The sequence below is a fragment of the Carcharhinus amblyrhynchos genome, chromosome 6 (assembly GCF_965287045.1).
Source record: "Carcharhinus amblyrhynchos chromosome 6, sCarAmb.v2.hapA, whole genome shotgun sequence".
NCBI lineage: Eukaryota > Metazoa > Chordata > Chondrichthyes > Carcharhiniformes > Carcharhinidae > Carcharhinus > Carcharhinus amblyrhynchos.
In genome coordinates this window covers 63,614,783-63,758,961 of record NC_137329.1, presented here as the reverse complement: position 1 = coordinate 63,758,961, position 144,179 = coordinate 63,614,783, and the positions used below count along the sequence as shown (strand labels likewise).

The 144,179-nt window shown below is 42.8% G+C and overlaps 2 protein-coding genes across 2 annotated transcripts; both read right to left on the bottom strand.

Moving 5' to 3' along the window:
- Positions 1-50,318: 50,318 nt before the first annotated feature.
- On the bottom strand, positions 50,319-114,726 carry LOC145344348 (mucin-6-like). The gene is made up of 13 exons (XM_080191477.1): positions 114,694-114,726; positions 110,203-110,335; positions 97,253-97,502; positions 93,041-93,093; positions 92,744-92,853; positions 92,501-92,652; positions 85,394-85,535; positions 85,174-85,284; positions 73,245-73,430; positions 70,848-71,087; positions 66,013-66,169; positions 59,899-60,039; positions 50,319-50,638 (listed from the first exon to the last, which is right to left on the bottom strand). The coding sequence occupies exons 1-13, from the start codon at positions 114,724-114,726 to the stop codon at positions 50,319-50,321; spliced, it is 2,028 nt and encodes a 675-aa protein (XP_080047603.1).
- A 23-nt stretch (positions 114,727-114,749) lies between these two features.
- Positions 114,750-140,976, bottom strand: LOC145344347 (mucin-6-like). Its single transcript, XM_080191476.1, has 7 exons — positions 140,852-140,976; positions 138,885-139,023; positions 124,638-124,742; positions 122,618-122,690; positions 119,175-119,312; positions 116,006-116,164; positions 114,750-114,895 (listed from the first exon to the last, which is right to left on the bottom strand). Exons 1-7 carry the CDS (start codon positions 140,974-140,976, stop codon positions 114,750-114,752), a joined length of 885 nt encoding a protein of 294 aa, XP_080047602.1.
- Positions 140,977-144,179: the final 3,203 nt, after the last annotated feature.

Here is a 144,179-nt window from a genome sequence, read left to right as displayed (position 1 = left end):
ATTAGTTAAAGATCATAAGTATGACAGGACAGATGATGGGTCAAGGATGCAGGAGACCATGGATACTGGTGTTATCCAGGGCAATCTTGCCTGCAGTAAGTGTCTGCAGCTTGATGAACTTCATCTCATAGTCGTGGAGCTGGAGGCTGGGCTGTGGACACTGAAACACATCAGGGATGGAGGGATTTACCCGGTTACTTTGTTTCAGGAAGTGGTCACACCCCTTAGGATAGAATCTTTTGGTTTGGAAAATGGTCAGAGACAGGACAGTGTGACTGCAGCTGAGACAGGTAAGAGGATGGTAGTCATGATGTGGAGATACCAGCGTTGATCTGGGGTAAACACAGAAAGAAGTCTCACAACACCAGGTTAAAGTCCAACAGGTTTATTTGGTAGCAAAAGCCACTAGCTTTCGGAGCGCTGGCTGCCCCTTTGTCAGGTGAGTAGGAGTTCTAATCACAAATAGGGCATATGAAGACACAAACTCAATTCAAAAACTCACATTGAGTTTGTGTCTTTATATGTCCTGTTTGTGATTAGAACTCCCACTCACCTGACGAAGAGGCAGCCAATGCTCCGAAAGCTAGTGGCTTTTGCTACCAAATAAACCTGTTGGACTTTAACCTAGTGTTGTGAGACTTCTTACAGGTAAGTGGACCCAGGGAACAGGAATGCAGGAGTGTCAGCCTCTGCAATTCACCAAAGCTTTGAGCTTTTTTCAGCTTGTTCAGATGAGAGAGGGGACAGCAGGATAGATGAGCTGACTGACCATGGCACTATGATATGGGAAGCCATTCAACTGGGGGAACATATAAGAAGGTAGTGGTCGTAGAGAACAGCATAGTGAGGGAGATTGACACTGTTCTCTGTAGCATGGAGCAAAGTCCAGACAGTTGTGTTGCCTGCCTGGTGCCGGGGTATAGGGCATTTGCTTAGGGCTGGAAAGGAACTTGCAGTGGGAGGGGGACAATCACATTGTCATGGTCTGTGTAAGTTACATGAGATAGGTAGAACAAGAAAAGAGTTTCTGAATTGAGATTTTGAGGAACTAGGCACTAAATTAAACAGCAGAATCTCCAAGATTATAATCTCTGGTTTATTACCTGAGCCGCATGTAAATTGGCATGGGGAATGTAAAATTAGAGAGGTGATACAAAGACGAGTGCGAGAGAGGTGTGTTTTAATTCTTGAGGCGCTGGCACAGTACTGAGGAAAGTGGGGGCAATACCATTGGAACGGCCTACATCTGAACTGTACTGGGGCTAATGTTCTTGCAAACTGCATATCTAGGGAAGTAGAGAAGCCTTCAAGCTAAGTAGAGTGAGAAGGGTGGGTGGGGGGGTAGTGGTCTTGGAGAGGGGATATGTAGGTTTACAAAGGAAATGGATGTGGCTGCATAAAAAGGCAACTATTTAAGTAATAATACATAGAGTGTAACAAGAAGGGACAGAACATTAAAAAACCAGTACATAAGGTCAAAGGGAGAAAAATGGTAAGAAGGCAAAATTAATAGCTCTTTACTTAAATGCACATCGTATTCAGTAAAAACTAAGTTAATTTATGGCACAAATTGAAATTAATGGCTGTGACCTTTTAGCTATTTACAAGGAGACCAGAACTGAGAACTAAATATTTTGGGGTATGTGAGTTTTTGTAAGCACAGTAAAAAGTCTGACAACACCAGGTTTTAGTCCAACCGATTTATTTGATAGTAAACTCACAAGCTTTCGCGGTTTCCCTCTTCGTCAGGTGACGAAGAGGGAAACCTCGAAAGCTTGTGAGTTTACTATCAAATAAATCGGTTGGACTAAAACCTGATGTTGTCAGACTTTTTACTGTGTTTACCCCAGTCCAACGCCGGCACATCCCCATCAGTTTTTGTAAGGACAGGCAGAAAGGAAAGGGTGGTAGGGTAGCATTGTTAGTACAAGATACAATAATACAATAGCAAGGAATGATCCTGGATTGGAAGTTGTCAAATCTATATGGGTGAAGGTAAGAAATAAAAAGGGGAAGAAGATACTATTGGGAGTAGTCTATAGGCACTCTAACAGTAGCCACACTGAGCACAGAGAGTAAATCAGAATGTAATAAGGTTGTGTGAAAAAGGTAGTACTTTAATTGTGGGTGACTTTTATTTCCATTTGGATTGGGAAAATCAGATTGGTAGAGGTATTGCATTCAAGATAATATGTTGTGGATCTAACAGGGATCAGGCTATTTTGGATCTGGTAATGTGTAATGAAACGGGTTTAATGAACAATCTCAGAGTAAAATATCCCCTAGGAAACAGTGACCATAACATAGTAGAATTTATCATTGGTTGATGATTGATCAGCAAAGTCAAACATTTATGAAAATAGCTCATGGCTCACAACAAAGTTGTCAGTGCAGGTACAATGAGCCGAAGGGCCTGTTTCGCACTGTATTATTCTATGAAAAATATACCCCACTGAGATGAAAGATTCGAGGAAGAGGATAAATCAAGCATGGTTAACCAAGGAAGTTAAGGATAGTATTAAGCCGAGAGTAAAAACATATAATGCGGAAAGATCAGTGGTAAGCGAGAGGATTATAGAAAACAACAAAAAAAACCCAAAAAATAATGAAGAGAGAGAAGATAAACTGAGGGTAAACTAGCAAGCATTATAAAAATGGACAGCAAGAGCTTCTTTAAATATATGAAAAGGTAGAGGTCAAAGTGATCATAGACCTTCTGGAAAATGAGAATGGGGAAATAGTGGGGAACCAGGAAGTGGAAGAGAAGTTAAACAAATGTTGTGCATTAGTCTTCATGTGGAGGACACTAATAACATTCCGAAAATACTAAATAATCAAGAGGCATAAGGGGGAGAGGAAATAACTATCACAAGGGGAAGTACTAGGAAAACTAATGGAGCTAAAGGCTGATTAGTCTCCTGGATCTGATGGGTTTCATCCCAAGATATTAAAGTGAGTAACTACAAAGAAAGTGTATGCACTGATAGTAATTCTCAAAGAATCCTTAAATTTTGGAGAAGTTCCAGAGATTTGGAAAACTGCCAATGTTATTCAAAAAGGGAGGGAAACTAAAAACAGATAACTCTAGGCTAGTTAGCTTAACTTCTGTCATTCGGAAATGTCCATTAAAGAATTCAATAGTGGAGTTTTTAAGAATGCATAATATAATCAATCAGCATCAACATGGCTTCATGATGAGGGAATGATGCCTGATAGATTTATTAGAATTCTTTGAGGTGTTAACAGGCTGGATAGATAAAGGGGGACCAATAGATGTAATATACTTGGATTTCCAAGGTAAGGTAAGGTACCACACAAAAGATTACTTAGTAAGAGACAATGGTGTTGGGGGGAGGATATTAGTATGGATAGATGATTGGGAGTTGATAGAAGACAGAGAGTTGATATAATCTCAGAATAAGGGGCCACCCATTTAAGACAGAAATTAAGAGGAATTTCTTCTCTCAGAGGGTAGTGAATCTGTGGACTTCTTCATCACAAAGAGCTGTAGAGGTCGTGTCAATAAGCATGTTCAAGGTGAAGATAAATTTTTTTAATCAGTAAGTGAATCAACAGTTCAATGTGCTCCGGTTTCCTCCCACAGTTCAGAGATGTGCGGGTTAGGTTGATTGGCAATGCCAAATTGATCCCAGTGTCAGGGAGATTAGCAGGGTAAATATGTAGGTTGCGGGAATAGGGCCTGGGTGTGATTGTGGTGATTGCAGACTTGGTGGGCCAAATGGTCCCCTGTACTGTAGGGATTCTATGAACAATTATGGCGATAAGATAAGAAAGTAGAGTTGTGGATTATTATCAGATCAGTTATGCTCCCATTGAATAGAAGAGCAGATTTAATGGCCGAATGGCCTACTTCTGCTCCTATGTCTTATGGCCACAGATTCCCAAAAGACTCCTTTAGCTGTCTCATTTAACTAGTTTTGTTAAACTGTCTGGTTAGCCCTGGCAATACTGAAGCACAGGAATGAAAATGTCCAAACCTGTTTTCAGGTTTCTGTTACTGTATTACACATACAGCTCTTTGTCAATATGGCTTCTCCATTCTCCAATCAGTGACATGGTATCCATAAGACCTGATAGCTTCTCATATTGCAATGCTTCCAATATCAATGTGGAGTCCATGGAGCATCTTCTGAATTGCCTTGTCCTCCGTGAGGTGACCCCCTCAGAATATTTCAGACCATCCTTTGTAGAGGCAATGCTGCAACCTGAACAGTTGATGACAATAATATCATCAAAAAGCCATGTCAGATTGAACCTTTTCATGCAAATGTTCATCATCAAATCTCATGGCAAATCCATCTGAAACTGCTGATATGATTTTAAAAATGCATCAACATCTGTACTGTGCTCAGTTCTGGTCACCTCACTACAGGAAGGATGTGGAAGCCATTGAGAGGGTGCAGAGGAGATCTACAAGGATGTTACCTGAATTGGGTGGCATGCCTTATGAGGATAGGTTGAGGGAACTCAGTCTTCTCTCCCTGGAGAGACGAAGGATGAGAGGGGACCTGATAGAAGTGTGTAAGATGATGAGGTATTGATCGGGTGGACTCTCATTTCCCAGGGCTGAAATGGCTGCCACAAGAGGACTCGGGTTTAAGGTGCTGGGGAGTAGGTACAGAGGAGATGTCAGGAGTAAGTTTTTCACTCAGGGGGTGGTCGGTGAGTGGAATCAGCTGCCGTCAGTGGTGGTGGAGGCAAATTCGTTAGGGTCTTTTAAGAGACTTCTGGATGAGTACATGGGACTTAATAGGATTGAGGGTTATAGGTAAGCCTAGTAGGTAGGGATATGATCGGCGCAACTTGTGGGCCGAAGGGCCTGTTTGTACTGTAGTTTTTCTATGTTCTATGATCTCTAACACAGTAGTTTATAGAAAGTTCCACCAATGTGTGTCTAAAATGTTTTCGCAAATCTCTTCTACAGCTCAGTCTTTCCCCATTGCTGTGAGCAGAGATGGAAGCCAGATGCTGACCTCGATGCCTCTTTGCCTGTAATGGGTTTGGTGATTCGAGGCTGTGAGGGCCCCAGCATTGTGAGTGACTCCTGTTCAGTGACATGTAGCGCCTCTGTCACCATGGTGCCACTGATGTCACTGGCAAAGGGATAGCTTGAGACAAGTCCTCAGACACTGGCAGCTGCTGATTATCTGCCATCATGAGGCAAACTTGTATTTATCTCTGATTAGCTGAGAGAGGCCAGGCAAGTAACTTGTCTCTTGTCATGCCACTGGCCGAATGAGCTCAGTGGTAAGGTGTTGTTATGCAGGTCAGCAACCACTAACTAGTTCTGCTGGATGTGACTCTCCATAGGAGTCAGCCGGCTATCGGTGGAGGGTGGCACGCATGCAAAAGGCGGAGGAATAGAGGGGAGATCACAACACTCGTGACCTGGACAGACTCCTCCATGGTCCTTACCATGGTGAGCCTTCTCTCTGGTATCTCTGCTAAATCCTTTGGCACTTCCCACTGCACATCCAGCATCGGCCACCTCATGGATGACTCCAGAGGTTTGGTATCAGCTTGGGAATCAGCACTGACTAGCATTCACACATTCCTCTGTAAGTCAGTCTTGGTCAGTCTCAACTTCCAATATCATGCGGTGTTCAACCCATGTGTCTAAAATTCTCCCCAAGCGTATATTTCCACTGAAGTACAAGTATCTGAGCTGGTGCATGGTGTGCAGTAAGGATGAAATAGTGCGCCATTTTAGGGCCCCTCCTTTACTCAGAGATCTGATGGGCTTTTTGGGGATGGTGATGATCACATGTTGGAGAAAACAGAAATGTTATCAATGAATCTCAACTCCAGTGATCTACCGGCAGAGATTGCAGTATCTCGATGGTGACCCTTCACCTTTAAACACATTACAGAGACTGATGAGCTCCCAGTCTCTGAGCTCTTCACTCTCTTAAGCTCCACTTCATTCTAAAGCCTCATTATCTTTCAAACTCTCGATCTTTCGCACACCACATTACGCACTCCCACCATCCTCCTGCACCCTCCCAATCTTTCCACAGTCAAGGGATCTGCAATTTACGCTCCTGTATCAACATAAGAAATGCCAATCTGGAAACATTCCCACTGGTCCTCCACTTCTCTCTGACATATGGGCCCTCTTCTCAGGTAGGCCCTCCTGACTGACTTCACAACCTGAGCTATCGGATTGCAGTCAATGGCATGGCTCCCCACTCTGTGTCTTTCTTTCAAAGACACTCAATCACTCAAATCCCCAGTCACTCAAATCAAATCACACTAGGTGAGAAGGCTCCTCAATTATACAATGTGACTAATGGACATTGATTGAGCCATGTCACCTACATAGTGGAAAGCTGCAGTGGAGACAATGTTAAGCTTGCAGAATGGAAACATCATTCCATCTCTTGTGATACTGTGAAAACATCCTCCAGCTTATTTTCCATCTTCATCCAGGCTTGTGCAGTCTGTTTGAAATATTTTCTTTTTCCATCCTGTGGTATTAGACTATCCTGTCATCCAGCGACAGTCTGAAGGAAGGCAGGCAGGAAGGCCTCATTGAACCATGGTCCCATCCATCATCTGCCCTCGTCCATTGTTTCTAGCTGCCTTTTCAGTGAGATTGACTACAAATGCTCCAGTGAAGGCCATCCCACAGGAGCTGTTTTTTTCCCCATGCTGTTAACTACCAACAGCAAATATAGCAGCCACAGATTAATGAATCTGGCATATGGGCCCAAATCTCCCCAAATTTATCCTTTAAAGATAGCGCCCTGATCTCTGAATCGTGAACTGGCTGACAGGTTTCATGAGATGGTCCCATTTGCATCTTTCCCACAGGTAAATCCCACCTGACAAATGCCGGCGCCAGCGAAAACACTCTCGTTTCCTCACTGGTGTGGTCATTTAATTCCAATTAGGGTGATTTGCACTGCAAAACCCCCTCCCCACAAAGTTAGGAATACGAAAGAGAGGCACAGGAAGAATTTGGTTGTATCGCTGGGAAGCACAGTGGGGATGAATGCCAAGTCAGTTTAAGTAAACAAAGACCTCGCTTGCATACATGTGTTACAAATTGAACAGGAATAGTAAACCCAATCAGTTGTAGTATGCTTTGTATGGATTACTTATTTTCCCTATGGCTCATTAAACCTTAATCAAAGTAATTACAGCAGCAGAAGGACAAAAGTCCTGAATGCACTGAACTGCTTTTGAAAACTACTCTGTTCTGAAAATGTAATCCAAAGTTATTACCTTATCAGGTGAAACTGCACATATCACAGCTGTATTTGAAGTCAGTGCCAAAGTTTGAATAACTAATTAATATTATAGCAAACAGGTCACTATGACAATTTGGTCTCTGAGCTCCATAGCATCAGTCTTTCTGCCAACTATACTGTTGTTACATTGTCACCTGAGGGCATGCCCATGCTCAGAGGTTTTCCGTTTATTTTCTCACTGGTATGCTCTCAATCAGGCATCTTTGCAATTTAGCATAACCCAATATGTTTGCCATTCCAGCAACAATCGTTTTGAGAGTCATCCATTATTTGCATTGGCAAAGGTATCTTGATAAGGCGCCATAATTCACCCACAGACATATAACAGGAAGGAATAAAATTAACATAAAATATCATCTACAACACACACATAAATTAAATTTGCTACGTAAAGTGCCTAAAGGTGACAGGTATAGTCTGTTGATGTGTGCAGATAATTTATGTATTAGCACAGAATAATACTTAGAAATTAGTGAAACTGTAGTTCCAATAAATTTTGTCGATACTACTGTCAAACAAAATATGAAAATGTGAGCTGGAATCAGACAGGATATGATCTTGGATACCTCAGCAACCACCATCTTTATTGTGCTTCAGTCTAGCACAGAGAAAATGAATACCAAATGGTACTGGATTGGGTTTCATACTTGAGAATTTGGAGCCAGAAATGTGTTTCTGGTATATAAGAGACACCAAAAGTGCTCTCATCAATGAAGAAACATATTTGGGCAAGCAAAAGCCTGTGGAGCTTCCTACAGCCAGGGAATCAAGTCTGTGTAAAGATAATAGTACAATGTTGATGCTGCATAAACAATACTTTCCCTTTCAATCATTCCACAACTTGCTTTTTACCCTTGTAGGCTACTGGTTAACCTCTGGGTGTTATCTTGTTTATTTGTGGTATGGCTGACAACTAATAACCTTTTTTGTTGGACTGTATGGAGTTGGACTGTTTTTGTCCACCTTTGAAGCAGTTCCACTGTAGCCATAGTTGGTTTTGTACCTCTCACAGCAGTGAAAGTAGAAGTAGAAGTGTGGCTGCTGTTTATCATGTAGCCTATTGGGTGGGATAACAGTGAGAAGTGAAAAAGAGTTTAAAAGTACGAAGTATGCACATCATCTCCTCCAGTGTTGCCATTTGCTACAGCTACAACTCTTCCCTGCTCATGATAAACAGCACGTGGACGTGCAAGTGAGACCGGTCTCCTTTGACCACAGGATGTGCTTTGTGACATCTTTATTAGGCAGGTGGAGAAAGTGGCTGGCATTGTCCAATAGTTTGAATGTTGATTGTAATCATGAGACGTGTGTAGAGAGGGTCTTAACAGAGGTGAGTGGGTGTAAAGTGGGAAGTGTGGCAGCAGGTGGTAGAAATAAAAGAGCTGAGATTTCTTATCATAACAATTTTGTTGATGCTGCTAAACTTTTTTCTTACATTACAGCCATATCCTGGGGATTAAGCTGCTGCCATAATCTCTTCTGCAACTTCTTTCAGCTGGCAAGGCAATAGAGATATTGTCTGGAAGGATTGCTATCCCCCTCCTCCTGTCTACCATCTGAACCTGGTCTCTCAAAACAGCTTTATAGGACCTGGGGTTAACTTAGGATAAAAGCACTTCAGTATCAGAGAACCAGCTTCAATTGCATGATCACCAGCCATTGGAATAGAAGATGGTTTTCCACATTTAACTTGTGAGCAACTGGTCTCATCAGCTTTTCACTGTTACTCTGCAAACCTGAAGTCTAGGAATCCTTTAACTTGAGCTTTGGAGCATAAATTTTATACATCCATTAACTTTGTGTTTTGGTGTAAGCTTTGAAAGGAGTGCTGTCTAGGCCCATCCATATAAAGGAGAACTCTCCATCTATTATGATTTAATTCCAAACTGGAAATTTGATAGTCTGTATTGAAGTTATAAAGCCCACTTTACACCTTGGCAGCCATCCTAATAATCAACAATATTCCATTTTAAATAAATAAAGGCAGTTCCAGAAGCTCCCAAATAAACAGTTCAAGTTTAAAGTATTAAATATGACATGTCTTCTGCTGGACATGACAGAAGCTAGAGTAGAAGTGGGCAAAGCTTTGGCCACAAACTTTCAATCCTCCTTGACTGTGGGAGTAATGCTGTATATTTGTTATCTTTGTCTTTTAGGTGGTGGAAGTCACAGGTTTGAAGATTCTGTCAGAGAAAGCTTGACTAGTTACAACACTGCATCTTGGAATGAATGTTTAAGGTGGAGAACAGGGTACTAAACAAAATGTCTACCATGTTCTGGATGGTGTAAGCTTCTTGAGTGTGTTGGATTTGTACTCATCTAGATAAGTCCCTACCCAAAACTTTTAACATTGTTCTGCATACAAGGATTAATTTGTGCTCATTTGTGACACCTGCATTTCAAAGCAAACTTTCAGGCATCATTTGACATGTAATAGTAATCAAGTGAAATCATTAACCAGGAATGAAATCATACAGGGCTTAAACCAAGTCAAATGCTAACCTTCAAAGTGGTCAGAGGCATTAAACTGACAGGGGCATTACCAGGGGATAGTGCTGGGGCAGTACCTGGAATAGTGTCAAGGAACAGTGCCAGGAGGTAGGGCAATGTCAGGAGATGCTTGGTTCCAAGTAAACTATTGTGAACTTGGGTGGCCTTTAAAATGGTGCTCTGATCTTTGAAGGTGGGATAGTCTCTGATTGAGTCTGCTGTGCCAGTGTAATATCGTGGGACCCATCCCTTTATGTTTTTCAGACTAAGTCTGGGACAATATGGTAGAGAAAGCCACCATTGCTATTGGTGACTTCTGTGCCACATTTCCCACCCAGTATCAGCTTTTGCTGAAATCCAGGAAAATTCCACCAATAGAAATTGAAATGGAACAGAATCAGGAAGCAGGGTTTGATGAAATGTTGTCAAGGTAGCTCCGGGAGATGGTAAATTTAGAGTAGATATTTCTTGATGGATTATCTCTAGAAATGGGGACAGAGAAGTCAATGAAGTGAATGAAAGAAAGGTAGGAGTTGGAATGAAGTCAATTATAGTTTCAAGCTCAGGGTGAGAACAGAAAATGGCATTATTGTACCAGAAGAGGTCAGAAAGGGGACCCAAGTGGAACTCAAAAAGGAATGTTCCACATTTCCCACAAAGTACCAGTCATAGCTAGGGTTCACAATCTAATCTTGGCAATATCTTTTATTTGAAGGAAGTGAGTTGAGTTAAAGAAGTAGTTCAGTGCTAAATAAGTCCAGCCAGGTGGAGGGAGAGGGTGGTGAATAGAGACAAGTTGTGCCCTCTATATTACCATCACCAAAGCTTCTATGATAGCATGCCCCAGATCCTGATCTCTGCCTATTAAAAGGACAAGGGTAGCAGCCAAGTGGGAACACCACTATCTGCAAGTTCCCCTCAAAGTCACTCAAATTCCTAACTTGGAAACATGACTGCTAGATTAAAATCCTGAAACTCTCTGCCTACCAACACCCTAGGAATACATTCACTGCATAGATTCCAGAAGGCAGCTTACCATCACTTCCTTAAAGACAATTAGGTATGGGCAATAAATATTAGCTGTGGAGAGCTGTGGATTCTCTAAAACACAATAGGACTTCTAACAAAGGTCTCTTCCTGCTCCTATGTTTTATGTTTCTATGTCTCCTTTTTCACCTCCTTTTCTGTTGGAAAGAATAATGAAATTTGAAAGTCAGTTCTAATTTAAGTGGTAATAGAGTCCTGGAATCTTGTGTTCAGCCTGTTCAGGTACTCTGAATGTGTGATTACACGGGTTGGTGGTGTTGTCGTCTTTCTGTGGCCAGGTTCATCACTGTTAGTAACGTAGGATGTTTCATCTGTGTTTCATCAGGTTCAGAATTCACTGTGTTGGCCTTTATATGCATGTCTGCTGATGCAGAGGACTGGTGCAACAGGCCAAATGGATAAAGTGCTGTGTTATCTGTTGGTGCCGGTTCTGCTACTTGTAGAAGGTGATGACGATTATGTACATAGTGGGCACCGTCTAAGGCTACCACATATTTGGTTGTGGGGCATTACTGTGTACCACTGCCATCTGGGTCATGGCCATGGGCAATCTATTCCTGTCTGTTCAAACAGGTATTAGAGGGCTGAGCCTTTGGGCATCTTGATCACGATGCATTTTGCTTCTCAATTTATGTTACAAGAGGGCATGATTCAGTGAATACATATCTGAAAGAGAAAAATGTGCAGCGCTCGTGAGGAATATCCCTTGAGGATCCTTGCAGCATCTCATGCCAACAATATACGTGATGTCCGCATTGAGGCCTGTTTGAGTTCCTGAATTTGACGAGAGGATAACATATCTATTGTCATAATATTGATATCTTCCTCAAGATCTGCCTGGCCTGTAGAAAGCCTCTGGAGAAGCCATCAGCCAAGTATAGCTCCTTACCATGTTTGTAGACGACATTGAAGTTATAGCGTTGCAACTTTAACATTATGCATTACAGCTGCGCAGATACAGTGTGAAAAGGCTTTTTTAAGATACTTACGATTGGCAGATGATCTCTTTCAACAGTTGCAGGACAACTATATATGGGCTAGAATTCTCCCAAAAAAAAGTGTTGAATTTGCGTGAAAACTGGACTAATTCACACTGATTTTTTTCAATGGGAACTGAGAGAAGAATCTCCCACACTCTGCACTGCAGAATGCACTAGCGTGACTTAAAATTCAGTGGGCAGGACTGATTCTGCTGGAAAGGGAACAGAATAGCACTAAGCGGGCTACTGTGCATGTACCAGTCTGGCAGTGCTAAAATCGGCGCATGCGCAGTGTCCCCACACGGCTGACCTCCTGATCGCTGGTCAGCCCCATGACCCCACATTGCCAGCCCTCTGCACCCCCATGACCTGATCGTTGCCACCCCAACTGTTCCAGGGCCAACTCAAACCCCCTTCCCAGTCAGCCCTAATCTCCAGGTACCCCCCACACTGATTCTAGAACATAAGAACATAAGAAATAGGGGCAGGAGTAGGCCATCTAGACCTTCGAGCCTGCCCCGCCATTCAATAAGATCATGGCTGATCTGTCGTGGCTCAGTTCCACATTCCCGCCCTCTCCCCATAACCCTTAATCCCCTTGCCTATCAAAAACCTACCAACCCGCGTCTTAAAAATATTTAGCGAGGTAGCCTCCACCACTTCAACGGGCAGTGAATTCCAGAGATTCACCACCCTTTGAGTGAAGAAGTTCCTCCTCAACTCCGTTCTAAACTGCCCCCCCCCTTTATCTTGAGGCTGTGCCCCCTAGTCCTACTGTCCTTTCTGAGCGGGAAGAGTCTCTCCACCTCTATCCTATCCATCCCATTCATCATCTTATACGTCTCAATGAGATCTCCCCTCATTCTTCTAAACTCTAACGAGTACAAGCCTAGTTTATTCAGCCTCTCCTCATAGCTCAACCCCCTCAACTCCGCTATCAGCCTAGTAAACCTCCTCTGCACTCCCGCCAAGGCCAAAATATCCTTGCGTAAGTGCGGCGACCAAAACTGCACACAGTACTCCAGCTGCGGCCTCACCAGTGCCCTATACAGCCGCAGCAAGACCTCCCTACATTTATATTCAATCCCCCTCGCTATGAAGGCCAGCATCCCATTAGCCTTCCTGACCACCTGCTGCACCTGCAAGCTGGGTTTTTGCGACTCATGCACAAGGACCCCGAGGTCCCTCTGCACCGTCGCCTGCTGTAGTTTTTCGCCACGTAAGAAATAGCCCTCCTTACCATTATTCCTACCAAAGTGGACCACCTCGCACTTGCCAACATTAAATTCCATTTGCCAGTTCCTGGCCCATTCGCCCAGCCTATCTAGATCCTTCTGCAGACTCTCCACACCCCCCACGCAATTTGCCGTTCCCCCAATCTTGGTGTCATCAGCAAATTTCGACATCATACACTCGGTTCCCTCCTCCAGATCATCTATATAAATGGTAAATAGCTGAGGCCCCAGCACCGACCCCTGGGGCACTCCACTAGTCACCAACCACCAATCCGAATAGCACCCATTAACCCCCACTCTCTGCCTCCTATTTGACAACCAATCCTCTATCCACGCTAACACCCTACCCCCAACTCCATGCCCCACCACCGCAGTTCTGACCACACCCTCCCCGCTCCGCCTCAGTCCAACCCTTCCCAGCAGGCTAATCCCTACCCCCATCTCCCCACTGGGAAGCAGGGATCACTGGCCTCCCTACTTCCCGCACTGAGCTTGTCTGTAGATCTGCCCTCATTGGAGTCTGCCTCCAATGGCCCTACCCACTTGGCACTGCCTTGTGTCTGATGGGCAATGCAAAGGTGCCCCCAGGTGTTCGCACTTAGTCCCTTGGGTAGTGCAAGGGTGCACAGGCTGGCATTGCCAGGGTGCCAATGCCCAGGGAGCAGCTCCCCCACTGTCCAACCTCTGGGGGGGCCCTGATATTACCCCCTTCACTCTAGCAGAGTCAGCGAAAGTGGGAAGCTACTGTGATCCCCGCTGGAGTGAGCCATTGTGGTGGGGGGAGATGCTAGCGGGCCTAGAGATTTTAGTCCCGGTCCCATTAATCACATTGAAATTATATTGAAATGTCCATTAAATGCTCTTTACATCTCCCTGTCAGAAATCCAGCGCTGGCAGACACTAGCGGAGCATGAACATATGCAAGAACCCCGTGAGACTCTCCTGGCCCACTGTGTTAATTTTTTAGTGCAGCGGGATGGGAGAATTGCGGCCATGAAGCCTTGAAATTTTTGACAGGTGAAGTCGAGAGTGAGGAGTTCCTTTTCGATCTGTGCATAATGAGTCACAGTGCCAGTGAGGGTCCTTGATGCAAAGGCTTTTGGTCTGCCTTTCTGGATGCAGACTATGCCAGATCTGTTCTGGAAAACGTTTTCTGACGTCAGTACATGTGTTTGAACATCAGAGTATTGCAGTCCGGGGAGGGGTTGCAGGAGGGATGCTGAGAGTCCTGTTTGAGTCTGTTGAAGACTGCTGTGGTGCTCCTGATGGAGGAGCTGACAAAGAGGCCAGTGACCTCACTGTAACAAGGAATGAACAAGAAAGATAATTTGTCATACCAAGGAAGCACTGTAAAGTGTGCTTGTTCACAGGGATTGCCATTGCCATATGTCGTACAGCCATTACCTTGAATCAATCAGACAGTGAGCTAGCTAACCCCAAATCTGCATTTTGCAGGGTTAATCTTTAATTGGATGTTCCTACGACCATAAGACACAGGAGCAGAATTAGGCCACTCGGCCCATCAAGGCTGCTCTGCCATTCAATCATGGCTGATCTTTTTTTTCTCATTCCCATTCTCCTGCCTCTTCCCTATAACCCTTGATCCCCTTATTAATCGAGAACCTATCTATCTCTGTCTTAAGGGCATTCGATGACCTGGCCTCCACAGTCTTCTGTGGCAGAGTTCCACAGGTTCACCGCTCTCTGGCTGAAGAAATTCCTCCTCATCTCTGTTTTAAAGGATTGTCCCTTTAGCCTGAAGTTATGCCCTCTGGTTCTAGTTTTTCATACTAGTGGAAACATCCTGTCCACATCCACTCTATCCAGGCCTCACAGTATCCTATAAATTTCAATAAGATTCCCCTCATCCTTCTAAACTCCAACGAGTACACACCCACAGTCCACACCCATTCCTCATACAACAGGCGCTTCATTTTTGCGTCCTAATTCTGTCAAAGACAAGACAAAGACATGCACCATATTCACAACTCCAAACAAGGATGGCAAACCATTGTGCAAGTTTGGTCTTCAAAGCATTGCTCCATGCACAACCTGTGAAGATCCCATAGATCATACAAAAAAAACAATTTCAGCCCACAAGGAAAATACTGAACACCTTGATGACTCATAGCGCTTTCATACCATGCAGCCCATTAGCGACTTGCTGCTTCATTGCTACAGGTACTCTTCTCAGAGCACAAACTGTTGGTGGTACTAAGTCACCAAGTCTCAAGTAGTATAAAACTGGTAGCTTACTAATATTATCACAGTTGAAGAAGTCTTTATAAACTATAAACTCTATAAACTTCTGGACCAAGTTGAATTAGCTCAATGAAATGTTGTCATGAAGCCCTAGTAATAGGCTGGCAGGGGGTGGATAGATGGATGGAATAATGGAATCATAATATCCCTACAGTGCAGAAGGAGGCCATTCAGCCCATCAAATCTGCACCGAGTCTCTGACAGAGCATCTTACCCAGGCCCTCTCCCCTGCCCTATCAAGTTTTATAAAGTTTATTTATTATTGTCACTAGTAGACTTACATTGAAACTGCAATGAAGTTACTGTGAAAAATCCTCTAATCGTCACACACCAGCGCCTGGTCAGGTGCACTGAGGGAGAATTTAGCATGGCCAATGCACATAACCAGCACGTCTTTCAGACTGTGGGAGGAAACGGGAGCACCCAGAGGAAACTCTTTGAATTCTCCTTTGCCTTATCTGCCAAAGCAATTTCATGTCCTCCTTTTGCCTTCTGATTTTTTTCTTAATTCTACTCCAGCAACCTTCAAGGGATCCATTTGATCCCAACTGCCTCTGCATGCCATATGCCTCCTTTTTCTTTTTAACCAGGGCCTCAATATTCTGAGACATCCAGCATTCCCCCGCTTCTACCAGCCCTGCCCTTCACTCTAAAAGGAATGTGCTTACCCTGAACCCTGGTTAACACACTTTTGAAAGCCCCCCACTTACCAAACATCCCTTTGTCTGCAAACAGACTATCCTAATCAACATTTGAAAGTTTTTGTCCAATACCATCAAAATTGGCCTTGCCCCAATTTAGAATTTTAACTTTTGGGTCAGACCTATCATTCTCCATAACAATCTTAAAACTGATGGAATTGTGGTCACTGTTTCCAAAGTGATCCCTCACTTCTGTCACCTGCACTTCCTTATTTCCCAAGAGGAGGTCAAGTTTTTCTTCCTCTCTAGTCGGGCCATCCACATACTGAATAAGAAATTCCTCCTGAATACACTCAACAAATTTCTCTCCATCCAACCCTCTAATACTATAGCTCTCCCAGTCAATGTTGGGAAAGTTAAAGTCCTTGACTATTACCACCCACATTTCTTGGAGCTATCTGTCATCTCCTTACATGTTTGCTCCTCAATTTCCCACTGCCTATTTGGAGGTCTGTAGTACGATCCTATCAAAGTGATCTCTCCTTTCTTATTTCTCAGCTCAATCCATACAGATACATTGGCAAACCCTTGGACATATCCCCTCACAGTACTGCTGTGATGTTCTCCCTAATCAAAAATGCAACTCCCCTTCCTCTGTTACCTCCTGTTCTATCTTTCTGATAGCATCTGTATCCTGGAATATTGAGCTGTCAGTCCTACCCCTGCCTTAGCCATGTTTCAGTAATAATGATAATATTACATTCCCATGTACCAACCCATACCCTGAGTTCATCTGCCTCAGACCTTTTGCTTTGAAATAAATGCAGTTTAATACAGAGTCCCCTTGTTCTCTGCCTTACTTTCTCAGACCCAGGCTTCACGATTGGTATTTTACAACCTCACTCGGACAAGACTCGTAAAATTCCGCCTAAGGCCAACAGAGAATTCCGTTCTGCAAGCCTCTCTCACCCTGGCGCTAATAACAAAGAACAAAGAACAACACAGCACAGGAAACAGGCCCTTCTGCCCAACGAGCCCGCGCCGCCGTCCCACTGTCTCAGTGACCTATTCATGATTTTAGTCAAAGAACAAAGAACAACACAGCACGGGAAACAGGCCCTTCGGCCCAACGAGCCCACGCCGCCGTCCCACTGTCTCAGTGACCTATTCATGATTTTAGTCTACGCCTAATGTGCGAGGATCTTCCAGCATCATCTTAATATCTCCCTCATGTTACATTGTCATTCATGTCAGTGTTCCATCAGCAGCTCCCCCACAATCTGCAGTTGGTGAACAGAACCTGCTGGAAATGCACAGGTTATTACAGCCCCAAGGGGAGAGACAATCATGCCAGGGCAATAAAACTAGATCCTTCTGACCCTGCCACCTTTGACCTGTGCAATTCGATAGTTGAGGAAGGAATTGGAGACAGACACAGTTTTCGAACAATATGTGTAACTTTAGCAATATTTTCCTCTCAAAGCATGGCTATCAACCAACTTGTCATGAAAGTTATCCAAACAAATGCATACATGTTCATTGATGTGTTCTTAACGAATAATGATTCAGTCTCAATATGCGCTCTGGATATTGTAAAGTGGTCTGTTGCTCTGCTTCAACAATACATTACCCCTGAGCAATATAAAGTTGCTGCTCACACCCAATCTCTCAATATTAGCAGCAACATGACACGCTTGCCTCTGTCTTTGTTACATGGAAAATACATAATGTACTTTGCTAAACCAAGCAAGTGTTATTTCAGATCACTACACTGTCACTGAAGCAGAAATACAATAATACTGAACAAGAAAACATTGAATACAAAGAACACTTCAATCATTTGTTTTATTTATCTTTTGAATCATTTCTTTTATAATGCACGCACAGTTGTAATATCTCTGTATCATGAGAAAACCTGTCAGAATCTGCAGCTGGGTTTCTGGCAGTGTTAACTCTGAAGAATGGGATATTTTCTAGCAGTTTGTATTATTATGGTCATCCATATAATATCATGTGAATTTGGTGGGAATGTTCAACTCACTTCAAAGAATATCACAACCTAGCTATTGGCCGTTTATTAATGACATCTTTCTCATATACACATATATATGTACATACAACTGCAGGTGTTTTCTCAACATGTTGAGAACCTGTGCTGTCAAATTACTAGCTAGAGACAGACTGGTTATAATATAAGAACATAAGAAATAGGAGCAGGAGTAGGCCATCTAGCCCTTCGAGCCTGCCCCACCATTCAATAAGATCATGGCTGATCTGAAGTGCATCAGTTCCACTTTCCTGCCTGCTCCCCATAACCCTTAATTCCCTTGTCTATCAGAAATCTATCTACCCGTGACTTAAATATATTTAACGAGGTAACCCCCACCACTTCAACGGGCAGAGAATTCCAGAGATTCACCACCCTCTGAGAGAAGAAGTTCCTCCTCAACTCTGTTCTAAACTCCCCCCCCCCCCCCCACTACCCCCCCACCCTGCTTATTTTGTGGCTGTACCCTCTAGTCCTGGTTTCCTTTCTAAGTGGAAAGAATCTCTCTACCTCTACCCTATCTGGCCCCTTCATTATCTTGTAAGTCTCTATAAGATCCCCCCTCGGCCTGCTAAACTCCGAATACAGGCCCAATCTACTCAATCTCTCCTCACAAGCTAACCCTCTCATCTCCGGTATCAGCCTGGTGAATCTTCAAGGCTCAAGGTAAATCCCAAGGCTTTTTATGATAAATTAGGAGCAAGAGGATAGTAAGAGAAAGAGGAGGCCCACTCAAGAATAATGGTCGGAAATTGTGCGTGGAACCACAGGAAATGGGTGAAATCCTTAATGAGTACTTTGTATCAGTATTTACCATGGAGGAGAAGGACATGACGGATGTTGAAGTCAGGGATAGGTGTGTGAATACTCTGTCAATGTATCAAAGGAGGCAGTGTTGTGTATCCTAAACTGTATTAAGGTAGACAAGAGCCCAAGGTTGGATGGGATCTCTCCCTGGTTACTGCAGGAGGCAAGGGGAAAATAGCTGAGGCCTTAACAGATATCTTCACGTCCTCTTTGACCACAGGCAAGGTTCCAGAGAACTGAAGAATAGCCAATGTTGTTCCCTTGTTTAAAAAAGGAAGCAGGGATAACCTAGGAAATTTTAGGTCGGTGAGCCTGACATCAATAGAGGGGAAGCTTTCGGGAAAGATACTGAGGGAAGGGATATATGTACATTTGGAAGAAAATGGACTAGTTAGTGACAGGCAGCATGGTTTTGTATGGGGAAGATCATGTCTCACCAACTTGATTGAGTTTTTTTGAAGAGGTGACAAAGATAATTGATGAGGGAAAAGTTGTGGATGTAATTTATGTAGAATTTTAGTAAGGTGTTTGACAAGCTCCCACATGACAGACAGGTACAAAAATTAAAATCACATGGGATTTGGGTGGAATAGCTAGATGGATACAGAGCTGGCTTGGTTACAGAACTCAGAGAGTAGCAGTGGAAGTTCAGAATGAAGACCTGTAGCTAGTGGTATTCCGCAGGGATCAGTGAGAGAGGTTCTTTCCACTTAGAAAGGAAACCAGGACTAGAGGGTACAGCCACAAAATAAGCAGGGTGGGGGGGTGGTGGGGGGGGGAGGAGTTTAGAACAGAGTTGAGGAGGAACTTCTTCTCTCAGAGGGTGGTGAATCTCTGGAATTCTCTGCCCGTTGAAGTGGTGGAGGCTACCTTGCTAAATATATTTAAGTCATGGGTAGATAGATTTCTGATAGACAAGGGAATTAAGGGTTATGGGGAGCAGGCAGGAAAGTGGAACTGATCCACTTCAGATCAGCCATGATCTTATTGAATGGCGGGGCAGGCTCGAAGGGCTAGATGGCCTACTCCTGCCCCTATTTCTTATGTTCTTATGTTCTTATATTATAACCAGTCGGTCTTTAGCTAGTACAGGATATAGATAGATTGGAAACTTGGGCACAGAAATGGCAGATGGAGTTTAATAAGAACATAAGGACATAAGAACTAGAAGCAGGAGTAAGTCATTTGCCCCTTGCTCCACTGTTCAATAAGATAGTGGCTGATCTTTTCGGGGACTCAGCTCCACTTACTTGCCTGTTCACCATTACCCTTAATTCCTTTACTGTTCAAAAATGTATCTACCCTTGCCTTAAAATCATTTAATGAGGTAGCCTCAACTGCTTCACTGGGTGGGGAATTCCACAGATTCACAACCCTTTGGGTAAAGAGGTTCCTCCTCAATTCAGTCCTAAATCTGTTCCCTCTTATTTTGAGGCCATGCCCCCTAGTTCTAGTTTCACCCGCCAGTGGAAACAACTTCCCTGTTCCTATCTTATCTATTCCCTTCATAATCTTGTATGTTTCTGTAAGATTTCCCTCCATTCTTCTGAATTCCAATGAGTATAGCCCCAGTCTATTCAGTCTCTTCTCATAATCCAACCCTCTCAACTTGGAATCAACCTAGTGAATCTCCTCTGTACCCCCTCCAGTGCCAGTATATCCTTTCTCAAGTAAGGAGGCCAAAATTGTACGCAGTACTCCAAGCGTGGCCTTACCTGCACGTTATACAGCTACAATGTAACCTCACTGTTTTTAAATTCCATCCCTCTATCAATGAAGGACAAAATTCCATTTGCCTTCTTAATTACCTGCTGCACCTGCAAACCAACTTTTTGTGATTCCTGCACAAGGACACCCAGTCCCTCTGCACAGCAGCATACTGCAATTTTTTACCATTTAAATAAAAGTCCATTTTGCTGTTACTCCTACCAAAATGGATGACCTCACATTTACCAAAATTGTACTCCATCTGCCAGACCCTTGACCACTCACTAAGGCTATCCATATCCCTTTGCAGACTCTCAGCGTCCTCTGGACATTTTGCTCTGCCACTCATCTTAGGGTCATCTGCAAATTAATCCGACAAATATGAAGTGATGCATTTTGGAGGATCAAATTTAAGGAGCAGAATTAGGCCACTCGGACTATCAAGTCTGCTCTGCCTTTCAATCATGGCTGATATTTTTTTCCCATTGTCAAAGCCTTTTGGAAATCTAAATATATCATGTCCACTGGTTCACCATTATCTAACTTCCTTGTTACCTCCTCAAAGAACTCTAACAGATTTGTCAGACATGATCTCCCCTTGACAAAGCCATGCTGACTCAGTTCTATTTTATCATGCACTTTCAAGTGGTCCGCAATCTCATCTTTAATAATGGACTCTAAAATCTTGCCAATGACGAAAGTCAGGCTAACCAACCTATAATTTCCTGCCTGCTGCTTCCTTCCCTTCTTAAACAACAGTGTTACATTAGCTACTTTCCAGTCCTCTGGGACTCTCCTTGCCTCCAGTGACTCCTCAAAGATCACTATCAATGCCTCCACAATTTCCTCAGCTATCTCTTTTAGAACAGTGGGGTGTAATCCATTCAGTCCTAGTGATTTATCTACCTTCAAACCTTTCAGTTTCCCCAGAACCTTCTCCTTAGTGATGGCCACTACACACTCCTGTGCCCCCTGATTCTCCTGGAGCTCTGGCATTGCACTCGTGTCTTCCACCATGAAGACTGATGCAAAGTAACTATTCAGTTCCTCTGTCATTTCTTTGTTTCCAATTATTACTTCTCCAGCCTCATTTTCCAGTGGTCCAGTGTCTATTTTTGCCTCTCTCTTGCCTTTTATATATTGAAAAAAACTCTTCCTATTTTATATTTTATATTACTTGCGAGGTACGCTCATATTTCATCTTCACCCCCTTATTGCTTTTTCAGTTGTCCTCTGCTCGCTTTTAAAGGCTCCCAAATCCTCTGGCTTCCCACTAATCCTTGCCATTTTGTATGCTTTTCTTTCTCTTTTATGCTGTCCTTGACTTCCCTCATCAGCCGTGGATGCCTCATCCTCTCCTCAGCATGGTTTCCTCCTCCTTGGGATGAATTTCTGTTGTGCCTCTTACCAAAAACTCCTGCCATTGTTGCTCCACTCTTCCCTGCTAATCAACTGTGGCCAGCTCCTCCCTCATGTCTTTGTAGTTACCTTTATTTAATTATAATACCGTTACATCTGATTCCACCTTCTCCCTCTCAAACTGCAGGGTAAATGCTATCATAAAATAATACCACCCATGCCCAGATGTCTGTCCTTGGCTTGCTGCAATGTTCCAGTGAAGCTCAATGCAAACTGGAGGAACAGCATCTCATCTTCCGGCTAGGCACTTTACAGCCTTCCAATCGCAACATCGAATTCAAAAACTTCAGATGATTTGCTCTACCCCACCTCGACCCCTTTGTTTTCATTCTGTTTTATTTAATTTTTTACTGTTCTCTACCTTTTATTTCTTTATATTCTTTCTTCATTTTTCTTCCTTCCCCCACTCTTTCCTTCCCTCTACTTCATCTCTGTTCCTTTACCTTTTCTCTCCCCTGCCCCCTCCCACTCACCCTTTTCTCCATTCTACCTCTGCTCCATTCCCTCCCTCCCCCAACATCTCCAACTGTCACAGCTTACAGCTTCTCTACCGTTTGGCCATTCACACCCATTATTCTCTCTGTGGACAGCTAGTAGCAGTCTTTGCTATGGCTATAACTCATCTTTTATTCTCTCCCCTGCAGTATAAATATCTCCCACTTTCTATGTCTTTTAGCTTAGGCAAAAGGTCATCTGGACTCGAATCATCAGCTCTTTTCTCTGCCTACAGATGCTGCTAGACCTGCTGAGATTTTCCAATGTTTTCTCTTTTGGTTTTAAATGCTATCATATTGTGGTCACTGCTCCCTAAGGGTTCCTTCACGTTAAGTTCCCCAAAAAAGTCTACCTCATTACACATCATCACATCCAGAATTGCCGATTCCCTAGTAGGCTCTGTCACAAGCTGCTCCAAAAGAAATCTTAGACATTCCACAAATTCCTTTTCTTGGGATCCACCACCTACCTAATTTTCCCAGTCCACCTGCATATTGAAGTCCCCAGTGATGATTATAACAACATAAGAAATAGGAACAGGAGTAGGCCATCTAGCCCTTCGAGCCTGCCCCGCCATTCAATAAGATCATGGCTGATCTGTCGTGGCTCAGTTCCACATTCCCGCCCTCTCCCCATAACCCTTAATCCCCTCTGTCATCAAAAACCCATCAACCCGCATCTTAAAAATATTTAGCGAGGCAGCCTTCAACAGGCAGAGAATTCCAGAGATTCACCACCCTTTGAGTGAAGAAGTTCCTCCTCAACTCTGTTCTAAACCGCCCCCCCTTTATCTTGAGGCTGTGCCCCCTAGTCCTACTGTCCTTTCTGAGCAGGAAGAGTCTCTCCACCTCTATCCTATCCATCCCATTCATCATCTTATACGTCTCAATGAGATCTCCCCTCATTCTTCTAAACTCTAACGAGTACAAGCCTAGTTTATTCAGCCTCTCCTCATAGCTCAACCCCCTCAATTCCGGTATCAGCCTAGTAAACCTCCTCTGCACTCCCTCCAAGGCCAAAATATCCTTGCGTAAGTACGACGACCAAAACTGCACACAGTACTCCAGCTGCGGCCTCACCAATGCCCTATACAGCCGCAGCAAGACCTCCCTACTTTTATATTCAATCCCCCTCGCTATGAAGGCCAGCATCCCATTTGCCTTCCTGACCACCTGCTGCACCTGCAGGCTGGGTTTTTGCGACTCATGCACAAGGACCCCGAGGTCCCTCTGCACCGTCGCCTGCTGCAGTTTTTCACCACGTAAGTGATAATCCTTCCTACCATTATTCCTACCAAAGTGGACCACCTCGCACTTGCCAACATTAAATTCCATTTGCCAGCTCCTGGCCCATTTGCCCAGCCTATCTAGATCCTTCTGTAGACTCTCCACACCCTCCGCACAATTTGCCGTTCCACCAATCTTGGTGCCATCAGCAAATTTCGACACCCTACACTCGGTTCCCTCCTCCAGATCATCTATATGAATGGTAAATAGCTGAGGCCCCAGCACCGACCCCTCGGGCACTCCACTAGTCACCATCCGCCAATCCGAATAGCACCCATTGACCCCCACTCTCTGCCTCCTATTTGACAACCAATCCTCTATCCACGCTAACACCCTACCCCCAACTCCATGTCCCCTGACCTTCTGCAATAACCTCTTGTGAGGTACCTTGTCAAACGCCTTCTGAAAATCAAGAAAGACCACATCCACCGGCTCTCCTCTATCCACCGCCCTAGAAACATCCTCATAGAACTCCAATAAATTTGTCAGACACGACTTCCCCTTAACGAAACCGTGCTGCGTCTGCTCTACCAAGCAATTCCCCTCAAGATGCCTCGCTATTTCCTCCTTGATGACGGATTCTAACATTTTACCTGCAACAGACGTTAAACTAACCGGCCTGTAATTCCCTGCCTTTTGCCTGGCACCCTTCTTAAACAACGGCATAACATTAGCCGCTTTCCAATCTTCTGGCACTTCCCCGGAATCCAGCGACGTCTGGAAAATAACCACCAAAGCATCCACTATCACCTCCGCCATTTCTTTCAGAACCCTCGGATGCATTCCATCCGGTCCTGGGGACTTGTCCACAATCAGCCCCTCCAGTCTGTCGAGCACTGCCTCTCTAGTAACAGTAATGTCATTAAGACCCTCCAGTCCTACCACCTTTCCATCTCTAACACCCGGCAAATTATTCACGTCCTCCTCCGTGAAGACAGAAACAAAAAAGTTATTCAAGACCTTAGCCATATCCCCATCCCCTACCACTAAGTCCCCCTTCTCATCCTCTAATATTGTCTTTTTAATATGCCTTTTCTATCTACTGTTTTATCTTCTGCCCCACATTCTGACTACTGTTACGGGGCCTGTACATAACTCCCGTCAGGGTCTTTTTACTTTTGCGAATCCTCAAATCTACCCACAGAGATTCTATGCCTTCTGATGCGATATCACTTCTTGCTATCAATTTAACTTCATTCCTTACTAACAATGCAACCCCTCCCCCTTGTCTATCTTCCTATTCTTTCAATAGGACATATATCCTTGAATCCCAGCCCTGGATCTCTGTGATGCCGTATCAGCCGAATCTCTGTGATGCCCACTACATCGTATCGGCCAATTTCCATGTGTGCAATAAGCTCATTTACCTTGTTCTATATGCTGCATGCATTCAGGTACAACACCCTCAGTCCCGCATTGACCCTTCTCAACTTGTCATCTTTTTTGCTCTGCCTGAGATCAGATTCCTGCCATCTTCTATACTCTCTGTTCTATTATGTGGTCTTAGAACTTTACTAACCTCTCCTGAGCCCTCAGCTCCTTTAACTACTTGAAAGTCCTCAGCCTTAACCTGAACTTCTACTTTCTCCTTTAACTTTGATTTTCTAACTCCCCATACAACTGAACTCTCCTCCCCTCCCCCACTAATTTAGTTTAAAGCCTGATCTATAGCCCTAGAAGGAAAGATATACTGGCATTGGAGGCAGTCCAGAGAAAGTTCACGAGTTGATCCTAGGTATGGAGGGATTTTTGTATGAGCAGAAGTTGAGTAGACTGGGTTTGCACTCATTGGAATTTAGAAGAATGAAAGGCAATGTAATTGAGATACATAGGATTCTCAGGGACTTGACAGGGTAAATGTTGAGAGGTTATTTCCCCTTGTGGGAGAGATTAGAGACCAAAGGGCATAATCTCAGAGTATGGGGTCACCCCTTTAAGACAGAGATGAGGAATTTCTTCTCTCAGAGGATACTGAATCTGTAGAATTTTTTTTTGCAGGGAGCTGTAAAGGCTGCATTATTACATATGTTCAAGGCTGAGATGGACAGATTTGTAATCAGTACAGGAATCAAGGGTTATGGGGATAAGCTGAGAAAGTGGAGTTGAGGATTACCATATCAGATCAGTCATGATCTTGCTGAATGGTGGCAGAACAGACTTGATGGGCCGAATGACCTACTTCTGTCTTAGAGTCTACATTTCAAAAACACTTAATTGTTAGCAAAGCACTTAGGAGCAAATGAAAAGGCACTTTAGGAATGTAAGTCTTTTATTAGTTTACTAGTAAAAGTTGGACAATGTGGCATTGCCAGTTCAGCCAAAGGACTCCAATCACCAGATATGAGGATGACACCAAAAATTTGTCTGAACCTAATCCATCACCAAAATCAGCAAAATTATCCACAATAAAGGATTAATGCAATCCTCATTCTGTATTGTACACAGAGATTACATTACTGAGATCAAGGAGTGATGTGCTTCTCATTCTATACTATACAGAGCAACAGTATTATCATGTTTAATAGGCTTAAATGTGCTTTGTTCACTATTAAATGTGAAAACAGTCATTAGGAGTAAAGACATTTCATATACCTCATTCTGTTGTTTGTACAGGGACTGTATCATCAGGAGTGAGATTCTATAATGTGTGCATTAGCAATAAAAGGAGCATGCACTCCTCTTTCTGTATTATATCTGCTCCACCACTCCCTCACCTTCACAATTTTGGCCTTGATCCTCAATAAAACATTCTGCCTCTCTCAGATAAAACCCCAGAAGTCAAAGGGTGTTAGTTAACATGGGGTGATCTGATGTAGTTAGTCAAAACCAATGTAGCCTTCCATCATCAAATCCATCCAGATTACTTCAAATGCTAAAAGGCTGTGCTCTCAAACACTAAAACCATCTGCTTCTCCAGGATAATCCCGACAGATTATATTTCCCCATTAGTTTTTAAGCACTACTCCACCTTCAACATCAATAACAAGTGAGGAGTTGATGGTCTTTTATATCTTGAAAGCAGAGACCTTCTTTGCAGCTGCTCCTGGTGCATCACACCACAATGCCTTATCAACACTGCATTTCCCTTGCTCATGAAAACACATCTCTCTTAAGGCTCATGCTGTGCTTTCCCAGGCTTTCGGTTCTCAAGGGATATTTTGTTAGTATTTTTGTTGTTTTGTGTTCCTTACAAACTGCTCTTGACTGTACACCTTGTTTTTCCACATTAGACTTATTTTGGGTTTATGTTGTTTATTAGTATATTTATGCCTTTATTTAATAATAAATAGCGTCCATCTTTTAGGTGTTTTTATGTAGGCCTTTTCTATCAATAATGTGACCTAAATACTGGACTGACAACTGGAAAAAGCACACTTTTCTTTCTTGATATGCAGAACATGTACTTAAAGACATTTCAATGTTGCTTCTAATTATTCAAGTGCTCCTGTTCATTGGACCCTGGATTTAGAATACCATCCAGGTAATGCTGTACACCAGGGAGGCCACTTAAAATCTGATCCACCAATTTTTGGAATAGGGCTGGTGTAGATGTTATTCCAAAAGATAATCCTTTATAATGAAAAAGACCTTTATGGGTGGTAAGCAATTGTTGAGATTCAGCAGCTACATGAATCTGCAAATATACCTGTGAAAGATCAATCTTGCTGAATTCCTTCCCATCTAATAACATAGCTAACATATATTTAATTAAAGGAAGTGGATATTGATCACAACTCTGGATATATAGTTGGTTTAAAATCACCACAAAAATGAATTGATGATAGGGGTAACCCAGTCACTCATTGTAGCTGGCTCTAACATATTAGTGAAAACAAGTTGTACTAACTCTTTTTCGACCTTCGGACAAATTACATATGGCACCGCTCTTGCTTTGAGACTTTTTGTTTGACTATTAGGCTTTATCTTGAGTTTTACTTGAACCCTCTTCGTTGAGACAAGTGTCTCTTTGAATAAATCTTGTATTTATCCCGAAGGCGCTGTAGATCTGTTTTGGCATTGACCAGTCTTCAGCACTCCAGTTAAGATTAATCTTCTCCAACCATGATCTCCGAAATACAGCTGTAAAATTACCACAGACCACATGAAAGGTAATCCTGTTGTTTGTCCACTCAACCTTACATTGACCATGATGTCATCTTTGAACAGCACAATCTCTTCTGCGTATCAGCTTAAAATCACATCAGCTGGTTTTAAAGGAAGATGCTTTACCTGTTGAAATGTAGTCTCAGGATGTAAAAGTACAGCAGCACCAGTCTTAACCCCCATCCTAATAGGTTGATCCACTTAACTCCAGAATCACCTACAATCTACGTGATTCACTCTGTATGACAAGACATTGAGTTGGAGTTCTTCAACATATATCTGGACATTCTGTTCTTCACAGTCACAATCCTGTTCTTTCATGTTGTAATTTTTTTTTGTAGAATGCAACTTGTTCTTTTTCTTGAAGGTAGCCAATTCCTTCTTCTGAATATTGTTCTTGGAGGAAGCTGATCAAGCCCAACAAGCTTTTGCAATGTGAGCCATTTTGCTACAATTTTTGCATTGACGACCCTTATTACAGCATTCACTCATTGAATGGTCCCTTTTGGCACATCTATGACACGCTTGTTGCCATTTTGATTTCTTATGCACTGTTCCTATGATGTAGATCTTCATTCGTGCAACAAATTGTGAAGCATCCTAAGTAGCCAGTTCTATCAACACTTGGACTTCTACTATTGTTTTTAGAGTCAAAGCATGTTCAGTAAGCAACCTTTTTTGGATAGCCTTATTTTGGAGTCAAGCAATCTTGAAGAGTATATTCTAATGACTCACCAAGCTCACTATGTTATGCCAGCAGTGAAATCTGAACCATTCCATGTTGACCAATGGCTTTGTAGAGTAATGTTCTTCAAGGATCTTTGTCACATGATTGTAAGTTTTGGTTCCTGGCTTTGCTGAATGAACCAAATTCCGGAGCAAATTGTAGGTTTTACTTCCTATTGTACTGGGGAAAGCTATTATGGGCAACTTGTTTGTAATTTTATTTGCTTGTACAAAATACTGAAAATGCTCTGCACAGGAGCTTCATGATTGATTTTCTTCATTGAAAGGCCCCATTTGTCTTGTAGGTACTATTGACACAAGAGGGCTCAGTATTATATATATGGATATATTTACTGTCTTCCCCAATCTCCCCTTTTTACCCTGGAGACCATTGATTTGATGTATTTGTTTAATGGACCCAACTATCCAGCAAAATATCCCTCTTTTCAAATATGCCAGATACTGCCTGGAATCTTCCCCTCCTCTGATCAGGAAAATCCCTCTTTTAAAATCATACAGGGAACTTTTTTTTACTTTAATCTCTAATCCTGTTGTTGATTTTCCCCGGCCTTCTAATATTCGAAGTGTGAGGGCCCACAATGATTTCCTTTCCTCTACTTAGAATCTTAATGTTCTCTATGAAACAAAATTCAAACTCATTGCCAACTTTCTTTTTGTGTAATGTCCTAATTATGATAGGAACTGTGGGTTTTAAGCAAAATGTAAAGCTGTGGTTTGCATATGTACTTTCAAACTAACAAGATTTATTGAAAGGAATGTTCTCTGCACTGCAGAGTACAAACTGAAAGTAAAACAGCAACAGTGGCAAAACCCTAATGCTATCACCATCAAACCACATGATCAGCTCTTAAAGCAACCCTTTGAAATATATAAACACTTTCTCTACTTTCTTAGTATAGTTTTCCTCCCCATTCTCCCTCTTACACTCTAACATTCCCTTCTCTCTCCTCCACTTACTCTCTCTCTCTTTCCATTCTTTATACACTATCCCATATCATCAGTCTACTTCTAATTCTCCCTCCTTCATTCAATCAGTCCCCTCATCTCAGTAATTGCCTCTAACTCTCTTCGCCTCACTTTTTTCTTTTCATGTTTCCACTTCCTCCATTTCCACACATTTAATTCAATCCGAGACCAGCAAGTTGATGTTGTGAGCTCAGTCTCATCATGAAATGAAATCAATAATCTAATCATTTACAGGATGGTAATAACCACACAATTATCTTCCTAATATTTATGAGAAGAGAATTTATTATTATTCCAGCTTGTTCACTCCGCATATGACATTATGTGGGTGATGTCACATAAAAGACTGTTACTTTCTTCTTTCTACAATTCAATTTGTTGCTTACTTATATTTCTTCCGTTGTTCCCTACCATATTTTGAGAATCATTTTATTTATTCCTGGACTGTCTCCTCTTCCATGTAGGCTCATCTCATTCTCTCAGTCTTCTATTCTAATATTCTCCCTTCTCCATTTGATATCTACCTACGATTAGTCGGGCTGATATTAAAACCTTCTGGTAAGTACGGAAACTGAGAGATAAAGTGAACACACCTCCTGGGCATATTATTATTGTCTTGATTCGTATTTTTTCTATATATTTCACAAGGAGTCTGACAGAGATGAGGGCAAATGCTTTTGGTTTGCTGTTACAATGAGATTTTAAATTGCACTTCCTCAAAGCTCAGCATCACCTTTATTATTTGTACTACTCCTATTGAGACCCATTCAAAACTCATTCACTTAAACATAATTGAAATGAGGCTCTATTACAAAGTTCCATTAAAAAGTTCTTAGTTCTTTTAGTATTCTTCTTTGGCTGCTTCTATTAAAAGATTTATCCGATTTGGTTTTACACTCTCCTGTTCCATTTAAACATCTGATATGCTTTAAATCTTCTTTTCCATTATAGTGCATAAAAGAAGTACGCAATTTTCTTGTTTGCGTAAGTATGTATACAGCTCCAGACAATTTGTTTCCTCCCAGTATCAAGTACAATTTTTTCATGTCTTCCTTTGTATTCAGCAACTAGTAGGATTGAGTGGGTCAGAAACTTCTGGTTGTCAGTAAGCTGAGTAAGCACTATGTGCCACTTTGTAGCTGAATTGTATAGCCTGCGCCGTGAGGTCTAGGTGTCACCTTGCACCACTGCTCCCCAGCCATGCATCACTTGGTTAATCTTTTGAGCTTTGTTTCTAAAGGTACATACTTCAAGGAGGCAGCTTGATTGTAAGCCTTAAGAAAATCCTCTTATATGGAGTATTTCTTGGCAAGTGGATGGCTTTATTCCGCCTGTGTGTAAGGTCACATACTGTATTTATAAACAGCCTTGTATGACATGAGTGAGACTGTCAGCTAAAGACAAGTTACAACTATAACAGGGTAGGTAAATTAAGGATTAAGTTAGAAGTAAAAGGATAAGTACCAAAAGTTGATTGAATGTGAATTAAGAAAGCACAAGGAACTAGCACTGTATATGAGAAGCCACACCCAGCATTTCCCTCCCTTCTCCAACCTCTTCTTCAGACCCTTTTTGAGGGTAATGTGTATTATGGGTGGATTTGAATCTGAAATCTTTGCAGAAGCTACTTTCCCTGATACTCAAATGCTGAGAGAGAAAAAGTACAAAAGACAACATGAGAGAATGAGTCACCTTGTGGCATGTGGCATAAGTTAACCTATTTCCTGCATCTTTTAGCTTGAAAATGCTTTGCACCATAGCGTGAGTAGGAGCCAATAACAGCAATGTGACGGACATCTTGGACCTTAATCAAAGATAGGGCCAGCAGTGATCCCCTTATGAAATGCAGAAGGTATAAAAGGGACAGAGATTAAAAAGGAGGGTGAATTATAGTCTGTTTTGTATCTACATACATTTTTCTCCTTTTGGGGAATAATGGAAGTGTTGGAAGGATTCATTAGCTGAATATCAATCTGTTGAACCACATCATGAACACTCCTGTGACCAACAGTCCTGAAGAGGGATTTGAACCCAAAGCTTCTGGTTCAGAGTAAAGGGCACTCACTACCCACTAAACCACAAAAAATAGAATGGGTGAACTAGAGTCAAATCAGTAACAGAAAAGGGAAATATAAAAAGCAAAAGAAAGTTGGATTGAAAGAGAGAGAAAAGCAAAGAAAACAAAAGAAATATAAGGAGAAATGTTAAAATTAACATTTGACATTTAAAAAATATTTTAACAATAACTTGTCTGCAGGAATAAGAATATACACTTTACATTTATGAATTAGAGAAAATGATTAACAATTGCAAAGAAAAAGAAAGAACTTTAAGATATTTCATATCCAGTAAAGAATTTTTGAAGCATAGACACTGATGTGACGTAGGATCATAGAATAGTTACAGCACAGAGGAGGCCATTCAGCCCATCATATCCATGTGGCTCTCTGCAACAATAACTTGTTAGTCACTCACCCTTCAGATACAAAATTATTTCTTTTTTAAACTATAATTGAATCCCCTACCTCCATCACACTCTCTGGCAGCACATTCCAGAAACAAATCATATCACTGTGTAAAAAGAAGATCCTTCTTGTGTTGCCTTTGCTACTTTTGTCATTAACTTTAAATCTGTGTCCTTGGCTTCTTTGACCCTTCTGATAATGGAAACAGTTCCTTCTTATCTGTTCTGCCTTGCTCTATCTTGATTTTAAAAACCTCTGACAAATTCAGGCAGAATTCTCCCAAAAAGCGACAAAGTGTCATAATAGTGAGAATAACAAAATGATCTATGCTGGTCTATCAGGCGTATGCCACATCACAATCTTCCCACACTCAGTCACTTTTTTGGAGAGTTGGAAGTTGGTGCCTAAACATACTGGTGAGCCCAAATTCAGAGAACTCAGGTGTCGTTTCACAAGGGTGCCCCTGGTCTCTCAGGTCTCACCGACCTCCCCTCACCAAAATTGGGACCCCTCCCCCAAATCTGTGGCATGCTCCCCCTTCCCCTCACTGACACAGGTCATCAGCATCGGTGCCCTCCCAATGGGTCCCCCTGCCATACCTCTCCATCATGACCCTTGGTACGATCTAATCCTGTATGATCCTCACACATAGCCCCCCCCCCCCCCCCCCCTCCCCGCCCCCCATTTGCACTGCTGGGATGCCAGGTGGGCACTATCAGGGTGCCTGGTGGGTATTGCCAGGTGGGGGCACTGCCTGCTCGGCACCACGCGGCTATGCTCCCGACCACTCAGGGGCTTCTCAGGGGCCATTGCATCAAGTCTCCACCAGTGGAGAACAGTACTGATTCTTGTCATTCTTACGCTGCTCCCAAAGGCTGGAAGATCCTGTGTATTGGGATTCAAATGGGCTCTGCATATTTAAATACTACTTTAAATATGCTTATCAGCTTGCATCCTTTCTGGCACGATCAGACTCGTGACATTAGAATGGACCAGGAGGGTTATAACCTGTTTTGTGCTGGGCACATAGCCAATTTTTAGGCCCGCACACTATTCTCTGCGATCAGCGTGACTTGTGCCAGGCGCAACAAGGTCGGAGAATCACCCCTCGCCTCTCAATCTTTTCTGCTCCAAGAAAAATGTTTGTCCAAATTATCTAATTGAAGTCTCCAATCCCTGGATTCCTACTAAATCTTTTCTGCTTCCCCTCGAAAAGGGCAATGACATTCTAAGAAGCAGCTACAAAGACATCTTAAAAATGCCAATGGATTTTATCAGACCCACTCTAGCTCTGGCAAAGGTTAAACCAGACCCAAGATTAGGAGTCTCAGAGAATAAAATTTTAAAATGACAAGAATACATTATGATTAAGTAAGGAATCAAAAGAAATATAGGTTAATAAGTTTCTATGCTTCTTTTGGTACATGTGTGATGAAGTAATCATAAAAGAAGTAGATGAACCCTCAACCATATTTAATGAGATATTAAAAGACTTTGGCAAGTATTTTAAACTCCGAGTTGTTTAAAGAGCAGAACTCAAAAGAAAGTGGAATATACCCAGTAAAACACCAAATGGGTGAGGAGACCCCAGAGTGAGGGAGACAGAGGCTTCTGAGAGAAGGAGATAGAAGACTCCAGATCGAAGCAGGCAGGAGATCCAACCAAGGGAGACAGGACACCATTTGGGCCAGGGAGATAGCAGATGACTGAGTGAGGGAGAAAGAAGACCCCAAGTTGAGGAAGACATGAGACTCCAGGCCAAAGGAGACTGGAGACTTTTGAATGAGGGAGACAGAAGGCCCTAGGCTGAAGGAGACAGTATTGAAGCAAAACACAACATGAGCACAGACCATGTCAGTACAATGAGGTGCATAAGCTGAAGAGTTTAGTGCAGAAGAAAGAAAAGGCTAAGAAGCAACTGAAAGACTTAAAAACAAAAACTCCTTGAAACTGTTGGCACAGTAACCAACTGCAACAGCAGGTGGGAGTGCCCGCTGAGCAAATAGCTGTGAATGAAGAAAAGCTATCTGAGGTAATGCAAAAAAAAAACTTTTTTAAAAAATGAAGCTATTCAACAAGAAAATGTTCGTATCAAAGCTCAGCTGGAAGGTTTGAAATGCAAGATTCAGGTTGAATTTACCAAGCATTGGATTGTTCACCCACTAATATGGAACATGAGTTGGAATTACACCATTGTGAGACAGTTTACTTTTATCCCACTGATAGTAAGTGTTGTTACAATAGTAATCCTGCTCAATATAAGAGGAACCACAGATTCAGACATTTGGTGTAAGTGCTTGGCTGAGGAGCCAATGGTGCAAAACCACCATTTGTGGGATTATGACTGAATACCTCTAAATCAAAATCCTCCCTAAACATTCTTTCTAGTCCCTACTAATCCTTTCTAGGTTCAGTAAATTATGAAGGCACATCTTTTAACTTAGCTACATTATTGAAGTCATTGCATAATTTAACTTATACAAAATGGGGTCTAGGAACTGAACAAGAGAAGTTAAGAAAGCATATAAAGATGTGAAAGATGCTTTGCAGCAGTTTGAAGTTCTGGTTCATTTTAATCCAGAGCTACCATTATTGCTTGATTGTGATGCTTCCCCTTACAGAACAGAAGCAGCAGTTTCATATATTATGCCTTTGGGAGAAGAATGACCAACAGCTTTTGGTTCACATACTCTGACTAGTGCTAAATCTAACTATGCTCAGCTAGAAAAAGAAGCATTGAGTATAAATTTTGTTGCACAAAGGAGTCATCATTATTTGCATGGTCATCATTTCACACTATTGACAGATCATCGACCTTTTAGGCTGTATAAAGGCATACCTTCATCAATTACTAGCCAATTGCTAGGGTGGTCACTGATCTTATCTCCTATGATATAAAGCATCATCAATCAGAGTGCAATGCTAATGCTGATGCATTACAATCTTACTTTTACCTATTGAGCAGATGCGGCCAACTAGTTTTGCCAGTTTTTTTAATTTTTTGCGAGAAGATCTTTTGCCTGTGACAGCTTCTCAGTGTCAGGGATAAACCAGAAGTGATCCTGGGATAAGTAAGGTGATGGGTATGGTGTTGAAAGGAACAATAGCTGGAAAACATCGCACGCATCCTAATTTGAAACCATATGCAGCAAGAAAGCATAAGTTGCCCATCCAAAGTCAGTGTTTATCATGAGAAATCTGAGTGATCATTCTTCCTTATCTGTGTGGAAGAGTTCTTGAATAACAACATGAAAGTCACCCTGGTATCGTCTGGATGAAGAAATTAGCGTGTACGTATTTTATTGGCTGGGTCTGGGTGCTCGGATGGAATAAAAAGTGGGACAGTGTCAATCGTGCACATGAATATGAAATACACTACTGTTGTCTCCATTGTTTTCTTGGGAGTGACCTAAAATACCATGACAATAATTGCATATAGATTTTGGTGGTGCATTTGTGTGTTATATGTTGGTCGTCATAATTGATGCACGCTCAAAGTGGCCAGAAGTTATCATGAAATCTATATCTGAACAAATCATCAAAAAAGTTGACAAAATCTTTGCAAGCTTTGGTAAACTGGAACGGATTGCTAGTGATAATGTTCACAGGTTTACTTCACAAGAGTTTGAGGCTTAACTCAAAGTAAATGGTGTTCAGCATATAAAATCCATGCGTTATCATCCATCAGCCAATGGATTAGCTTAAGGATTTGTACAATATTCTTTAAAAATTTTAAGAGAGCAAGATTCATTATCACGTATTGTGAAAAGCTACCAAAAGAGAAAATGGTGGAAAACCTCAACAGATCCGGCAACATTTGTAAGGAGAGAAAAGAGCTGATGTGTCAAGTCCAGATGACCCTTTGTTAAAGATTATGAATAGTTTTTTGGCATCTTACAAAAACACTGCTCATGGGACTGCTCAAAGTTCACCTTCAGTACTACTCTTAAAGAGAAAGTTAAGAACTATATTTGATTTGTTATTATCTCCCAGAAACTTCAGAGATAATAGAGCAAGAACAACAATCTCAAGTTGCTAGATGAGAAGTGAGGGCAAAGCAGTGCTCATTTCAACAAGAAGATTGAGTATTCGCATGTAATTATGTCACAAGTGAGAAACGGGTACCTGCCATCTTTTTCACAAAAACAGGTCCAATTTCTTATTGGTTCAAACAGAAGATTAGTTAGTTTGGAGATGCCATGCTGACCAATTGTTGTGATCTTGAAATGATGAACCTGAATTATGTCCAGAGTACCAACTTTTTTATTCCTTGTGTTGTGAATATCACAGAAGACTTAACTGAATCTGAGTTGCCTGATAGTTGTGTTTATGCTGCTATACCAAGCAGAATGACACAGAATTAGTTCCAAGAGATGAAGTGTCTATTCAAGTTTCAACTTCTAGGGTCATGGACAGCCAAATTCCAGAATATAGTATACAACCAAAGAGGTATACAAGTCTTCCTTTTTGACTTTTTTATTGACTGTGTATAATGACTAATGGTGCACTATACTTTGGTTTGAGTACTATTGATCCAATGTATGACATTGTAGTAATTTGTTGGCACGATCACAGAAGTGGTGGGGGGGAGAGGGAAAATTACATATTCAAGTGGTTGCACGGTTACTTTAAGAGGTCACATGATTAGATCAGGACGTCATTGGGGTGTTTCACAGGCTCCTTAGTTTCATTTTCTGTTCTATCCAGAGAACATTTCTGGCGATACAGCTGTTGTATGTACAAATCACAAATTTTTCTTTTTGTGTAAAATCCACACCTCTAAAATAGAAGACTACAATTATATTTTAGTATATGTATGATATTATGAATGGTGATAGAAGCTGTAAAGAAAATCTCCATATGTTTATTCACTGAAGGAAACCATCATTGTGAACCAGGAAACTACAAAGTATTTCTCTGAACCATCTGACCAATTATTTGTACGTTCAACAAACAGAAGGGAGTTATAAAACATTTGCTACCTACTCCATTTTAACAATTAGGATTAAATGATTATTTGGCTAATATTCCCCCTTTGACTCAAGTTCCAGTGATGTAAACGAACTTGGGAAGCCAAATAACTAGATAAATTATATACTCTACAATCCGATAGTAAATGGAGCATATTGTCGTGTAGCCTCTGCTTCTCAATGAATCATTCTGGCTAAAGTACAGGTTTGTAGGAAACACAGAAGATCACTGAGAGTTAGTCTGAATACTTGTTAGCTATGTTAATTCATCTGAGCTTTTAATTAAATGACATAAAACATAATACGAATACTTCTAGAGTTTATTCTAAATCATCCTCCAATCATTCACAAGATAAATTAAGATTTTCAACACATAATACAGAAAATCAATGTTGAGATATAATTTCTGTGTAGTCTGTCGCCGTATCAAGTAAGTTGTGTAAAAATGCAAGTTTTATTCTCAAATTTGTTACTGTCAAAGTAAATAAACAGAAAAAGAATACACTGTCAGTGATCCAAAATATGTTAGTGAAAATGTAAACATTAGGAATGATACAGTCCAGTTAGGAAATGCAGTTTTTCTTCTGAGCGATGTTAGTTCATCACTAGTTAATTGTTTACTTCTTATATTGGTAGAACTGATAACTCCTCACACTCAGAAATGGCAACCATTTAATTGACTGTGATACACTCTCAAGAATATGATCGTTGAATTCTGTAAAGGAAAATAGGAAAATGTTGACAAAATTTATCTGCATCTTTTACTCCAGGCCATAATTACCACATCATTAACTGTATTCTTCACGTTTAACTGATCCTAGAGAAAAGAGCTGCTCAGTTGTTGCATGCAAATGCTTCAGGTCCAGGAGGAACTGAGAGTGAAGAAAATATCCTTAATCACTTATGACTCACACATGGGGACAGCACCTGCAAACCTGATGGTAGCCTTATAAATACTATGGCAGTGAGCAGATCAGAAAGTCTGCATTGTGTAACATAACTCCTGAGTCTCTGAAACACGTTAACCATTAACAATGATCTCAACAATCTACAAGTTTTTCACTTGCCTAGATGCGTGCACTCTGACAGCATTCAAAAAGCTCAACACCATATTTGTCATTTTAACCATGTACTCCCTTCACCATTAGCACATAATAAAGGCAACATGTACCATCCACAAGATCCACTGCATCAACTTGGCAAGCCTTCTTCAACAACACCTTGCAAAATCACAACCTAGAAGAATCAGGATACCAGCTAAAGGTTCCCCTCCAAGACACACATCACCCTGACTTGGAAATACATCACTAATTTTTCACTATTGCAACAAAATTCAAGAGCTCCCTTCCTAATAGTGCAATGCAGAGGTTCAGGAAGATAGCTCCCCATCACTTTCTCAACAGTAACTAGGGATCAGTAACTGCTACTCTTGCCAGTGCCTCCCTAAACAGATGAGTCCACAGGGTGAAACTATCAACACAGGCTGGATACCTGAGGTTTGCCACAGCACAGTCACATAAGTATTGTTTCACACAGAATCAAAAGCCATTAAGCCAAGGATGCTGATTACTCCTCTATAGATTTTCTCCACCTATCAGCCTTCTCATGAGATTCCTCAATTTCATACCCTCACTTACCAGCCTTCCCACAATATCCCTCAATCTCTTCACTCTAACCATCTGCTTTCTCACCACATCCCTCAATCTCTTAGTCCAATTTATCACCCTCTTCACCATATTCCTGAATCTCTTCTCTTGTTTACCAACCCTCTTGCAGCACCTATCAGCCTGTTAACCCCATGTATCAACCTTCTCACCATATCCTTTAGTCCCAACTACCTGGCTTTTCACCATATCTCTCAATCCATTGATTTCTGAGGACAAATGTGAGGCTAATTGCTGTTGCTGCTGCCTGGAAGCGCAGTTTACTTTCAAAGTAATCAATTCATGGAGGCCAAAGTTATGGAGGCTTCTGCCCCTCACCCAAATATACCATCTCCGAACAACCACTTCCACTTCTCCAGCCCTCACCTGCTCAATTTTGCCCCAGTTAAAATTGTGAATTATTCAGCTTAAATAAAAATAAATTAGACACAAGAGGAAAGAAAATCTGAGCTAAAATAATGAACAACAAGAGTCTTCTGTGTAGGTATGGAAATCTGACTGAAAGAACTGGAAGCAGCTGAAGTTCAGTTATCGAAACACTTACCATTTTGGGTCACATATATTCATCAGTAACCTGCATCTGCAAGAAATGTTGAAAGAGTTATATAATGTTTCTAATTATAAAGTGCACGTTTTAAAAAAGTAAAGAACATACATCTAAATTAGGAGCAGGCATTGGCCACTCAGCTCCTTGAGTCTGCTCCCTTTTCATTAAGATTATGGCTGATCTCATTTTAAGTTCAACTTCACATTCCTGTTTAATTCCGATATCTTTCAGCTCCTTGCATATCACGAATCTATCTGCTTCTGCCTTAAAGATATTCAACGCTTCTGCATCAACCGCCTCTTGAAGAGTTCCAAAGTCTCTAACAGAAAAAAAATCCTCATCTCTGTCTTAAATGGATGACTCCTTATTTTTAAACATTTACCCAGTTTTTAGAATCCCCGACAAGAGGAAACATCTGCTCCACATCCACAGTGTCAAATCACTTCAGGATTTTATATTTTTCAATCAAATCACCTCTTATTCTTCTAAACTGCAAACTGGAAATACAACATATCTTAAGAGTTTTTGCTGCACCTCTGCTGAAATTTTGGCAGATGAACAAGAGTAGATCTGAGGAAATTGCCATCATTTGTTTTTGTTGAGAGGAATATTGGCCAGGATGCTTAGAGAACTTCCAAATTACTCTTCTTTGAATAATCCCATTGAATCTAAAGCCTTCAAACAATGCCATAGTTTAAGTTGTATCGGAAAGATCTAATTTTCATCAACTCAGCACTCCTTCAGTTCTCAGATTTCCTTGGAGTTGAAGAAAAATGTGATGCCAGTTTGTGTTTTATTTTTTGTTTTTTTTTCAGGATTTAATTTCTTCTCACTTTTTAAAATTTCCTTTGGTCTTCCATTGTATATATCTCCTTGAATTGTGTGTACAGAGGAGGTAAAAATGGGATTGATAAAGAGGTGTGGGGGTAATGGTTTTATTTCTTGCCAGACTCCGCCTGCATGATTTTAAGCTACCCATGCTACCCATGACAGTACATTTGACTTTAAGTTAAACGTTCCTTTTCTTTCAAAATCTTTTCTGAACTTGCACATTTTGGCATTGTTCACCACCCCTTCTGTACTTTTCCTTATGCTCTGACTCTTTCCTGGAAAATGGTATAATTTAGAAAGCCAACGCAAATTGTCAATCATTGGCTTTGGATGGGTGTAGTACCAGCAGCAGCCACCAACTCCTCAGTGGTGCTGCCAAGCAATGAAAATTTGCCAGCCTTTCACCAGCAGCTCTCAGCATGCTGTATGTCCCTTGGATACTTAAAAAAATGGGTTCTCGCTAGTTCTCCAGCTCGTGGATGAGACCCCATCACTTTAATTAAATACCTCCCACAGTAAGAGGTTCATTCAGAGTAGTTGGGAGGAAGAAACAAAGTTACTGATAATCTGTGAACGGCTGGCTCACTCTGAGACATGAGATAAATACAGACAGTAACTTTCTTTGTTTCAGTGAATCTTCTTCAATAGTGTGGAGGGTTGCCTTTAAATGAGACCATCAGCTCATTTGAAATCTTTTAATGTCAGTTTTCTGCCCAACCACTAGTGGAAAAAATTCAATTCTGGTTAATTGGTTCAGCTTCTTTTGCTCCTTCCAATTCATCTGATTTTTCAAGACATTTACCAATCCAGTGAAAAAAGAACATTTTTTCCTTGTGAAATGCTCGGTAATGACACATATAATGAAACACTGACAACTCTAAAAGCTGTCAAACAGTGTGTGGGTCCACATGATGAACATTTACAAATGATTTAACTGCAGCTATGTTTGACTGACCTCATCCAATCTGCACATCTGCATTTTTTTCTGATTCAATACATTATTTTATTTTATTCAGAGGTTTGCTATTCATCTTACACTAGTTACAGCCCCACCCAAAGTGGAAAGGGGAGATGCAGAAAGTTCCACAGAATTTCAAATTTCTTTAGTGTTTATTCACAAGTGATGTTCTCTATTCTTTTTGGGAGAAAACAGCGTATATTGAACACTGAAAGCCACTACAAACGTTCCAAATCCACACTTGAAGCCACAAAAGAAGGTGTTGCTGAAAGAAATTGGTTTAGCAAATCCACTGAACAAGTCAGACCTCACTGCAGGCCCAGTGGTACCGCAGACCTGTTGCCATAGCCTCTTGTGTGCCATTGTCGGTAGGGTTCCTGCTACACTCTGGCTCCGAGAGTCCTGCATCTCTGGCCCAGATCTCATGGTGAGGGCTATCAGGATCTAAAACCCTGATTAATTTCTCTTTTGCTAATTCAGGAAAATTGAGTGCAATCATAGCACATTTAAATCACCTGAATTGGATTTAACTGAATCAAGTTATAGAACTTCCAAATCTATGTGGATTAGCTGCGCATGATTTTAATCAGCTCAATGATATTGCATGTTGGAATACGTTAGTGCAAATAAAATAGCTTACCACAATCCACACATGACTGCAAGTGATCATCATAGTACTCATTCACTGCACACCTGTAGCAACCTGTCAATGCAAAGATTCAACATAATCTGAGCTACACAGCAATATCGAATGTTTTCCTTTTTAATAGATTGTAACCGACATTACTGTAATATTCTCCTCAAATCATTTAATGATATTTCTACTCTGAGATGAACATTAATATGCAGGATAAAGAGTTGATTCCAGATGTTTTCCATCACTCATTGTTGTTAAACAGAGGTGTAACTCAGTAAGTTAACACACAGCATCCTGCTCACCAACAGTGAAACGACAAATAATGCTGTGGTTGCAATAGCAAAGGGATTGAAACCTATTGCCTACATAGAGACATAGAAATTAGAAGCAGGAATGAGCCCTTCAAGCTTGCTCCACTATTCATTTTAATCATGGCTGATCTCAGATTCAATATCCTGATCCTCCTTCCCGCTATAACCCTTGATCCCTTTAGGTCCAAGAACTTAACTCATTTTTTTCTTGAAATCTCACAATGTTTTGGCCTCAACTATTTTCTGTTGTAGCGAATTCCACAAATTCATCACTCTTTGAGTGAAGAAATTTCTCCTTACCTCAGTCCAAAAAAGTTTACCCCTTATCCTCAAACTAAGACCACTGGCTCTGGACTCCCCCATCATTGGGAACATTCTTTCTGAATCTACTCTGTCTAACTCCGTGAAGATTTTATAAGTTTCTATGAGATTTCCTCTTACTCTTCCAAACTCCAATGAATACAATCTTAACCAGCTTGGTCTCTCCTCATAAGACAGACTTAACCTTTGGTTAACCTTTGTTGTACTCCCTTTATAGAAAGAACGTCCTTCCTCAGATTAAGATACCAAAACTGTACACAGTACTCAGGTGTGGCCTCACCAATGTCCTGTACAACTGTAGCAAAACATCCCATTTCCTATACTCAAATCCTCTTGCCATGAAGGCCCACATACCATTTGCTTTCTTTACTGTCTGCTTTTCCTGCACACTTACTTTCAGCAATCGATGCACAAGTACTCTGAGATGCAGATTATTAGGCCCTGGAGATATATCTTCAATCCCATCAATTTCCCCAAAACCATTTCTCTATACTAATATTGATTTCCTTTAGCTCCTCGCTAAAACTTGTTTCTCTCAAACTTCTGGTACCTGATACAAGTATTCCTTTGTGAAGACAGAAGCAAAGAATTTAGTTCCTCAACCATTTCTTTATTTCCTATTATGAATTCTCCCCTTTCTGAATGAAAGGGGCCTACATTAACTTTTGTCTTTTTCTCTTTGCATAGCTATAGAAACTTTTACAGTCAGTTTTTATGTTCCCCACTACCTACTTTCATAATCTGTTTTCTCCTTCTTAATCCCTTGGACGTCCTTTGCTGAATTTTAAACTTCACCTAATCCTTAAGTCTTGCTTTTTCTTGCCAATCTGTATGCTTCTTCTTTGAATCCAATACCATCTCTAATTTCCCATGGTGGATCACAGTTCCTTGACCACTCTTGCATCAAACAGGAATAAACAATTTCTGGAGTTCACCTATTCATTTCTTAAAAGCCTGCCATTTACTGTCCACTGTTCCGACATGATCTTATTAAATGGCAGAGCAGGCTCGAGGGGCCAGATGGCCTACTCCTGCTCCTAGTTCTTATGTTCTTATGTATTTTTAATACAAATCCTATTATGTATGCCCCTATGAACTAAGGGTGCATAAAGAATCAGGAGGTAGGCTTGATAAATTGTACACTGGGAGCTATTTATTTAAGGTGTGGTTTCATTTAGAGGTCTAAGACTGCCCAACAGGGTCCCTGTATTTTAAGTTTGTTTGCTTGGTTCGACCCGAAAGACTGCCCAACAGGGTCCCATGATGGGTGGAGCTAATTACTCAAGGGTCCCACAATCTTAAAAGGGGAAATCTGCATCCAAACCGTAATATACAATATGTACACATATCACACCCCTCCCCCATAAATCCAAAACTTCCTCAACATATATACAAACAAGAAGATATTTACATATAATGACTATTTATGCAGAGCATTACAAACTATAATTCCCCAATCAGAAGTAACTTCAGACAGTCCACATGGACATAATGGGCCCAATTTTACCATCAAGTTGCACCTATTTTTGGGTGTGAAGACTTGGTAAAGTTCAGCGTGAGGCAAATAGCACAATCTGCACCCACCTCCACGTCAGTTCCCCCTTTACCAAGGGCAGCACCCGAAACAGGTGCGACAGCCATTTAAATGGATTTGAATCCATTTAAATGGACTTAATGGGCTGCACACCCAAATTTACCAGCACTTCCCCCTTTGCCACTGCATTCGCTAATCCAGCTTCAGGCAAATCAGACATACTTCATAAAAGTCTGATTCAGGCACTCTATCAGTGAGGATTAGTGAGGAGGGGCATACACACGATGGGTCGTGCATGGGCTGCTCTTGGATGTTTCGAGAGTAGCCTAGTACTTTGCGTCGTTTGTGTATGCTTAAAACTGGACCAGCAGATGGGCACCACGACAGCTCAGTGCCTATCACTGTTTGCTGGGCAGATACATGGATTTGGGCCAGTGTCTGTGGGAGTTTGCGCATTCTCCCCGTGCTTGCGTGGGTTTTCTCCGGGTGCTCCGGTTTCCTCCCACACCCCAAAGATGTGCTCTTAGGCTGATTGGTGTAACAAATTGTCCCTAAATTATTCCCCCCTTAATCTGGTTTCCAATGGGGGTACCATAAGCATAGACATGGGTCAAGGGTGGAGGAGGAAAACCACATTGTTAAGATGGCAGCATGGGCTTGTTGGGCCAAAGGGCCCGTTTCCCGTGCTGTGTTGTTCTTTGTTCTTTGTAAGTGCATAGCATCCGTGGCTCTCTGCTGCTCATTGGTGTCCTTTTGTTGCAGCCCTTCTCTGTCTCAGATCGGTGGCGGCTTTGCGAGTGTGTGTGAGGGGTGGGGACTGTTGCTCTGTAGGGTCTCCAATGCCCATCTTGCAGCATTGGCCTAACTTTGGGTCTTGCTGGTGGGTGCTACAACAGCACATTCAGCTCACTTGCAGCTGAAGGATGTGCACAAAGCCCTTGCAAATTGTACTGCTACAGCCTCTTAACTTTTTATGGAGCTGTGACTGTGGGGATCATGTAGCTGGGGGAATTGGGGGGCTATGATTGTGGGGAGCATGTGACTGGGGGAATTGGGGGGGCTGTGATTGTGGGGAGCGCGTGGCTGGGGGAATTGGGGGGGCTGTGATTGTGGGGAGTATGTGGCTGGGGGAATTGGGGGCTGTGATTGTGGGGAGTATGTGGCTGGGGGAATTGGGGGGGCTGTGATTGTGGGGAACATGTGGCTGGGGGAATTGGGGGGGGCTGTGATTGTAGGGAGCATGTGGCTGGGGGAATTGGGGGGGGCTGTGATTGTAGGGAGCATGTGGCTGGGGGAATTGGGGGCTGTGATTGTGGGGAACATGTGGCTGGGGGAATTGGGGGGGCTGTGATTGTGGGGAACATGTGGCTGGGGGAATTGGGGGGGGCTGTGACTGTGGGGAGTATGTGGCTGGGGGAATTGGGGGGGGCTGTGACTGTGGGGAGTATGTGGCTGGGGGAATTGGGGGGGCTGTGATTGTGGGGAGTATGTGGCTGGGGGAATTGGGGGGGGCTGTGATTGTGGGGAGTGTGTGGCTGGGGGAATTGGGGGGGCTGTGATTGTGGGGAGTATGTGGCTGGGGGAATTGGGGGGGCTGTGATTGTGGGGAGTATGTGGCTGGGGAATTGGGGGGGCTGTGATTGTGGGGAGCATGTGGCTGGGGGAATTGGGGGGCTGTGATTGTGGGGAGTGTGTGGCTGGGGGAATTGGGGGTGCTGTGATTGTGGGGAACATGTGGCTGGGGGAATTGGGGGGCTGTGATTGTGGGTGAGCATGTGGCTGGGGGAATTGGGGGGGCTGTGATTGTGGGGAGTATGTGGCTGGGGGAATTGGGGGGGGCTGTGATTGTGGGGAGCATGTGGCTGGGGGAATTGGGGGGGCTGTGATTGTGGGGAGTATGTGGCTGGGGGAATTGGGGGGGCTGTGATTGTGGGGAGTATGTGGCTGGGGGAATTGGGGGGGGCTGTGATTGTGGGGAGCATGTGGCTGGGGGAATTGGGGGGGCTGTGATTGTGGGGAGTATGTGGCTGGGGGAATTGGGGGGGGCTGTGATTGTAGGGAGCATGTGGCTGGGGGAATTGGGGGGGCTGTGATTGTGGGGAGCATGTGGCTGGGGGAATTGGGGGGCTGTGATTGTGGGGAGCATGTGGCTGGGGGAATTGGGGGGGCTGTGATTGTGGGGAACATGTGGCTGGGGGAATTGGGGGGGCTGTGATTGTGGGGGGCATGTGGCTGGGGGAATGGGGGGGGCTGTGATTGTGGGGAGCATGTGGCTGGGGGAATTGGGGGGGCTGTGATTGTGGGGAGTATGTGGCTGGGGGAATTGGGGGGGCTGTGATTGTGGGGAGTATGTGGCTGGGGGAATTGGGGGGGCTGTGATTGTGGGGAGCATGTGGCTGGGGGAATTGGGGGGGCTGTGATTGTGGGGAGCATGTGGCTGGGGAATTGGGGGGGCTGTGATTGTGGGGAGCATGTGGCTGGGGGAATTGGGGGGGCTGTGATTGTGGGGAGTATGTGGCTGGGGGAATTGGGGGGGCTGTGATTGTGGGTGAGCATGTGGCTGGGGAATTGGGGGGGCTGTGATTGTGGGGAGCATGTGGCTGGGGAATTGGGGGGGGCTGTGATTGTGGGGAACATGTGGCTGGGGAAATTGGGGGGCTGTGATTGTGGGGAGTGTGTGACTGGGGGAATTGGGGGGGGCTGTGATTGTGGGGAGTATGTGGCTGGGGGAATTGGGGGGGCTGTGATTGTGGGGAGCATGTGGCTGGGGGAATTGGGGGGGCTGTGATTGTGGGTGAGCATGTGGCTGGGGGAATTGGGGGGGCTGTGATTGTGGGTGAGTATGTGGCTGGGGGAATTGGGGGGGCTGTGATTGTGGGTGAGTATGTGGCTGGGGGAATTGGGGGGGCTGTGATTGTGGGTGAGCATGTGGCTGGGGGAATTGGGGGGGGGCTGTGATTGTGGGGAGTTTGTGGCTGGGGGAATTGGGGTAGGGTCTGTGGTTGTAGGGAGCATGTGGCTGGGGGAATTGGGGGGGGGCTGTGATTGTGGGGAGTTTGTGGCTGGGGGAATTGGGGGGGGGGCTGTGATTGTGGGGAGTTTGTGGCTGGGGGAATTGGGGGGGGGCTGTGATTGTGGGGAGTTTGTGGCTGGGGGAATTGGGGGGGGGCTGTGATTGTGGGGAGCATGTGGCTGGGGGAATTGGGGTAGGGTCTGTGGTTGTAGGGAACATGTGGCTGGGGGAATTGCCTCAATAACTGGGGACAGGGGAGAGAGAAGGAGGGTATGACACAACCACCGGAGGGGATGTGGGCCTTATGCGGGAAGGTCCGGGGTGGGGGTCGGAGGATCACCCTGCCTGAAATCTGTAGGGTGGAGGGTGGAATGTGGATCTCTCTACCTGTGATGGGTGAAGGGGAAAGGGTTTCTGTGGCCACTCTGCCTGTGATGAGTGAGGGGAAGAGAGGGGTCAGCTGCCACTCTGCTTGAGATCAGTGGATCTCAGCCGGGGGTATGGGGGAGGATGAAATCAATCGGGTGGGGGATAAGGTGGTCAGTAATGATGTGGGAGTGGGGCAATGTCTGTGGGGGACAGAGGAAGGCATTATCCAGCCCGAGCACGATGTGGTAGGGGAGCAGCATTCTATCATATTTTTGTGAACATGTGCAGCTGGAGGCACCAATTGGCAATTGCAGGTTTCGGGTGTGTTAAGCCCCTCCCAGAGGCTTGTGCAGCAGGATTCGGACTCGCTGATATGTTTGCAGGCAGAGTCCCTTTGGGGGCACCGGAGAACAGGTCCAAAATTCTTATCTGAAACAAAATGGTAAAATAGGGCTCAGTGAGTCTATTAGGAGGATGGTGGTTTCAAAGAGGCTCTGGAACCTCTTCCAGAGTAGTCTCCTGAGATTTTGGAAGATCCTGCTGCTCAGCAACTGGGTCCCTCTCTGATGGACCACAGGTGGCTGGTGCCTCTAATGCTGTGCCCTCTCTTGGGGTGGTACTGGACTTGGACAGCCCCACTGGGGCTAATGTGAATGGTTTGTGGGGCTTCCCACCTCTGATGCACTACTGCAATCAATTAGTCCATGTCTTCTCCAAACCAGCTCATCACAGGTCTGTGCAGGTCAAAGGTCCTGTTTATGCAACAATGAAAGCCGTTACTCACTTCCCTCCAGAGGTATATTTCCTGGGCAGGGCAAACTCCTCTTTCTGAAAAGTCTTTGACTTCACACTTCCTGCTCTTCTGGCCATCTGTCCCTCTTGATTCCGTTCAACCGTATCTCGGGTTTCCACCAGTTGCACAAATCAAACATGAGTCTCAATTTTTGGTTGAACATCAGTGAAGTCAGTGAGCACAGGGTTGTCCCATGTGGCGTGTTTTGGTACATACTCAGAAACCAATTTATCCACTGTCTTCGCAATCCCACCCCTTGCGACAACTTCAGAGACCATCTCAAGGTTTGACCGAATTGTTCCACTAGACTATTCATTACCAGGTGATATGGCGCTGACCTTGCATCGTGGGTTTCCTCCGGGTGCTCCGGTTTCCTCCCACATCCCAAAGATGCGCTTTTAGGCTGATTGATTGGGTAACAAATTGTCCCTACATTGGACCTCCCTGATCCTCGCACATTAGGTGTAGACTAAAATCATGAATAGGTCACTGAGACAATGGGACGGCGGCGCGGGCTCGTTGGGCCGAAGGGCCTGTTTCCCGTGCTGTGTTGTTCTTTGTTCTTTGTTCTTTATCTCTGATTCCAGGGTGCTCCATGTATTCAGTGAATTCTTGTGTCAAAGTAGAGTCCATTGTTACTGATGTTTTAGACCAATATCAGGGATCATGTATTTTATATTTTAATCTATATGTCCATTCATATTTAACTTAATTTGTGTAATATATGCAAGGCAACATTGAACAAGCCTAGAGAGCCAGGCTGTACCAGAGGGAAGGAAAGGGTTAATGCAGACATCTAGAGGCCTGCTCTGCCGACAGATAATAATTAATGCATGCCATCAACTTCTGATGTGCAAGAGATTGTTCCCAATTATCGTAACAATAGGAGAACTGGTATTAAAGCAGCCAGACTCCATATGGGAGGGCATAGTTTTCTGTAAAACATGATCACCTAGCACAGGGAGGGAATGATGAACATGCCATCGTAAATCAGTTGAGCAAATACAACGCTTTGACATTATAATCGGATAAACGGAACTGTTCAGAGAACTGATTTATGAAATTGTACTGAACAATGCAGCCTGCATAATGAGACTAGAAGAATCATCTTGTATCCAACTCGAGGAATTAATATGCTAATGTAAACCTTTGTGACTCGAGAAAGTATAATAACGTGTACAAATCTACCAGGGTCAGAGAAGACATGCAGGCAACCTGAGATTTCAGGCCAGAGTCCATCTCTCCCTCACGCATGTGGAATAAAAACATTTCTTGAAGTTCGACACAGTCTCTAAGGAGGACTCATTTTATTTCCCTCCTACACTGACCACTTGTTCCGGATGACCAAACCAGGTAAGTATTTAATTGAGTTTGTCTAGTATTTACTCCGCCGATGTGGAGTTCATAGCCATGACCTCCGGCCACTTGGAGAGGGCTTCCACTATCATTAAGAGCACCTACCCTTCTACTGGCCCCACAAAGTCAATAAAGACTCACTGCCATGGTGATTGGGGTCATTCCCATGGATGAAGAGAGACAAGGGCGGTGCCTTTCGGACCAAAGTGTAGGATTCACACAATTGCACTTTTTCTTCAACTTGTTCATCGCCATTCAGCCACCAAAATAGCAGCACTGCTGGGTGCCCTTGGTGCACCTGTTCCAGCATCTTCCCTCTTAATGAGGAAGAATGACAACTCTCATAACCCATACTAAACATCTATTCAACACATACAACTCCCATCTTCAGAACATATACAGCTGTAACTCCAGGGAGTTTCTATACTTGATCTTCCTCTCAGGACTAAGTCTGTTACTTGACTCCAGATTAGATCATTCTGGGTGGCATTCCACAGCTGGTTAGTGGTTATCGGAACTTTCTCTTCCTGTGTGAAGTACACTATCTTCAGATTCTCATTGGGAGCATCTTTATCTCCAGGCAAATACAGCCTTGACAGAGCATCCACATTGCTGTGTTTCTCTGATAATACCAGATCTCATACAAGTAGGCTGACAACACCACTTTTGCAATCAAGCTGCCATCATGGGCGTCATTCCAGTGTATATTCCTAAAATGGATGTCAACGGTCAATGTCTGTTAGAAGTACAAAATGCCTACTATATAGGAAGTGATAAAATTTTTGACACCAAAGACAATGTTCAAGTCTTCTTTTTCCACCTGAGCATACGTTTCCTCAACCTTTGTCAAAAATGATCTTGAAGTGAATGTGATGGACCTTTCCTCCCTGTTTGGCATAATATGGGACAGCACAGGCCCAATCCCATACAGCAAAGCATCACATGCAAGCTACAGCGATAACTTTAGGTTGAAATGAGCTAACACTTCCAATCTCTTCAAAGCCTGCTTTATTGCCAGGTAGGCCTCCTCACATTCTTTTGCTCATTTGCATAGATGTCCTTTCCCTATCAACAGGTACATCGGTTTCAATATTGTCGCCTGTTCTGGAATGAACTTGCCATAGTAATGAACAAGTCTGATAAACAACTTCAATTGGGACACATTGTCTGGTGTTGGGGCCTTCATGATAGACTCCATCTTCTTAAGTGGCTTTTGCAACCCATCATCATCAAGTAAATGGCCCAGGTACTCAACTGAGTTCTTGAAGAACTCAGATTTCTCTCTCTTGACTTGTAGGCCATGCTCCTGCAACCTCTTTACAGTATTATCCAAGTTCTTCAAAAACTCCTGCTCTGTTGAACCTGTAACCAAAATATCATGCAGGTAACTTTGGACTCCTGTCACCCAGTCAAGATTTGGTCCATAGTCTTCTAGAATAGAGCTAATGCTGATGTAATGCCAAAGGCAAGCTGCTTATAGCAGAACAGACGCCTGTGTGTGACTGTCATGAACAGTGGCTAGGAATCCTTCACCATCCCATCTTCATTTAGGCCTGCGATTCAGCTATTTTGGAGAATTTCTTTCCACCTTGCCAGGTCAGTGAATAGGTCTTCTATGAAAGGAAGTGGGTATTGGTCCGCATACAGGACTGGATCTACTGTGACTTTAAAATCCCCATAGAGTCACACAATTCAACCTGATTTCATGACTGGAAAAATTGAGGTAGGCCATTCCAAAGCCCCCGGATCCACCAGCTTAGGCCTAATAACATATAGTACTGGATGTGCTTTTAAACTTCTTGGACAGGCATCCAGCTTCATCTGTAACTTATCCTTAATACTCTTCATTTCTCCAAGGGTTCCTGAAAGACGTCTTTATATTTTTCTAACATATCTTGTAACCAACCTAGTGTTCGAATCTGCCAGCCCATTTACCATGCCCCAGTTCAATTTCAACATCTGTAACCAGGAGTGTCTAAACCATGCAGGTAGTCGCCTTTCACCACATATAGTGGTAATTCTGCATATTGGTCCCTCAGCTGTACCTTCAGCAGTGCATAACACAGGAACTACTTGCTCTGCATACGTTTGTAATGTGATCTTTGCAGGCTTTAATGGCAGGACTTTTAACTTCTGCCCGTATCCGGATTCGGATATCAAGCGCAAAGCCGCTCCCACGTATCAACTTCCATTTTCACAGTTTTCCTTTCCAGTATGGGGAGAACTCAAAACCGATCGACTTCACCTTGTACCAACAGAGTATTCAGTCTGAGCTCTCATTTCTCTGGACTGTCTATTTCCAGTGGCTGACTCTATCCTCCTCATGGCTGACAACATGGACCTTTTTTGTCCTTCTCTCTGGACTTATTTGCTCCCAGCATTGTGACCAACTTGCTTGCACATTGGGTCCAGTAATTCGATTCCTTGTAGCCTGTCCTGCCACATTGGCAACATTCCATTTGCAGTACCAAAACCTGAAGGATTTCTGTTACCTTGTGTATCAGATGCTGACACTCAATTGTGCTGCTTCTGTAGCAGCTAATTCCATGGACTTTGTGACCTCTAATGCAGACAAACTGTAAATTATTTTCAGCCCAAATAACTTCTGCTGAATGGCTTCATGGCAGGGGCCACAAATCAGCCAGTTCCATAAAGCATCGTGGAGTACTTTTCCGAACTCACAGCACTCAGCAAGTCTTTTCAGAGTTGCTACGAGTTGCCCGATGGACTTCTCTTCGAGTTTTCTCATTTGTAGAATCGAAAATGTTCAGCAATCGTTTACGGCTTCGGTGTTAAATGAGCTTTTAATACATCACACAATTCCTGGTAAGTCTTATCAGCCAGTTTGTCTCGTTGCTCATTCACAATCAGGTCTAAGACTGCCCAAAGGATCCCATGCTGAGAGGAACTAACTACCTAGGGGTAACCTGGCCTGCACTCTTAAAACGGCAGTCTGCACCCCAAATGCCAACTTACAATGGTGGATTGGCCATGCTAAATTGCTCTTTCGTGTCATAAAGATGTGTCATTTAGGCGGATTAGCAAGGAGTTCTGGGAATGGAGTGAGCCTAGTTAAAATGCTCAGTAAGAATGTTGTTGCAGACTCAACAGGTTAAATGCCTTCCTTCTGCACTGTAGTGATTCTATGATATCCCAGAACAGTATATGAAGGTAGGCACCATCAAGCCTGCCCCAACATGGAAGATGATGCAAAACTACCAGATACATAATTAATTATGCTGGGTATGAAAAGTATGGCATGTTTCCCATTGGCCTTTGCAACAGGAAATACTTCCATTCCCACCTTGCCTTGTCACTTAGACCTGGAGAGGAGAATTCCGTCCACTGAATGTGACAGACAATTGCCATGTTTAAATCAGCAAACTGCCCAACAAGATACAATTGTCGAAGTGCTGCAAGCAGTAATGATGAAAGGATAGCCTGAGCACATCAAGGACACACCTGCGGTCACAAGAATATATGGGCATAACAGGATGAATTGACAGCCCAAGACAACGTCTTGTCTCAAAGAATTAGCCATTATCCCCAAGGAGATGTGCTAAAGAACATCAATGCAAACCATCAAGGAATTGAATCAAGCCTGAGGATGGCAAGAGAAGTGCTCTTCTTCTCAAACATGAGCAATGATATTAAAGAACATGTGTGTAGTGCATGCAGTGAGTACCAAGCTCAACAAGCTAGAGATGTTGCATGACATCCCATAAGATCTCAAGACCATAAGGAGGGGTGCAGAAGTAGGCCTTTCAGCCCATCTAGTATGCTCCGCTAATCAATGAGATCATGACTGATCTAATATAATCCTCAACTGTTCTTTCACACCTCATCTCCATAACCCTTGATTCCCTTACTGATTACTTTTTTGGCCATCTCAGCCTTGAACATATTTATTGATGCAACCTTTACTGTGATAAAGAATTTCACAAATTCACTACTGAAAGAAATTCATCCTTATCTCTGTCTTAAGTAGGCCACTCCTTACTCTGAGATTATGCCTTCTGATCCAGACTTTCCCAGAAGAGGAAACATTTTCTCAACAATTAACCTGTCATGGTTAAATTTGCAAATTGGAGACACTGGTAATTTGAGATATATTATAGTGATATATTATAGCTGATTATAGAAACATAGATACTAGAATAAAGAGTAGGCCACTTGGCCCTGCTCTGCCATTTAATTTGATCGCAGTTGATCATCAAATTCAACATCCTGATTCCTGTCCTCCCCATATCCCTTTATCCCCAAGAGCTATATCTAATTTCTTCTCTAAATCAGACAACATTTTGGCCTCAACTGCATTCTGTGGAAGTGAATGCCACACATTCACCACTCTGTGGGTAAAGAAATTTCTCCTCACCTCAGTTCTAAAAAGTTTACCCCTTATCCTAAACTATGACATCTGGACTCTCCCGCCATCAGGAACATTCTTTCTGAATCTACCCGGTCTAATCCTGTTAGAATTTTATAAGTCTCTATGAGATCCCCTCTTATTCATAGGATAGAATTAAAGAATCCCTGGCGAGCAGAAGGAGGCCATTTGGCCCATTGAGTCTGCACCAACAACCCTATCCAGGCCCTATCCCCGCATCCTCATGTATTTGCCCTGCAAATCCCCCTGATACTAAGGGGCAATTTAACATGGCCAGTCAGCCTAACCTGCACATCTTTGGAGTGTACGAGGAAACTGTAGCATCCAGAGGAAACCCACACAGTCACGGGGAGAATGTGCAAACTCCACACAGTGGAGCCAAGGCTGGAATTGCAACTGGGCCCGTGGCGCTGTAAGGCAGCAGTGCTAACTACTGTGCCGCACTTCTCTCTTCTGAACTCCAGTCAATATAATCCTAACTGATTTAGTCTCTCCTCATATGACAGACCTACCATCCTAGGAATCAGGCTGGTAAACCTCGCTGTACTCCCCCTACAGCAAGGACATCCTTTCTTCGACAAGGACTCCAAAGTTGTACATAATACTCCAGGTGTGGCTTCACCAATGCCCTGTGCAATTGCAGCATAACATTCCTATCCCTATACTCAAATCCTCAAACTATGAAAGCCAAAATATTATTTCAGTGACTGATGCATGAGGATTCCAAGGTCTGGCTGAGTATCCACCTCTCTCAATTTAGAGTTATTCATGTCATAATCTGTCTTCCTATTATTGCTACCAGTGAGGATAACCTTATACTTATCCATATTATACTGCATCTGCCATACACATGCCCACAGACTAAGCCTGCCCTATATCCTCCTCACAGCTCCCCCTTCCACCCAGCTTTATTGAAACAAGTCATAGAGTCATAGAGGTTTACAGCATGGAAACAAGCCCTTTGGCCCAACTTGTCCATGCCAACCTTTTTTTTTAAACCTTAAACTAATCCCAATTGCCCGCATTTGGCCCATATCTCTCTATACCCATCTTACCCATGTAACTGTCTAAATGCTTTTTAAAAGACAAAATTGCACCCACATCTCCTACTACCTCTGGCAGGCAGTATATGGGTGTCATTGGCTAAGACAGCAATTCTAGTATCCGAAATTCCCATTGAGCATTGATACACCCACAATGCTATTTGGGAGTGAATTCCAGGGTTATGACCCAATGACAGTTAAGGAACAACAACATATTTCCAAGTCAGCATAGTGGTGGTGTAGACAGGAACTTGCAGATGGTGGTATTTCTATGTATTTGCTGCCCTTGTCCTGCTAGATGATACTGGTTGTGGGTTTGGAAGGTGCTGGCTGAATGGAGAGTATTCCATCACACTCCTGACTTCTGACTTATAGATAATGGACAAGCTTTGTCGGGGCCACAAGGGGAGTTACTCACTGCAGGATTCCTAGCTCCAACCTGGTCTTGTAGCCATAGTATTTATATGGTTAGTCCAGTTTCTGGTCAATGGTAACTTCCAGGATGGTGATAGCGGGGATTCAGCTGTGGTAAATCTAGGGCAACGTTTGGATTCTCTGTTGTTGGAGATGATCATTGCCTGGCACAGGTGCAGTGTGAATATTACTAGCTACTTGTCAATCCAAGCCTGGATATTATGCAGGTTTTGATACATTTGGATCCAGACTGCTTCAGTATCTGTGAAATTATGAATGATGTTGAACATTATGCCGTCTTCAGCAAATGTCCCTAATTTTGACCTTATGATGAAAGGAAGGTTGTTGATGAAGCAGCTGTAGATAGTTGGACCTATCCTGAGGAACTCCTGCAGTCCTGCAATAATGTCCTGGAACTGAGATGGTTGACTCCAACAATTACAAATGTCTTCCTTTGTGCAAGGTATAACTCCAATCAACAAAGAGGTTTCCCACTAATTCTCACTGGCTCCAAGTTTGCTTGCTCTTGTGCCACAGTTAAATGCTGCCTTGATGACAAGGGCAGTCACTCTCATGTGACCTCTAGAATTCAGCTCTTTTGTCCATGCATGAACCAAAGCTGTAATGAGGACAGCAGCTGGGTGGCCCTGCTGGAACCCAAACTGAGCATAGTGAGCAAGTTTTGCTGTGCAAGTGCCAGTTGATAGTACTTGCATCACTTTACTTATGATTAAAAGTAGACTGATAGGGCAGTAAGTGGCTGGGTTGGATTTGTCCTGTTTCTTGTGTATAGTACAAATCTGGGCAATTTTCCATACTGCTGGATAGATGCAGCATTTTAGTTGTGCTGGAGCACATTGGCCACAAGCACCACAAGTTCTGGAGCACAAGTCTTCAGTGTTGCATCGGAATAATGTCAGCACAGTATCCAGTGCCTTCTGAAATTTCTTAATATCATGTGAAGTGAATCAAATTGGCTGAAGGCTGGCATTTGTGATTTTGTGATGCTGGGGATTTCAGAAGGAGGCTGAGATGCACTTGCCATTTCTGACTGAAGACTGTTGCAAATGCTTCAGCCTTACCTTTTGCACTTACGATCTTGGCTCCCTATCATTGCAGATGAGGATATTTGTGGAGCTTTCTCCTCCAGTGAGCTGTTTAATTGTTCACCATCATTCACGATGGATGCAGCAGGGTTGCAGAGCTTAGATCTGACCTGGCTTTGTCTACTGAATGCTGCATACGCTGTGTGGCACGCAAGCAGCTTTACCAGGTTGACACTTCATCTCTAGATTTGCCTAGTGCTGCTCCTGGTATGCTCTCCCGTACTTTTCATTGAACCAGTGTATTTGGTAATGGTAGGGTGCGAGATGTACTAAGCCATGAGGTTACACATAGTGGCCCTACACAATTTCTGCTGCTCTGATGGCCACAGCCCAATCTTGAGTTGCTAGATCTATTTGAAATCTATCCTATTTAGAATGGTGGAAGTGCCACACAATACAGTGAAGGGTATCTTCAACGTGAAGGCAGAACTCATCTCTGCAAGGATGGTGTGGTGGTCACTCTTTACCAATACCAATGGACAGATGCATTTACAATGGGCAGATTTGTGAACATGAAATCAAGTAAGTTTTTCCCTCTTGTTGATTTGCTCATCACCTATGCCAGACACAATCTACCAGCACTGCCCTTTAGATTTGGCCCCATGTCAAACAGTGATCATAACAAAATTGAGTTTAGTGTAGCGTTTGAAAAAGATAAGCGAAAATCGGACACATTTGGATTTAAGCGAGGTGGACTTTAATGGGACAAGGCAAGGGACTGTGCACAATAGATTGGGAAACTATGTTTATAGATAGAACAACTGAGGAACAGTGGACAGTATTCAAAGAAACATTTAATGCTATCCGGAAGCAGTTTGTGTCCATGAGAAGGTAAAGCTCCAACTCACAAAATACAGCCACGGACTTCCAAAGATGTAAGGGACAGCATAAAATTAAAAGAAAGAGCTTATAAGAATGCAGATAATAGTACAGATCTCACAGAATGAGACAAATACAAAAACCAACAAAAGGCCACAAAGTGGCTTATAAGCAAAACAGGATTATGAAGGGAAACTTGCGAGGTACATAAATGACATTAAGAGATTTTATAGTTATATAAAGGGGAAATGAATGGTTAAAAACAGTGGGTGGGAATGCTGTCAATGAGCATGGGGAAATGGCAGACTTGCTGAACAAGTATTTTGCTTCAGTATTCACGATAGAAAGGGAGGATAGCTGCCAGAAGTCCCAAAGAAACAAGCAGAGGATCAGGGACAGAGTCTAAATAGAATTAGCTTAAGTGAATCATCAATAATGAGGAAACTATTGAAACTGAAGAATGACAAATCCCCAGGGCCTGGTGGTTTCTATCCATGCATGTTAAAGAAGGTAAGCAAACACATTGATGGTGCACTAACCATAATTTTTCAGAGTTCCCTAGATTCAGGAGTCATACCCCTGGACTGGAAATTGGCTGACATCACCCTGCTCTTTAAAAAGAGTGACAGAGGGAAACCAGGGAACTATAGATCAAAGCAAAATACTGCAGCTGCTGCAAGTCTTGATGATATTACCATACTCAGAACATTTGGACTCAAAATAGTGCAGTGATATTATCACATTAAAAATACTGAAACACATAATGATGCTGTGATGTTCTTGCACTTAGAACTCTTAAGACCGTGGCCAGAATTTTCGGGCCCTGCTGCAGGAAAACCCACCATGGTGGATGTAGCAAGCCATTCTGGAAGTCTGGAAGATCCCAACAGTGGAGGGGAAAGAAAATCCACCTCACACATTAGTGCAGTGACATCAAATGAAAACACACGTCTGTTATGATGCTGCAATCTCGGACTAATAACACTCAGACATGTAATGGTGCTATGATCTCAGCCTATTGAATGTTTTATAGAATGTTTCTCCCAGTTATTAATATCAACGTTGCTGGTCTTCAAGGAGAGCTTCAGAGTGCCTTTGAATGATTTTCTTCTTCCTCCCCTGGAACACCGGCCATTTGAGTGTTGAGAAAACAGAACCTGGTGGGAAAATGCATCTGGACTCTATGTTCAATCTATCAAAGGTGATTTTGCAAATGTTTTGAATGTTTGTGAAGCTGCCTTCCAGAAGGATACTAGGGCAGCACAGTGGCAACGGGGCAACACAGGGGCATAGGACTCATAGCAGATGGACCTGGGTTTAATTCCCGGCTTGGGTCACTATCTGTGTGGAGTCTGCACATTCTCCTTGTGGCTGGGAGGGTTTCCTCCGGGTGCTCCAGTTTCCTCCCACAGTCCGAAAGATGTGCTGGTTAGGTGCATTGGCCATGCTAAATTCTCCGTCAGAGTACCCGTACAGGTGCCAGAATGTGGCGGCAATAGACTTTCACAGTAACTTCATTGCAATGCTGATGTAAGCCTACTTATGATACTAATAAACAAACTTTAAACTTAGCATTTGTTTGACACTGAATCTGAAGGATGCAATGGAAGCATTGTTTGTGGAATTCCTCAAGAGTTCTTGAGTTGCTCAAGAACTCAAGCACATCTTCATCAGTGTCAAGGCAGGATATGACATCAGGTGATGGTGGCATGTTGATTACTGCTGAGCTTTCATTTACATGATTGGAGAGTTCTGGCAGTACATCCGAAATCCTATTTCACATGTTAAAACATAACTTTGAGGACACAAGAGTGGCTTACAAATAGAAAGTGTATATTCCCCTGTTTATTCCTTCAGCTACCTCTACCCAGGAAGGCAGGTCTCATTAAGGCAGCATTGTCAATTTGAAGTCTTGACAGTCCAGGTTATACAATTGCAATTCTTCTTCTGGCAATTATCCATAAGTGTTCCAGATTCCAAAGTTTTAAGTTTTCTTTCTGTGACCAAAAAAGATGATCCAGCATGGTGTGGTTTTCCAGAAAGTGGGACTGCCTATTTTTAGGGCACATTTTTTAGCTCCTCCGCACCTGCCTCCCCATTTGAGGTGTACAGAGGGTATCTGGGAGAGGATTGATCAGATACAGGTACTGCTGCACAAAGACACCTCTGTCTAATATAGGAGTCCAACCAACAGTTGTATGCATCCATTGCCTGTGTGAGGAATCTTGACTCAGGACTTCCAAATTCATAGCTGTGTCCCATCAGCATATTTTCCCTCTGCTCAGGACCTGGCAAATGGATCCTGGTAGAAGTCTGTCCATGATTTTACTCAACATGGGGACATTGGGGTGCTTTCACCATGCACTTAATCTTGACAGATTGATAGTCAGATTTCAGTGATATGTTGAACACAATAATCTTGCCACTGTCACCTTCTTCTGCTTTTGCAGTCAGTTAGATGCACGATTTTCCTCTACTTGTTCAGCCATTGAGAAAACATTGGAATGCAATTTGTCTGGCACTTTTTTCTGACCTTGCCACCATGAGTGAGCCCAACAGGAGCAAGGAGTTCCAGATGGCATCACTCAAGGGATCACTGGAGCACACAAGTCTGTCCACCACAAACCAGTGGAGATCCTAGGAAGGTCATGAAAGGAATTTGTGAATCAGATAGGTTATTAAAATAATTTAATAGTTTTATGATAACTATGAATGAATTGTGTTAAATTCCAGATTTATTAATCAATTTAATTTAAAGTTCCACAGCTGCCCTGGTGGGATTTGAACTGTGGCTCTAGGCCATTACTTTGGGCCTCTAGATTACAAGTCCATATTTCTACCATCTTCACTCACCTTCTATGTTGTTCTTTGGGAACGCCCACAAATTATCAGGACATGAGCAAGGCTGATAATGACTTGGATAATCACCATTCTCAGTAAACTCAGAGCTATTATGTTTTGGTGGATGGGTGTCGTAGTAATCACAGTACACAGCTGAAAGAAATAACAGTGCATCAAATATAATGTCCTTAAATCACATCAAAATATTAGCATAACTATTAGAGGTTTATGTTTCTCTGGAAGGGATTTTACTTTTCATTCTATCCTTTTTTTCCCTAGTGCCGTGTTATATATTTTTGTGAAAGGTGTTTTTCTGAATATTTGTGCACTATTCACTTGGGTGTATGGGTTATGTCTGTGTCTGAGGCGCAGATGCGTGAGGTGTGTTTGTACTGAAGAGATGGACTTGTACCTGGATTTGTTTAAAGCTGAGTGGGTAGCCATGAATATAGGTAAATCAGTTTATTTGATTGAAAAATAGCAAATTCAGAGGTAAGCTGGCAATCAGAACTGAGATAGATAAATAATTGCTCATAACAGGGCATTGTCGAAAACAGTGCATCTGTAATGTATTTTGCATATTCTTGCAATGCTACTCAATGAACTCAAAATATCCACAGTGGAACTTTGAAAGAACCCTATTTCTTACATATTGAGCGTGGTTATGACTTACACAAGATTGACAAAGCTGTGCCTATGTTAGAATTTGACTACTGGTTAGCTTGCATTATGTGGCATAAATCACAATAATTTCCCAGGTAAAAGAAGACTGCCTCAAGACTGCATCTGACACAGGACACTTAATGGTATTACAATAACAGAACATACCTCTACCTGTGGATTCTAGTAATGGCTTACCAAGTAATGAATGCCAATTGTTTCAGCCTGGCTTACTTGCTATCTTCCTGTTCAAAAAGAAAACCAGGCTTAAAAATCCCATTCATTGAATATAATTCAGAATAATTACAGTGGGAGTCCACTGAAAGAGCTCCAAATTAGTATGGAAGGTGAATTTGCCAGGATATTTTGGAGCTGGGGAGAGGGTGGAGACTATTTGCAACTCTAACAAGGTCAACTGGTAAAAGAGGTAAAAGGCTGGGGGATGCTGCCACATCCTACGTCAGGATTTCTCAATTTCTGGACATGGTGTGTGATGCTGTGAGGCAGTCGTGCTAACCACTATCCACTATGCAATTTCAGGATGCGGTCTCTGGCACTGTGAGACAGCAGTGCTAATCACTATGCCACTGTGCTGCCCCAGAACAACTAAATGCAGTGGCATGGCTACAAAAGTGCTGGAATGGCCCAGCATCAGATAAAGACCTAGGCCCCTGAAGAGAAAAAAAAAATTAAAAGTTGTTCAGTTGTTCTGGGGTGGAACAGTGGCAGTGATTAGCACTGCTGCCTCACAGCACCAGAGACCTGGGTTACATAAGAATATGAGAACTAGGAGCAGGAATAGGCCATCTGGCCCCTTGAGTCTGTTCTGCCATTCAATAAGATCATGACTGATCTTTTCGTGGACTCAGCTCCACTTACCTGCACCATAGCCTTTAATTCCTTTACTGTTCAAAAATTTATTTTTTCTTGCCTTAAAAACATTCAATGAGGTAGCCTCAACTGTTCACTGGGCAGAGAATTCCACAGATTCACAACCTTTTGTGTGAAGCAGTTCTTCCTCAACTCAGTCCTTATTTTGAGGCTATGCCCCCTAGTTCTAGCTTCACCTGCCAGTGGAAACAACTTCCCTCCATCTATCTTATTTATTTCCTTCATTATCTTATGTGTTTCTATAAGATCTCCCCTCATTCTTCTGAATTCCAATGAGTATAGCCCCAGTCCACTCAGTCTCTCCTCATAAGCCAACTCTCTCAACTCTGGAATCAACCTAGTGAATCTCCTCTGCACCCCCTTCCAGTGCCAGTATATCCTTTCTCAAATAAGGAGACGAAAACTGTACACAGTACTCCAGGTTTGGTCTCACCAGCACCTTATAGAGCTGAAATGTAACCTTGCTGTTTTTAAACTCCATCCCTCTAGCAATGAAGGATAAAATTCCATTTGCCGCCTTAATTACCTGCTGCACCTGCAAACCAACTCCTTGAGATTCCTGTACAAGGACACCCAACTCCGTCTGCACAGCAGCATACTGCAATTTTTTATCATTTAAATAATAGTCCATTTGCTGTTATTCCAAAATGGATGACCTCATATTTACCAACATTATACTCCATCTGCCAGTCCCCTGCCCACTCACTTAGATTATCTACATCCCTTTGCAGACTTTCAGCGTCCTCTGCACACGTTGCTGTTCCACCCATCTTAGTGTTAGAGACACAGCAGGCTATGGCCGGAGCCCTTCAAAGAGTGGCCCACTCACAGTGAGACATGGCTGAGTGGCTGCAGAATGTGGTCCAGTCTCAGAGGGCTGCTGCTCTGCCATCGACAGGTGGCCCCAGGCTCAGGGCCATCGGTGAGGATTCACCCATCGTGATGTGAATGCAGGTGGACATCCAGGACTGGTGGGACGAAATGACGCTGGAGCTTCTGGAGCTCAGTCCAGAATCTCTGCCATCCTACTGGGTGGCCCATGGGCCTACTGGACCCCAAGGGAGGACAAAGGGCTGCAGCTCTCGCCGAGGCCTTCCACCCGGGATACTGCGGCTGTCACTACGCCTTCTGACTCCCCCTTTCTGACTCCAGTGCATCTCAAAGGCAGCAGGATGAACAGTGTGGCATGGGTATGTCCGTGACACCAGAAAGCCAGGCTGGGACCCAGCCAGTCCTTGCACTGCAGGAGATGGCCATCAAGGGCATCACAGACGATGGGGCGTAGAATACAGCTGATCACTCTCACCTCTGCTGTACATGCTGTGGACACGCCTAAACATAATATTAGACCACATAAAATTAGAGAATTGTAAGTCACGAAGATGGCACGGTTGAAGGTGTATCACCTAGGTTGATGGAATAAACCACAGTTAGTTTTAGCTGGTGGAAGTAGGGACCCAGGACAGGCCCTGTTCAAGAAGAAGTAGGCAGTATATGACATGCATAAGCAGCTGGGAGCAAGTGAACCCCGTGAAGAGAATAGAGGCTGCCGGGGTAGAGTTAAGAAAGAAACCAGGAGGGCAAAAAGGGATATGAGATTTCTTTGGCAGGTAAGGCAAAGGAGAATCCATAGAGCTTTTGCAAATACATAAAGGCCAAAAGAGTAATGAGGGAGAGCATCTTAAGGTCAACAAGGTCATCTATGTGTGGAGTCAGAAGAGATGGGTGATTTCCTAAATGAATATTTCTCATCAGTATTACCTGCTGGAATCATAGAGTCTTTACAGTGCAAAAGGAGGCCATTCGGCCCATCAAGACTGCACCAACAACAATCTCACCCAGCCCCTAACCTGCAACCCTATGCATTCACCCTACTAATCCCCCGAACCTACACATCTTCAGTCACGAAAGGGCAATTTAGCATGGCCAAATCAACTTAAGCCACACATTTTTGGACTGTGGGAGGAAACCGTAGCACCTGGAGGAAACCCATGTAGACACAGGGAGAATATGCAAACTCCACACAGATAGTCACTCGAGGCCGAAATTGAACCTGGGTCCCTGGCACTGTGAAACAGCAGTGCTAACCACTGCCAGCATGTCGCCATTGAGAAAGGCACAGATATTCGGGAACTTGGGGAAATAAATAGTGATGTCTTGAGGAGTGTACATATTACAAAAGAGGTGGTGTTGGAAGTCTTAAAGTACATTAAGGTAGACAAATGAATGGGATCTGATGAAGTGTAGCCTAGGATATTGTGAGTGGCTAGGGAGGAAATTGCAGGTCCCCTAGCAGAGATACTTGAATAATCAACAGCCACAGATGAGGTGCCTGAGGATTGGAGGATGGCAAATGTTGTGCCTTTATTTAAGAAGACAAAGAACGAAGAACAGTACAGCACAGGATACAGGCCCTTCGGCCCTCCAAGTCTGTGCCACTCACATAGGGTGATCACACACTAGCTGCACGATGATCAAGTGGCACCCCTTCACTGCTACTGAGAGAGGGCACTGTGCCCCGAGGTGACAAATACATAGAACATAGAACATAGAACATTACAGCGCAGAACAGGCCCTTCGGCCCACGATGTTGCGCCGACCAGTTACAAAAACAATGACCCACTAGCCTATACCAATCCCTTTTCGTCCATAAACCTATCCAGAGATCTCTTAAACGCCCCCAAACTAGACGCATTTACAACTGCAGCAGGCAGGGCATTCCAATCCCTCACCACCCGCTGGGTAAAGAACCTACCCCTGACATCCGTCCTGTAGCTACCCCCCCTTAATTTAAAGCCATGCCCCCTCGTGCTAGCTTTCTCCATCCGAGGAAAAAGGCTATCACTATCCACCCTATCTAAACCTCTAATTATCTTATATGTTTCAATAAGATCCCCTCTTAGCCGCCTTCTTTCCAACGAAAACAACCCTAAATCCCTCAGTCTCTCCTCATAGGACCTCCCCACCATACCAGGCAACATCCTAGTAAACCTCCTCTGCACCCTCTCCAACGCCTCCACATCCTTCTTGTAATGCGGGGACCAGAACTGCACACAGTACTCCAAGTGCGGCCGCACTAGAGTAGTGTACAGTTGCAACATTACACTGCGACTCCTAAATTCAATCCCCCTACCAATAAACGCCAAGACACCGTACGCCTTCTTAACAACCTTATCTACTTGATTCCCAACTTTCAGGGATCTATGTACACACACACCTAGATCCCTCTGTTCATCCACACTATTCAAAGTCCTCCCGTTAGCCCTATACTCGACACATCTGTTGTTCCTACCAAAGTGAATTACCTCACACTTCTCCGCATTAAATTCCATCCGCCACCTCTCGGCCCAGCTCTGCAACCTATCTAAGTCTCCCTGCAGACTATGACACCCTTCCTCACAATCTACCACACCTCCAACTTTGGTGTCATCAGCAAATTTACTAATCCACCCAACTATACCCTCATCCAGATCATTAATAAAAATTACAAACAACAGTGGCCCCAAAACAGATCCCTGAGGCACACCACTCGTAACTGTACTCCATGATGAATATTTACCATCCACCACCACCCTCTGTCTCCTATCTGATAGCCAATTCCTGATCCAACTTCCTAGATTACCCACAATCCCATACATCTGCATTTTCTGCAGAAGCCTACCATGGTGAACCTTATCGAACGCCTTACTAAAATCCATGTATACCACGTCAACTGCCTTGCCCCCATCCACCTCTTTGGTCACCTTCTCAAAAAACTCAATAAGGTTAGTAAGGCACGACCTACCCGCTACAAAACCATGCTGACTATTTCTAATCAATTCATTACACTCCAAATAACTATAAATCCTATCCCTAATAATTTTTTCTAAAACCTTGCCCACAACAGAAGTAAGACTCACCGGTCTATAATTCCCGGCAAAGTCTCTGTTCCCCTTCTTAAACAATGGGACAACATTCGCTATCCTCCAATCCTCCGGGACTACACCAGAGACCAATGACGACCTGAAGATCTGAGCCAGAGTATTGCAGTAGGTGGCACAGGTGCCGCATTGTCTCCTTGCGGAGCCGGAGACTTCAGCAGCACAGACTGTCTGACAGCTGTTCGAATGGCATTCGTGTGTGGAATCGGCTTCTGGCTCCTCCGTCTCCTCCTGCTGCAGCCTGCCGTCTGGGCTGCCCTCGCCATGCTCGCAATTTCTCCTCCTCCTCCTCAGCAGAAAAAGCAGGCGTAAGAATAACTGCTATGTCGATTGGCTCCATATGGTATGTCATTCTCGAATATGGAAAGGGGGAAATGTGGGCTTGTTTGGGGGAAGGAAGGAGACACTGAGAGTCAATAGGGTCTCAAACCAGCTATCCACATCCACCCATTACACACACAGTCATTATTTGATCATTTGATGTAACATGAGCTCAAAAAAAATGTATAGTGGAAATTTCCACAAGGATTTTGCTGATCAACCAAAATGGACTTAATGCAAAGTTTCTACTGAAGTTTCAGCAAATTCCTGAGGAATTTCCCAGAGGTTTTGTTTGCAGTGTTAAGAATTCACCTTTCAAAATGAAAAAACTTACGGCAAAAGTCAAGAATTCGCCAGTTAATGCAGACACCAGCATCTAAGCAGGCTTTAGCATAGACTGCAATAGCACCACACAGACAGTCACAGTCTCCAAATATATCACAACTGCATGTGGTCTGTACACAGCTTTCATAATATGGTACTCGATAAACCTGTTAGCAAAGAGAAAGGAAAGTAGTGTACTTTTAATCTGTGAAGAATCTCAACTGCCACTACACATTAGGCAAGTATAAAATATGTTTAAGCAGAGTTTTATGGCCCCTTTGCCTACCTCCATCCAGCAGCAATTTTACAGAAGGCGGATGGGAAGTCAGATTGGCTGGCAGCTATCAGAGGCAGGAAGAACTGCCTCCAGGCAAATATTGCCCCATGAGGGTTTTAAATGACGACATGCAGCTGAAGCTTTAAATGGCAGCAGGAAAGTATTTTCCATCAACTCTTTTGGTGTCAGAGCAGAAAATTCTGTCATCCAAACATTTTGTCCCTTGCTTCCATTACATTCACTCCTCTGTCCATTTCAGCATCATCAAATCAAATTTGATGTTGAATCATGACAAGTTGCCCTCACTTTATATTCTGGCAGCCTAATGTAGCAGTGACAGAACTGCTAGAAGTTGCCAACTTAATTCTAGCTATTTTAATCCGTTAAGAAAGGGTGGGAACCTCATTTAAATTCATTTTAATAAATTAACATATGGTTCCCCTGTTATATATTCACCAAGATAAAGAATTCCTTCCTTGCCGGCATGATATCACGAGGGGAACCTGCCAGGGCGTCAAGGTAAGTATAACATCCATGGTAAAGCCCATCAAGCTGGCAGTGACAGGGGCAATGGAGTGTCCCATTGCAGGGGAGGGGGGGTTCCACTTAGGTATCGGAGGGCGTGAGAATATCATTTCAGTATTTGACTGGGGGTTGGGGAGAGAGTTTTGTTTAACATGATCAGGGCACTTACGGAGCCAGCTCTATCAGGCCCTGCCTTGCCAACTTGATGGTGAAAACGCACCCATTCTTCTGTGCACAAACTGTCAGGGAAGCTAGAGAGAATACTCGGTTGTGCATAGAGTGCAAAATTCGTGAAGCTTAATGTCAATCTTTCTGCATTGTACATCTGGGATAGTTGGATGAATAAGTCATTTGTTCATTTTCTCTATCTAGCTGTGCTGCACCTGCTCCCCTGCCCTCCCAACCCATACTCCAACCTCAATCCCTCTTCCTCAATCTTTATCAGTTACATATTTTCAAATTATTGATAACAGTTGAATATAGGAGTAACTTCTTACTCTAGAACATGTTGCGGTTACAGATAAAGCTGAAAGTGATAACCATAACTTCTCTCCCTCAGAATCTCAGAATCTTATAGACCAGAAAGAGGCCATACTAAAGCCCAGATAATGAATATACTTCGCAAGAAAAACAATTAACTCAATGGTATCTTTATATCCAGATAGACAAACATGCATTCATCACTCCTCTCTGGTCTCTATTCCATAGTCAATTCTATTCCCACATTTCCACCATTCCTTTGATTCCAAGTGCTTCTCTTTTCTAAATTAGTCTGTTGAGTAACAGATTATCAAATGCATTTTGAAAATCCCTGGAGGCAATTCTCCCCAAAAAAAATCAAAGTGCCCAATGGGCAGGAAAATTGGAGTTTTTCCCAACTCCAACTGTGTGTGTGTGGGCGGGGGGGAGCCTGAACCCACTAGAGAGGCTGGAATCAGCATGCTGAGTGGACCGTTATGCATGCGCCAACCTGTCAGTAGGAAGATCGGCACAGGTGCACTGGCCCTCTCACCGGCCTACCAAATGCTTCCCAGGCCCCTGTTCCGGATCGCTGACTTCCCAACATCCTGTCAATTGCTGGCATCTGTGACCCACCCCCACCCCCATACTGATCAGTTGCTTCCTTGACCATCCTCCCCCAGCTGCCCCTCCCCACGCCCCTGGGCCAGCCCAATCGCCAGCACCCCATGGCCAGCCCTGAACCCACCCCTCACCATGGCCACCCTGAACTCGCTTCACCATGTCCAGCCCGATATCACCCTCCCCCATCTCCAGCCCCTCTTCCCCCCCAACTACTGATACTTAATGCAGAGCATGCAGCGGCTTCCCCCCTCCCACATCACCACCAATTGGCTCCACCCCCAGTAGGCCCTGACCCCTCTGGCAGTGGCTGCTTGGCCAGTGACAGGTGGGCAGTGAGAGCCTGGAACTGACCAAGGGGCACCCCTCTTGCTCTTAACCTCCAGGAGGGCTGTCAATGACCTCTGTCCCCACCAGCACGGTTATCACACTTTGTCCCTGTTCATTAGCGAGCCTGGAGCACACCGTCGCTCACTACTGACATGGAAATTGATGTTTCCATATTGTAATCAGACTTGCATTGATTTTCAGACAGAGGCTAATTACATTGTAAAAAATGACCTGGTAAAGTCGCAGTCAAGCCCACTGCATTATTCGAGGAGCACAGTGGTCCAGGAGACTTGTGCTCCATACTTACAACATTGGTTTCATGAGCTTCATCAATCCTCTCTGTTACTTCATCAAATAACTCAGTTAGGTTAATCTGATTTGTCTTTAACATATCCTTGTGGGCTGTCCCTGATTAACTCATGTTTCTCCAAGCATTAGTCCCCCACTGAGAATGGCAGAAACTCTAAAGATTCCTGCCTCTTCTTAATCTTTTGGTTGCCACCCACATACAATCCTGATTCCTTGCTACCAGTGAAGTGACCACCTCCTGAACTGTATGATCTAGGAAACTGTCACCCTTTTCTGATGTTCAGCAGTGACTCCAGTTGCCCCCGAATCTCAGAAATCCTGAGCTTGAGCAGGAGCAGCTGGAAACACTTCTGACATGTGGTCACCATGAAGTATCTTTGAATTCCCACATGGAACAGGAATAATCCAGAATGTGAAAAAAAACAATTTTATCACTTCTTACTGTGTTTAAACTATTAATTTTAATTAATACCTCTAGGCCAGCTGTGTTATTAATTCACTTCCTGTTATAATAACCCCAGTTGAATATTTTTAATTTCCCAACTCCTAATTTGAATTGTTCAAAGATCCCCTCTTACCAATTTATTGACCTTGTTCCTTATATAGAGTGCCACCCCACCTTTTTTTTTTGCCTAACTCTCCTAAATCTTTGGATATTCAATTCTCAATCCCAATCATCCTATAGTTATGTCCCCGTTATGGCAATTAAATCATACCCATTTACCTCAATTTGTACATTCAGATCATCAACCATTTTGCAAATGCCACATGCATTCTGGTTGAGTGCTTTTAATTCTGCTTCTTCTAAACTTAATTCTCTATTGTGATCCTATTTGATGCGTACCTACGTTTCATGTGCCTTTATTTTTGCTGCCTAATTTCCTGTTTCATTTTACCAGTTTTGCTTTCCTCCAAGTAGAGCTCTCTCTCAGGTTCCCATCCTGCTTGATCTATGTTGAATCCTCCCCAACAACATAAAGGGTTAGGATGGACATTAGTCCCAGTACTGCTAAGATGCAAGGTGTCCATCTTGTAGAGGTCACACCTGCCACAGAACCTATCCAAATGACTCAAATCTGATGTCCTCCCTCCTACACTAGCTCTCCAGCCACACATTCAAACTCTGAATTCTCCTATTTTGACGCTTACCAACATGAAGGATGGAAGAAATCCTCTTTGATTATTGCTTCAAAGGTCTTTCTTTTCAATCTACTTCCTCGGTCTCTGAAATCTGCTTTTTGGACCTGATCCCCTTACCCACCTAAGCCATTGTGCTGACGTAATCACAAACACTGGCTATTTATCCTTCCCCAGAAGAGTGTCCTGCAGCTGTTCCATGACATCCTTGATCCTGGCACTAGGAAGGTAATGTACTACTCTGGACTCACACTCGCAGACACAGAAATGTGTGTCTATTACTCTACAAATCCTGTATCACTGCTGCTTTTGCCCTTTTCTTTCTCCCCCTGAACAGCTGAACCTCCCATGGTGTCACAAACATTCAAAACTCTCAGTCTGCTCACTCACAGACTTGCCATTTTATCTTTTTGCCACTCACATGGATTCCTCCAGCCCGAGAAATATCCATTAACCATTATGCTCTGTTTGCTGTCACTTAGTCAATTTTGTATCCATGTTACTACTGTTCATTTTATTGCTTCATCTTTGATTTGCTCTAATATCCTCTCATTGATTTTGCACTACTCCTTCCTTTATCCTTTTGCGCAACTCCCATTTCAGGCTCCCTCTTATAGCCTTTTATCGTGCTGTCATGAAAATCTCTCTCAGAAGCTTCCTAACTTATTTTTCTTAACACCGATGTACACAGTGAAAAATCATTGAATTATAAATTATGAAAACAAGTTTAAATATTTGCAGTAGAGCTTAAATCCACTAATAAAACATTTCTTCCAAAATACCACCCAGAGATGTCCCAAGTCCCATGGATCCACATGCCATTTTGAAAACCCTTGAACTGGGCTATAGAAAACAAAAATTACAGGGTGCATACTTTTCAGGGCTGCCATGCATATACAATGAAAGCAGTCATCATTTCAAGTGTCTTGCTGATATCTCTACTGACTTCAAAAATTAACAAAAATGAAAGGATCTGGTGCAATCTCTCTTACTTCCACTCCTCATCTCCTCAGTGTTCTTAATGCATTTATTTTAAAGCTCATTCTGACAATGGAACAACATTTCTACTTCATCTGCTTATTATATAGATCACATTGCTTAAAAGCATTAATAGGCATATGATCTCTCCAAACATTTACTGATTGAGCAACATGCACAACATTGCATTCTTATCGAAAAACACTCACCAGATTGTGACATTGTTTGAAGATATTGCTGTGAATTATGTGGCATTGTTTTTCTGCCCAGGCCAAACGATATGGATTTAAGTCACATGGATGCATAACTTCAGTCACATCATGACATAAAGGATCTTCCTTCCAAGTATTTGCAAATTCTAATGCATTGGAGGCTAAGTATTGGCTCCGAGTTATAAAATCATCACCCATGTCACTGTTGAAATTTCCACAGAGTCCACAAAGTGAAAGCTGATAATACACAAGAAGATTATTATTTGTCTTTCATACGTATTTCCGAATACATAACTGCAGCAAAATCAATCCCTTTGTCCTCCTTTGCTATAGATTGATAGAGGTGAATGTGCAATCTCTGTCACTGAAAGTGAATATGTAGTTTCAGTAGGCAATGAAGAAGGCAAATGGTATATTGGCCTTCATAGCAAAAAGGATTTGAGTACAGGAGCAGAGATGTCTTGCTGCTGTTACACAGGGACTTGGTGAGACCGTACCAGAAATACTGTGCGCAGTTTTGATCTCCTTATCTGAGAAGGATATTCTTGCTGTAGAATAAGTGCAGCGAAGGTTTACCAAACTGATTCCTGGTTTGGTGGAACTAGGATATGAGGAGAGATTGAGTCAATTAGGATTATATTCACTGGAGTACAGAAGAATAAGGGAGGGGATCTCATAGAAACCTATAAAATTCTAACAGAACTAAAAAGGGTATATGCAGGAAGGATGCTCTCAATGGCAGGGGTATCCAGTACCCCTGTCTGAGGATACCGGGTAGACCATTTAGGACTGAGATGAGGAGATATATCTTCACCCAGAGAATGGTGAGCCCTGTGAATTCCTGACCACAGAAAGCAGTTAAGGTCAAAACATTGTTTGTTTTTAAGGAGTTAGAAATAGCTTTTAAGGCTAAAGGGATCATTCAGTTCAGTACCCAGAACAGGTTACTGAGCTGAATGATCAGCTATGATATAATGAATGGCAGATCAGGCTGAAGAGCCAAATGGCCTACTCCTGCTCCTAGTTTTTATGTTACTTTTGGAGTCAGTTAACCTCAACAGTACCTCTTCATTATTGATTTTTATTTGATTCAATTTCCCAACCATCTCTAATAATCCAAATCTTGGAGTCAGTAGCAAAGTGAAAGTGTACAATGCTGACTGCTCTGCCCCTACCTTTTTGATCAGCTGCAGTGGGAACATGTTCTCCCAGGTACCATATAGATCTATTGGTGAATGAACTAGAAAGGCATGGTAGTGCGATGCATTCCCAATAAAGCCACACCCTCTTCTAACAGCATGTTTTGAAGACACAACTACAACCTGCTCAGGAGTGCAGCCCTTTAAATTGACAGGAATATGAAAACACTCCTGCCCCTCCAACACTCCCGGCTTTTCTCCACCTGCTTCCACAGTCTTATCAATGGCAGGGAGTGGGTGGGTGTGAGCAGTAGGAAAGGCTACAATTTAAACTAAATCAAATAAAACATTGAGATGCTTAAATACCATGTGTGAAAAATTTGCAGTTGGCCTATTAATTCAAAGGTTATCATTGAGCTGAAGATCCCAAGGGGGTGTCTCTTTAGCTCATGTCACCAGGAGGGAATTTCATCTGGCATGTGCCATGGATTAGTGCTGCATGACTGATTTCACCACCATCCATTATCACAGTAAAGTGTGGTATCTGATATCTCCAAATCCTTTTTAAAATGGGACAGTGAATTTCAATGCTTGTTTTAATAAGCGGTTGTGCACTTAAATGTTTTTATAAGGCTTTATAGAGTTGAAAGAATCGCAATGTAGTAAATGAGTTTTTATGAATGAGTTTTTTTTTCAATATAGTAAAGGCTGCAATAGAATTATTACTGTGTAGAAGGAGGCCATAACCCCACTTATTTACACTACTAATTCCCTGACACTAATGGGCAATTTAGCATGGTCGATTAAACTAACCTGCATATCTTTGGACTGTGGGAGGAAACTGGAGCATCTGGAAGAAACCTAGACATGGGGAGAATATGCAAACTCCATACAGCTAGTCACCCAAGCTGGGAATCGATCACGGGTCCCTAGTGCTGTGAGGCAACAGTGCTAACCCACTGTGCCATCATGCCATTCCTTATAAAGGAAACTGTATACATTTACAATATTATGAAGAAGGGCAGTGAAAATAATGAATTGGATAGCTGCTTTTGATATAATGGCTTTTGCCTGTGCTAACTGTCTTCAGAGTAGCAAAACTACAAATATTTAGAAAAAAACAGATTTATGATTGATTTGCATTGGAAGTGCATTGAAAGGCTTAACTCATAATTTTTTACTATGGCTAAAAGCTGGTAGATCTGCACATGGATGTCAATCTGTAAGAAAATTATTGTGAACTACCACTCCTTACCTGGTGCATTCTGGTGAAGCGGATGAACGTATTTGTATTCTTATTCCATAATATTTGTAGTAGGTGACCCCCAGGAATATTCACATCAAGGGACACATAAAGTGAATTGATTTGTATGTTAAATTTGTCAGCCATATTTTCAGGTGTTATCTTGTAGGTTGCATCTCTCATTTCTATCAGAACATCCTTGAATTAAAGCATATGGTTTAGCTCTTTGAATTCAGATACCTTTATGTATTATGTATACACTATTATAAATATTGAGTACTCTCTGCTTATCTGCTGGTTTAGTCCAGATAGAAATGTAATGCATGTCCCTCATATCTTACATCATTTTTAGGTCAGACTAAGCTTTAAAACCCAAGTAGATTTTTAAAAATTCTTTTATGAGATGCAGATGTCATTGGCTGGGCCACCATTAGTTGCTCATCCATAATTTCCCTTCAACTGAGTGGCTTGCTAGACCATTCCAGAGGGCAGTCAAGAGTCAATCACATTGCTAAGGATCTGGAGTCACTTGTAGGGCAGACCAGGTAAGGATGGCAGATATCCTTCCCCAAAAGGATACTGATGAACCAGATGAGTTTTTATAATAATTGACAATGGTTTCATGGTCATTGTTGAACTTTTTAAAAATTCTGGATTTTTTACTGAATGGGGGATGGGAGTTGCGTTTTTGTGCATAGAGCTGCCAGAATCCATATGAGGATACCAGAGGCACGTTCTTGTTCCTTGCAGCTGAATCAATAAAATAACAGGTCCATTTTCCAGATTACCTTTCAAAACCTCTGTTTGGGTCTCTCATTAACTGCTGTGATGAATGGCACACACTTAAACAGTCGTCATGAAATTGTAGTTATAAGGCCTGATACAGGTTCCAGTTTGCTTCACATGGGCGTTTGTCAGCCTTGTTAAGGTCCTCAGATAAAGAATCATAGAATCTTACAGTATAGAAGGAGGCCATTCAGTCCTTCGAGTCTGTATTAACCACAATCCCACCCAGACCCTATCCTCATAACCCCATCATTTACCCTAGCTAGTCCCCCTGACACTAGGGGCAATTTAGCATACCCAATTCACCTAGCCCCCACATCTGTGGGAGGAAACAGGAGCACCTGAAGGAAACCCATGCAGACATATGGAGAATGTGCAAAATCCACACAGACCCAAGCTGGGAATTAACACAGTCAATGACCCAAGCTGGGAATCGAACTTAGGTCCCTGGCGCTATGAGGCAGCAGGGCTAACCACTTTGCCGCCATGCTGCCCTGGTAGCTAGTTGAACCTGAACATAAAAAGTCATTAAATGCAGTATTGGGGTTTTTATAAGTGCAAGTGTTTCCATTTTTGGAATTAAAATCAATCCAATGGATGGGATGGACTGACCTACAGATAAAGAATGAGAGGCATGGCCTACCTCTGTGAGAGCTAAGCGAGCATATTTTAACAATTTCTGTATTGATCCGCGCCAGAAAGCTCAAGGTGTTTTATGAAGTTAGCCTAGACCCTAAGTTTTTACTTTTGAATTTGGCATGGGTAAGCATAAGGTGTTTCACTCTCGGTATGATTCAAGTGACACACTAGGAAACTTTTATCAAACAAAGTTTATTTAAGAACATAGTTGAACTAGAACAAGAAAAATTAGCGTAACTTTTACCAATTACAAGAGAACAACCACAATATTTTATAAACCTTAACAACTAATTATGCAGTTCCAAATCAAACAGCCCCACAAATATACACCCCTTTCTCAGCTTTGCACAGAAAGCAACTATGTTCACATGATGCTGGGCTTTGCAGCTTTTTAAACACCTGCTGTGAATTAATCCTGTGAATGTTAAATTAAAAAGTTGAGGCTTTCCAGTCCTGGAACTTTTAGCGCAATTTGCAAGAGAGACAGAGAGAGAGAGACGGAGACACTGCTTACCTTTAGCTTCTAGCTAGCAACCACAGACAGCAGGATTTCCAACACCAGGGAGAGAAACAAGAAACAATGTGTTTTGTCTCCAGTCCAAACAGCTTCTGACAAAAATTAAACTAAAACCCTGGACTTTACTGTGAAAAAACTGTCCATGCAGCCATCATCTGACATGGATCCTAAAAACCCTAGGATATTGTGTTAGGTCGACTGGCCGTGCTAAGAAATTGCCCCTTAGTGTCCAGGGATGCGTAGGTTAGAGGGATTAGTGGGTATAATGTGTAGGGATACGGGGTTAGGGCCTGGCTGGGATTGTGTTCGGTGCAGATCGATGGGCCGAAGGGCCTCTTTCTGCACTGTAGGGTTCTATGATTCTATGACTCTGTGATTAGTCCAGATTAAAATTAAACATTGTTTCAATTACTCTGCTTCAGCGACAATGAAAGATACTGGCAGATAGTATGGTGCCAAAGTAAACCACCAGTAAGTCCACCAGGTGTCGGCACAGGTAGAGAAGGTTGTGAAGAAAGCTTATAGAATGCTAGCCTTTATAGGAAGGGGTATAGAGTATAAGAGCTGCCGTCCAATCCTTCAGCTGTACAGAACGTTGGTTAGGCCGCATTTGGAGTACTGCGTCCAGTTCTGGTCACCTTACTACCGGAAGGACGTGGAGACCCTGGAGAGGTTTACCAGGATGTTGCCTGGCACGGAAGGACTGAGTTACGAGGAAAGGTTGGAAAAACTGGGGTCTTCTCCTTAGAAAGACGGAGATTAAGGGGGGATCTGATAGAGGTGTATAAAATAATGAAGGGAATAGATAGAGTCAACAGTGGTAGGCTTTTCCCTAGATTGGGGACAACTATTACGAGAGGTCACGATCAAAGGGTGAGGGGGGAGAAGTATAATTTGGATACTAGAGGAAGGTTTTTCACGCAGAGGGTTGTGGGGGTATGGAACGCGCTACCAAGTAAGGTGGTGGAGGCAGGCACGTTGGACTTGTTTAAGGTTTACTTAGATAGACACATGAGCGAAACAGGGATGGAGGGTTATAATAGACGGTATTAAAAGGGGTCAGAGCCTCAGGATGACACTGGAAATGTAGTATTACATGTTAATGTTTTTGTCTCTTTTAATCCACAGGTGTCGGTCCACCTTGTTGTCAAATGAGGGGCATGCACACGGTGGGTCATGCGTGGGCTGCTCCTGGAGGTTCCGGGAGTGGCCTAGTACTTTGTGTCGCTGTGTGTGCTTAATCCTGGACCAGCAGATGGGCACCACAACAGCTCAGTGACTATCACTGCTAGCTGTGCAGATACATGGATTTGGGCTTGTGTCCATGGGTGTTTGCACATTCTCCCTGTAGTTGCGTGGGTTTTCTCCGGGTGTTCTGGTTTCCTCCCACACCCCAAAGATGTGCTCTTAGGCTGATTGGTGTACCAAATTGACCCTACACTATTCTCTCCTGAATCTGGCTATGTTAGGGGTACCAGTCACATACATACAGGGCAGGGTAGGTGTAGGAAAATGCTTTGTTGAAATGGCGGCGCGGGCTCGTTGGGCCGAAGGGCCTGTTTCCCGTGCTGGGTTGTTCTTTGTTCTTTGTACAGCCCACTCTAGGAATCAGAAGCATTCCTCAGACCCGATGTTAGTGCTCAGACCTGGGTTTTTGCTGAGAGTTGAGGTTGGACCCTGTGTCAACAACAGCCCCCCATTCTCCATATTCTCACAGGCCCCCCCAATTCGAAACACAACATGTCCACCATGAAACAACTTCCTCTGAACAGCACAAAGCTTTACCTCTTCGCTCACCGTAACTAATCAAGCGCCAGAATCCGACTTTTAATGATGAAGTGTTTTCCAGGCCAATCTGGCTGCAGTGAACAAGGTCGCCAAGACAGATGAGCTGGGTCAATTGGGCGTGAAGCTCACTAATGGCATTATGATAAATGCAAAATCATGTAAATTGACGTCTCACCTGTTTTGGGCAAGCTCCTGATCGTGTTGATTTTTTTTTCCTGTGCTAAAATGGGAATGGGTGTGAAAACAGGTGCCATTCCCACTAGCTGCTTCATGCCCAATTTTACAAAATTTCCCACTGTAGAACAGGCACGACGAGGTTGTAAAATTCCACCTGTGATCTTCCATTGACCGCTTTTTTCTTAGCATTTCATGCACCCTTGAAAGACTTCAGCTTCCCACCTCTCAGTCTTCCCTCTGCTTTCCATTATTTCTTATCCCTCTTGTCCCTCTGCCTTCCACTGTGTCCCCTTGCCCTTTCCCCCATTGCCCAAGCATAGCCTTCCTTCCCTGCGGCCTGCCTGGTATTTGCTGTTTCCGCACTGCCCTTGCAAAGCATTCCTTCCCTCTCGTCACTCTTGTGTTTGCCCTTTTCCACAATCTTTCTTCTCTGTTGCTCCCCTTGTATTTCTTATCTCTACCCTCAGCTCACACCTCACTCCTAGTCAAAATGCTCTTCTGTAAAAATGAAGTTCTGCTCGGGTAATGTAGCATAATGGTGTCCTTGTAGAAAATGGTGTCAGCCATGGGGGGTGCTTTTCTCAATGCAGGCACAATGCTGGTCAATGTCTGAAAGTGGAGGCCTGCATAAGTACCACAGCAAAAAGTCTGACAACACCAGGTTTTAGTCCAACCGATTTATTTGATAATACTCACAAGCTTTCGAGGGGACTGCCTCATCGTCAGGTGAATGGAGAGGCTCTCCATTCACCTGACGAAGAGGCAGTCCCCTCGAAAGCTTGTGAGTATTATCAAATAAATCGGTTGGACTAAAACCTGGTGTTGTCAGACTTTTTACTGTGTTTACGCCAGTCCAACGCCGGCATTCCCACATCATAAGTACCACAGCTCAGTGGATTATGTCGGCAACGAGCTGGAGCAGACCAATCCTACAGTCCCAGTAATGTGGTGAGCAGCACAGTATTATGGCAGGTAGGTTCTGTATGTTGCACTCACCTCAAAGTCATGAGCAAACTGAGCCAACTTGTACACGCCACTTATTTTGAAATGGGTACAATGCTGATGTAGCTTCCCTCTGACAAGATTGGAAAGTGTGAGGAAATTCCGGTGAGAAGATGTTTAATGAGCAGTCATGAGATTCAATCGAATGCAGCAGCATTGCCGACGCACCATTAGCCCACCAATAGGAGAACTGGAAACTGTTTTTATGCCGATTGGTTTCTGACTTTTTGCCTGCTGCTAGATTCTGTGCTCCCTCTGCCAGGAATCCCACCACAGGCAGGGTGGAAAATTTGGCCCATGTTCCAAAGTGATCAAGGTTGAGAAATAAATATTCCAAGGCATACAATATTTCAAAAAGACAGCCAGAATAGCAGTATCAGGAAAACAGAAGTAGCTTTAAGTGATCTATATTTGCATTGTTAAATATTAGAAATAAGATAGAATTTTAATTGGGTTTAATTTATGATACTGTAAGGAAGAGTAAACCAATGGTTAGATTCATGTTAGACAAAGTGTTTGCATGTTGGTTTTTTGATGTCAGGTAAAACGGAACTTTAATTATGCTTAGAGAGGGTTACGGCATGAAAAGTAAACAAGCATGGAGAAATATATAGTCATTGCTTAGTAATCAAGAGCACCTTTAGGTTAGGAATTCTTTTTGAGTGCAGGTTTTAGCTGAATTCACAGCAGTTCATTTTAGAAGGCAAGAGATCGAATGTCTCTCTCAGCTATGATGGAAGAAAAACCATAGGAGAAAACAAGTGGAAGAAACTTAAAGAATAGCTGGATAAAGAAACTACAGAAATGAAGAGAAGTAGCCAAGAAGTCTGTAATTAGGAACAAATGGGAACTGCCATCAGAACAGGAGATTGCTTATGAAAGTCAAAGTCAGACCTGGCATGAGGTGGCACCAGACAAGCCACATATCTGAAGTAATCAAAAGGTTTGCTATCCCTATTTCAAATGTTTGAAGCAATAGTATTCTGCTGGGGGCTGAGTACCTGAGTTAGTGAAAAGCACTTAAGATAAAGGAAACCTGAAAGATGGGAGGGAAAACCTGGTGCCAGATTCCTTGTAAAAGTGGAGCAGAGGCTTTGTTCAAAGGATTAATTAGAAAGCCTTGAATGGAAACAGCTGACAGAAGGCATTGTTTGAAAGAAAGTTTTAAAGCATGTCTTTGGGAGTGTGGTTTGGAAACACTCACATGACAGTCATTTGGAGGAATTGTGAGAAGTCCACTGAAGATAGGTTGTGTAGCATTGGTCATTCGGGTTCAGAATGGGGTGATACCCTTAAAACTGTGTATACTTGTGAAGTTATGGAAGGAGTAAAAGGGTATTGTTTTATAATCAAACTTTTCTTGTTTAACAAATGTTTTACTTGTTGTTAAAACTAATTAGCAGTCCTGTGGCTCTGACCCTCAAGTTACAATCTTTTGAGCCAGTGTTCCATTCTGGAATCTTCCTGAACAGTAGTAACACCAACTGGGATTGTAACAAAATGAGGAACGATGGTCCTAATGAGAATGACACAAGAGCATTAATAAGAAAAGACCTGGCCTTCAAATATCATGAAGTAAAACTGACATAAGTGGAAATTAGGATTCAGAAAATGCTGGCTTGAGTAGTTTATAAGGTCCGTAACAGTGGTTGTACCATTGGTTAAAGCATGAAACGAGAAATTATTGAAGCTTTTGACAAAGACAATTTAATAATTGTGCAGAACTTGAATCTTCATATGGACTGGGGCAATCAACTTGGCAAGAGTGAGTTTGTAGAATGTTTTCATTACAGTTTCGTAGAGCAATATATTGTGGAAGAAACTAGGGATAAAGCTGATGGTAGAAGATTTTTGGGTCCCCTTTATGCTAACTGCCATTTTATTCTCAGGTTCTCTTTTTGCTAGTCCTTCTTTCCTGTTTAATTCCCCTCTCAACTTACTGCGCTCTGCCAGGTTATCATTGCAAGGATTCACCTGACATGCATCATACACCCACTTTTACCATTTCATCATATTCTTTATTTCCTTTGTATCCTTCTGTTGGAATATACCTAGCCTGTTCACGAAACATCTCTTCCTTTATGCTCGTCCATTTTTCCCTGTCACCCTTGGCGAGATCACATCTTGGAATTCGTAGAATCCCTACAATGCACAAGGAGGCCATTTAGCCCATCAAATTTGCATCAACTCTCGGAAAGAATATTTTACTCAGACCCTTTCCCTGTAACCCTGCACACTTATGATAGCTAATCCACCTAACCTCCGCATGAAGGGGCAATTCAGCATGGGCAATCTACCTAATCTGCACATCTTTGGACTGTGGGAGGAAATTGGAGTACTTGAAGGGATCCCACGTAGACACAGGGAAAACACGCAAACTTCACACAAGCAGTCACCCTAGCCCAGAGTTGAGCCCGGATCCCTGGCACTGTGGGGCCGTGTTGCTCCTTTTCATTTAAGATAGTCCTCGCCTAATTCAAAAGCCCGACTTTACATTGTTCCTTGGTCTTCACCATTATTAGTTTAAGCCTTAAACTATGATAATCTCTCTTATTTAAGTGTTCCCTCACAACACTTGATACACTTGGCCAGCCTCATTCCCCAGTATCAGATACAGCGATGCATACTCTCTCGTGGGACTGGGAACAGATTATTCAACACTTTTCAGAAATTCCAAGCAATCTTATCCTTTATTCTCATATTAACCCAATTAACAGTTGCATAATTCAAGTCTCTAAATATCACCACTCTGGAGGTTTTACTCAGCTCTGTAGTTTCCGTGAAGGTTTGCTTTTCTATTGCTCTTTTACTATTTGGAGTTCTACAACATAAGTCATCATGGGCCAGATTTTTGCAGAGTTGGTCGACTGCCAGCCACATTCCTGGTGGCACCAGTTTTCATTGGCATGGGATAGAGGTGCGGCTGGTAAGTCAGCATCCTGAACTCCTGACCTGGTCAATGAGGGCAGGCATCTCACAACTGCACCATCATTTTGTGGAGTCAGTCCATCTTCTGGAGGATTTCTGGTAAATATTTCCTCACGAGTTGTGAACCATAATCTGGATTATAGAACATTTTGAAAGCTACCTTTAAAAGATCCTAGCCAGGACACCTCCATGCCCTCTATGTCACCATACCGATCAATACACTCCCTGCACCCTCCATGCACTCACCTACACAACCAGTGACAACATAAAAGTGATCACTCTTGAATGGACTTAAAAACTACTCATTCTGTTTAAAAGGAAATTGCTGTTCTTTCAACCTTATAAAATTCATAGCTACTAGAATATCAATAATAGGGCTGGAGAGCATCAATGCTGAGAGTCATACTTTATTTTAGTACGCTTCATTTGACATTTTTGGTTTGTTGCAATAACATGAACGTCCCCTTAGAGTTGATAATTTATGTATTGGTAGCCAAAAGAGCAAAAAGAAACATTTTTTGGCACACAGTGGTGGGTTGTAGAGTTAGAAGCTACATATTTGTAATATCTCACTTTGTGAATCAATCTAAAACTGAGAAAAAATGGACATCTGGTCTCCTTCCATCTATAAAAGCTTTAAGATTCCTCAGTTCTCACTCTGGTCTCAGGCCTCCTCTATTGCTCCTGTTCTATTTATGTCTAATGGTTGCATAGCTCTTGCTCCTGGTACTTTTTCTGAGATTATTTCCAACACTTTGGAGCTTCCAACTTATACTTTGGAACTCTCAACTATCAGATCAGGGTGGTTGCCACTTAATGTTGACTTAGGTTGGATCATAAAAGAGAACCAAAATGAGCAGCAACATCAGCAGTAACAGTAGCCTTTAATTTCAGAGCTATAGTTCCACTGGTGACAGAGGAGAGCATCAGCAGGGAAGCACAGCTTGCATGAGGCCATATCCAGTACACAGACTCTGAGGATAAATTTACTCAACATGTCTGAACAGCAGTGTACCAGGAGACTATGCAAGTAGTCATTTGTCACTTGTTACAACAAATCTTGCAGTCAATTGGGGCTAGTAGACACAATTTACCCATTGGCTATTAAAGTCAACATTGTCCTCAACTCTGTGTCTGGATTACTCGTGGGGTCTCCTGAAGACAGTTCCAAGATTTCACAGGAGGAAGCCTACAGATATACAAAACAGTGACTGATAGTTCCGTTCATCGTAACTACCAATTATATCTATGCTTGCAATGATAAAAGTCAGAATGAAAGAGTACTCAGGTTTGCAGCTTAGGCTGACTTCCCACAAGTGCATTTTCAACTGCACACATGTAGCAAATAAAACTCCCGTGGATCACCCAGGAGTATCTGTCAACCATAAAGGTTTCTACTTTAAAAATTTGCAGCAAGTGCACAACCACAGAAAGATCATTCTGCAGTTGTGCGTATAATTCCCAGGCAGCTGCAATGATGTTTTCAACTCACAACAGTTCAACTTTCCTGACATCTTCAAATCTGGAAGCTGACTGCTAGAATGTATAGTCATCAACTTGGTGGAGTGTGGTGGAGTGGGAGTGGGGGACGGGGGAGGGGGAGAGCATGAGGACATGGAAGCCAACAGATGATAAGTGGAAGCACTTTGAGTGATGTCCTTGCTTCCATGTTTTTTTTCTTTATCGTTCCTTTAATGGGACAACCACACTTCATTTTTAACACTATACAAGGCTAAGGCTAGTTTATCTGCCAACCTAATTAAGATGGCATCCAGAGACAGCAAGGCTTTGCTCAACGCTTGCAGCTTGTGTGCTGCATTTGATGCACCATGCAGTTAGTTACTCTGGACAACATCCATGGATGAAGATATCATTGCAACAGGTGACAGGAATGCATTCATGCTTGAGGCAGACTCAATATTCTTTGCAATTATGACAGTGGACTTGGAAGGCCTGTCAGTGCATTGTTGCTATTCTTTAATGATGACCTCCAGGGTACAGTACCAACGTTCAGCTAAGCAGAGCCTGCAGAGAACTGTGTCCTCGGATCCATGCTCTTCAATACAATCCTGATCCTATCAACTGCTCTTGTTCACTTGTGAATTGTGAGTTGCTAGGTGAAAAACCAACTATTTAACTGTTACTATCAAAGTACAAGCAAACATGAGCTTGTCCATAAGTATATCAAATAGTGCACTCTTAGTAGGACTCACTCTGAACTATTGCCCATCTCTACCAACTCCTGTTGTATGGATGAAGACTCTGATGGGAGATAAAATAAATAAGTACTTTAAAGATATGAATGTTAGAAATTATGAAGAACATGTTCATACCTCATTGTTGACATCAAGTAACATGATTGAGTCTCTTTGACATGTGATTGTCGATATCTGTCACCAGGTGGTGAGGTGGTCCCCATCACCCACAGCTAGGTACACTGCATTTCCACAAGATAGCATGGTGGTTAGCACTGCTGCCTCACAATGACAGGCACCCAGGATCGATTCCCGGCTTGGATCACTGTCTGCACATTCTCCCCATGTCTGCATGGGTTTCCTCCCACAGTCCAAAGATGTGTGGGTTAGGCGGATTGGCAATGCTTAATTGCCCCTTTGTATCTGGGGACTAGCGAGGGTAAATGCATGGGGTTATGGGGATAGGGCCTAGGTAGGATTGTGATCGGTGCAGACTTGAGGGCCGACTGGCCTCCTGCTGTACTGTAGGGATTCTGTGATTCTCTCTCTGCATTGCTAATTATGAAATGAGTGCAGGACTGTCTCCATTTCTCTCCCACCCTCTGTATTCTGTATGCTTTTCTCCTGTAAGGATGGAAAGGGCATATCTATCTCTGAGCATAATGGAATACATTCAACTGATGGATGGAGTGCATTTGGTGAAGTTAACTATGAAGGTGAGGACATAAGAACATAAGAACATAAGGTATTATATTGCCTAAAGATAAGAAGAAATGGGTGTGGATAATGGATGAGGATAAGAGGAAGTGCATAAACAGAGAGAAATGAGCGTACTCGTAAGTTAAGTGGTTGTGAGAAACTGGAGTAGTCTTGACAAGGAAGAGTGAAAAGGTTGGAGTGAAGCACACAGCAGGATGCAGGCGGATGTGCAACTCTACTCATTTTTCCTGACTTACTCTGATAAATCAAAGCTTTATGCATTGAACTCAGAAGTTGGCACAAGTGCACACCTCCTCTATCACCTTTAACCTTCTTGAGTATTGCCAAAGGTATTTTCCTCTCTACTCTCTTTTTCATAGTCCCCAGCATCTGATCCAGAAAGCAGCACTGAATTGGGATGAAGGGTTCCCTTATCTCACTTTCACTTTTTCCCTTCATTCTTTTTTATTTAGAACTCCAAACACCTCCAATCACATTGTCAAAATGGCATTTCAAATTCTGGAATTGAGATTGCATTGTATGGGTTTGCAACAAACCCATTGTCACCGATTGGATGGAAAATCTGGCAATAAAATGGTAACACAATTGCTGCATTAAAGAGCCACTGACAGTGTGCTTAACTTCTTGTTTCCCATGCAGTATTAGATCCTTGGTACAGGATGTTTGAAAGTTAAGATCAAGGCTCACTTGTCTCAGCGAGGATTCTTCACTCTGATTAATTGAAAAGAAAATGTTGCTTCCCCTGCTCTCATTTCTGTAGAGTGAAGCACACTGAAAAGCATCTCTAGAGATTGCAATTTCTCACTCAAAGGCCACAAAACAGCTATGGATGCCATTCCTTAAACAGTGTCCACAAAATGGAGACTGGCTTACAGCTGACCTGGTAAAGGATTGCTAGAAAGCATGAACAAGTGAAATGGGTGGAGTGGAGTGATCCACTGAGATATTCAGCTTTAACTGGTGAGGTGTTTAAGTGAGAGGGTTACTGATTCAGTAAGAGAATCCTTTCATGCCCCAAATGAGTCTGATTTGCTTAGCACAATGTCAATGGTGATCCTAAAATCCAAATAAGAAAGTAATTTTTTTTGCAATATTAATGCAGTTCCCTTAGTCTAATATTAGTTGAGTCAGCTAATGTTAATTATTAATTAGTTTAATTCTGCTACCTCAATATTAATAATTGCCTTACCCCAATGTAAATCTTTATTGCCTTGGAGCAGGTCACTCCTGATTGGCCACAAATAACATTTTCAGTTACAATCTTGAAATTTGGACGTGTTTCATTTGCACAACACGAATCCTAAAATTCCCAAATAAGCAATAATAATTGATTACTTAAAAATAAATCATAAGCCACAAAGGAAATCTGAAACCATTAAAAAAAATCCTTGGCTTTCCTGTCTCATTACCTGAACTAAAGTGTATTCACAGTTACCATTAAAGGCAAATTTCTTGCCATCGAATGTGGTAACATGCCCTTCCCCATGAATGACACAAGTTGCAGGGCAATGCACGTTTTCTATGCATTTCCATTTTCCATTCCTGCAGACACTGTTGAACAATAAAACAATAATGAAACAGATCAGATGAGCCTGGTATGTTCAGTAACTAACCATTACAGTTCTAAGGATCCCTGCCCTATTTAATCAGACAGAGGAAAGGTGACAACCATGCCCGGCACCCCTTCCCCCCTCACCAAGCTGCATATATGAGGGATTCAATCTCCTGCAATGTTCACTGCTCTCCGGCAGGATGTCACATAGCACATCTTTTCCTTCTCGACTGCTTCTCTATCTCTCATGATAAGACCATTATAGACATGCTGAATTAACTCCCTCATCATTGCCTTTGATATCCTCATTCCCACCAAATCATTCACCATCCTCCATCTCTGCCATTGCCATGGGACAGTTTTCACCGTCAAGTATGAGGGCCACAGGCTGAGAGCACATGGTACACAGCTAACATTCAATCAGATTTGGTTCAGGCTTTGCTTTCTAAGTCAAATTTTCCTACTGCTCTAGGATCATACCACGGGACAAGGACAGCCATGACTAAGAATAATCATCTACTCGAGTACTCACCTCTTAAATGACCTCACATTCCCACCATCCTCACACTAAATAAGAATTATAGGTTTAATTGATTTCAGTATTGAGATCATTCAGCCTAACCATCAGTATTGAGATCAACAGCTACAGCCTAACCATCTACTGGTTCCCATCTCTCAAAACGTCATCAAACTTGATGAACATCCAGCAATTAAACATTAGAAGTACTGCAGCTGTTGAATTTGGTTCCAGCCAAAAACCTTTCTTTAATTGATTTACAGGACACAAGTGTCACTGGCTAAAACACTTCATTGCCCATCACTTGCAGCTGAAGATGTTTGGACCTAGGATACTACCATGAGGAAGTCTTATGGTGAAGTCCTGGAGTTGAGATGATTGACCTCCAACCATCACAGCCATCTTCCAGTGTGCCAGGTAATCAGCAGAGGGTTTCCCCTGATTCCCATTGACTCGTTTTCCTAGTACACCTTGATGTCACACACAATCAAATGTGACCTTGATGTCAAGGGCAGTCATTCTCATCTCACCTCTGGAACTCAGCTCTTTTGCCCATGCAGGAACCAAAATTTTATTGAGGTTGGGTGATGAGTGACCCTGGTGGAGATATCAGTGAGTAAGTTATCGCTAAACAAATGCTGCTTCATGGTGCTATTGATAATCATTTCCATCACTTTACTGATGGTTGACAGCAGACTAATGGGTGGTAATTGGCCAGGTTGGATTTGAACTGTTTTCTCTATACAGGATTTCTATATTACCAGGTAGATGCCAGTGTTGTATCTATTTTGGAACAGCTTGGCAAGTTCTGGAGTACAAGTCTTCAGTAATAATACCAGAATATTGTCAAGGCCTTTGCAGTATCCAGTACCTTCAGCAGTTCCTCAGATATCATGTTGAGTTAATTGAACTGGTTGAAGGCTGACATCTCTGATGCTAGGAACATCTGGAGAAGGCTGAGATGGATTACCCATTCAACCCTCCTGGCTGAAGACTGTTGTAAAAGTCTAATCTTTTGCACAGGCGTGTTGGTTGCTCCAATATTGAGAATGGGGATATTTGTGGAGCTTCCTCCTCTTTCTCCTGTGCGTTGTTTAGTTGTCCACCATCATTCACGATTGGATGCAGCAGGACTGCAGACCTTAGATCTGATCCATTATTCATGGAATTGCTCAACTCTTGTTTGATTTCATTTTTTATTGTCACACGTATGAGTATACAGTGAAAAATATTGTTTCTTGCACGCTATACAGATAAAGCATACCATACAGAGGGAAAGAAAAGAGAGAGTGCAGAATGTAGTGTTACAGTCATAGCTAGGGTGTAGAGAAAAATGCTTATGGTGTTTACCATTCAAATAGTCATATGTTGGAGCGTCACCAAGTTGACACCTTATTTTTAGGTATGCCTGGTGTTGCTCTTGGCATGCCTTTGCACTCTTCATTGAACTGGGTTTGATCCCCTAGCTTGGTGTAATGGTAGAGTGAGGGGAGTATGCCAGCCCATGAAGTTACAGATTGTGGTTGAGTATAATTCTGCCGGTGCTGAGCCCCACAGAACCTCATGGTGCCCAGTCATGAGTTGCTAGGTCTGTTTGAAGTTGATCCCATTTAGCACAGTGATTATAAGACCATAGGAATATGAGCAGAATTAGGCCATTTGGCCCATTGAGTCTGCCCCACCATTTAATCATGGCTGATAAATTTCTTAACTCCATTCTCCCATCCTTTCCCTGTCACCTTTGATCACCCTACCAATCAAGAATTTATCTATCTCTGTCTTAAATATGCTCAATGAATTAGCCTCCACAGCATTCTGTGGCAATGAATTCCATAGATTCACCACCTTCTAGCTGAAGAAATTCCTCCCCATCTTGGTTGTAAAGGGTTGTCCCTTTATCCTGTGCCCTGGGATCCTAATTTCGGCTACTAATGGAAACATCTTCCCCATATCACTCTATCCAGGCCATTAAGTGTTCTCTAAGTTTCAATGAGATCTCCTTCACCCTTTTAATCTCCATCAAGCACAGATCCAAAGTCCTCAAATACTCCTCATATGTCAAGCTTTTCATTCCTGGAATCATTCTTGTGAACATCCTCTGGGCTCTCTCCAGGGCCAGCACAACCTTCCTGAAAAATGGGACCCAACATTGCTCTCAATCCTCCAAATGGGGTCTGACCAGAGCCTTATAAACCTAAGAAGTACATCCCTGCTTTTGAATTCTAGTCCTCACGATATGAATGCTGATATTCATTTGCCTTCCTAATTATCAACTCAACCTGCAAGTTCACCTTCAGAGAATCTGGAACTAGGACTCACAAGTCCCTTTGTGCTTCTGATTTCTGAATTCTCTCCCCATGTACATTGGTAGGAACAATAGAGCCATAGAACAAAGTACATAACCTCACACTTTCCCATGTTATATTCCATTTGCCATTCTTTGCCCATTCTCCTATCCTCTCCAAGTCCTTCTACGGCCTCCCTGCCTCCTCAATATTTGTGCTTCCACCTATCTTTGTATCATCTGCAAACTTAGCCACAATGTCCTCAGTTCCTTCATCTAGATCAAAATTGTGATCCCAACACTGACCACTAGCCATCAACTGTCATCCTGACAATTTTATCCCTGTTCTCTGCCTTCTGACAGTCAGCCAATATTCTATCCAAGTTAGTACCTTCCCTCTAACACCATGGGCTCTTATCTTGTTCAGCAGCCTGCTTGTCAAAGGCCTTCTGGAAATCCAAGTACACAACATACACTGGTTCTCCTTTGTCTACCCTACTCGTTACCTCCTCAAAGAATTCTAAGATTTGTCAGACATGACCTCCCCTTGATGAAACCATGCTGACTTCTTCCTATTTTACCATGCACTTCCAAGTATTCTGAAGTCTCATCCCTAATAATAGATTCTAAAATCTTACCAATGACCGAGATCAGGCGAACTGGCCTGGAACTTCCCGTCTTTTATTTCCCTCCCTTCTGAAACAGAGTTACATTAGCGATTTTCCAATCCTCCAGGACCCTGTCTGACTCCAGTGATTCCTGAAAGATCATCCCTAATGTCTCCACTATCTCTTCAGCTATCTCTTTCAGAACTCTGGTTTATAGTCCGTCTGGTGCAGGTGATTTGTCCATATTCAGCCCTTTCAGCTTCCCTACCACTTTCTCCTTAGTAATGGCCGCCCTAGTCACCTCTGCCCCAACTCTCTTGAATTGTTGATATGTTACTGGTGCCTTCCACTGTGAAGACTGACGCAATGTACCTAATTCAGTTCCTCTGCCATTTCTTCATTCCCTATTACTACTTCTCCAGCATCGCTCCTGTCTATCTCTTACATTTTATATATATTAAAAAAACTCTTGCAATCTTCTTTAATGTTACGAGCTAGCAGACCCTCATATTTCATCTTCTCCCCCTTATTGTATGTTGGTCTCTGAATGCTTCCCAACCCCCTGGCTTCCCACTAATCTTCGCCACATTGTATACTTTTTCCTTTAATTTTACGCTATCCCTGAGTTCCCTCATCAGCCATGGTTGCCTCATCCTCCCCTTAGTATGCTTCTTCTTCTTCTTTGGGATGAAATTTTGCTGTTCTCCCAAATTACTCCCAGAAACTTCTGTCATTGCTGTTCCACCAGATTTCCTGTTAGGTCCCTGTTCCAGTCTTTTTTAAAACTTAAAGTTCCACCTCTTGCTTTGCAGGGTGATTTTCTCTTATCTTTTTTCTGTATATGTTTCCTTCTAAACTTTTGGCTCCATTGGCAAATTCAGGTTCTCCAATGCACTGACTGACTGGATTGCCTCCTAGTCTACAGTGGAAGTGGAGCTACCTTTCTACGTTTCACTCAGCCTTCTTGTAGATTCTGACCCAGGAGTCTTGCCATGTTTTCTCTGTTGCCCATGCATCTAGGAACTGTACATCTTTTCTGATTCTACTTTACTTGGGGTCTAGTAATACCTCAATAACTCAAATGGGTCTATTCACCCAAGGACAGGCATTCTGGCAAGTACTGATGAAAACAGGATACTTGTAGGTGTCAGGCCAGAGACAGTGTCATGATAATTTTATTCTCATTACCAAATGTAATGATGCATGTTCACAGACTTCATTTATGAACACAAAAGGATTTATTAACAAGACACAGTGGTCTCACGGCTGCACCTAGCTGCCTACATGTCTCCTGCCTCAGAGGGCTCCAACCTTGTGATGATTCCCTTCTTTGTGTGCCCATTGCTTCCCCAAACCAGGTGATCTTTATTCTGCTGTATTGCCCTTAAAATGGACAATCATCTTAGCCAGCCAACTTCAAGGATTGCATGGATATCCCCTTTAAATTTTTACTACTCATTTCATACATTGCCTCTCATCCATCCTACCAAAATATACAAACAATTGTCAGAATTTGCTTATTAGTTGTGTTGGCGTCACAGACTAAAGCAGAAACACATGTCTCTGTATAAAATTTCATCTGCCATATATATAGCCACCCATTTCTTCAGTCCTTGTCAAGCATGCCACTATCTTCCTCTTCATTTACTATATTTCCAAATTTTATACATTCTGCAAATGTATAAAATGAGGTCATTAACATATTTACCAAAAATAAAAGTGGTTCTAACAATACAGTATACTTCCTTCCATTCTGAAAAACAATCATTTGCCATTACCCTTTGCTTTCCGTTCCTTAGTCAATTTTTTTGTCCATGTTACAGACGCCATTTTAGTACCATGAGCTAAATTTTAGCAACAAGACTATGATGTAATACTTTGTGAAATACAACTTGCAAGTCCATAGGCACAAAATTAATCACACAACTCTTATCAAACCTCTCGTTTACTTCATAAAACTTGATCAAATTTTTCAAACACAATTTGCCTTAAACAAATCTGTATGGTTTTTCATTTCTAAGCCCATACTTAGCTAAATGACAATTCTGTGCTGGATTATTATTTCACTGCTAACATGAGGCACACTGATTCATAGAATTGAATTTGCTGGATGGCTAGTGCTTGGGAATACATCCCCGTTGACTCCAACAGGTCCCCTGTCATTTTACGCTCAATTAAGCATTGATTGGCAGCTTGCAGGTCTTCCGTCAGCCCTCAGGTGGAAGTCCTGCCTTGGAGAGCTGTTAGCCTGGTATTGTAGCACCGTGGCTGTGTCTAAGTCCCAGGATCGCACTTCAGGTAAGTAGCAGGTGTTATGGGGCAGCAGGGTAGAGGAAGCTCTGGGGGTTCAGAAGAGTGGGATGGGGGTGATCTATGTGTCAGGGGTAGACTGGAGAGGTGGCTGGAAAGGAAGGCTAGAGCCCCCAGGACCCTTGGGGAGTGCATCCCAAATCAGCAAGGGCTTTCTGTTTGAGGCGACTGCCCCTTCCCACCCAGAATCAAGAAAGCTCACTTTTACCATCTGGCATTCTGATCCAACCAGCACCCACCAGTCTAAAAACTGAGGCTGGGAAAGTTAAGGACAGGAAAATGCCCTTAACAGGCTATTATGGTCACTTAAAGCCATAATAGGGGCATGGGCAGTCTTTCTCTCCAAGGCTCTTTCCACCCTATTGTGAAATTGCATTTGGGTCAGGGCAGGCAGGATCCTGGAGGGAACCCTGTCCAGGCAACTTTATGCCCCTCACCTGCCTTGGAACCCACCTTGAGGAGAGCGTAAAATTCTGACTAATTTTGCTGCGTTTATCCTGTTCCATTTTTTCATTTGTTCCAATATTTACTTTCCTCCAGATTTGTCACACTGTTCTCGAAATCCATGGAGGCTTAGAAAATTGTACCAGAACCACTACAATTTTCTTTCCTTCCCTCAGTGACCTATGATGCATTCCAACTTGACTGTTTGTCTTTTCTAATTAAGGACTGCCAATTTCTTAAACACCTCCTCTTTATCTTTATCCAATCCTTTATTGTTATTGCCTCCTTTATTTCTACACTGAAAGCGTTCTTTCTCTGGTGAAGACAAATGTGAAGTGACCATTTAGTACCTCAGCTATACCCTCCGCTTCCCCAGTGATATCTTCTTTTTGGTCCCTGCTCTTGCGAGCAACTCTATTACATGACGTTGGCCTTTTTAAAGTCTACATTATCAACGTCAATTGCATGACCCATGTTAACTCTCCTTGTTACCTTTAAGAACTCAAATTTACATATAATTAAGAAGGGTAGCATGGAAATTTAAGTTAATATATCTACTGTGAATTAGGTTACTTTTTTATTCCTGAGCAGTCATATCCTGAAGACTGAATGGTTTTATATCCCTAATAATGGAGGCGTTGCACCAATAGTGTCCATACTACTGCCTATCCTGCATTATGCAATTAGTCAGTTGTTGCACAACCATGAGCCACCAGGAATGCAGTTATTTTATTTTGAAACTAGTTCCTTGTTTTTAGGATCAATTTCAAGGTAGCTTAATAAAATGTTTAAATTTCTTACCATTCCTCACAATCTTTCATCATCTTCTCTCCTTGTTTGTACGTCTGGTCACTGAATTTGCATGGGCAGTCTTCAGGGTAGACACACATAGCATCATAATCCAAAACCATCCCCTCTGGACATATACAGCCAGATACACACTTAGTTGGTATCTTGGGTGGGGTAAAAAATAGGGAATTCAATTCTTAAATTATTTAGACGCACAATTCTGAGAAAGGAGAGTTTGTTTTGTTTCCTACTCACACATGAGATTTCTGTGGCTATTATCTGGCATGTTATTGCACACGTGGTTCCATACTGACCCTTTCGCCTATGTGCACAGCTGAAGTAAACTTTAGGAGGCATGCACATTCCTGGAAAAACAAACTATGTTATTTTCAACCACCGGCAATGTGGAATCATTTTAATTTCAAGTATCAAGCAGGATTACAAATGATGCATCTAAAAGCATATATTAAATTGTGCCATTTCAAACATATTTATAAATTAAGTTAAATATAATATGCACATAACTGAAAAAAAGGGGGAATTTTGTTGGACCTTTGAAGACTGGAGGTTGGCCTGTGCGCTTCAGTTTCCCATTCCTACAGTACCTGTAGAGAAGACAGAGAAAAAAAGCATGATATTGAGATAATAATCAGATCAACTGTAGGTCACTTAATAGAACTCAGATTCAAAAACTTCACTCATTGCTTGATTCTCCTTTAATTTTACACATCTATATTCCACTATTCTGTTCTAACGTATGTTCTAAATGCATTCTGTTCTAAAGCCGACTTTCCAAGTGGATTCTTGCACAGAAGATGATTTGCTCGGGCTCTGCGTGGATTGCCCGGGCTCCGTGCGGATTGCCCGGGCTCCGTGCGGATTGCCCAGGCCCCATAGAGTCATAGATGTATACAGCATAGTAAAGGCCCTTTGGTCCATCATATTTGTACCAGTCAAAAACAACCACCTATCTATTATAATCCTATTTCCTAGCACTTAGCCCATAGCCTTGTAGGCTTTGGAGTCAGAAATGCACACCTAAATACTTCTCAAATGTTCAGATGGTCTCTGTCTCCATCATCCTTTCAGGAGAGTTCCAGACTCCCACACCCCCTGGGGTAAAATAGTCTTCCCTCACAACCCTTCCAAACCTCCTACCTCTCTCCTTAAATCTATGCCCTCTAGTCATTGGTCTCTCAAGGAGAAAGTTTCTTCCTATCTACTCTATCATTCCCCTCATAATTTTATATATCTCAATCATTAGATTCATTAGAATCAATATATATCCCCCCTCAATCTCCTCTGCTCCAAGGAAAACACCCCCAGTCTATCCGATCTCTTGTCATAACTGAAACTCTCCAACCCAAACAATATCAAAGAGCAAAGAAAGGTACAGCACAGGAACAAGTCTGTGCCAATTATGATGCTCTAACTAAGCTTACTTGGTCCATATCCCGCTATTTCCTTTCTATTCATGTACTCATCCAGATGCCTCTTAAATGTTGCTAAGATGCCTGCTTCCACCACCTTCTCTGGCAAAGCATTCCAGGCTCTCATCACTCTCTGTGTGAAAAACGTCCCCCACACATCTCCCTAAACCTTTCCGCCTTTCACCTTGAACGTGTGCCCCCTTGTAATTGACACTTCCACCCTTGGAAAAACCCTCTGACTATCCACTCTAACCCTCTCGTAATCTTGTAGACCTCTATCAGGCGTCTCCTCAGCTTCCACTTTTCCAGTGAAAACAATCCTAGTTTATTCAACCTCTCCTCACAATCAACACCCTTGAGATCAGGCAACATCCTGCTAAACCTTCTTTGCAATCTCTCCAAAGCTTCCATATACTTCTGCTAATGTGGTGACCAGAACTGCATGCAATATTCCTGGTAAATCTACTGTGTACTCTTTCCAATGTTATCACATCCCTCCTATAATGTGGATTCCATTACTCCTATAATGTAGATTCCATGATATTCTAGCTACGGCTTAACCGATGTTTTATGCAGTTTCAGCATAATCTCCCTACTCTTAAACTCTATGCCTCAGCTAATAAAGTGCCCGTGAAGCATCTTGCTCGATATGAATTACTCACGCTCCATGTGGATTGCCTAGGCCCCAGGTGAATTGTCAAGGTTCAATGTGAATTACTTATGCTCTACGTCTGTGCTCCATGTGAACTGTCCGTGTGCCACGTGAAGTGTCCAGGCTACATGTTCCAATATGAAATGCCCATACTCCATGTCAAGTACCCATATTCCATGTGCAATGTCCACACTCCATGTGTAGTGCCTCAACTTCATGCATGATGTAAACGCTTCAGGTGACTATCCTAGTTTCATGTGCACTGCCCAAGTTCCATGTGGTGTGCTTCCAAATACTGTATCTGCCCACCTTAAATAATAGCCTTAAATGGATAGGGAGGGCTTTTGGCTCATAACTCAGATGAAAATTTCATGATTCAGTAGAAACCCAACATAACTGTGTCTTGACCCATCTTCCAATCACTATTCCTATCTACCGGGATAGTCACAAAATTCAAACCCATGTTGTGAACAACAATAATATATATGGCACGTTTCAGGAACCTTGGAAAACAAGAGATAAACCAAGTCAATGAGAAAAAGGAAGCATTTGTCAAGGCTAGGAGGCTGGAAACACACAAAGCAAGTTTGGAATACAAGGGAAGTAGAAAGAAACTTAAGCAAGTCGTAAAGTAGAAAGATACTTAAGCAAGGAGTAAGGAGGGCTAAAATGGATCACGAAAAATCATTGGCCAGCAGGATTAAGGAAAATCCCAAGGCTTTTTATACATGTATCACTAGCAAGAGGGTAGCCAGGGATAGAGTTGGCCCACTCAAGGACAGAGAGGGAACCTATGCATGGAGCCAGAGGAAATGGGCGCGGCATTACATGAGTACTTTGCACAGGTATTCACCAAAGAGGGGGATTTTGTGGGTGTGTAGATAGTTTGGGTCATGTTGAGATCAAAAAGGAGGAGGTATTGGGGATTTTGAGAAACACTAATGTAGACAAGGCTCCAGGGCCTGATGAAATATACCCCAGAATACTGAGAGAGGCAAGGAAAGAAATTGCTGGGACCCTGAGAGAAATCTTTGTATCCTCACTTGCTACAGCGGAGGTCCCAGAGGATTGGAGAAGAGCCAATATTGTTCCTTTGTTTAAGAAGGGTAGCATAATTACAGGCCGGTGAACCTTTCATCAATGGCAGGGAAATTATTGGAGAGGATTCTTCGAGACAAGATTTATTCCCATTTGGAAATAAGTGGATGTATTAATGAGAGGCAACATGGTTTTGTGAAGGGAAGGTCGTGTCTCACAAACTTGACTGAGTTTTTTGAGGAAGTGACAAAGATGATTGATGAGGGTAGAGCAGTGGATGCTGTATGGCAGACTGGTACAGAAGGTGAAGCTGCACAAGATCAGAGGTGAGCTGGCAGGATGGATACAGGACTGGTTCGATCATAGAAAACAGGGTACTAGTGGAAGGATGCCTTTCTGAATGGAAGCTGTGACAAGTGGCATTCCTCAGGGATCATGCTGGGACCTTTACTGTTTGTAATATATATAAATGAGTTGGAGGAATATGTAACTGATTTGATTAATAAGTTTGGGGATGACATAAAGGTTGGTGGAACTACAGATAGCAGTGAGAACCGTCAGAGGATAAAGCAGGATATAGATCAGTTGGAGACTTGGGCAAAGAGATGGCAAATAGAGTTTAATCTGCAGAAATGTGAGGTAATACATTTTGGAAGGTCTAATACAAATAGGAAATATACAGTAAATGGCAGCACCCTTAAGAGTATTAACAGGCAGAGGGATCTGGGTGTACAGGTACACAGATCACTGAAAGTGGCAACGCACGTGGAGAAGGCAATCAAGAAGGCATATGGCATATTGCCTTCTTTAGCCGGGACACTGAGTTTAAAAATTGGCAAGTCATGTTGCAGCTGTATAAAACCTTAGTTAGGAATACAGTGTTCAATTCTGGTCGCCACACTACCAGAAGAATGTGGAGGCTTTGGAGAGGGTACAGAAAAGATTTACCAGGATGTTGCCTGGTATGGAGAGCATTAGCTATGAGGAGAGGATGGAGAAACTTGGTTTGCTCTCACTGGAATGAAAGAGGTTGAGGGACAACCTGATAAAAGTCTACAATATTATGAGGGGTACGGACAGAGTGGATAGCTAGAATCTTTTTCCCAGGGTGAAAGAGTCAATTACTAGGGGGCATAAGTTTAAATGTGAGGGGCAAGGTTTAAAGGAGTTGTACGAGGCAAGTTTTTTTACATGCTATGCATGAAACTCATGGCTGTGCGAGGTAGTGGAAGCAGACACAATAGTGACTTTTAAGAGGCACCTTGACAAATACATGAATAGGATGGGAATAGATGGATATGGCCCCCGGAAGGGTCGGGGGTTTTAGTTCATTTGGGCAGCATAGTTGGTGCAGGCTTGGAGGGCCGATGGGCCTGTTCCTGTGCTGTAATTTTCTTTGCTCTATGCACACGTTGTCTCTGCTTGTGATATTAGTGGACATATTTTTAATGCTCGTACATGACATTCATCTATCACTGATTTAAAATTAATAGGCAAACATCTCCATTTAAACAGAAGACAGTAGTGTTACATAGAAGTGCAAAACCTTTGGCACCAACATCACTGTTGCTGATTTAAAAGCTCATGCTGTACTTTAAATGTTTACTTGTTTTCCTGCTGATGAGTTCTACCATGCTTACTCACCAAGTCTCAGAGTTAATGATGGTTGATTTGCCTGGGCCTAAATAGTCACCATTTTTGAGCATGCACTGGCATTTTGATGCTTCAACACATTTACCAAGAAGATCAAGATACGTGCGTGTTGGACAGATACAACCATTAACGGGGACATCAGTTGCAGTGCATTCAAAGTCTCGGTCAGATAGGGACACACAGGTGCGATCACATGCTCTGGCATTGTAACTAAAAATCTGATGATCAGGGCACGTGATTTCTGAAAAAAAAACACAACAATTTACAAATACATTCAAACTCCTTTCTGACCCTCTTTATTTGGTTGCCTCCAATATTACTTAGCATCATACTCCAACAGGATGACCATAGAAAGCACTACAGTGAAACCAATGCCATATGTCAGAAGGGACCAGTAACTTCTTGTTTATAGTAGTATGTAGTATATTTTGTTTATTGTATAGTAAATCCCAATTACCCACCCAAGATAAATCTACAAGATTTCAAAGATTAAAACAAACAAAATAAGCTTTACTATGTTGGACAGGTAATGGCATAGCAATATCACCAGACTAGTAATCCAGAGGCCGAGGTTAATGTGCTGGGACACAGGTTCAAATCCCACCACGGCAGCTGGTGAAATTTAATTTAATTTAATAAGTCTAGAATTTTAAAAAAGCTAGTCTCAGTGATAGCAACCATGTTGAATATCATAAAATCCATCTGGTTATCTGATGCCTTTTAGGGAATAAAATGTGCTGTTCCTAATTGGGCTACATTACAAGAAATGTTGTTGACTCTTAAATGGTCTCTAAAATGATCTGGCAAGCCTTTCAGTGGCATCATATCACCACAAAAATGAATGAAACTAGACAAATCACCCTGTGGAGTGTCTTAGGCAATAGAAGTGACAATGGCAAGCCCTGGCCTGTGAAGTCCTCCTAACTCACATCTGGGACCTGTGCCAAAGTTGGAAGAGCTGTACTTCGGAGTAGTCAAGCAATAGCCTGACATCATCATATTCATAGAATCATACCTTACAGACAAAGTCCCTTAGGGCCACCATCACCAACGCTGAGGTGGCAGCACAGTGATATGCAGGAAGGAGGGAGTTGGCTTAAGAGTTGTTAACGTTGACTCTGCACCCCAGAAACTCTCAAGTCATGAGGTCAAACATGGGCAAGGAAACCTCCTGCTCATCATCACTGCTCCCATCACAACCTAAGTTAATTAATCAGTAACTCTTTAATTTTGAACACCAGTTGGAGGAAGCAGCGAGGGTGACAAGGGCATAGTGTGTATTTGCATGGAAGACTTCAGTGTCTATTACCCAGACTGGTTCAGTAGCACCGCTAATAACCAAGCTGACTAAGTCCTAACGGACATAGCTCCAGGACTGGGTCTGGAGGTGAGGAAACCAAAAAGAGGGAAAAACCTCTTGATCTCATCCTCATCAATATTCTAGTTGCAGATGCCTCTTCTGGTAGATGTGATCATCATACATTCCTGGGAGAGACAAAGGGCCCGATTTTACCAAAAATCAGGGGCAGGATGGATCTCTAGTCGGGAGGGGGGAAGGGGGCATAAACCACTCCAGGCATGCAAACCATTGAATGTTTTAATTCCTATCCTTTAACAATAAAGAGCATCTTTTTTCAAAATATTGTTTCACTTCAGGAAGTTAATAAACTGATTTTGCTGCATAAACTACCATTACATTCATTTGGTCTAAAATATTAAACTTTTGACACTGTTTAAGTACATCCTAGATGTTCCTGGGACTACAAATTTCTTCTAAAGAACCGTTGCTTCAGAATATGTGCTACAAGTACTGGGTTTGTTGTATATTTATTTTACAATATGTCGATGGGGAGACGTCTCTGTAACAGAAACTTAAAATCATATGGATGTACTTTGTTCTGTGTGGTTGAAGATTCTCAGAAATGCAAATTTTATTTTTCATTTGAGCCCTGAAAGTAGACACAATCAGCCCAAAATAACCCAAACAGCTCACATTCATTACTGAGACAAAAGCAGACAGTTGAAATAGATGCAAATGTAATCTTTCAACAAAAGCTTTGAATTTAATAGCATTATCAGATTGTTAGAACAATATTTTCTCTAACAAGAGGAGGTATAATTATTGCCAACTCTTCCATGTGTTGGAGAGCCACTCTCTCTGCTTTCTTTTCTTTCCCGCCTAGGCGCGCTGCTTCATTTTTATTTCGAACTGCGCCAGCGCAGTTCAGAGCTCCGATCGTTCTGGCAACGCTAAGCCCCGCCCACTGCGCAGATCGGACCGGAGCCGGCAAAAAGCACATGGGTGCGCTGCAAAGGGGATTCCTGACTCGGATCTGTCATACGCCTGGATCCGGCCCTTAGACTCCAAATGGTAACATTGGGCCCAAAGTCTGATCTTCACATTTAGGATATGCTCCAATGTTTTGTTTGGCACGACCACTATGCTAAATCGGATAGATTTTGAACAAGTCTAGCAACTCAAAAATGGACATTCACAAGATATTGTGGAACATCAACAGCAGCAAAATAGTACTCAACCACAACCTGTAACCTCATGGCTCAGCATATCCTCCACTCTACCATTACCATCAAGCTGAGGAATCAACCCTGTTTCAATAAAGAGTTCAGCAGGACGTGCCAGGACAGCACAAGGCGTACCTAAAACTGAAGTGTCAACATGGCTGACAAAGAGTCATTCCGACTTGAAACATTGGCTCTATTCTCTCTCCACAGATGCTGTCAGACCTGCAGCGATTTTCTAGCATTTTGTGTTTTTGTTTCAGATTCCAGCATCAGCTGTACTTTGCTTCTGTCTTAGTGTGGAATATTGCCCAGGTATGTCCTGTCCACAAAAACAGAGCAAATCTAATCTGGCTGATTATCACCACATCAATCTCCACTTGCCCATTGGCAAAATAACAGAAGGGGTTGTCAACAATACATCAAAAGACACTTCCTAAACAATAACCAGTTTACTGATGCTCAGTTAGGATTCTGCCAGGGCCACTCAGCTCCTGGCCTCATTATACTTTGGTCCAAACAGGACAAAGTGCTGAGCTTAAGAGGTGAGGTGAGAATGATTGTCCTTGACATCAAGAAAGCATTTGACCAAGCATGGCATCAAGGAGCCCTAGCACTACGGTTAACGAGAATCAGGGTGAAAATTCTTCACCGGTTGTAATCATCCCTGAACAAAACAAGATGGCTATATTTGTGGGAGATCAGTCACCTCAGTCTAAGGAATTCCTCAAGACATTGTCCCAGGCCCGACTATCTTTGGCTGATTCTTCAGTGACCTTCCCTCCATCATCAGGTCAGAAGTGGAGGTGTTTGCTGGTAATTGTACAATGTTTAGCACCATTTATGACTCATTGGATAGTGAAGCAGTCCATTCCCATCTGTAGCAAGACCTGGATTTGGCTACTAAGTGGAAAGTAATATGTGTGCCTCACAAATTCCAGCCAATGATCAGCTCCAACAAGAAAGAATCTTACTATCAGCATCGTGGGCAGCATCCTATCATTGACCAGAAACTAAACTGACTGCAAAAATTGACTGTTCTATGGAGAATAACTCACCTTGTGACTTTCTTAAGCCTGTTCAAGTGTGAGGGGATACTCATCAACGTTTGGATGAGTGCAACTGCAACACAACTCAAGAAGCTTGATATCATCTAGAACAAAGCAGTGAACTTGACTGGCACCCCATCCATCACTTCCAATAAGCATTCCCTCTTCTACTGTCCCAGAGTGGCAGCAGTATGTACCACCTCCATGATGTGTTGCTGCAACTCATCCAATATTCCTTCATTACTACTTCCAAATCCATGACCACTACCATCTACAACGGCAGACGTGTAGGAACGTCATCATGTGCAAACCCCCTGCAAAGCCACACACCATTCTCACTTGGACCTACATTAACGTTTCTTCACTGCCACTGAGTCAAATTCCTGGAACTCTGTCTTGACACCACATGGACTACAGAAAATCAAGAAGTTGGCTCTCTACTACCTTGTCAAGAGAAATTAGATGAGCAATAAATGCTGGCCTAGGCGGCAATGCCCACATCCCATGAAAGAAATAGAGAGAAGCTCCTATGGGCTCTTTGTGTATTAATAAATCCCCAATACCTCTGTGCGCAGTAACACACTTCCACAACTCTTCAAATACCATTAAGGACAAAAGTGTAATGACACTCAGGGAGCTTTATTAATTTGGCATGGTGGCACAGTGGTTAGCACTGCTGCCTCAAAGTTCCAAGGATCAGAGTTCAATTTCAATCTTAGGTGACTGTGTGCAGTTTGCACATTCTCCCCGTGTCTGTATGGGTTTCATCCGGGTGTCCTAATTTCCTCCCACAGTCTAAAGATGTGCAGGTCAGGTGGATTGGCCATGTTAAAAATTGGCCCTTAATTTCCCAAGATGTGTAGATTAGATGGATTAGCCATGGTAAGTGTGTGGATAGACACAGTAAAAAGTCTCACAACACCAGGTTAAAGTGTGTGGTTAGGACAGGGGAGAGGGCTGGGGTTAGATACACTATAAGAGAATTGGACAGATTTGATGGGCTGAATGCCCTCTTCTGCATTGCAGAGATTATATGAAAATGGACAATTTCACATTCTATTGCTAATCACATATTCCAGGACCTCTCCTGCAATGACAAACTCCAGGACCCCTAGCACATTACCCATTCTGAATAATGACACCCTCTACTAAACCTAATGTGACGTTTGTGTACTTTTAAGAGTTTTTTTTAAATCATGTTTTCTGCAGTTAAGCAGCTTTAGATTTTTTTTTCATTGTTGCTGGACTGTCTGGTTAGAAGTCCTTTTACTGTTGCTTCAATGGTTTAAATGGAGTTTTGTTTATTTTTACTCTTGACCTCAGGTACTTTGAGATCTTTTATGACCCTGCATTGTGAGAAGGAAGATTGATTGACAAGTTAAATTCAGGTGGCTCTCCCCGCCAGGAAAAAATCTCAGAATTAATTTTCAGTTTGGTATTGGAAATTTGGCTAGCTAGCTGGAAGCTAGGCTTTTAGCCTTCCCGGAGTGAAACATTAAGCAATGCCCAATTAGTGTGATCTGTGCTGGGTGCCCAGATCCGAGTATGTTTCCCAATGCTGCATTTCCAGTGCCTTCAGCTCCATGCCAGAAATCAGCGCAGAGCTGCATTCGATATTCACAAGGTCATTTTAATGTAATTTAAATAGCTTTAGTGGGCCCAGGACTGAGGCCTCCAAGCCTGCTAACACCTTCCCACTGCCAGGACTATTTCACTCCAGTAGGGATTACTATAACTCCCTACCTGAGGGGAACTAGCAGCTCGACACCGTTGGAGAGAAGGGGACAAACGAAGCCCCTAGAGGGGTATATTCCATGGATTTTGGCACCTTGGCAGTGCCAAACTTTGCCCCTGGCACTGTTCAAGGGCAAAGTGCCAATGCCCAGGGAGCATGTTAGCACTGCCCATTGGGCATGGGGCAAGCCAAGGGGTGGGGCCTAATGGGGGCAGGGAATGATACAGGGGGCAATCAGTGGGGTGGGGAGGGCCCGCTGTCAAACAGCAGTCAGGATCAGTGGGGGAGAGAAGGAGGCCAGTGATTAGAGCTGGCCATCGGGGTAGGGGGGCAACCTGCTGAAGTGGGTCAGAACTGTGGAGGGCTGGGGCATTTGGAACTGCCGGTGGGGTGTTATATGGGGCAGGTGGGGCGGTTAGAGATCAAGGTGGGCCGGGAGAGGTGGCGGCTTGAGACTGGCCTGGACATATCCCGGATTGGGGGGAGGAGGGCGGAGGGCAGCAATCGTGCCATGCTGGGGATGAGAGGGCCAGCTTGTGCGGGTTGTGGGCTGGCCAGAATTGAGCTGCCCAGCAATCAGGAGGCCGACAGATAGGGGCCACTGTGCGTGCGCTGATCCCTGTGCCAATAGATCAGTGCATGTGCATGTGCAATGGCCCATTCAGTGCTATGTTGCCAGCCTCTCCAGCAGGAATAGGCCCCACCCCCAGCTTTTCAGCATGATTCACGCTAGTGCAGCCAGCAGTGCACAGAGTCTGGAAGATTCTTTTTCAAACTCCACTGAAAAAAAAATCTTACTCCAGGTTTTACATGAATTCGATACTTAGAACATAGAACATAGAACATTACAGCGCAGAACAGGCCCTTCGGCCCACGATGTTGCGCCGACCAGCTTTTAAAAAAAAACAACACTGCACACAGTACTCCAGCTGCGGCCTCACCAATGCCCTATACAGCTGCAGCAAGACCTCCCTACTTTTATATTCAATCCCCCTCGCTATGAAGGCCAGCATCCCATTCGCCTTCCTGACCACCTGCTGCACCTGCAGGCTGGGTTTTTGCGACTCATGCACAAGGACCCCGAGGTCCCTCTGCACCGTCGCCTGCTGCAGTTTTTCGCCACGTAAGTAATAGTCCTTCCTACCATTCTTCCTACCAAAGTGGACCACCTCACACTTGCCAACATTAAATTCCATTTGCCATTTCCTGGCCCATTCGCCCAGCCTATCTAGATCCTTCTGCAGACTCTCCACACCCTCCGCACAATTTGCCTTTCCCCCAATCTTGGTGTCATCAGCAAATTTCGACACCCTACACTCGGTTCCCTCCTCCAGATCATCTATATAAATGGTAAATAGCTGAGGCCAAGGATATTTTGGCCTTGGAGGGAGTGCAGAGGAGGTTTACTAGGCTGATACCGGAGTTGAGGGGGTTGAGCTATGAGGAGAGGCTGAATAAACTAGGCTTGTACTCGTTAGAGTTTAGAAGAATGAGGGGAGATCTCATTGAGACGTATAAGATGATGAATGGGATGGATAGGATAGAGGTGGAAAGACTCTTCCCGCTCAAAAAAGACAGTAGGACTAGGGGGCACAGCCTCAAGATAAAGGGGGGGCGGTTCAGAACGGAGTTGAGGAGGAACTTCTTCACTCAAAGGGTGGTGAATCTCTGGAATTCTCTGCCCGTTGAAGTGGTGGAGGCTGCCTCGCTAAATATTTTTAAGAAGCGGGTTGATGGGTTTTTGATAAGAGAAGGGATTAAGGGTTATGGGGAGAGGGCGGGAAAGTGGAACTGAGCCACGACAGATCAGCCATGATCTTATTGAATGGCGGGGCAGGCTCGAAGGGCCAGATGGCCTACTTCTGCTCCTATTTCTTATGTTCTTATGTTCTTATTAACCCACTAATCTAAACCAATCCCATTTCGTCCATAAACCTATCCACAGATCTCTTAAACGCCCCCAAACTAGGCGCATTTACAACTGCAGCTGGCAGGGCATTCCAATCCCTCACCACCCGCTGGGTAAAGAACCTACCCCTGACATCCGTCCTATAACTACCCCCCCTTAATTTAAAGCCATGCCCCCTCGTGCTAGCTTTCTCCATCCTAGGAAAAAGGCTATCACTATCCACCCTGTCTAAACATCTAATCATCTTATATGTTTCAATAAGGTCCCCTCTTAGCCGCCTTCTTTCCAACGAAAACAACCCTAAATCCCTCAGTCTCTCCTCATAGGATCTCCCCTCCATACCAGGCAACATCCTGGTAAACCTCCTCTGCACCCTCTCCAAAGCCTCTACATCCTTCCTGTAATGTGGGGACCAGAACTGCACACAATACTCCAAGTGCGGCCGCACCAGAGTTGTGTACAGTTGCATCATGACGCTGCGACTCCTAAATTCAATCCCCCTACCAATAAACGCCAAGACACTGTATGCCTTCTTAACAACCTTATCTACTTGATTCCCAACTTTCAGGGATCTATGTACACATACACCTAGATCCCTCTGCTCCTCCACACTATTCAAAGTCCTCCCGTTAGCCCTATACTCAACACATCTGTTATTCCTACCGAAATGAATTACCTCACACTTCTCCACATTAAACTCCATCCGCCACCTCGCGGCCCAGCTCTGCAACCTTTCTAAGTCACCCTGCAAACTATGACACCCTTCCTCGCAATCTACCACACCTCCGACTTTGGTGTCATCAGCAAACTTACTAATCCACCCAACTATACCCTCATCCAGATCATTAATAAAAATTACAAACAGCAGTGGCCCCAAAACAGATCCCTGAGGCACACCACTCGTAACCGAACTCCATGACGAACATTTACCATCAACCACCACCCTCTGTCTCCTATCTGCTAGCCAATTCCTGATCCAATTACCTAGATCACCCCCAATCCCATACATCTGCATTTTCTGCAGAAGCCTACCATGGTGAACCTTATCAAACGCCTTACTAAAATCCATATACACCACGTCAACTGCCTTACCCCTATCCACCTCTTTGGTCACTTTCTCAAAGAACTCGATAAGGTTAGTAAGGCACGACCTACCCGCTACAAAACCATGCTGACTGTCTCTAATCAATTCATTACTCTCCAAATAACTATAAATCCTGTCTCTAATAATCCTTTCCAAAACCTTACCCACCACAGAAGTAAGACTCACCGGTCTATAATTCCCAGGGAAGTCTCTGCTCCCCTTCTTAAACAATGGGACAACATTTGCTGTCCTCCAATCTTCCGGTACTATACCAGAGACCAACGACGACCTGAAGATCAGAGCCAGAGGCTCCGCAATCACCTCTCTTGCCTCCCAGAGAATCCTAGGGTAAATCCCATCCGGACCAGGGGACTTATCTATTTTCAAACCCTCTAGAATATCCAGCACATCCCCTGTATCAACTGCAATACTATCTATTTTACACCCCTGCACCCCAGTGTCCTCCTCAGCTACATTCATGTCCCCTTGCGTGAACACCGAAGAGAAATATTGGTTCAACGCCTCTCCAATCTCCTCCGGTTCCACACACAACTTCCCTCTACTGTCTGTAACTGGCCCTAATCTTGCCCCAACCAACCTTCTGTTCTTGACATACCTGTAAAACGCCTTAGGGTTCTCCTTAATCCTATCAGCCAAAGTCATCTCATGTCCTCTTTTAGCCCTTCTTAACTCCCTCTTCAACTCCCTCCTAGCCAATCTAAAACTTTCTAATGCACTACTTAGAATTTTTTTGGGAGAATCACCCCTTGCATGTGTTTACAAATTTTGCGAACCTTCTGCGCAATGATACATTCCAGCTCCCCCGTGCAAAGAGGAGAAGGGATCAGATGAGAAGAGATGTGGTAAATCAAAGTGAAACAATGAGGTAATAAAGAGCAATTTGGACAATGAGAAACAGAATGCAGCAAGGAGGGACAGAGATTACAAATTGAAGAGTGTGTCAGCAACAAGGCCAGAGATTTACTTTTAAATGGTTAAAAAGACAGAGTTAAAGGCGCTTTATCTGATTGTGGGTAGCAGGCATAACAAAATGGAAGAATTGTTGCCACAAATAGACATAAATAAAATTTGATAAAGATGTGGTTGCAAGATGACTAAGGTTGAGACCTGCATATTGAAGGATATTTAACATTTCAAAGAGACAGGAACCTAAAAATAGGTGGCAGTATAGCTCTGTTAATCACAGAATCTCTGTATGCAGAAGGAGGCCATTCGGCCCATCAAGTTTGCACCAACCACAATCCCACCCAGACCCCATTCCTGCAACCCCACTTATTTACCCTGTGAATCCCCCTGACACTAGGATCAATTTAACATGGCCCATCAACCTAACCTGCACATCTTTGGACTGAGGGAGGAACCGGAGTACCCAGAGGAAACCCATGCAGACACAGAGAGAATGTGCAAATTCCACACAGACTGAAATTGAGCCCGGGTCCCTGGCACTGTGAGGCAGCAGTGCTACCCACAAATGACCTTCACTCAAAAAGGGCAAGATGTAGAATCAGTTTGGGTAGAGGTAATAGAAAAGGTAAGAGGTCTGTTGTGGGAGTTGTTTATTGGTCCCTTAACAGTAGTTACACAGTAAGACAGATATACAGGAAAAAATAGGGTGCTTTAAAAAAGTGCTGTAAGTACTTAGTTTCCTAACTCCATTGGATGCAAGCTTCGCCTGTTCAATCTTTCCTCATTAGATTACCCACCCATTCCAAGCATTTGTCCAGCAAACCTTCTCTGAACTGCTTCCAACACATTTACACCCTTCCTTAAATAAGGAGGCCAATATTGTTGACAGTAGTCCAGACGTGGTCCGACAAATACCGTGCATAACTGAAGCATGATCTCCCTACTCTTGTATTCAATTTTCGTCACACCAAACAACAGCATTCTATTAACATTTCTAATTATTTGCTGTGCCTGGATACTAATCTTTTGATTCAGCAATAGGACATGTGGAATCCTTTTCTGCTTCTCGGAGCTCTGCAATCTATCACCATTTAGATAATCTGCTCCATTTTTACTTTTCTTGCAAAAATGGACAACTTCTAATTTTCGCACATTATATCCCATTTGCCAGATCTTTCCCTACTCACTTATCTTATCTATATCTTTTTACAGCCTCCTTATATCCTCTTCACAACTTATTTTCCAACCTATCTTTGTGTCATCAGAAAATTTAGCAACCACACTGTCAGTCCCTTCATCCAAGTCATTTATATCATAAGAACATAAGAAATAGGAGCAGGAGTAGGCCATCTGGCCCTTCGAGCCTGCCCCGCCATTCAATAAGATCATGGCTGATCTGTCGTGGCTCAGTTCCACATTCCCGCCCTCTCCCCATAACCCTTAATCCCCTCTCTTATCAAAAACCCATCAACCCGCGTCTTAAAAATATTTAGCGAGGCAGCCTCCACCACCTCAACGGGCAGAGAATTCCAGAGATTCACCACCCTTTGAGTGAAGAAGTTCCTCCTCAACTCCGTTCTAAACCGCCCCCCCTTTATCTTGAGGCTGTGCCCCCTAGTCCTACTGTCCTTTCTGAGCGGGAAGAGCCTCTCCACCTCTATCCTATCCATCCCATTCAACATCTTGTACGTCTCAATGAGATTTCCCCTCATTCTTCTAAACTCTAACGAGTACAAGCCTAGTTTATTCAGCCTCTCCTCATAGTTCAACCCCCTCAACTCCGGTATCAGCCTAGTAAACCTCCTCTGCACTCCCTCCAAGGCCAAAATATCCTTGCGTAAGTGCGGCGCCCAAAACTGCACACAGTACTCCAGCTGCGGTCTCACCAATGCCCTATACAGCCGCAGCAAGACCTCCCTACTTTTATATTCAATCCCCCTCGCTATGATGGCCAGCATCCCATTTGCCTTCCTGACCACCTGCTGTACCTGCAAGCTGGGTTTTTGCGACTCATGCACAAGGACCCTGAGGTCCCTCTGCACTGTCGCCTGCTGCAGTTTTTCTCCACGTAAGTAATAATCCTTCCTACCATTATTCTTACCAAAGTGGACCACCATGCACTTGCCAACATTAAATTCCATTTGCCAGTTCCTGGCCCATTCGCCCAGCCTATCTAGATCCTTCTGCAGACTCTCCACACCCTCCGCGCAATTTGCCGTTCCACCAATCTTGGTCAATTGTATCAATTGTATCAATATCAATTGTACAAGGTTGGAGCTTTGTGACATACCATTTGTTACATCTTGCCAATCAAGAAAATTAGAACCATAGAGCCCTACAGTGCAGAAAGAGGCCCTTCAAATCTGCACCAAACACAATCCCACCCAGGCCCTACCCCCACATATTATACCCACTAATCCCTCTAACCTACACATCCCTGGACACTAAGGGGCAATTTCTTAGCCTGGCCAATTAACCTAACCCGCACATCTTTGGACTGTGGGAGGAAACCGGAGTACCCAGCGGAAACCCACACAGACACGAGGAGAACATGCAAACTCCACGCAGACAGTGACCCGAGCCAGGAATCGAACCTAGGATCCTGGAGCTGTGAAGCAGCAGTGCTAACCACTGTGCTACCATGCCGACCAAATTGTGTTGGTCCTCCAGACACTGTGCTTGGGGAATTGATAACGGAATATAAGGAAGTGGCAGAAGGATTGAATAAGTAAATTGTGTCTGTCTTCATTGTAAGAAACTTAGAAAACAAACCAAGAATACTTCAAGAACAAGTGGTGAAAGGGAGGAAATAACTTAAAATAATCATCATCACCAAGAAAAAGGTGTTGGGAAAACCGTAAGACCTAGAGGCTGATAAGTTTCCAGGGCTTGATGGACTGCATTCTAAAATAGAATAAGTCACTGCAGAGAGACCAAAGGTTTAGGCTAAGGGGTGGAAGATTTAAAACAGAAATGTGGAAAGTGTCAAAGGATCATGCATCTGTGGAATTCTCTACCCCAGAGTGCAGTGAATTCTGGAAAATTAAATAAATTTGAGGAGGTTCTTAAATTGTAGCATGGTGAAGGGTTATGGGGAGCACACAGAAAGGTGGAGTTGAGACCAAGATGAGAACAGTTATGTTCCAACTAAATGTTGAACGGCTGAATTGCCTACTCCTACTCTTAATACTCTTAATTACCACAGGGAAGTCAATCAGTGATTCCCCATGCAAGTCCCAGGGTTATCATATATGCTATTATGTTTCAAGTGCTCATCTAACTGCTTCTTAAATCCTGTGAGGGTTTCCATATCTACCACCTTTTCAGGCATTGAAAAGGCCTCTATAAAATCTCCCTGCAATGAATTGCTCACCCTCAGTATGTCTATCTCTGCTAGCAAAATCAGAGATGCCCTGTTAGTACAGACACACCTGCTGACCTGTTTGTCAGGACTCACTCACTCCCAGAAAGCCGGTCAGTACAAATTTGCTCTTAGAAAGCCAATCAGTTCTAACTCATTCCCAGAAAGACGGTCAGTATAGACTTACTTCCAGAAAGCTGGTCAGTTCCAACTCATTCCCAGAAATCTAGTCTGTAATCGTTCTCTTCCAGGGCTCCTGACACTTCCGAAACTGACAGAATTGTGAGTTCCTTATGGTACTGATGCAGACAAACTGCTTCAATCCCTATGAGAACTACTCTTAGCTATATACTTACGGCAGCCTTGTACAGAGTTTCTCCATCCATTCAAAAGTAGTCCCTTTGCTGCACATGCACGAGCATATGACTCTAGAACTGCGCACAGAAAGTCCTGAGTCCTTTTGTAGTTACATGTCTCGAACTGACATTTCTAAAGGACAGAAACAGCAAAAGTTAAAACCAAGTATGTCCTAGAAAATATTATTTGAAGATAATTTAAAAATCTGGAACCTATTCATTGCAACAAACCTTTCACACCAAATAAATAAATCACACCAAGAATAGTCCATGTGACTTCAGAATCCTAGACTGAATCTCAAGATCAGAAAAATTTCACACTATCATGCCTGAAAACTCTGGATCCCAACTGAGTTGTGAATTTCAGGTGAGGCGTAATTTTGAGATGCATTGATATCTGTCTGACAGGCTAGTATTTGGTAGTACTTTTGTGAGTGGGTTGGATGCACAATGCAAACATTCAAACAGTAAAGTATATGAGTAGCTGTCCTTAATGTGTAAAGTAGGAGTCTCACTCAGTGGCTGAAGGTACAATACTAAGCAGTGTCTCATTCTAATCTTTTTGGGTTCTGTTTCCACCATCTTCCTGCAGAAGTCTGCCAAGTGGGTGAATGTGTGAGTAGGAGGCTAGTAATGCACTGCTAGGCCTTTACCAATGTCACTCCATTACAGACCTGATAGGAAAATGCCTGCCCTCCCAGGCTAGGATCAGGAACTCTGTGAGTGATGAACACACCCCAGCACTAATGATATTAACAAAGAACAATACAGCACAGGAACAGGCCCTTCGGCCCTCCAAACCTGTGCCGCTCATGATCTCATGAGCCCAACTAGACCATTCGTTTGTATCCCTCTATTGTTCAGCACAGTGATACATTACCATAGCAATATGTTTTGATCAGATTTTGCTCTCATGATCAAATTCTTAATTTGCCAAGAAATCCTACTGAAAGCCACAGGCAGTTGCTTTCAACTTAGCTCTGATCTCAACCGAAAAACAGATTTGTTGACAATCATGACTTGCCTCTAAATGTGGTATTGGAATGTGGGTAATTTTTTTTATTCATTCATGGGATATGAGCATCACTGGTTGGCCAGCATTTATTGGTTCCCTAGTTGCTCTTGGAGGATATTTGAGAGTCAACCACATTGCTATGGCTCTGAAGTCACATGTAGGCCAGACAAGGTAAGGACAACAAATTTCCTTCTGTAAAGGACATCAGTGAACCAGCTGGGTTTTTCCGACAATTGACAATAGTTTCATGGCCATCAGTAGATTCTTAATTCCAGATTTGTAGTCCCAAGCATCCCTGGACAATAATCACATATTAAGGAAAGCACCAAGAAGAAATAAGCAGAGAGATTAATGAAATCACATACACACTTAAGGAATTTTGTCAGAACCAGCAAATTCACCATTCACAAGTTGAAAGATACGGTAGTCAAAATTGAACAAAATGCTGAAAGTGCATCTAGAGCTGGAAGATGACGTTACACAGAATGAAGTTCAGATTTGTTTTCCTTCTTTTAAACATTATTGGCAACAGCAGATACAATACCAAAAGTTTCATATTGTTGGGCAAATTTAGAACATTTTCCTTGAAATTCAAGTGGACCATGAATTCAAAATATCATTGAAAAACATATCAATAAGTAAACCATGTGTTCTAAAACTGTGCTGAGTCTTAATAAAAGCAAAAAAAATTGTCACCTGTTCAAATGGCACAGGATCTACCAAATGATGACACCTTCCAAAAATACTGGTCATGTCCACCAGCAGATGGCACTTATTGGGAGGGTAGCCCCCTGGAAAATAAATCAGCAAATATATTCTGTTGCTGGTGTATAATATATATATTTATCACTAAGATTAGCTCTGGGAAATAGAACAAAGATTATCAATGCCAGCATCAAATAAGCCAAGAGAAAGTGGGTTAGAATGGGTTTGAAACAGGGGAAAGCTTTCTAAAGAATAAAAATACATCACCTCCCCTAACATGGTGGTACACACACACACACACACCCCCTCGCTAATGTGCACGCACACACATATCTTTCTCATGTTATGCACACAGTCACTGTTCTATCATGGGCAGACAGACACAAATATACCCCTCTCTCATACGGGTGTGCACACACAACACACACAAACTCATTCACCTCCTCCCCACACATACACACCCCTCCCACACACACTCACCTTCTCACATACATGCACACACACACACTTCACACATTCATTCCACCCCACACACATACTCACTCCCATACACTCATCCCACATCCACACACACTAGTTTCTCCCACTCACTCCCGCATATATTCATCACACACACACACACACGTGCACACTCATGTGCACACATATAATCACACGTGCAAACACACACACTCATCCCAAACACATACTCATGGTTCAGTGATAGAATTCTCGCCTACCACACAGGAGACAAGGTTTTGATTCCCAGCCATTGCAATACAACTCCTTTTTGGAGGGTCAGTTTAGCTCAGTTGGCAGGAGGGCTGGTTCATGATGAGAGGATGCCTTCAGGTGGGTTCAATTCCCATACTGCCTGAGGTTATTCGTGAAGGCCCTGCCTTGCCCCTCACCTGAAGTGTGGCGATCCTCAGATTAAATCACCACCAGTCAGCTCTCCCACACCAAAGGGGGACAATGTGTAGAGGAGAGCAGTCTATGGTCATCTGGGACCATGGTGACTTTACATTACACACACACACACACTCTCAAACCCTACAAGCATCATCACCACTCCGCCCCCCCCAACACACACACACACACACTCACACTCAGCCCCCCAAAACACACACTCCACATACACATTCATCCCCCACATAGCATGTGCATAATACACACACACACACACACACAAACACAAACACACACACGCACAAACACTCACCCTACACACCCACCTCACACACGCAAATCTCTCTTGTGCCACCACAGCCTCTCAAGCTCCTGTGGGTATAGCCCTCCTCAGATTCCCTTGGACTCCAGCAGCCCCCCTCAGTTTCCCTTGGACCCCAGCAGCCCCCTCAGACTCCCGTGGGCCCCAGTAGCCCCTCATGAACTCTCTTGGACTTCTCAGATTTCCCCCATTGTGGCCCCAGTGTCTCTCGAGACCCTATTCTCTCTTCTGAGGCCCATTTCCCTCTGTTGGACTGCTGCCTCCTCCCTCAAGCCCCTATCTCTCCTCTTTCAGGCCCCCACCCTTTTTCTCTCTCATGAGCCCCACTCCCTCTCTTCTTTAAGCCCCTGTAAGCCTTCTTTATGCCTCCTCTCTTGAGCCCCGGATCCTTCCCTCTTTCAAGTTCCCACACCCTCTTACTCTTGAGCCCCCACTGTCTTTATCTCAAGCTTCCCACTCCCTTTCTCTCAGTAATTGTCTCTCAAGAGCTGCACCCTCTAAGTCTTGAGCCCCTCTCTCAAGCCCTCCACCCCCTCTCTCTTGGTCACTCCCTCTCTCTTGGCCATTCTTTCTCTCTCACTCTCTCTCTCTCAGGCCCCCGCACCCTCCAAGTCTTGAGCCCCCATTCCCTATCTCTCTCTCTCTCAAGCTCTCTGCACGCCCTCTTATGCTCCCACTTCCTCTCTCAAGCCTCCATGCTCTCAGTCTCTCACAAAATCTACTCCCTCTCTCTCAATCCACCATGAATCCTCTCGGCCTCCGTTCCCTCTCTCAAGCTCCCAGCCCCTCTCTCAGGTCCCTGTGGTTTCAGTCTCTCAATTGCTTGTGAGTTTAAAGTATTTCCAGCTCATCCAATCAGAAGATGGCATCTCAGTTCATTGGCTGTTAGTAGCTACTAATAGATGCAGTGGCCAGTCTAACAAAATGAAACAACTGGTCTTTGATTCATAAAGCTGGAAGGACAGCTTTTTAAAAAAATTTAAAATGACCAGATCTGCTGCAGAATTCTTGGATGAGTCCCACAAAACCCAGTTTTAGAATCCATGGTGTAGTGGATAAAAGATGCTAGCTTTTCACAACTCATGGTGTTGTCTCATCAAATGCTTCTAGGATTAGGTGCAGCAGAGGTTACATATTCAGTAAGATCCTCTCTACATGTCCCAACTAATATTACCAGGACAGTTAGAGCACAGATTAAATATAAGGCATGGATTACACTTGTTGAAACTTCAAAATACAGTATTGGGAAGAGCGTGGCACATGGCACAGTGATTAGCAATGCTGCCTCACAGCACCAGGAACCCGGGTTCAATTCCTAGCTTGAGTCCCTGTCTGTGTGGAGTCTGTCCATTCTCCCCATGTCTGCATGGTTTCCTCTGGGTGCTCCAGTTTCATCACACCATCAGAAAGACATGCTGGCTAGGTGCATTGGCCATGCAAACTGTAGTGGATCCAGGAAATCTGGGAAGCTAGAGTTGATCCGTGCCATGATTAACCTTTCAAAGCACCTCCTAATGATGGATCTCAGAGCCACTGGGCGATAGTCTTTAAGGCACGTTACCTGGATTTTCTTTGGTACAGGGATGATGGTCATTTTCAGATCGGTGTAAGGGCAGGTCAGAGATATATGTGAATACGTCCTCCAGCTGGTCCACACAGGATCTGAGGGCTCGTCTGGGTACCATGCGGGTCAGTCGATTTTTGTGGGTTAGCTTTCAAGAAGGCATCTGTGATGGTGACCTTGGATACTGGTTCCACTGAGGCTTCCAGGGCAGAAGACAGATCTCTTAAAGACCTTTTGCTCAAAACAGGCATAGAATGCATTGAGCTCATCAGGGAGGGGTGCATTATTGCTGGCAATAAAATGGCATGAAATGTTTAGCAAAAGTCCAATCTGGCATGTTTTGGTTGAGGTAGTTGAGACTTTAATGTCAACTAACAGAATTTCCTGCACTTCAATTTCATCCAGTATAAGTCATGAAATTTCTTACATCGATTGAGCAGATTTATGGGTCATAGGTTTAATATCTGCTCTGAAAGATATCACCTTTGACAATGTAACACATCCTTCGACCAATAGTATCAGCCTAGATTGCTGCAGTGCGAGTGGAATCCAATACTAGCAACAACAACCTAATCCTAATTCTTATTGAAGATGCTGGTTTCAATTCCTACTCTAGAATTGGGCAAAAAAGGCAAGGCTGAAGCTCCAGCGAAGAGTAGAGGTGCTGAAATATCAGAGATGCCATCTTTCAGATAATCTGAGGTCTCATTTGCCTTCTTAAATGGCATTATATCAAAAAGAAGCAGGGGATGTGTCCCCAGTATCCTGGTGAATAGTTATCCCTCAATATCATAAAAACAGATCATCTCGTCATTATCACATTGCTTGTTATGGGAACTTGATCTGTGTAAAATTAGCTGCCCAGCTTTCAACTTACAACAGTGGATACACTTCAAAAGTATTTCATTGGCTGTAAAGCACTTTGAGATATCTTGTGGTCATGGAGAGTGGTATATTATACAATTGCAGGCTTTTATTTCTTTGTCTTAGATGCAGTTTATGCTGTGAAAGATATCCACTAGAAATTGGTTTTTGCTGCTCATATCAATGAGCAAGTTTGCATTTCGGATGGGTACATTTCAGATGGAAATCTAGGGACTGCGACTCTTGAGTTTGCATGGCCAGTGGGTTGGACAAAAGTTCTGAAAATTTTTATCCTTCAAACAACAGGCAAAGAGACTTTCATCCCATTGTCTAGTCCATCTGCACCTTAAAAAGCACAAGTATTGGTCACTTGGTTCCAAGGATGCCATGAAACTAATTCAAGGTATAATTTGAAACAAGATACATATTTGTAAAACACACTTACAGTTTGACATGCTAGATTTGCATGGTTGTTCATTAATAACAGGTTTACAGAGGTAGTCAACCAGCCAGGAATTCACAAAAGGTGCAGCAGTGCGTTCCAACATTCCCATACTATTCCTGAAATCATCCTTGGGATCACCATTGAAATTACCACACAATCCTGCAACAGAATAAGCACTGCATATTACAACATGAATATGTTGTATTTTGTTAAAGATTGAACATGATTCATAAGGCACTTTGTCTTATAACAGTCCTTTACCTGCAATGTCTATCTAAACAATTCAGCCTTATCACTACTGCCACGCAACACATTTCTAGTGACACAAGTCTTTACAACATTGCTTAACATTGCTCTTTATTCAATTGCACAAGGGTTGTATGTCAAATAATTGCATCCTACCTTCTAACAGAATTAGGAATTCATTGGTCTAGAGGACCTGGAAGTTCCTATCTACTGCTGCTAAGTAACCACACTTACATGAATCCATTTCTCACAATAAGCCACAGAGTTGAAAAAATGACGCTCCCATCGCCTCATTCTGTCGTATTATCAGTAAGATGGAATTGAATACTTTATGAATATTTCTGCTCATTTTCTAGAGTATGAGAATTTAAACTTTCCACGACTTTTCTGATAACATAACTGTATTCTGTGGCTTATTGTTCCCAAAGAAAGTGGCCTGCATAGTTTACTCTTCCCATTATTCTTCAAGGCAGTTTGCATTTTGGCCAAGGTTCACAATACATTCAAAAATACACAATTAAATCTAAAATATATGTTTAATTTCCATAGCAGTAGTTATGTGAGTGTCTATGCAAATAGTACCTTTGTATAAAATAAGAATAAGGCACAGTATCATCCTTATTCTAAGTTAATATTTCCCCTGGTTAGTAATCTTATTAGTTTTGAAAATCTCAGGGATTTCTGAATCCCTCTAACACCACTCCTCAAGTACTGCCTCATCACCTTATAATCTTTCAGATTGCAGAGATGCACACGCTTCCCAGTCCTCTTTCATAATCATGTTCCAGTCAGATGCCTAGAAAAATGTAAACTGCATGAACTTACATGAAAGTAAATGATCATAGCCTCCTTCTTATGTTATATGGTGTGTTGGAACACAGTTTGGGAACAAAGATCTAGAAAATGTTGTCTGATTTTTGGCTTGATTTTGATTTGATTTATTATTGACACATGTATTAAAATACAATGAAAAGTATTGTTTCTTGCACGCTGTACAGACAAAACATACCGATCATAAAGAAGGAAACAAGAGAGTGCAGAATGTAGTGTTACAATCATAGCTAGGGTGGAGACAAAGATCAACTTAATGCAAGGTAGGTCCATTCAAAAGTTTGATAGCAGCAGGGAAGAAGCTGTTCTTGAGTCAGTTGGTCTGTGACTTCAGACTTTTGCATTTTTTTCCTGATGGAAGAAGGTGGAAGAGAGAATGCCTGGGGTGCATGGGGTCCTTAATTATGCTGGCTGTTTTGTCGAGGCAGCAGGAAGCATAGTCAGAGTCAATGGACGGGAGGCTGGTTTGTGTGATGAATTGGGCTACATTTATGATCTTTTGTAGTTCTTGCGGTCTTGGGCAGAGCAGAAGCCATACCAAGCTGTAATACAACCAGAAAGAATGCTTTTTATGGTGCATCTGTAAAAGTTGGTGAGAGTCGTAGCTGACATGCCAAATTTCTTTAGTCTTCTGTGAAAGTAGAGGCGTTGGTGGGCTTTCTTAACTATAGTGTCGGCATGGGAAAACCAGGACAGGTTGTTGGTGATCTAGACACCTAAAAGCTTGAAGCTCTCGATCCTTTCTACTTCGTCCCCATTTATGTAGACAAGGGCATGTTCTCCTTTGCACTCCCTGAAGTCGATGACAATCTCCTTCGTTTTGTTGACATTGAGGGAGAGATCATGGTGGCTGTACTAGTTCACCAGATTCTCTAGATCCAATCCACTACAGTGATATCGTCAGCAAACTTGAATACGAATTGGAGGGGAATTTGGCCACACAGTCATAGGTGTATAAGGAACATAGTAGGGGGCTGAGAACACAGCTTTGTGGGGCACTGGTATTGCGGATTAACATAGAGGAGATGTTGTTGCCTATCCTTACTGATTGTGGTCTGTGAATTAGGAAGTTCAGGATCCAGTCTCAGAGGGAGGTGCCGAGGCCCAGACCACGGAGTTTGGAGATGAGTTTTGTGGGAATAATAATATTGAAGGCCGAGCTGTAGTCGATAAATAGGATTCTGACATAGGTGTCCTTGTTATGTAGGCATTCCAGGGTTGAGTGCAAGACCAGGGAAATGGCATCTGCTGTGAACCTCTTGTGGCAATAGGCAAACTGTAGTGGATCCAGGTAGTCCGGGAGGCTGGAATTGATTCGTGCTATGACTAAATTTTCAAAGCACTTCACAATGGTGGATATCAGAGCCACTGGCTGATAGTCATGAGGCACGTTGCTTGATTTTTCTTAGGTACCGGGATGATGGTCATCTTCTTGAAGCACATGGAGTCCTCAGATTGTTGTAAAGAGAGGTTGAAGATGCCTGTGAATACCTCCGCCAGCTGATCCACACATGATCTGAGTTCATCTTCAGGTACCCCATCTGGGCCAACTGCTTTCTATGGGTTGACCTTCAAGAAAACTGCTCTGACATCTGCAATGGTGACCCCAGATACAGGTACATCCAGGGCTTTCAGGGCAGAGGGCATGGTCTCTGACCTCTTGCTCAAAACGGACATAGAATGTGGGAGGTCCCTCAACATGTTTCATTTGTCAGCATGTTTTCCACCTGCTAACCTAGAAATATTAGCAATTTCTAAAACTCTTCTTCACAGTTTGTTATGATGCATATGGTGTGATCTTCAGGTCTGGACAGTTCCTGTAATGTTCCAGCTGATCTTACACTCAACTGTAGGCAATATAAATATTCAGCCCTTAATCACTTTGCAGTCTCCGCTTTGTATCACTGCCGCCAGCACAGCCCATGGTTGAGAGTTTCAGATCCTTTCGTTCTAAAGAAACCAGAAATCCTACCCAGTTTTCAAATTACTATTGATTAGGGATGCAAATGATCTTTTAAAGTGTGAATGAATATATGTTTTCAATATTTTTAAAAATTAATTTGCAATATTTTAATAGTGTTTAAACCCTTACCAGTACTGGTACCAAAGAAATCATTTCCAATATTAACGTACGCCTGAAAAACTGGGCCAACTTGGACCTGCATCTCGAGGCCAAACAGAGTGCTCATCTGAATGTAAGTTGATGACTGTCTGTAAATAGTAATGTTCCCTAAAAGACAGCAGGATAATACAAATTAATTGTCATGGCCATAAACCACAGAAGATTAATCCATTCTCTGCTATAAGTTGTGAAATAGCAATGTTATGGGTAAGGCAGTGACAATGATGGTTCCTTCACTCCTCTCTCAATTGAAAGGCTGGGGAAATTCTTCAGTGAAATTTTTAAGTGTCTATTCAGTATTGTTGCAGGATGTGCATGAGGAATTAGAACAGATTCATGTCTGAACAAAAGTCCAGTATTCCATCACACGCGTGACATGTGCCTTGCAGACAGTGAGCAGCTTTGGGAAGTCAGGAGGCGAGTTACTCGCCAAAGAACCTCTAACCTGCTCTTGTAGCTACAGTATTTTACGGTTAATTCAGTACACTTTTGGGTCAATGGTAACCCCCAGGATATTGATAGTGGAGGATTCAGTGATGGCAGTGCCATTGAATGTCAAGGGCTACGGTTAGATTCTCTTGTGTTGGAGTTGATAATTAAGAGGCATTTGTGTGGTGTGAATGTTACTCACCCCTTGTCAGCCCAATCCTGGATAACATCCAAGTCTTGTGCTTTTGGACATGAACTATTTTAGCATTTAGGGAGTTGCAGATGCTGCTGGACATTGTGGAGTCATCAGCAAACATCCCCACTTCTGACCTGATGATGGAACAAAGATCATTGACGAAGCAGTTAAGATGTTTGAGGCCAGGACATTACCTTGAGGAACTCCTGCAATGATTTCCTACAACTGAGATGATTCTTCTAATTCCCATTGATTCCAGTTTTGCTAGGGCCCTTGATTCCATGCTGGCAAATTCACTAGTGGTAATTTACCAACATTTGCTAGACTCTGGGGTGGTTCCTTGAGATTGGAAAACAGCAAATGTGACACCACTGTTTAAAAATTGAGTTAGACTAAAGGCGGGTAACTATAGGCCAATTAGTTTAACTTCTGTAGTAGGGAAAATGTTTGAATCTATCATCAAGGAAGAAATAGCAAAACATCTGGATATAAATTGTCCCATTGGAAAGATGTAGCATTGGTTCATGGAGGGTAGGTCTTGTTTGACTAATTTGGTGGAATTCTTTGAGAACATTACATGCTCAGTGAACAATGGTGTGGTGTATCTAGATTTCCAGAAGGCATTTGACAAGGTGCCGCACCAAATGTTGCTGCATAAGATAAAGGTGCACAGCATTACGAGTGATGTGTTAGCATGGATAGAGGATTGGTTAACTAACAGAAAGCAAAGAGTGGGGGTAAATGGGTGTTTTTCTGGTTGGTGATCAGTGACTAGTCGTATGCCTCAGGGATCAGTGTTGGGACCACAATTGTTTATGATTTACATAGATGATTTTGACATACACACCAAGTGTCAAAATTCTCAGATGACACTAAGCTGAGTGGCAGACAAAGTGTGTAGAGGATGCTGAAAGCCTGCAAAGGGGTTAGATAGTCTAAGTGAGTAGGCATGGGTATGGCAGATGGAGTACAATGTTGGTAAATGTGAAGTCATCCATTTTGGTAGGAATAACAGCAAAATGGACTATTATTTAAATGGTAAAAAATTGCAGCATGCTACTGTGCAGAAGGATCTGGGTGTCCTTGTGCATGAATCACAAAAAAGTTGATTTGCAGGTGTAACAGGTAATTAAGAAAGCAAATGGACTTTTGTGCCTCATTGCTAGAGGGACGGAGTTTAAAAACAGCGAGGTTATATTGCAACTGTATAAGGTGTTGGTGAGGCCACACCTAGAACACTGTGTATAGTTTTGGTCTCCTTAATTGAGAAAGGATATACTGGCACCTAGCAGGTGCAGAGGAGATCCAGTAGGTTGATTCTGGAGTTGAGAGGGTTGGCTTATGAGGAGAGACTGAGTAGACTGAGGCAATGCTCATTGGAATTCTGAAGAATGAGGGGAGATCTTATAGAAACATATAATTATGAAGGGATTAAATAAGATAGAAGCAAGGAAGTTGTTTCCACTTGCAGATGAAACTAGAACTAGCGGGCATGGCCTCAAAACAAGTGGGAGCAGATTTAGGACTGAGTTGAGGAGGAACTTCTTCACACACAGGGTTGTGAATCTGTGGAATTCCCTGCCCAATGAAGCAGTTGAGGCTATCTCTTGGAATGTTTTTAAGACAACGATAGGTAAGTTTTTGAACAATAAAGGAACTAAGGGCAATGGTGAGCAGGCAGGTGAGTGGAGCTGAGTCCACGAAAAGATCAGCCATGATCTTATTGAATGGTGGAGCAGGCGTGAGGGGCCAGATGGCCTACTCCTGCTCCTAGTTCTTATGTCCTTCCATAGCGTCAACAAAGACATAGGTGTAGGATTGGGTTATCTGATAGAAGGATCACATTGCATATAACTGGCAGATGCAAGAACTATGATGGCCTGCAACTGTAGCTATACTACAAGGGTGACCTATAATCAACAATTACACAACAACTCTTCTCATATACATCTCATCCAAAACCACCATGAACTAGACCACATTACTAAGTTAGGATACTCGATCACTTGTCTGCGGACTCATGCTTGCATCTAGTATTTCCTTGCCTTTTCTGTGACCTTCCTTTTCTTAACACCCTCAATGCCAGCAAAGGCTGTTGACAACTTAAAATGTCTCTTCGGGCCTTCTAAACAATTTCTGAATTTTTATTTAAGTGTTGCAATGCCTTTCTTCAATTCTTATCCATCCTTTAAATTTGACCTGCATATAAAATTACAATTATATGAAACGTTTGTTGAAAAAATCCTCCCTTAAGACAAGAAAGATAACACAAGTTAAAGTGATCCGTGTACTTAATTTAAATGGCCTAATCCAGAGGTTGCATTCTCAATCTCTGGTCGAAAGATTAAAACCTACCTGACCAGCACATAATCTGGGTTGACACTTCACTGCTGTACTGAGGACACACTATCTTGTTGTGTTTTGGATGAGATGCTAAACAAAGCCATGTTCACTAGAAGATGCCACTGTTTGACAATGACCATGGAAACATATCTTGGAAAAAAAAATCTCTCAATCAATGCCACTCAGAGTGGATTGCTGTGTGTAGGTCCTCGCTCTGTGCCTGATTAGATTTCAAATCTGCCTTCAATGCAAGAGAGATTATACTTCAAAAGTAATTAATTGGCTGTAAAATAATTTAAGAGGTTGTGTAGAGATGAAAGGTGATATACAGAGATAGGCCAGGATTCTTTGATCTCATCCATGGCTGGGATTTGCCAGTCTCGGCTGAGCATCACATTCTCTATTCTTCAATTGGTCAATGTTCTGCAGGAACAGAATGTGTTACCTGTTCTGTAGGGTAACCTCTTGACTTCACCATTGACTATTATCATGTCCTGTTTTGAAATTTCGATATTTAACTGAAAGCAAATGAAAGCAGAATAATCTATGAACATTAAGTTGTAGTTTAACGTGGTTAAATTTGATTTGATTTATTATTGTCACATGTATTAACATACAGTGAAAAGTATTACTTCCTGCACGCAATAAACGCATACCATTCATAGCGAAGGAAACAAGAGAGTGCAGAATGTAGTGTTACAGTCATAGCTGGGGTGTAAAGAAAGATCAACTTAATGCAAGGTAAGTCCATTCAAACCAAAATGTGCAAAAAGGAAGGAAAAGGACATGTCAGTTTATCAAAATAGGTCTGATTGACAGAGGTTAACAGTATTCAGTGCAGGAAAATGGATAGACATAGTAGATATTTAGTAGACCCATTGAAAAGTTTTGAGATCCACTACAAAAATCAGCAAGAAGTACTTTCCCATAGGATCTGTTGATCATAGAAAGCACCTGAAATAAAAGATGATACAGAGCAATTTTCCCCAAAATATCCAAAGCGCTCAGCTTGGGTAAACAGGAAATTTTCATGCCCAGTTTTTGGGTGCACTTAGTTGAATTAATTTCCAATATTCTGAGCTTCAGAGTCTGTTGGGGGATTCATGCCAGTAAGAGGTGGGGGGTGGGGGGGCTAATCCCACCTGATGGGCTTGCATGAATCAACTGAACAGCCACTGCGCATACGCCGATCTGTCAGTGGAGTGATTGGCGCATGCACACTGGCCCCGCGCCCCCCATCGCCAGCCTCCCAATGACCATCCACTGCTATACCAATCCTCAGCCTCCAAGAGTCTTCCTTCCCCGACACCCCACCCCCACCCCTCAACTGTCCGATCGCTGGTTGCCTGACCCACCCTCTCATCAATTGCCAGCCTTCATGACTATCACCAACACTCCCCGCCCCGCCCAACACTCCCAATTGCTGGCTTCCCCGCCTCCCTGATCACTAGCCTCAATGACTGCTGCCCCCCCCCACCCCCCCCAAACCCCTCGGGCCAATCCTGCTCACCACTCCTCAGGACCAGCCTGACCACCTTCCCATGGTCAGCCTGACCCCCCCCCCCCCCCCCCCCCTCCATATGGCCAGCCCGATCCCTCTCCCCATAGCTAGCCCAGATTGCCCTCCTCCCTCCCATCCTTACTGATCCCTAATGCAGAGTGCACAGTGGGTTACCCCCAGCATCGATTGGACTGGCTCCAATAGGCACTGCCCCACCTCACCCTCCATAAGGCCCTCTCCCATTGGCACTGCTCAAGAGCATCCTCCCTGCTCCTGACGTGCTGGCAAGGCCTCAATGGCATATGTCTTCACCAGAGGTTGATAGGGTCCAGATTTAATCCCTGCTGGTGGGAACCTCTCTCAGCGGGTTTGGGGGGACATCATTAGCAAGTCCAGATGATGCTGTCCTGTGCTCGCTAATGATATGGAAATTGGAGTTTCCATATGGTAATCAACATCATGCTGATTTCCAATGCAAGGCTGGTAATGTTCTCACAAAGGGCCTGGGAAAGTCACAATTGGCTGGATACCGATTCTCACTCTTGCTACAGGCCCCCAAAGATATTCCCTGATCCGTTGCACTGAAAATTGTGCCGACAATCTTTTGCGAGTTAATAGCACAATAAAACGAATTGTCGTTTTTTTTACAAGGAACAAAAATCTTCTGAATTCTACATCTCTGCCCTCACTCTGCATAGATTTCATTGCATCACAATGTCAGGTGATATCCTTCTGTGTCTTTGTCAATGTTCCTGTCACGAGATATGCAACGGTTCAGTTATCATATATCATGATTTTCCCTCTTCTGCCAGATGTGGGAGCACATAACCTGACATTTTATTACAGTTGTATGTGGTACAGGGGCCTCATTGGAAGAACAAAGCTCTTCGCTGCACGGTTTGAAATATATACATGAACTCTTAATCCCAATTAGCACTTTGTCTTTTGTGGCTTTAGTTCATACCTTATTATTGGTGTAGGTTATGGCTGTCAAGCAGGTTTCTGAGCGTTTTTTACCACATTGCTGAAAGGTTGCTGTTAAAAATCCATTTTCAGGAATCTCTGGACTCTGTACATTAAAATGGTGACAAACCAACAATAGAACATATTACTTATTCCAAATCATTGGGAAATTCTACACAACTATGAAAACCCATCACGAGGCACAGGAATGATTTCTGGATTTTACTGAATGTAAAGCGTGGCCAACCAGCTATATTAGCAGATTCTGTTGATTATTAAAATCAAGGGTGATACTCCAGCCCTGTCAGCCTCAGACAGAAATCCCACTGGACCAGTGAATTTGGTGAGAGGCCTAAAACAGGATTTGTGGCAGGTATTAAACAGCTTCCGACGATGCACCCAGCTCATTCCATCTAGTGTGATCAGGATCTTGTCCAGAAATGTTGAGAACCTGTTTGGAACTCATTTGTATTCATATTAATCTCATCAATGAGATTAAAGTTGAATACAGCAACTACCTAGTAGGCTCCCAAACCCCCTCCCCACACCCAACCGGGAAGTCACCTGCGTGCCAATCACCACAGATCCCTAAAACAGGGAACCACTGCCCTGGACTCCAAGACGGGTGCATTGAGGTGTGTGCTGCTGTTCTCTTCCTTCAGGATGTCAAGAGCAAAGTATCCATTGCCAGGATGCAGAGGGGGGTCCATAAGGGGAGCTGGGGAACTCAAAGTGGGCTACAGGCATTCAGGTTTGGGACTCTCCCCTAGGATGGGGTGCACAGCAAGTCTTCTCTCTGTTGCTTCGAAAAGCTTTGGAATTTTTTCAGCATTCCAATTTTAAAGAGCTGCCAGGTTCCAGGGGTTAGTTTTGTCTTTGATGCTTTTAAAAACTTTGAAGTGTTTTGTTCACTTACCATTACCTTTTACAATCCTCTTGAGTGGCAGCTCCTGACTCTTTCAAAGTAGGATTATGATATTTATTATATATATCTTCATTAACTTTACAACACTCTTGTGTGGCAGATCCTAGTCCTTTCAAAGAAGAGATTATGATTTTTTTTGTATAGCCCTTCATTATCCAGTAACTTTGAGGTGTCTCTTCAAAAGCACAGCCTTTCAGTCTGACTTCATTGTTAAAGGGGATTTTCTTTCAAGGTGCTTCTTAGAAAGTCCTGGTGCACAGTCTGAATTCAATTTTTTAAAAAGGGGATCTTTTTCTAAATCTTATACCTCAACAGCAGGTCTTTACTGGAAGCTGATTTTAACTAGTACAAGCAGCTGGCACAAATCAAACATTAATGTCCAAGAATTCCTCAATGAGGATCTTCTTGCAACCACTGTTGAATTCTCTGAACAGACATGACAATCATGCTGAGGGGTTCAAAGGCCACTTTAGCTGGATTATCAGGGACATTTGTTGGACTGCCTCTGGCACACTGACAGTGCCAGGCTGGCATTGCCAAGGAACAGGGCTTGAAGGGGTCAGGGCCTTTGGTGATCCCATAGCAGATTGTCACTGATTGGGTTGCAGGCCTGAGGATGGATTGGGGAGGAGGATGGTGGCGTCAGGCCACCCCAATGCCTGCGGGGTGAATGGGAGGTTAACCCCAAGATTTAATGATGGTGTCCAAGTTGCCCCTCTGTGGTCAATGGTTGGCAATGTTCCCCTTGTCTACCAGGGGGACAAAAAAGGCCAAGTTCACTGAGGAGCTGGTCTTATTGATGCCTTTAGGTCCCGCACATCTCATTCACGGAGTAAATCACCCCAATCTCCAAAAATATGTCTAACAGTGGCCAATTGTGATTAGGATTTTGCTGACCCACACAGCCGGAATCACATGTTTCCTGTTGGAGACCATACTTAGAATTTGGAAATCATTGTTACATGTGGAGGTTTGGCCAAGTTCAATTTGTTTCATTTGGCAACTGTCTCACTTTGAGATCTTAATGCTGTGGGCATTAAGAGTCCACACAGACTCTTCAACGTTCAGTGCAGACTCATACCAGTGCAGCACTGAAAAGGTGCTATCCTTTGGATAAGATATAAAATAAACATAGCATTTGTTTTGTTTGGTGAATGTTAAAGATGTTCAATAAAGAGCATGGAATACTCCCAATACCTTCTCCAAAAACTTCAATGAAAAACAATGAGATTATTTGGTCATTTGGATCATTGTAATTTATGAGATGTTGCTGGTGCACATTTGACCTCATAGTAATAATGACCACCCACTGAAAAATTAATGATATGGATTGCTGAAATTCAATATCACTGTTATCATAAAATGGTGACAGCACAGAAGGTATTCCTATCGAGGCCGAACCAGGTTTGCACAGACTTTCCATTAATACCTTGATTTTGTTCTTGATACTCTTATTTATTTATCTTCGGGTCCTGTATGCTATACTAACTGCTTTTGTGCTGCAATGTTTAATGATTTGTTTACAAGGTCTCTCTGCTCCTGACCCCATTTGAAATTGTAACCTTTGTTTTATATTGCTTTTCCTCACTCTTCCTATCAAATTGAATGACTTTATGCCTCTCTACATTAATTTCATCTGCCACTTATCCCCCCATTCCATCAGTCTAAGTGGTTTTGAAGTTTATCTCTAGGCTACTCCGAGTTCATAATACTAAGTTTTGGATTACTTAACAGATTTTCAAAATATGCCCTGTACACCCAAATTTAGATATTAACATGCATCAGCAAATTTCAATGCAAAGTGAAAATGTAACATCAAACTCTACGTTGCTACAGTTCTAAACAAATGCCCTAACTGTGGCTAAAATACTGAAATAACTTCAACTATGTTTCCACTGAATGAGTTTGTAACTGATACAAGGCATTAAAAACATCAGAATAATAACAACACCCAGGGACAAACAAACATCAGTTTCACTATTTAAAAGGTATGAGTAAAAAAAATCATGAAATAAAGGCTGACAAGTCCCTTGGACAAGACGGTCTGTGCCCTAGGGTATTGAAAGAAGTGGCAGCAGAGGTAGTGAATGCAGATTTCCTAGATTTGGAAAGGTTCCAGAAAACTGTAAATACAAAGCCTTTAGTCAAGAAAGTAGGAGACAGAAAGCATGAAACTCCAGGTCAGTTAGCCGAACATTGTCACTGGGAAAATCCTGGAGTTCATTATAAGAACATAAGAACATAAGAAATAGGAGCAGGAGTAGGCCATCTAGCCCTTCGAGCCTGCCCCGCCATTCAATAAGATCATGGCTGATTTGTCGTGGCTCAGTTCCACTTTCCCGCCCTCTCCCCATAACCCTTAATCCCCTCTCTTATCAAAAACCCATCAACCCGCGTCTTAAAAATATTTAGCGAATATTTATGAAGGAAGTCGTAGTAGAACATTTAGAAATTCATAATGCTAGATTCTGGAAAGGTCTCATTAAATTGGAAAATAGCAAATTTGACTCCTCTATTCAAGACAAGGAGGAGGAAGAGAGCAGCAAATTACAGGCCGGTTAGCTTAATGCCAGGATCTATTATCACGGACATTAAAGCAGGACACTTAGAAAATATAATGTGAACAAGTTGGATCAACATGGTCTTGTGAAAGGGAAATTACATTTGACCAATTTATTGGAGTTGTTTATGGAAGTAATATACAATGTGGATAAAAGAGAATCTGTAGATGTGCTGTATGTAATGGAAAAAAAGCCATAAAGATGGATACCTGGCATAAAAATAGCTGCTTGGCACATGAAGGGTTAAAGGGCATTAAGCAAGCACTGACTTTCAACGCAGACAACTACTTGAAATTTAAACCACAGGACAGACAGTTACTTGAATTAAACATACAGGGAACAAATGCTGCAGGAAGCCAGGCACTTTAAAAGATAAAGATAGTCCTGGGACAATGGGGTCTGATAGGGAGATTAGCCACAAGTAGGAACAGGAATGCATAAATGCAGGGAAACCAATTACTGTAAGAATAGACTGAAACTAAGTCATTGATAAAGAGGAAATGTATCCATTCATGGAACAATGTGATATTGAAATGATCATGTCTGTACCTGTCCATAATGATGTGTTAAACGATGTTCACCCATTTGTTTACAGTAATGTGTTAATAGTGTCCGGTCCACCTATTGTGTAAAGAGTATAAAGATGGACTGCTCCTATTGTATCATTGAGAGAAGGTAGCTGCCCAGAAGTGCTGAGTGCCAGTGCCTTTTCTCCATGAAGCTTCATTAAATAAAACTGTATAAAATAAAACTGTTGCACCTCCAGTCTGACTCCAAAGTGGTACTTTTCCCACAACATTTATCAAAGGCACTTGACAAGGTATCACATCAAAGTTTACTGTGCAAAATAAGGGCTCAAGGTGTAGGAGGTAACATATTGGCATGGATAGAGGATTAGTCACCTAATAGGAAGCAGATGATAGGGATAAATGGATCATTTTGGGTTGGCAAGATGTGATGGGTAGAGTACCACAGAAATCAATATTGGCACCTCAACTATTCTTAATTTGTATCAATGACTTGGGTAAAGAGGCCAAATGAACGGTTCCTGAATTTGTTGATGACACAAAGATAGCTAGCAATGTAAGCTGTGAAAAGGACATAAGGCTGGAATTTTACAGTTGTTTTGGCAGGCATGCACCCACATGCTTCCATGCCCTGGAAGCACATGAAATTGCTCAAGAGGATATCAGGCTGGTGTCCTGAGTTCATTGTACACTCGAATAATATTTCAATTGGTGGACTTGTGCGAGAGTTGGAAGTAGGCTCACTGGCAATCAAGCAGGCAATTTAAACCATTTAAACCAAAAGCAATTTTGTATAGCCTGTCTGCTTTTACAGTTGGTGGATGGGCCAATTAGCCAGGCGGCCTTTACATTTTAGTTGCAACCTTGATTCAGAATGGACCGAATTATCAGAACGGAAAAAAAAATGTTATAAGATAGCTGTCAACTGACATTAATGTTTGAATGTGCTGCTTTTTACAGGTTTGCATCTCCCTGAGATAGATCTGCAGTGACTCTCCCAAGGGATCATATTAGAAGTGCCAGGCTGCGCCCTCCCTTCTTTCCATACCCACCCTCTTCTCACTTTCCCTGGCAGCACAGCTCTGGGCCTTTCCCATTGTTCAATTTGCATCAGTTGCCCGAGTCAGCCTCTTGCTATAAGGTTTGGTCCCTGCCTGCCCGTTCCTCCCACCACTCCCCCCCTTACAACAACAAATGGGAGACAAGCATATTACTGCCTAAAAGTTTCTGGGATCATTGTAAAGGTTCCCCGTGTAGGTGGTGAGCCTAGTCATTGTATCATCCAACCTCAGGAGTTGGATGACTAATTGGAGGTGTTTATGGGTATGTTCTCTGATAACGGAAACTGCAGCTCCCATGCCCACCTCCATCTTCAACAGATGGCTGTTCACTCATAATTTCATCATCGTCGGAGCAGCTATTTTCTTTACAACATGATTCAGCTGTAGTTTCCTGTATGCTACATGCCCATGGCTTTCTCCTAGGTAGCATGCATTTTGCCTGTTCCTGAAACTTCTCCACTGAGGACTGATTACATGAGGTCTCTCCCCGATAATTGGAGGACATTGCTGTCTGATGCTCCTTGTACTTCCTGAGCCCCTTTTTCTAAATTCTCAGGTGACAAGGCTATCTCAAAGGGTTTTTTTAAGAACACATTGGGTTCTGCCAACTTTTGGATGGTTAGGTCATTTATGCCTATCTATCTCACAGCATTCAATTTAGAAAAGATCCAAATTTGCAATGTTCAGCTAATGTCAACAAGCTAGCCACAAATTCAATGACAGGTTTCCCATAATAGGTTCTCCCAGCCATACTGAAGTGACATCTCTGTCAAAGTACAGAGGGCATTAGGAAGTAGTGGTTTTTCGTCAGCAGTACTAGCTCATTCAAAGTTTTGAGTCAGGGGCATCCAGGTAAGTCAGACTTTTTAATCATGCTGAACATTGGGACCCTGCATGCCATCAAACAAATATTACCGTTTGTTATTCATCTCCTGCGATATTGCTAGCACAGAAGAAGTAATGCATGTGCCTAGAGTATTGGGCCCCTCTGGTGTCAGAGGGCTCGAGTTTCCTGAAAAAAGGGCATAATTTTTTTTCTTATGGAGTGATTCTTGAAATTCGGAGGTTGTCCAAAGGGAAGGATGGAGGTAAACAACGAAAAATTCTCCCCATCACCAATGTAGTAATTCAGCCAAATGCCAATTGCCTGTCACCAAATCCTTTATTGTGCACCAAAGGAAAGGACTGCTCCTGCAACTCGCAGTAAGGTAGTCTTCACCTCAGGACCTACAACTCCAGTCCAGGTAAAGTACCAAATTTAATAACCTTCACTGACTGCTCCCCATTGGGTAAACCTCTGCTTGCGCAATAAGGCTCATATTCCACAAGCTCACAGGGAAATCTATTGGTGATCCCCTTTAGCCTTCATGGCCATTACAACAGGTGGAATGTGGGGCGAACGTCACAATCAGATCAGCCTTGGTTTTATTAACTGGTGAGGCAAGGTCGAGGGGCTGCTCCTAATTCATCTGTTCATATAATGCAATCAAGCAGAGTCAACATGCTGCAGGAAAGGATATTCAGATTTGTCAAATTTATTGGAGTTAGTTAAGAATGTAGCAAATAACTCAAATAAAGTGGAGCTGGTAAATGTGGTATATTTGACTTCCAAAAGGCATCTGATACGGTGCCACATAAAAGTTGCCTGGGCAATAAACAGTAGAAAATGAAAAGATATTGCAGGGAATGTCACTTTGAAGCAATATAGTTTAGAGCGAGCTTACTGCAGGAAACATCTATTCCAACAGAATTCAGCTAAAATTCTTGGCACTAGCTGAAAGAATTTAAAACTATTGATAACTGAAGGTTTAAGAGTTCTGAGGAAAGAGTCCAGAGTTAAAGGACATTAGAATAAGGAGGGTTCTGACCTGAGGTGGCTCATCTTAAAATTCTGGTGACACCTATATTCAATTGAGAATTTACAACTGATGAACAGTTGGAGGATATTGAAGATTAAACCGCTTGCTGTGAGTAAGTGGAAGCCCCAAGATACCTCAGCCCCTGTACAAAACTTTGGAACAGTATTCAGAAATAGTGGTTAATCTTCTAATGTCTGAGAAATGGCGGATTAGGGGTTTTTAGGGGTCAGATGGGTGTGGAAGAAAACTTGAATTCAGAAGATTGGTATAAATATGTTATAAAGTGTAAGTAACTCTATTCTCTCTACTTTGATTACATTTAACATACTATTTAGGATACAGTCATCATCATTTAAGGTAGATTCATTTAGTTGATGTTGTTTCTATAGATTGTGCGGTTGATGTCGTTTTTATGAATTTTAGCAAAGTCTTTGACAACGTCCCATATGGGAGACTGATTGAAAAGTTTAAAGCACATGGAATTCATGGGGACTTGGTGAGATGGATCCAAAACTGGATTAGTAATAGGACACAAAGGGCGGTGGTAAAAGGGTGATTCAGCGATCTGAGGTCCAGTGTCACACCACAAGGTTCAGTGCTTGGACCTTTATTGTTTGTGCTAAACATAAATGATATAGATGATAATACGGCGGAAATGATAAGCAAGTTTACAGATGACACCTAGATTGGTAGGGTGGTTAATAGTGTAGAAGGCTATAGGTAACAGGAAGATATGGGTGGGGTGGTCAGATGAGCAGAGCAGTGGCAAATGGCATTCAACCCTGAGTGCAAGGAAATGCACTTTGGAAAAAGTTACAAGTAAAGGGAGTATTTGATGAATGGCTGGAAAACTCAGAGGGATCTTGGGGTACTTATTCGCAGATTCCTGAAGGCAGCAGAGAAGGTGAACAGGATAATTAACAAGGCATATAAACTTGCTTTTATCAGTCATAGCATACACTATAACAGCAAGGAAGTAATGTTGGAGCTGTACAGAATGTTGGTTAAGTCACAGCTAGAGTATTGTGTGCAGTTCTGGTCACCTCACTATAGGAAGGTTGGGAGTACAGAAGAGATTCACTATAAGGAGAAATTGGACAGGCTTGGATTGTTTTCTCTAGAGCAGAGAAGGCTGGGGGGGTTGGGGGGGAGGACTTGATTAAAGTGTACAAGATTAGGAAGGGCATGGACAGTGAATAGGAAGCAGTTGTTCCCCTTGGCTGACAGGTCAATAATGAAGAGACATAGTTTTAGGGTTAGGGACAGAGATTCAGAGGGGATTTGAGGAAACATTTTTTCACTCAGAAGATGGTGGGAATCTAGAATGCACTGCCTGGGAAGGTAGTGGAGGCCAGAAATCGTATAATCTTTAAAAGTTTTTTGGGGAGAGCACTTGAGACATCATAATATTCAAGAATATGGACAAATGTTGGAAAATGGGATTAATGTGGCTTTAGTGATAGTTCTTGTCGGTGCAAACTCAATGAGCCAAGGGGGCATTTTCTGCACTGTATGACTTTAATACTCATGTTCTTTGACTTTTGTGCAGTAAGATTCTATGATTTTCATATGAACACTGAGGCTTCCTCTTTTTTAGTAAATACCTGGGTTTCCATATTTCAAAAAAAAGCACTACTGGTCTTAACCAAGACTATTGCAGATTACAGTGAGCAATAAAATTGCACTTATTTTGATTCTCAGCTCTAGCTGTCCTTCACCCATGTGAGCCACCCTCTCTCTCCAGCACTGCAATGTTAACTTTATGCAAATTTGCTACCCCTCCCTCTTTACTATCTCTCCAGAACACCTTAATATGCAGGAATATTTAATACCCAGCCTTGCCCCTTGTTGAGCCAGTTCTGTGCTATTGCCACATCCTTAGTTCCAAATGGTTATCTGCGGCTGCAACTTACCAAGCTTAATTATCCGACTGCATTTTAAATATATAAGCATTTAACAGTAATTTAGACTTCATTACTTTCCCTCTTACACCAAATCCACCTAATGCCTTACTATTTTCTACTCTGTGTTTCTCCCAATATTCTTTGCACTGTGGTCTTCCTCTCTAGTAAAACCCCCTGGTTGCTACACCCCACTGAGCTAGTTTAAAGTCTCCTCATAAATTGCTCCAAAAAAAAATTAGTCTTACTTCGAGGTGTAAACTATCCAGCTTGTACAGGACTCAATTCTCCAGGAACTCATCCCAATATCCCAAAAACCTAAAGCCCTCCCTCTCACGCCATCTATAGGGCCACACATTCATCTGTTATGTCCTCCTATTTTTATACTCACTTGGTCTTAAATTGATAGTACTCAGAAGATTACTATACTTGAGGTCCTGTGTGCTGATTTCCTATCTAATTCTCTGAATTTTGTCTGCAGGATCACATTCCTCTTTCTACCAAGTCATTGGCACTAATGTGGACCACAGCCTCAGGTTACTTGCCTTCCTCTCGTAGGGTGCTGTATAGGCATGCAGTGGCATCCTTGATCCTGGAACCACGGGATACAACATATGACCTTGGATTTAGGCCAATGCCACAGAAACATCTGTCCGTCCCCTATCTAATGAATCTCCTATCACTATTCTCTTCCAGTCTTCTTCGTATTCCCTTGTACAGCTGTACTAGCCATGGTGCCATGGACATGCTTCTGTCTACGCCCTAGTAATCAGAACTTGAGTGCATCTTGTTCTCCAACCAGTATTCAATATTGAATTGAGTGGGATGCACTCAAGGGACTCCTGCACGCCCTATCAGTCACTCAGCCCTCTCTCCAAGAATACTCCAATTCTGTGGATTGACCACATCCATCAACATAGTAAAACTTACAACCTAAAAAAATAGATTCACAAGCAATTCACTTTTCTTCTGATATCACAAATATTGGGAGTTTAATTGAAATACTTTACATGACCTTTATTAGCAAAATAAAATTTTAAAAATCGAAAGAGAAAATGCTGACATTGAGTCCAGATGTTCCTTTGTCAAAGATACGTCAGCTCTTTTCTCTCCTTACAGATGCTACCAGACCTGCGGAGGTTTTCCAGCATTTTCACTTTTGGTTTCAGATTCCAGCATCCGCAGTAATTTACTTTTATTCAAAATTTTAAAAATGTTCCCAGTTTCTTAGACTAACTCCCTAACTTTGAGAAAGAAGAAAAAAGTTACAATCCCACCAGTCAATCAACCCAAGGCCTTCTTGTAGTGTCACAGTTTGATTTGGTTTTCTCTTTCAAGTTAGTGATCCCAACCTGCTTTACACTCTTCTTGATCTACTTCATGGTGAACCAAACTCCTTTGCATTCTTTACAATCTGCTTCACAGATTCTGATTTGCTTCATACTTCCTCCAGCTTCTTATAAACTCGATAGTCTTTAGAATACTCCCCATAGAGAGCAGTGGGTCATTGAATATATTCTAAGTTGTGTTTAAACAGATTTTTGATTGACAAGATTATGGAGGGCAGACAAGAAAGTGGAGTTCAGGCCACAATTTGATGAGTTCTAATTTTAATGAATGGCAGAACAGAGTTGAGGGGCTGAATGGATTTCTTGTACTCTCGTTACTGATGTTCTTATAGTTGTATTTACTTAGATGTTGAAAAAGGCAGAGATAATTTATAGATCCTTGGTTGATTTCAACTTAAGGTGTTTGAAAATAAGTTACCTCAATGCACTCAGTTTGTACTGTATTTCTTGCACTAGCTTAAGGTGGAGTGCATATAGCAACTGGTTCAGGGTGAGCTAAACTGATTACTTTAGTAATCCTTAGACACGTATTATAGTAATCTAGGTAAGATCGATCACTTTGATGGAACATCAGAAGTTCTGCGAGTTTTCTTCAAGGGATGTTTTCTTTCATCATACAGGACATCTCCTTTGCTGTCTTACAATATTTATTTTAATTATTAGTGTCATAAGTAGGGTTACATTAACACTTCAATGAATGTACTGTGAAAATCCCCTAGTCACCACACTCCCACGCCTGTTCAGGTATACCAAGGGAGAATGTAGCATGGTCAATGCACTTAACAACATATCTCGTCGACTGAGGGAGGAAACCAGAGCACTGAGAAGAAACCCATGCAGACACAGGGAGAACGTGCAGACTCCACACAGATAGTGACCCCAAGGTGGGGATCGATCCCAGGATCGATCCCTGGCGCTGTGAGGCAGCAGTGCTAAGCACTGTGCCGCACCATGAACTGTTAAGCCAGATTATCATTCTCATCTGTTCCACTCTATTTTTCTCTTGAAAACTAAGGAGGAAGAATAAATTTGATAAGAATGATTGAGGACCTAAAAATCCTGATAACTAACCCCTGGCAGACAACAACAGGCTGGAAAGCTTCATTTACCAGCCCAGCGCATCAGGATATGGTTTGCCATCTATTACTTTGTCAAGAACAGTTCTTGTGATTCTCCAGTGTAAACTGGGTCAATTGTGGGACTCCCGAATGTATCTTATCCATTCTTACTAGAAAATCCTTTCCATGGCCTAAAATGAGGTCAGGCCTTTCAAAAGGTGAAATGAATAACAAAACTCACTGCATCAAAAAGAAATCTTGAATAAACAAGCTATCTCACTGTCTTAGATTAACAGGTGGAAGAAGTTATCAGAGGAATTTTAAGTCCCTCACATGAGTACTATTCACATCAAACTCTATAATTATCAGATATCTTAAAAGATTTACTATTCTCAGATAGACTGTTCAGTCCCCCACTGTTCTAAACTATTAGATATGCAGCAGAATGCCTTCTCTGGCCCAACTGCAATATCCAAATCCAAATTATAATGTGAATTTAGAGCAAACAGAGGAATATCTACTGGAAGGAAAGACTCTGGCCTCCAGCAATCTGTTGCCAACACATTTTCATGCCCTTTATGTAAACAAGTGAACTAGAATTAGTGATGAGCAAGCTTAGTGTAAGCAATCAATGTGGGACACATAGAACATTAAAATAAGCAGGGTGACACAGGGTGCCTATCATGCTACCTTCTCACGGGCAATTAGGGATGGGAAACAAAAATGGGCTGCACCGGTGATGCCAACATCTCATAAAAGGAGAAAAAAAATCACTGTGTGTTCAACTGGTGGGGCTGCCATTCAATAAGGGTTGATAAATGTCAATGATGCTATCAGAAGGATGGTTGCTGATGCAATCATATATTTATATTGCTTGCCGTGACAGTCATGTGGCGATCCTGGTACTTGCTTGCTAGGCACAGACTCATGTTTAGCAATTGTATCATAACTAATTGCTGATTATTTCTGTTGTGAGAGCAGGAGGAGACAGCCTCAATGTAGAACAAAGGGGACTCCAAAGTAACACAGATGTTGTTGGAAGTTTAGAATTACCAAGTAACTCTGCAGTTTAATAATCTAATACTTGAACTAGGCAGACACACTACAGTCCAGTCTAGTGTTAATGCCTTATGAGCCAGATTGTCCCATTAATGGGAACGGGAGGGGCAGATCATAGCTGGGAGTTGGGATTTTCCTTATTTAGCTCCAGATAATGTTCCACACCATAGCCCTAAATGACAAGGTGTTCTTGGTTGGATAATCAGGATATCTGCAGTTTTATCCTGCAGCATTCCTGGTTACAATTCATCAACCCTAAGGTTTACCCTGCCAGCCTGTACCTGAACTACTTAAACAGCATTCAACTGGTTTAACTGTTCTTACATCAAGAATAAGGGCAAATGGACAAACACAAATCCTATGTGAGGGTAACAAACATCTTAGATACTTGGATTTGAGTTTCTAAAATGAGGTGATGAGTTCCCCATGTATTGTCCAGCAATAAAAAACAAAAACAAAAATCCCCTAGTCTTCTCAAAATGTCCAGACTTTCACATTACCCTGAGATATTAATTCCTTTCCTTATCTGCTTACTTGCCCCACCAATGAAAAAGACAGGAGACACAGTGCTTTATCACCTTCATGTTAAACTACACTGTGATATCAAAAAGGGACCTTAGGTTTTGGGAATAAACAAAAGTCAGGCTACCCTAGTGTTTCATGTGGGTACTTAGCAGAGATGAATTTGAGAGAATTCTGGAAACATAGGGTCTGATTTTACCATTTTCATTCTAAGTGCTGAATCTGGGTGCAATTCAGATCCGACTTGGAAACTGCTTTCAGGCACCCCCATTAGCACTTTGTCTGAAAAAAATAATTGCGAGTCTGAATCGTGTTGGGGACAGGGCTTATTGCATCTGAAACGATCAGAGCTCTGAACAGCGCATGTGCAATTAGAAAAAAAATTTGAAAAACTGCACCCATGTCAGATCAATCCTGGGCCACAGAAAAGGAGAAAACGGCCTGGGAGTGAAAAGTGGGAGCGATGGCCCCCCACAGATATCACTATCCCTCTTATCCACCCACCACCTCCAGCTACCCAGGCTAACTGTGACGCCCCTACCCCCTTCACCCCCACCGATCACCTGCAAAGTGGCAGGGGAACCCCTTGCCCCCCATTCCTCCCCCCAACACCAAAGATCAATCTGGTATCCCCCCCCCCCCACCCCCAGCCAGAGAGCGATCAGGCCTCCCCCCTCACCAGAAATCCATCTTACCCGTCTGCCTCCTCCCTCCCCCCTTAAACCAGAGAACAATCCAGCCTCACCCCCTCCACGCCTCACAGAATGATCTGGCCTCACTACCCCCCACCTCAGAGAATGATCTGGCCTCACTCCATCCCCTGCCCCCACCCTCAGAGAATGATCTGGCCTCCCTCCTCCCTCACCCCCCTCACTAGAGAATGAACTAACCCACCTCCTCCACCCACCCTCCAATCTGAGTCAGAGAGCTGTTGTAAGCTCTGAACTCACCTCTTGAGCAGCTGGAGCGCCCGAAACAGACTTTTATTTAGCATATCCATTTCAGATTCCGGATTGGCGAACGCGATGGTAAAGGGGGAAATGCTGATGAAGTTGGGCGGACAATTCATTAATCCAGTTTAAATGCATGCAAATGTATTTAAATCGCCATTGCGCCTGTTTCAGGCGCGAATCAGATCGCAGCTATTCCCAGACCTCGGTAAAGTGGGTGTCTGCACGGATGCGGGCAAAGGTCGCGTTAATGGCCTCACATCCAACTTTACCATATTTTCGCACCCAAAAACAAGTGCGACGCAATGATAAAATCAGTCCCATTGTGTCTCTCCCTGCTCCCCTATGGGACAGGTCTAAAAAACCTTAGTTAGCAAAGGTCCTAAAAAATGAAGCAGGATGTCCAATCTTCTGAAATAACTTATAACAAAATAACTATCACCCTACTGGAAACATTTAGAATATAATTATCTTACTTTGACCAGCAAGTACGTGCATGCACCATGGAATCTGTATCTCCGCAAATCAAATGTAGTGACAAATGATCCTCCTTCAACTGAACAGCTGCCTGTACACGGCTCACTGGTGCAGTTCCATCGGCCTATAGAACACAAACTGTACAAGAACAGAATTAACTACACAAAATACTGAAAATAATTTATTTTTTTGTTTATATTAATGTACAGTGGCTTATAATTAGGAGAGAATAAAATCAATCTGAAATAAAATGTTGGAACTATTGCGGTAATGGATGACAATGTCATAAAATCACAATCGAAGGGGTATATAAAGTTTATAAAATGACAGTTAGTTGTGAAATCTCATTGATGGAAGTGCACACTGGGAGTTAAGTGTAACAACTGTCCTTGTTTTCCATCCATTATATTTCTAGTGTACAAAAAATGAAGTTATTGCTTGAAACTCCATTATATAATGCTGAGATACAAGGTATAAAGCCAGGAATGGTATTAGGTAGACAACTGCGTATTAGGTAGACAACTTAGGTAGACAATATGCTGCAGGAAAGGCAGTCCCGAAGCATGATATATTGGGGAGAACATGCAGACGCTATGACAACGGATGAATGAACATCGCTTGACAATCACCAGGCAAGACTGTTCCCCTCCTGTTGGCGAACACTTCAGTAGTCACGGGCATTCGGCCTCTGATCTTCAGATAAGCGTTCTCCAAGGCGGCCTTCACAACACACGACAGCGCAGAGTCGCTGAGCAGAGACTGATAGCCAACTTCCACACACATGATGATGGCCTCAAACAGGATCTTGGGTTCATGTCGTACTATCTGTAACCCCCATGACTTGCCTGGGCTTGTAAAATCTCACTTACTGTCCTGTCTGGGGACAATACACATCTCTTTAACCTATGCTAATGCTATCTCCACTCACATTGTCTGCATCTTTAAAAATTGAATATCAGATTAGCTGTAAAGACTTGCATTCTAATCAGTATTCTGTAAACTGTGTGTGCCTTTATATGCCCTTCTCTGATCAGAACTTCCCACACACCTGGCGAAGGAACAGCGTTTCCGAAAGCTTGTGGGTTTACTATCAGATAAACTGGTTGGACTTTAACCTGATGCTGTCAGACTTCTTACTGTGTTTACCCCAGTCCAATGCCGGCATCTCCGCATCATGACACCCTCACAGTCACAGTGACAGCCCTGTAACTCCTTTGCAAACACATTCTCACACAGTCACAGTTTGTAACTCCCTCACAAATTACACGGACACTGTCTGGAACTCCTTCGCAGTCACAATAACACTCCCTGTAACTCCCTTGTAGTCACACTGACAATGTATATTTCTCTTGCAGATCACATTGGCACATCCTGTAACTCCCTTGCAGTCACACTAACAACTTTCTGTAATTCTCGCAGCATCACACTGACATTCCATGTATCTCCCTTTCAGATTTCACTGACTGTCTCTGTAAATCCTTTGCGGTCTCACTGGCACTTTCAGTAATTTTGTCGCAGTCACATGGACTCTTTCTAAAACATCTTCAAAGTCACACTGACAGTCCCTGGAAATCCCTTGCAGGTTATACAGTATCTCCAACATCAACACAGTCACACTGACAATTCTATATCCCCCTCAAACTTGCACTGACACTGTAATTCCTGCACAGTCACACTGACACTTCCTGTAACCCCCGCACAGTCACACTGACACTCCCTCTAACTGTCTCACTGATTATATTGATCCTCTCTGCAACGCCCTTGCAGTCACATTAATGCTCATTGTTAATCCGACACACACGCACTGATACCTTATAACTCCTGCACAGACACACTGACAGTCTCCGTAACCCCCGGCAGATTATATTGACACCCTCTTTAACTCCCTTACAGTCACACTGATATTCCTATGAATTGCCTAGCAGATTGTATTGACACGCTCTAACTCTGTCACAGTCAGACTTACACTCTCTGCAAATCCCATACTGTTGCACTGACACTTCCTGTAATTCCCTCACAGTCACTGACATCTTCTATAACTCCAGTCGTCACACCAATAATCTCTGTAAATCCCATACGTGACACTGACATGGTAATAACCTTGTAGTCACACTGCACTCTGCAACTCCCTCTCCATCCTATTGACACTCCCTGTGACTCCCTCACAGAGTTATTTGCACTGTCTGTAAATTCTACGCAGTCACATTGGCACATCTCTGTAGCTCCCTCACTAATTTTGCTGTCCTTGACCCCAAAGTATGATTTGGAACTTATCAGATATTTCTTCTCTTGGAACCAATTCTGCATCATTCTCACTTGGTATGGTAGCAAAGACACAATCATCAGGCAACTCAGAGTCAACTCCCTCACTGTGCTACCATGGGCGGCATGGTGCATAGTGATGAGCACTGCTGCTTCACAGTTCCAGGGACCTGGATTTGATTCCCAGCTTGGGTCAATGTCTAAGTGGAGTTTGCACATTCTCCTCATGTCTGCAAGGGTTTTCTCTGGGTGCTCTGGTTTCCTCCCACAGTCCAAAGATGTGTGGGTTAAGTTGATTGGCCATGCTAAAAAATTGGCCCCCAGTGTCCTCAGATGCGTAGGTTAGAGGGATTAGTGGGTAAATATGTCGGGATATGGGGGTAGGACTGGGTGGGATTGTGGTCAGTACAGACATGATGGGCCAAATGGCCTCTTTCTGCACTGTAGAGTTTCTATGATTCTCTGAACTCAGTCTTCCCTAGTAGGATTCACAACACTCAGGACTAAAGAAGTTGATATTCCTGGACATGATTCAGAGAAATCATTTTGAGATGACAACAATAGGTCAGCACAGTGTGACCAAACTAGCTCTTTGGTTTGAACTATTTAAGACCTTGGACCTGCTTTTGCAAAAATTATGACTAGAACCCATTTCTTACTCATGGTATAATAACTCATTAACACCGTGGTATAATAACTCATTACAATCTCCCTTGATGAAACGAGTATTGTTTTGCCCTCACTTCTCATCTAGCAACTTGAGATTGCTGCTGACCTCTACTATCTCTGAAGTTTCTGGAGATAATAACAAATCAAACATAGCTCTAAACTTTCTCTTTAACAATAATAATGCAAGTAAACTTTAGGTAGTCGCATGAGTAGTGTTTCGATGAGATGTCCAAAGTCTGTGCACACAACGTCGTAACGAACCTTGTTCTCATGAAGCTTTTAAAAAAATTCCAAGGATTGCATGAATCTTTCAGCTAATTCACTGACTGATGGATGATAAGGTGAGGATTGATATGCTGAATACCATTTACTTTGAGATAATGCTCAAACTCTGGAGAAGTAAAGTGTGAAGCGCTATTGCTAATCTGTTCCTGTTTACCAGATCTTGCAAAAATTTCAAGTTTGTCAATGGTTTGTTCAGATGTGTTAACAACTTGTGGCCAAGTTAAGCAGGTATGAAATATTGTAAGAAAATATAACTTCCGAAAGGACCAGCAATGTCTACATGCCACGGCATTTTATGCCATTCCCAATGGTGTAAAGGAGACAAAGGCGGTGAACTTTTTGTTTATGCACAGGATTAACACTGTCCCATTTTTTCTTCAATCTGAGCATCCAGACCCAGCCAATATTTACTATTAATTCCTTCATCCAAACTGTACAGCGATGTCCTTCATGTAGTTGTTCAAGAACTCTTCCACGCAAACAAGGAGGAATGATCATTTAGATTCCCCACAGTACACAATGACCCTGGATGGTCAACTCATGCTTTCTTGACACATATGGTTTCAAATCAGGATGCAGATGCATGTTCCACCTGTTCCCTTTCAATACCATATCCATCACCTTCCCCATCACAGGATCATTTCTCATATGTCTCTAAACTTGAGAAGTTGTCACAAGCAAAAGATCTACTAATAAAAAAAAATTGGCAAAACTAGTTGATGACATCTGCTCAATAGTACAGGTAAGCATGATAATGCATCAGCATTGGCATGGCTCTCTGATGGACAATACTTTATACCATAAGAGTGTGCAGATAAGATCAGTGACCACCTTTGCAATTGGCAACTGGTTAATGACTGTATGCCTTTATATGGCCCAAAAAGAGTAGCTGAGGGTCAATAATCATCAATAGTCTGAAATCATGACCCCATAAATAATGATGAAATCTTTGTACGCCAAAAATTGCGCTCAATGCTTCTTTTTATAGATTCACCACTAGTCAGAATACGTGGAGCAAAAGCTTTTGGTCGTTCCCTTCCCAAAGGCACTTTATGTGAAACAACATTATGTGAAGCATTGCACGCAAGCAGTATTGGTAGCTTCAGATTAAAATGAACTAATACTGCACTTTTCTGGAAGCATCTTTGTAGGCTTTCTCATATTCTGTTGTCCAGTCCCATGAACGTTCCCCACAGTGAATCCAAATAGAAACATAGAAAATAGGAGCAGGGGGATGCCATTCAGTCCTTTGAGCTTGCTCTACAATTCATTATGATCATGACTGATCATCCAATTCAATAGCCTGATCCCATTTCCCTCCCCAAATCCTTTGATTCTCTTCACTTCAAGTGCTACATTGAACAGCTACTTAAAAACATCCACTGTTTTGGCCTCAACTACTCTCTGTAGTGGCAAATTCCATTGGCTGACCACTCTCTGGGTGAAGAAATTTCTCCTCCTCTGTCCCAAGTGATCAACCCTGTATCCTCAGTCTGTGACCCTTGACTCTGGGCACCCCTGCCATTGGGACCTCCTTCTTGCATTTATCCTGTCTAGTCCTGTTAGAATTTTATAGGTTTCTATGAGATCCCATCTCATTCTTCTGAACTCCAGTGAATGCAATCCCAACCGACTCAATCTCTCCTCATATACCAGCCTTGCCATCCCAGGAATTAGTCTGGTAAATCTTCTCTGTGCATCCTCTGGAGCACGAATATTCTTCCTTAGACAAGGAGACCAAAACTACACACAATATTCCAGGTGTGACCTCATCAAAACCCTGTATAATTGCATCAAGATGTCCTTGTTATTGAACAAAAATCCTCTCTCAATTAAGACCAACATACCATTTGCCTTTTTTACTGCCTGTTGCACATGCTTGCTTACCTTTAGTGACACCCAAGTTTCATTGCACACTCCCCTCTCCTAAATTATGGCCAATCAGATAGCAATTTGACATCCCATTTTGCTACCAAAGTGGATAACATTTATCTAAATTATATTGTATTTGTTATTCATTTGTCACTCACTCAACTTGTCCAAATCACACTGAAAGCTCTCTCATCCTCCTAACAGCT

Bases quoted from the DNA above. Each gene is read 5' to 3' on its own strand.
- LOC145344347 (XM_080191476.1), bottom strand. From the start codon at position 140,976: ATGTCAGTGTCACGTATGGGATTTACAGAGATTATTGGTGTGACGACT. The intron at 124,743-138,884 runs GTAAGATAATTA...TTTAATGTACAG, and splicing joins GCACGTACTTGCTGGTCAAA to AGTCCAGAGATTCCTGAAAA. The intron at 119,313-122,617 runs GTAACACATTCT...GCTGTCTTTTAG, and splicing joins GAGGTTACCCTACAGAACAG to GGAACATTACTATTTACAGA.
- LOC145344348 (XM_080191477.1), bottom strand. From the start codon at position 114,726: ATGACCATCATCCCTGTACCAAAGAAAATCCAG. The intron at 97,503-110,202 runs GTAAGTATATAG...TTTTTTTTTCAG, and splicing joins AAACTCTGTACAAGGCTGCC to AAATCACGTGCCCTGATCAT. The intron at 66,170-70,847 runs GTGAGTGTTTTT...CTTTGCTAACAG, and splicing joins TCAAACAATGTCACAATCTG to GTTTATCGAGTACCATATTA.